General features: G+C 35.5%; 2 protein-coding genes and 1 pseudogene across 2 annotated transcripts; all 3 read right to left on the reverse strand.

Annotated features, from left to right (window-relative positions):
* Window positions 1–17694: 17694 nt before the first annotated feature.
* LOC118039472 (glucan endo-1,3-beta-glucosidase 7) lies at window positions 17695–102283 on the reverse strand. The gene is given in 8 exon segments (XM_073404609.1): window positions 17695–17897; window positions 25651–25659; window positions 67342–67356; window positions 79019–79031; window positions 83469–83501; window positions 100982–101305; window positions 101397–102064; window positions 102218–102283. Coding segments are annotated over 8 exon segments (1329 nt in total). The 5' UTR covers window positions 102282–102283.
* Window positions 102284–111459: 9176 nt separating this feature from the next.
* LOC140954558 (uncharacterized) lies at window positions 111460–114138 on the reverse strand (annotated as a pseudogene).
* A 21875-nt stretch (window positions 114139–136013) lies between these two features.
* LOC118039474 (glucan endo-1,3-beta-glucosidase 7) lies at window positions 136014–138128 on the reverse strand. The gene is made up of 4 exons (XM_035046180.2): window positions 138018–138128; window positions 137215–137879; window positions 136800–137123; window positions 136014–136275 (listed from the first exon to the last, which is right to left on the reverse strand). Exons 1-4 carry the CDS (start codon window positions 138082–138084, stop codon window positions 136039–136041), a joined length of 1293 nt encoding a protein of 430 aa, XP_034902071.1. The 5' UTR covers window positions 138085–138128; the 3' UTR covers window positions 136014–136038.
* Window positions 138129–144179: the final 6051 nt, after the last annotated feature.

A 144179-nucleotide genomic window follows, 5' to 3' on the forward strand; every position in this document is an offset into this window, starting at 1 on the left:
GGTGGCTCTTTTTTTTTTCTCTCTCTCTGTCCCCTATTTTCCGTTCTCTTCTCTGCTTCTTCTTCTTTTTTTCTTTTGGTATTCCCCCTCTATTCTGCTCCCTCTCTTCTCTTCTCCTCTGTCATGTTTTTTCTCTCCTTTTCTTTTTTTCAATTTTTTTCTTGCTCTCTCTCTCTTACTCTGTTTTTCTTCTTCTATTTTTTTTTATATCCTTTTGTTTCTCTCCCTCTCCTCTCTTTTTTATCGTCGTCATCATTGAGTCTCCTTTATCCCCTGTATTTAAGGAGGCCTACACCCCTGCCCAGTCAAAGGCGCAGGGGTGTAGGTTGGACGTGGGCGACCATTGTTCAGCCGCCCCTCTACCACCCTAGGGACACCTCGTGTCCCCTAACTCTAACACATGGAAAGCTTTTTAGTTAGAGGGGTTAGGTCAACGTCTTTTTGGAAGGAGTCGGTGGCGGTGAGAGAGGAAGAAAAACCCTTCTTCTTCTCCTGCTTTACGCGTCCAGGGGAAAAAGAAGACCCACAGTGCCGTTCAAAACGGCTCCGTTTCGGCGTCTTTTTTTTTTATGAATAGTATATGAAACAACGTTGTTTCTCCCAAAACGCACCATTTCATTTAAATGAGAATTGACGCCCAAACATGTCAGATTCAAAATTAGGCCTTCAATTTGCGATGTTTTGCATTTTGGTCCTTGGTCTTGGATTTCTTCAATTAAGTCCCTAATTGGCCATCAAACTTCAATATTTATGCAATTAAGCCCCTGATTTGACCAAATTAAATCGCAAAAATTATATTTTGACCTCAGAACTTTAATTTCTTCCAATTAAAGCCCAAATTAACTCCAAAATCAAATTTTCTTATAATTAAACTCTCTATAAATTTAATTAAACCTTCAATAAAATTTAATTGAGTCCATAAACATCTGATTTTGGATTTTTCTTTTCTCAAATTGAATTTTCTTTGTCAACAGGGCCCTCATCAGCCAACAAAATATTGTCAAAATTTATTTTTTTTATTTTTGAACCTCCTCAACCAATTTTTAACCATTTTTTTAGTGTTCTAGCATCCTCTTTTCACTGTTATATTTTTTTATAATATTTTTTTGATTTTTTATATTTTAATTTTTTTTAAGAGAGAAAAAAATGTGAATTGGGGAATAACCCAAAAATAGGTTATGATAATGTTATATTAGAGTACGGTGACATTGTGTTTGATCTCCAATCAAGTAAGCAGAAGTTTTTTGGCTTTGGTTTGACCCATAATTGCATAAAGCAAAGTATTTTTTGGGAGCTTCTTTAATGGAAAACCAATATCCTCCGCCATAACCTTGACGTCACGCACATTTTTTGGAGCTTCCTTATTGGAGAACTAATTATTTGGTTAATTAGTTTTTTTTACAACTAATAAATATTTTTAAAAAAAACTATTTTAAATAAATACTGACGACCTTACAGACGGAACCATTTCATCGGTATTTTACCAAGAGTTGCAAAAACATTACCACCCATATTACCAACAGATATATTCTGTTGGTCGTTATTGTCGCTATTACTGACGGATATTTGATAGAGAGTTCTGAATTATTTACCATCCATGCCACAATCATCGACGGCCATTCTGTCGGTCATTACCGTTGAAAATACAGACAAAATTATTTCATCATTAAAGTTCTCATGGGATTTTTTTTTTGGCGCGCTTCGTCGTCTATAATATCGTCGGTGTTTGGTTTTTTTTTATTTTTGACATAATTAGCGACAGAAAAGGGAATTACTGACGATCAATATTCCGATGGACGGATTCCGTCGGGAGGCCATCGGTAAATATTTTACCGATGTATTGCGTGCCTTACACCGACGGAATGAATCTGTCGGTAAAACTGTTTAATGGTGTAGTGTTTCTCCCTTCTCTCATGTCGGTTCTCTCCTTCAATTTTCATATCCCTATTTCTTTCTTTTTCTATTTATATTTATCAAGTTTGTTAAATTACCACAATACCCCTTATTCATTTATATCCAGTTTTAAGCCTTTAAGGGCTTTATTGCCTTTTCCTACTCTTTTATTTCAAAACATCACAAATTCCCTGGATTTTAATTCCTGCTCCGCGCCTTCAAGTTTAGCTAATTCAGAACAATAAGACAATAGTGGGAGAAGATCGGCCATGCACCACTTTGAATGGACTAGCTTTGAGAGAGGAGTAGCTTTAAGAGAGGAGTGGTAGCTTGTGTTGTAACAGTACTCCACCCAAGATAACCATTGAAACCAACGGTGAGGACGGTCACTTGTAAAGCAATGCAAACACATCACGATAGATATCTCGATAGTGCGATTGACAACCTTTGTTTGTATATTACTTTGTAGATGATAAGCAGAGCTGAAAGCCAATTTAGTGCCACTCAACCGAAACAATTTAGTCCAAAAAATACTTGTGAACGTTACATCAAAGAAGTTTAGGTAAGCCATGAAGTTTGAAAATATTATCAAATGGTTTGAAACAATTTAGTGATCACTCATAATGGTTTCAGGCAAGCCATAAAGTTTGAAAATATTATCAAAGAATAAGTAGGCTACACTCACAACAGTATATGGATGAGCAACAGGAAGGAGATGTGCATGCATCGAAAAATGGTCTACCATAACCAGCAAAACAGACTTTCCTTGGGAGGTAGGCAGTCATTCAATGAAATCCATAGAGATATTCGACCAGATCTGAAGTGGAATTGGCAAAGGTTGAAGAAGACCTGCTGGATGTAAGTTTTCAGCCTTGAGTTTTTGGCAGATAAGACAATATTGTCGCATAAAAGCTCGGATAAAAGTTTTCATTCCTTGCCAAAAGAAGTCTTGAGCTATGCGATGAAGTGTTTTATGATAAACCTCATGGTTACTATTATGGGCAGTCGAGATTATGGATGGAACAAGAGGGGAATTGTGTAGCAAATAAACTCGTTGTTTAGAGAAAAGCAAGCCATCTTTATACTTCCAGGGTCCAATAGCTTCACTGTGCTGTATATTTTCCTTCAACAATTGCAATTGGTCTGAATTTTGAATATCAGTGTGAATGGAATCAAAAAAAGGCAAGTTGGGTATGAAGAGGGACGCAAGGCTGGGTTGATCCTCCAAGCGGCGGGATAAAGCATCTGCCACTTTATTTTGTTTGCCCGGGCGATATGCAACTGCAAAATCAAAACCCATGAGTTTACTTAGCCAATGTTGTTGAGGCAAAGTGATGATACGTTTTTCTAACAAAAACTTGAGGCTGTAATGATCTGTCAGGATGACAAAGAGGCGTCCCCATAAATATGCTCGCCAATGTCTGACTACTTTGGCTAAGCCAATGAGCTCCTTTTCATAAGCTGCAAGACTCTTGTAACGGAATGTAAGAGGTCTGCTGAAATAGGCAATTGGCTAACCTTCTTTTTATTCCCGTACTCGAAGCATCGTATTCCAAAATAAACAGTTTGGTGAAGTCGAGTAGTGCCAAAACAGAGGTGCAGTTTTTAAGTGCTCAAAAGCTTAAGCTGCCTTATCTGTCCATTTGAAAGAATCCTTGCGTATCATAGCTGTAAGAGGAGATGCAATTGTACCATAATTCTGGACAAACTTCCGGTAATAGCTAGTAAGTCCTAAGAAACCGCATAAGCCTTTCACAGTGCTTGGTTTTGGCTAATAATCAATCATGTCTGCCATTTTGTTGTTGTCTACTGCAACCCCTTCTCCTGATATGATATGGCCTAGGTAGGAGACTTGATGTTGAGCAATGAAGCACTTAAATTTCTTAAGAAATAATTGATGAGTAGTAAGGAGATCAAATACAAACTGTAAATGTGCTAGATGATCTACCCAAGAGTGACTGTAAACAAGAATATCATAAAAAAAAACAAGAATGAATTTCTGCGAGTATGGCTGAAATATCTCATTCATCAAAACTTGGAAATTAAGTGTTAGGTGCTTTGGTGAGGCCGAAAGACATAATCAAGAACTCAAAGTGGCTGTGGTGGGTGTGGAATGTTGTCTTCTCCATGTCTGTAGGGTACATTCTGATTTGATGGTACACGCAAATCAAGCTTTGTGAAATATTTTGCGCCATGCAATTTCTCCAAAAGTTAATCAATCACTTGTATAGGAAATTTGTCCTTGATGGTCTTTGAATTCAGTGCTATGTAATCCACACAAAACCACCATGTGTTATCTGCTTTAATGACAAGGAGGACTAATGATGAACAAGAAGATTGACCAGGTCTGATGATGCCACGCTCCGACATATCTCTGCATTGACTTTCAATTTCGTCTTTCTAAGCATGGGGATATCGGTATGGTCGCACTACTACGGGATGCGTTCTTGGCTCCGAAGGAATGCGATGGTCATGAAATCTGACTAGAGGAAGACCCTGCGGTTCTTGAAATACAGAATCAAATTCTGCTAGGAGTCTGTTGAGCTCCATATCAGATTGTGACTCTATATTTGTGGTTTGAAGTTGTGCAATTGGAGTGGAATGTGAGCTCTAAATTCCATGCAATTCCATAACTCTTCCATTCTGTTTAAATATCTTAGTTTTTGCTTTCAAATTCCATGCAATAGGATGGGACTTAGCATTTGAAGCCAGTTGACTCCCAATACGACATCAACTCCATTTAAAGTTAAAATGTAGAAATCAATAATAATTAATTGATTACCCATCGCAATAGGAACATCCCGACTCTGACCTGGACTTTTAATTTTGTTGTCGTTTGCAACCACAACCTGCAACCTCTCTGTCCGTTCACAAGTAAGCCCCAATTTCATAACATATCTGGAATATAGAAAGCTATGAGTGCTACCCGAGTCAACCAGAATCATTAAGCTGTGTTCCCCAATTTTGCCTTGAATTCTCGTTGTTCGGCCTCCTGAATTCTCTCCCGTGATAGCATGTAATGAGATTTCTGGTTCAATTTATGCTTCAAATTCATGATCTTCAAGTTCATCAATCACTGAAAGACTAGCAAGAATTATAAAGATGAACAAGAAGCATAATAGAAGCAGAGAAATATACTATTGTAATGCAAAGGAAGAAGAAGAAAATGTCTATATGTTTTATTCACTTTATTACGTTCCCAGCACTGTTACATTCATTTATATATCAACAGTAGATGAGAAGCTTGGTTACGTTTTCTACTCAGCTGTAACATAATTCATTAACTGCCTAACCATATTAACAAACTTGCTAACCATTATATTCCCTATTCTCTTTGACAGGTGGCTGAAGCAGAGTGGCTGAAGCTGAGGTGGCTGAGGCAGAGCATTTGATATCTTGACATTCCCCTGCAATCATATGCTTGGAGGAACCAAGCATAAGATTGAAACAGTGATGCCGAAATAAAGGAGTGGAAAGGCCTTTAGTGAGAATATCAGCAAATTGATCAGCGGAAGAGACATGTTGAACCAACAAATCACCTTTGATAACACGTTCGCGAACAAAATGATAATCAATTTGGAGATGCTTTATTCTGGAATGGAAAACAGGATTGGAAGCAAGGGAAATAGCAGAGATATTATCACAATGAATGATCGGAGGGATATGTAAAGGAATGTGAACGTCACAGAGAAGCTGGTGAATCCAAGCAAGTTCAGCAGCAGCAATCGCAAGAGCGCGATACTCAGCTTCAGTAGAGGAGCGAGAAACAGTATGTTGTTTCTTAGAAGCCCAAGAAATAGGACTAGAGCCAAGGAAGACAATAGAGCCAAAGACAGAACGACGATCATTGGGATCACCGGCCCAGTCAGCATCACTATAAGCTTGGAGATGAAGAGGACCAGCCTGAAAATGAAGACCAACATCAAGGGTACCTTTAAGATACCGCAATATCCTTTTGACAGCAACAACATGAGAATGCATGGGATTATGCATAAATTGGCAAGCCTGGTTGACAGAGAAGGCAATATCAGGCCTGGTGAACGTGAGATATTGCAAGGCGCCAACAATGCTGCGATACTGTTGAGGATGAGAGTAGGGTTGTCCATCATCCTTGAGCAAATGATGATGAGGAAGACAAGGAGTATCACAAGATTTGGAATGCTGTAAATCAACTCTACTAAGTAAGTCAGTGATGTAACTCGTCTGGGACACAAACAAACCGAAAGGCAGATATGTGATCTGCAGTCCCAAAAAATAATGCAACCTGCCGAGATCCTTCATATCAAATTCTTGAGTCAAGGCAGCAATGACTGAAGAAAGAAGAGAAGCATGACTACCAGTAAGGATGATATCATCAACATAGAGTAGCAAAATCACAACACCAAGAGAAGAATGTTGAACAAACAAAGATGGATCGGCAGAAGATGCTTGAAATCCAAAACTTGGTAAAAAACTGGTGAAGCGTTCATTCCAGGCACGAGGAGCCTGTTTAAGGCCATATAACGATTTCTTGAGTCTGCAAACAAAGTCAGAAGGATGAAGCTTACTCAGAAAACCTGGGGGCTGAGCCATATAAACCTCCTCATGCAGAAGACCATGCAAAAAGGCATTGGTAACGTCAAGCTGCCGTAAAGACCAGTTAAACTGAGCAGCAAGAGCAAGGACCAAACGAATCGTGGTAGGTTTCACAACAGGACTAAAGGTTTCATTATAGTCAATACCTTCCTCTTGACTGAAACCCTTGGCCACCAACCAAGCTTTATGCCTAGCGATAGAACCATTCGCATTCTTTTTGATTCGGTAGACCCATTTACAGCCAACAAGATTTTTGCTAGGTGGAAGAGGCACCAAGTCCCAAGTACCTTGGGCATGAAGAGCATCAAGCTCCTCCCGCATAGCAGACTGCCATTCAGGAATGGTGGAAGCAGCCTTGAAGGAATGGGGTTCAACCTGAGAAGAAGCAACAAACTGGACAGAGGCAAAGTAAGCCTTTCTTTTGGAGATACCATTCTTAGACCTGGTGGTCATGGGATGAAGATTCGGTGGGGAAAGAGGTAAGACCACACATAGATCCTCAGGCTGAAAGTCAGGATCAACAGGGAGAGGAGACTGTGTAGGTGATAGAGTGGGCTGAGGCGGAGACAATGTAGGCTGTGAGGAGGAACTGGGAGATAGTGGAGGCTGAGATGCAGCCACTAGAGGAGGAGAAGAAATAAGAGGGAACATAGTGGGATGTAGACAAGGGAATGAGGAAGTGGAAGGGGATACAGGAAGCACATGAGAGTAAGGAAACATAGATTCATCAAATAAAACATGTCTAGTGACAAAGAAACGATTTGTGCGAATAGAAAAACAAATATACCCCTTATACTGACCTGCATACCCCAGAAAAATACAAGTGGAAGTCTTGGGCTGAAGCTTGTTAGAATTATAAGGCTTGAGTAAAGGAAAACAAGCACAACCAAAAATTCACAAATGATTAACAACTGGTAGAGAGCCATATAGCAGGAAATATGGTGAGTTGTGTTGAAGAATTTGACAGGGCATTCTATTAATCAAATAAATGGAAGTAGCACAAGCATGAAACCAAAATTTTAGAGGTAAATGGGCAGTTTGTAATAGAGTAATGGCTGTTTCTAAAATATGCCGATGTTTGCGCTCAGCAAGGCCATTTTGTTCCGGAGTATAGAGACAAGACATTTGATGGATAATACCCTTGGTAAGGAGGTAATGTTTGAATTTATTACTAAGATACTCACCACCCCCATCACTCTGAAAGACTCGAAGAGTAGCAGAGAATTGAGTAACTAAGAAGGTATGAAAGGAAACAAAAATGGAATAAGGCTCTCCTTTATTAATCATTGGAAAAATCCAAGTAAATCGAGTACATTCATCAATGAAGCTAACATAATATCTGAAACCTTCAACAGATACAGTGGGAGAAGGCCCCCAAACATCACTATGAATGACCTCTAAAGGTTTAACAGATTTAACTGTCGGATAAGGAAAAGGAAGTTTAGCAAGTTTACCTTCTAAACAAGTGGTACAAACAAATTTGGATATGTCTGAGGTGAAAGGAATCTGGGATTGTTTTAACAGAGTAGAGGTGACTGAGTTTGAAGGATGACCAAGAAGCTTGTGCCAAAGACTTGTGTTGACCTGTTTACCAAGATAACAAACCGGATTATTTGGAAAGAGAGACTGCGAAGGAAATGAAAAAGAAAATGGAATAGGATATAACCCAGCTCTACACAGTCCCTTGAGGAGGACATTCCCCGTGATTTTGTCCTGAATACAAAAACCAAAAGCATCACAAATAAAACGGCAGTTGTTATCTTTGCACAGCTTATGAACCGATAACAAGTGTTGAGAGAGTTTTGGCACATGCAAAACTTGCTTTAATTGTAAGGAGCAATGAGGGACATCCAGAATAGAAGAACCAATATTAGAGATGGTCAAACCTGAACCTCCAGCAGTGGTAACAATATCAGCTCCTGAGAAAGGTGCAGCCAGATTAAGTTGAGCCAAATCAGAGGTCATATGCGTGGTGGCGCCAGTATCAGCCACCCAAAATTGTTCTGGAGGAGAAGGAGGTGGAAACGCAGCATGCATAGCACTAAGATTACTGGAGGGAGGCCGGCCTTGATAGCTGAAATTACCTCGATGGTAACACTGAACAGTAGTGTGCCCAAGTTTCCAACAAATTTGACATTGAATGGAAGTGGCAGGATTAGGAGGCAGAGTGTGACGCTGATAACAATCAGCAGCTACATGACCTTTCTTAGTGCAAATTTGACATGTAGGAATGTCAATGCCAGGACCAAGAAGACCAGGGTGAGATGTAGGTGGAACCTGATAAGGACGTGGGCTGAACTGATACTGATGACGTCCTCTACCACGTCCCTTAAAGTGAGACCCTCGATTGCCAAAGTATCCACCATTGGAACCATGAAATCCACTGTTATGACCATTAAATCCTCCATGGAAGCCAGAAGGAGGAGCAGACTTGGAGTTAGAAGGATGAGAATGAAAGCTACCTTCATCAAGAGCAAGAGCTTTGCCAGGAGATCCCTGATGTTGAGCCATCATTGCAGGAACAAATGAAGCAGCAGAATAAGTTTGCTCAAGAGTAGCTTCTTCAGCCAGCAATTGAGACCGAAAATCTTTAAGAGATAACACATTGTCTCGGCCACGAAGCATACACCGAAAGGTGTTATAATCAGAAGGAAGACCATTGAGAGCCAAGATGACAATGTCATCATCTTCAAAATAAACCCCTGCTGCAGAAAGATGATCCCGAGCATCCTTGATTTTCTGCAAATATTGAGTCACAGTATCAGAGCCCTTCTTGATGGTTTGAAGCTCACTTTTCATCTGAAAAATCCGTGCCTTGGAAATTGTGGAAAATCTATCCTTCAATTGAATCCACATGTCATGAGAGCTAACACATCCAATAACGTAGGAGATTGCAGTTGAAGAGAGGGCAGCAATAATCAACTGCATCAATACCCGGTCATGCATTTTCCAAATTTTATGATCATCAGTTTCAGCACCTTCAACATTAGAAGTTGCATCAAACCGATGTGGACACTTTGTTGATCCATCAACAAATCATGAAATACCATGACTCTCCAGTAGAATTTTCATTTGAAAGTTCCAGATGAGGTAATTTGTGTCATCCAATTTAACGGTTACTGCTGTTGAAATTGTAGGAAGTAAAGAGGTAATGGGAGATTGGAGAATCTGTAGTTGAGAAGTTGTTATCATTTTTGAAGTTCAAATGACTGAGATTAGGTAATGAGGAGGAAGAGAATCACAGAAATCACAGGTTGAGAAGAGTGTTTGAAGAGAAGTCTTTTAGTTTGACAATATATCAAACAGATTATAGGCAGATCATTGTTATTGATTTTTTGATTGAATATGGCGATAATAACACCAGAAACAGAGATTAGAAGCAGAGAAATCACAAGCTCACAAGATACTAACAATCCTAAGCTCTGATACCATGAAAGACTAGCAAGAATTATAGAGATGAACAAGAAGCAGAGTAGAAGCAGAGAAATATATTGTTGTAATGCAAAGGAAGAAGAAGAAAATGTCAATATGTTTTATTCACTTTATTACGTTCCCAGCACTGTTACATTCATTTATATATCAATAGTAGATGAGAAGCTTGGTTACGTTTTCTACTCAGCTGTAACAGAATTCATTAATTGCCTAACCATATTAACTAACTTGCTAACCATTATATTCTCTATTCTCTTTGACAGGTGGCTGAAGCAGAGTGGCTGAAGCTGAGGTGGATGAGGCAGAGCATTTGATATCTTGACAATCACTAGCGCAATTTCATCCTCATCTAAGTGGTAAGAGGCAATTTCTACCTTTTCTTCCTCTGGAATGTGTCGGTGGTGGAAGTAATGATCACAACAGCTAAGCCAGGCAAACTGGTCATTTTTTCAGTAATAAAAAGGAAATTCTAGCCGGCTGTATCTAGGTGCTTGCATACGTCCCTCCAAACAGTTAACCATTTGAGGATGTCCTCTTAGTCCCCTGTTCACACTTTCATCATCTCCTTGATAAACCTCTAATCTGATTGCAGCCAAGTCACTAGAAAGTTCTTCAATTCGAGCATAAAGTTGCTCCCTCTCGGTTCTATCTTTCTGTCGATTCTCCTGATACATGTTCATGAAGATCTCAAATTGTCTGTAAGTTGTTATAGGAATCACACATAACTTCCAGCTCTGATAATAATTTGTTATGGTTTTGAAATTGTGATCGAGTTATAGGCGATTGAGTGTAAAATTCACTTGTAAAGAATGAAGTTTGCCTATGCTTGTATTCGTAAATCTCACTTTGTACCTTTTAATTTATGTTCAAGGATGGTTTGGCTTTGTTTCTAAAATTGAGTTTTGTTGTTGTAGCACTGAGATCGGGATTGGCATGGAAGCACTCAATTGATGTGGGTGTTGGTGTCATAGATGCTAATTACAGAGGCCCTGATACGGTTATTACTCTAATGTTGATTTTGAGATAAAGGTTAGCGATAGAATTGCGTAGTTGATTCTTGAGAAAATTGTAACTCCTGATGTCATGCAAATCGAGGATTTGGATGCAACTGAGAGAGGTGTTGGAGTGTTTGGATCTACTGGTGTTTGAGCTTTCTTTGATTTGTAATGTATTTTCATAAATGTTTCTGTTTCTTAGTGTTTAAATTCAGCAAACAGATGGTGGACTACGCCGTAAAAGTTTTGGGTTTGGTGAAGGACTTCCTTTGGTTAATGAAGATAGGGGTTTTTTATGGTTTCATTTCCTTTTTTATCTTTTATTAACCACCTGCAACAAGGTTGTATATATTTTATAGCATCATGCAAAAATATTTACAATCCACCGATGAAACTACCAAAATTGGGATTTTTTATACTAATAAAGATCAAATTTCTAGCAAATGAGTCAGTTGGTCCGTATATAAAATATATAAAGAAGTCACAATGTCGAATACAATAACACCTTTCATTGTTCCATTGGATTGGGAATTGAGCGCACCATATAAAAGTGTAAATGGAGCTTGCTGATAAACTTAACTTTTCCTTTCTTTTTTCTTTGGCTAAATTATTGTTTTTTAATTAATAATAACACTCAACCAGCAAATATTCCCTAAACTAATTTTCTAATTATTTTTTCAATTTACTCCAAAACAAGTCATAAAAGAAAAACCCTTACCCATCTTCATCAATTTTTAACATCTTCTTATTCTAAGTTTGCAAGTCATAAAAGAAAAGGCAAATAAATAAAAAAGTCCCATAAACCCATACAACAAACCTAAATTAAAAATCCTAATTAAATATATTTTGTTGTTGAAAGTCCCATAAACCCATACAACAAACCTAAATTGAAAATCCTAATCAAATATACTTTGTTGCTGCCTTTAGTTGATGGTGATGGTGTTCGTGCTTGAGCTCGTGCTCGTGCTTGTGCCAGTGCCTGTGCTCGTGCTCGTGCTCGTGCTGCTATCATTGTTGCTAGTGATGGTGCTGGTGGCGGTGGCTGCTGTTGCTGGTGGTGGTTGTGGTGTTGCTTCTAGTGACTCGGTCTGTTTCAATAAATTAAATAGCTTATTGGATGTGCATTTTTATTAGATCATCTATTGATACAAAATTTTCGCACTTGCAATTGGATTTACTCTCACCTGGGCATCGAACATGTTCATGTACTTGATCTTAGTGTTTCCATCCATTCGTCCTGCATTCGGCTGGAAAAGGCAAAAAGCAAGAGTCTCAGGCCTTGTATCGCTTCTGTAAGCAAAGTAAGGGTAGGGATTGATTGCGAAAGGCGAACCATTCGCACTATTAAACTCCAGCAAGCCCTTCATCAGATCCCCATAACTTGGATCAAAGCTTCCAGAAGAAGGTGGCTCAGACTGCTTAAGCACTCCCATCGAATGAACTGTGGAGACCTTAATTTTATCCCCGAGCGATGCATCATTTAGAGCATTCTGTACATTTTGCATTGCTGGTAAGAGCTTGTTCATGAGATTCTGGTCATTGGAAGTCATGACCTCGTTGCCAACAGTGATGAGGGTGATATTGCTAGCTGGATAGAAGGGAAGCACGTTTTTGTTGATCCAGCTCTTGGCAAAATTGGGATCAGAGGCTAGTCCTGGAATGTCACCATTTGCAGTGCCGATAGCAATTCCAATTCCGGTGTTGGCAAAGGCTTTGATTATGGCGGGGTCCGATCCATATAATCGGACCTTTTGGATTGAAGTGGATTGAAGAAGCTTTGCGGTGGATGGTGGTGGTGGAAGGTTGTCCGCAACTTGGCCATAGTTTATACCGATGAATGATTGCGAGTCTACACAAAAAGCAGCAAAATTTAAAGCAGATGATCAAACAGCAATTTTTAAACGACAAAACAGAACACCAACATTTTTTGTTTTCATAGACTGAAATGAAGACAGCTCAGTTAAGGTAAATTCTTTAGAAATGGAAGGAGGTAATTAAAATAGAAAGATACGCAAACTTACTTGCGATTTTTACAGTCTGTAAGGAGGAAAGGAGTAGGAAAGCTACAGTATAAGGAAGCACCACCATGGCTCAGGAGGAGCAGTTTCTATTCTGCATTTTTTGAAACTGGAGTGGGCATTAAATATAGAATATGCTACAAGTCAAGGGCAGAAGATTAAAGATGACTTCGGATATGTTCTTATTATAGAATATCATATGGGTGGTGAAACTTCAAATAGAAACCAATTAGGATATACTAGTTTGGTGTCCTGTGCTATACAACAGGTTTACCTTTTAAAATATCATTAAAATATAAGATGTAAAAACATTGGATTTGGTTGCAATGTCGGACTCAAGAGCATTGAGTCTGACTGCAACGCCAAACCCAACAATAATATTTATAATATTAATAATAATATTTTAATTGTCTGCCAAAATTTTTATTTTTTTGTAATCTTTCAAAAAAAATTATGATTTTTCTTCATTAAAATAATAGTTTTTTAAAATTTATTAATGATAATGATAATGATGATGATGATGATGATGATAATAATAATAATCATTATTTTTAATGATTAGCCTTGGGTCCTGACTCAGCCCAAGAGAGCTGGGTCCTAACGCATGACCCATTAGCCTTGGGTCGTAACGCCAAACTCAAGTGCGTTGGATCATGACACAACTCAAGAAAAGTAGGTCCTGACGCAAGACCCAAGAGATTGAGTCCTGACACAAGATCAATAATGTTGGTTAGGCAGGTCCTAATAGGGAAGGACCCAACGTTGATGGATCCAGCCATTTTAAAGCAAAAACCGATTCAAACTAATCAGTTTGGCTCAGTTTTTTCTGGTATTGGCTCGATTTGTTTTCGGTTTTTTCCGGTTTGTATTCAATTCGATTCTGTTATTTCAATAGTGCCTTTTTAGTGTCAATTTTTTTAGAATTCATGGCTTTTCTAAAAAAATAGCATGGCTTTTCTAGAATTCATGCGAAAATATACTTTTGCATATTAATTTAGTCAAACCAAACTGATTAATTATTCTGTTCATTAATTTTTTTTGTTGCCTTGGTTAATTTTTATAAAATGAACTAATTGATTGGAAAGTTATGGTACGATGACAAACACTTCAAAGCTAGCTTGTTAACGTATAGTTCCTCCAGCCCTAACAACTAACACTAAGCATTGTCAAAACCGTTGCATCTGCTTATAGATTCTTTGAAGACAAGTTCTCCTTCCAAGTTTCAAAGCTTCTCTGTAGAAATAAACATGCACAATTTCTCTTTATCAGAACCTACTAATACGTGGGCACAATGTCATCTATCTTTAGGGTTCTAGAACCCTGTTGCTTTAATAATACTTTATTAAAATAAGGATCCGAGGTCAGGGTTAGATAAAGGAACATGGTTCTAACCCTTAAAATAAGGCAGAATAAATTGTGCAACAGAGTATTGAACAATGAAGTACCAAAAAAATAATCCAAATTAGAGGTCATTTTCATCCACATGCTAATAAATTGGCACAGCCACATACTATAAAAGACAAGCCATTATAAAAATAATAATACAAAAATTAATGTTTAACTATCATTATTATTAAATTAAGTCTAACTTGGTATGTTAATTTCTCATCTTAGTTGAAACTATAATAACAGAGAATTAAAAAAAACAAACATTATTCTACATAAATATAATAGAGTTAAATTATTACCTTCGAAGACGGTTTTTCTTTATATATATATATATACTAATCAAAGCTCAAACCAATTTTCAGAAGTTTACATAGCAATTTGATCTATCGATTTCACACCAATAACCCTTTGTGATTCTCAAAAAAGAGGAACCTTCTCGTATTCGCCGTTACACTTGTAGGATTGAAGGGTGGAGAATGCTTTTCAGTTTTCAATACTTCTTTTCAACATGAATGATGCAACCATATTATTCGATAGTTTCACCCACATTTAACTAGTGTTTTGCCTATGTTTTATATATAAAATGCCTTAATATTCTTTGTTTTATGTTTTGAAGGCACTTTTGGATGAAAGATGCAAAAAGGAGTAAATTGTAGATAATTGACAGATTTGACCTTCAGTCGATGTTTTATGCAGAGCGTGAGCTCTAGAGGTCAAAATGAAGTGATTCTAGTGGCATCAAAAAGCTAACATCTATACCTTTCTGGAAATTTAAGGAAAGAAAATAAAATAAGGAAGAGCATGGAAATCGCAGCCTTCAAAGTCAAATCTCGCAATCTGCCAGTGTTAACCTTTGGTCATTACGACTTGAATATCTTGAGCTACAGAAGTCCAATTGATGCAAACTCAATTGTGTTGGATTCCTGACGCAAATTCCTATCAACGCTCCAAATTTCAGGTAAAAAAGATTTCATATGATGGATGTATGATTTTTCAAATATGACAACTGAATTCTGCCAACAAACATGTTTCATGAAGAAACGAGTCCAAATTACATTCTGAAGCATCTAAACCAATATCCAAGTTTTTATTTCAGCAATTTAGCTCCTCTATGTCAAAGCTTGAAGATTTGATGCAAGGTTATTTCTCCTTTTTTAGGAAAATGGTTATTGATTACTTAAATGTAAACAATCTACTTAAGGAAGGACTATTTTGTAAAATAGAGACTAGGGTTCCCTAGGATATAAAAAAAATGAGAGAAGAGAAGGGGGGCAGCCAGCCGAGAGGAGAAAAACGCCCCCCTCCTCTAAGACACTCGAAATTATGCATTCCTCCATCTTTTTGATTAGTTGTTCAATAAACATGCGAGGCTAAACTTGTTTTCTTGGTTGCAAGGACACAGAAACCTTTGGATTTCAAGAACTATGAGATTTATTTTACCTTTTCTTTTCACTTTATATGATGAATATGTTTGTTCTCCTATGCTTATTTTTCCTATGATTGTTTATTTTAATTGCTAAGTTATTATTGTAGACAATCTAATGCTAAGTTTGATATCAAAACCAGAGTTGTGGTATATGAACTTGTGAAGCTACTCAGTTTAATAATTGTGGTGGATCTACGTTATTAATCTTAGGGAGAACATTCAATCAAATCAAACATAGACTGTGGACAGTTATGTTTTCTTGATTAATCAACTTATCTAGTTCTTAAGGCTGTCATTGAATTAAATTACTAGTGCGGACACTGTGGTTGTTTGATGGTTAGGGTTAGTTATACGGTGGATCCGTTAACTAACCAATGTTAAGAAGAGATAAATATTCATAATATAAATTGATGTTTCATTTCCATGATCAGTTCTGATTTCTGTAGGTGGATGTGTGCTTGCAACCAAGGTTTGTTCTCTTGATAATTTTCTGATTTTATTAAATTTGGTTTGATAGTTTTCTGTTTTCTTTTGCTTTAGCCTAGATAACGTCCAAACCCCCCCAAATTGCATATCATCTAGCATAAAAGTCTGACTTGAACCTTCCTCGTGGGATCGACCCCTTGCTTGCTCTATACTATCTTGTGTGTTGTGTTTTAAGCTAGGGTAATTCCTTTGCGACCGCAACATTGCAACAAATTTTGGCGCCGTTGTCGGGGAAGTAATTTTAGTTGATTCTTGTGCTATTATTTTATTTGCTGTGATTGTTATTTATTTTTATGAAAAAAAAAAAAAGAAAAATAGAATTTTTGCTTGTTGCGGTACTATTCATTTACGACAACGGTACTATTCAAAACAATTTTTTTGGTAGCATTAGGTATTGGCTTTTTGTTTCCTGAAGGGAAACAACGTTCTAAACAGGACTAGTGGTAAACCACTAGCCTTATTCTATCGAGGCAAAATTCTAGTGTTTTCTAGGGTTTTTAGGTAGTTTTAGTTTTCTAGCGTAGGATTTTTGTACAATGGACAGTGAATGGGTGGCGCCTATCCTTTTGGTTCCCAAAAAGATTGGAATTACGTTGGAAGAAATACAAAATGATGCTTATGAGAATGCAAGAATTTACAAAGAAAAGATCAAAAGTCGTCATGACCGAATGATTACAAGAAAAGAGTTTAATGTTGGAGACAAAGGCCTTCTTTATAATTCACGTTTGAAACTTTTACCTGGAAAGTTGTGCTCTCGTTGGATTGGACCCTTTGTTTTTTCTAATGTTTTTCCTTGGCCCCTAACGAACAACATAAAGGATTTCAACGTCATCTACGTTGTGCCCACGTATTAGTAGGTTCAGATAAAGGAAAATTATGCATGTTTATTTGTATAGAGAAGCTTTGAAACTTGGAAGGAGAACTTGTCTTCAAAGAATCTATAAGCAGATGCAATGGTTGTGACAATTCTTAGTGTTAGTTGTTAAGGCTGGAGGAAATATACATTAACAAGCTAGCTTTCAAGTGTTTGTCGTCGCACCATAACTTTTGTTAATAAAGACACGGGTGTTTTATGGTTTCATTTCCTTTTTTATTTTTTTATTAACCACCTGCAACAAGGCTATGTATATTTTATTGCTGTTTGTATTGATCAAATCACACTATCTTCCTACTTAACCTCAAGCATTACTCAGTTGTAAGAAACTTGACCGACTAATTTCACAAACACGTGGAGGATAGGTAGTTCTAGAAAAAACAAATATTGTATGAACATTTCTTTGCAAGCCTACACACACACACACACACACACACACTGAATCTCCCTAACTTACTAGTAAAAAGATGATGGCTTCAACATTTTAAGTGAGAAAGAGAATGGTATAAAACATTATAGCCTACAGTTTATGCGCAAATGCAGTAACATGAAGAGGGATTAGTAAAACCAAAAAGGAAGTGTTTTGAGAAAACTTAATGGGGTTGTTTAAGAGAAAATGGCTGATTGTGAGAAATCACAGTTCCAAGCATTTTTATCAGAAGTTTGATTGAAGAGATTCATGGCACAAGCAGCATGAGATGCTATTTTGTTCGGTTCAAAGCAAGCCCCGCCTGGTTGGATCGGACCATGGTCAATTCCTCATCCTCAAATAAAATCTAGGTTACCCTGCAATTATGCATCTGATACGTCTGTTTAAAATTTTGGGTTTGAGGACACACTACCAAAAATTCGCTCAATACCAACGGATTTACCGACAGAATACTTCTGTCGATAATTTGAGGTCGCCATTACTGGAGGAATTTTTTCCGTCTGTAATGTCGTTGGTATATACCGATGGAACATTTGCTTGGTAGTTACCGACGGAATTACAGACGGAATGTTCAGAATTAAAAAAAAAAAAGGTTCGCTAATGTGAAGGTTTTTGCGAGTGATTTGTTCCGACAGAATCACCGAGGGATTCAAAACGGCAGCTCCATAATGTAACATGACCAATTCACCATTTAAAATGCTGATGGAATTATTGAGGGATTCAAAATGGCAGCTCCATATGGTGACGTGTCCTATTTGTCATCAGAATAGACGATAGATGATTAGTACTTAAAAGTGCATATTTATCAAGGTTTTATAGCATCATTTTGCACTTAAAGTATCACTAACTCCTTAACTAAAGCATGTTTTATAATAACAAGTCTAATATTATAAAATGCCTTAATATATGGTAAATATTCATCTTAAATGCAGACATATCACATAAATCAAAGGATTGATTGATGAATTCAACTACTGAAATTTGTGAAGATAAAGAGAGGGTGAAGCTTAGAAAAGAGATGTTGGTGCAGTCCAAATTGGAACACTGTTTGGTAATTGGATCATATCTCGAGTTTTAGATGTCCAAATGACCTAAAAGTTTTTCACAGATTTGGTAAGACATAGGCCTACAACTTTCATGTTTTCATCAAGATCTAAGAAGGCCGTTTGCAAGTCCAAATTATAGCAATAACGGAGAAGTCCGAATCTGTCTTGCAGCCCGCATACTGTTAAGTGTTTGGCCCATATCTGGAGTTCTAGAAGTCCAAATCACCTCCATTTTTTTTTCCTGGAAATCTGAGTCAATTTCCTACAACTTTCATGTTTTCAAGTGGACCCAGTTTTGATGCTAGCATTTTTGTTTTATTCAGACAAGAAGATAAGGATTTTCACAAAGTCAAAAGTTAGCCACTCACTCAACAATTAGTCATCAAATCAATAATTCTGAATTTTGGTCTATAAAAGGAGGCATTTGCCATGTATTTAGGGGCTTGGTTGTTCAGATCAAGACCTTGCTCTTCCTCTCTCTCTTTTTATTTTTTGTAATTCTTAAGTTTTGCTTTCATTAATATCTTGTTTATGCTTTTCATTTCCTTTCCTTTTCTTAGTTAACTTGTATCTTATTTATGTTCTTGTTTTGTTTATTTATGTTTCTCTTCTTCATTATGTTTAGCTAAGTTTATTATGTCAAGGTGAAAAGGTTACACTAATGGTGTAAGAATAAGTATAGTGTAAACTCAACATGGACCTTAATGTTTAATATTAACATGTCTTATCTTTTTATCTTACTAATTCTTAATACCTTGCTTGTTAAATGGTTAATCTAGATTTGTGTTGTATAACACTTGGTACAACAAATGCTTGGCACTCTCATAGCCCAACCGTATGGTATTACCTACACCTGTGCTATGAAAGGAACTTGATTTGTTGTTAACATAAGTTAGCATCATGAATTCCTGACAATATTTAAAAGTTTGGTGTCACGTAAATAAGATAATTAATATGATCATGTTAACAATTTATAATGAGCTATTAATGACAAATCATCCGATTGGAACCTCCTTCATGTGTGGTTTCCAGTTGAGTAATAAGAGTTTATACTATACTTGTTTGAAATACCATTAGTGGATCCTCTAACCTTGACATTTGTTTTTATCATTGCTTAATCCTTACATTAATCTTCCATCTCAAAGTTCTCATTAATTTCTTCCTCCTCTTCTTTTTATTATTATTATTATTATTACTACTACTACTACTACTATTAATACTACTAATACTATTACTATTACTATTATTAATATTATTAATATTACTATTATTATTATTACTATTATTATCATAAAATCAGTATATAGGCTGGAAACCTGTGACCCGATCTTTTAGATCATTCTCAGGTATAACAATGCCACGTACTGAGTATTATTGTTATTATTAATATTATTATTACTATTGTTGTTGTTATTGTTGTTGTTGTTGTATTGTTATTTATAATTTATACAATTAACCTCTTTATGGTCGACCCCGGTCTTGCCGGGTTATTTATTACTTCGACATTCCTACACTTGGGAGAAGACATCAATCTTTTGGTCATGTTAATAGACTCATAGATGGAATAATTCCATCGGTGAATCCATCGGCAAAAGTTAATGTATGCTCACTCTGCTGACCCTCTCCTCCTCTATTTCTCCTTCTTCTTCCCCATCCTAACTCTTCCCTACCAGAAATTCGCTTAATACCAATGGATTTAAGAAAGCTTGACCACTGATGCGTGCCTTTAGGAAGCTGTACAACATTGGTTATTAATAACAACACAAAGCAAACAAAAGTATAGAATCAAAATATAATGCATCGACATATTACTTCCAAAATTTTTGGGAAGACTAAAACCTTCACTCCACTTCCACCACCAACTACAACGATAAGAAGATTGCATGCACTCGATATTCCTAGACACAAAGTCCTTTGCTATAGGAAAAATAAAAGTCATAAAATGCTAGAACAGTTCCACTGCCAGTTAAAACAGTTGGATTTTGGATTAGGTTTCTCATCTATTTATATCACACCTCCTATTTTGAAACAAATTTTTATGACATGATTCAACTGTTGCTTTTTTCAGCTTTGGAGATGGTGGTGCTGGAGTTTTTTGTTTTGTCGGAGTCTTAAAGCATAATATATCAAGTTAATAAAAGTTTATAAACTACTGTTACGACGGAGATGAACTGAAAGAAACAATGGCAACAAGGAAGGCATGGATAGGAACTATAAAAATATTCACAATTCCACCAATGAAATCTACCAAAATTGAGGTTTCTGATACTCATAAGGATCAAATTTCTACCAAATGAGCCAGTTGATATAGATATAAAATATAAAAAGACTGTAGAGGGAGGGTGGGGTTGTCTTTTCATTGGGATGCATTTGTCATTAAAGAAATGGTTTGGGAGAAAACGATAGTGCAAATTTTAGTGGGGCATGGTTGGGTTACATGCATAGGCTGCAGACACTTAGTGCTAGGCAGTCATGCCCTGCCACAGAGAGTTCCAAAGGCTGTAGGGGGGTGAGGTTGTGCCCTAGGCTGTAAACACCTGGCACTGGCTGCCATGCCTTGGGTGCTAGGTCTAGACACGTGTGCCTAACTATAGACTTAGGCAAGCAGGTTGGCAGAACCACACACCTGGGGTCGAGAGGGTTGTTGGGTCATTGCAGCAGGACCTAATAGTGTTGGGTCCTGCTTACACTAGGACCCAATTGCGTTGGGTCTTGCTGGAACCATTAAAGTTGGGTCCTGCTTACACTAGGACCCAATTGCGTTGGGTCTTGCTGGAACCATTAAAGTTGGGTCCTACCCCCAGGAGGACCCATGACTTTAATTTTTTTTTTTTTCATATGGTAAAGAGCACATAAACAGATGAGAATTTTTTTATATTGAACAAAAATTGAGTGGTGATATATATTTTTCTTATTTGAGGTTGGGTTGAATTTTCTTATTAAAGCATGTTTGTTTTTTCCTTTCAAAAATGATTTTAAAAATAAAAAAAAAATATTTCTTTCTTTACTTCAAATTAAGATTTTTTTTTTCCTCTTGTTTTTTTTTTTCAAAATAAAAGCATTTAGAAAAATTATAATTCTAATATTGTCATATTAAAGTTGATGGAGCTCTAAATAATTTTTTTATTCACATAATATACTTTATATATTTGTATTATATAAAAGAATTTTTTTACAATAAATTTTTTTCTTTACTTGAATTTAAAAGAATTACAATGATAACGTTACTTCTCACAACGTGCTAATGGAGATGGAATGTATCCCTCTTGAACCGAATTCAGGAGTTTAGTTCATGGTTGCTGGAAAATTAATAAAAGCAGAGAAGAAATGAATGATTTCTGACCTTTTTTCAGGTATGTTCTACTCTCTTTATACATCTTTTTTTCTGCCGAAATCTTCAAGATTATTAGGCTAATTAGGATTCTTCATGATGTTAAATTTGTTCCTTCTTTATCTTGTCTTTAAGGCTGGATAAATCTTCTCATAATTTGTGTTGAGAATTGATTATGCTGCTATCACAATTATGTGGTAATTCCAACTCTGCTGCAACTTAGACTTTGTTTCTGACTTGGTTTCTTGCAATATTCGACTATCCCAACTGTATTCATTCATTCATGTATGTTAAAGGCTTAATCTGTATCTTTCTTGGGTCCTAAGACCCACTGTTTCTATGTCAGACTCTTAGCCATATTAGGATGCTCAACATTGTTGGTTTCCTAATCATATTAGGAAACCCATCTCGTCCTCTAGATTGCGTTCGGAGTTTGGCCTTCAAAATAATATTATATGAATTGGAGTCCTTCATTAAAATACTATTCCTGGATGTGCAGATGAATTTGGACTTTTGAATATCCTGATTTTGATATCTGAATGTGAAGATATTCCTGTTTGAATATCTAGTGTGAAAATAGAGAATCCTAATGAGATCATATTTTTGCCTATTTGAAGATATTCTGACCCGAGTTTGCAGGTCTGATTTGAGGTCCTAATGAGATCATATTTTTGCCCATATACCTTCCTAAAAAGCTTGAGATGTGTACTTCAACTTAGATTAAACCCACATTCTCATTCTGGAACTCTAACTTGGCAAAAAACCTGTCACGAGAAGCTAGATCCCAAAAAGTAAAATGTTGAATTTCTTATCTTTTAGCGATTAATTCACGAAGTCTCTTCTGCATGCCAAACTCATATAAATAACTTCCAATCAACTCGAATAAGTTCAAAATCCCTTAAAAGTTATAGTGTAAAAGGAATAAAAACACATGTATATTTTGCACTTATCAATGTTTTTGACAACAAAACCCTCCACTGTTGTGTATACTGTTAGCAGGACCCAACAATGGTGCTGGACCCAAGTTTATTGGGCCTAACTCTGCTGCCAGACCCAATGATGGTGGGTATGGGTACCTAGTTGAAGTAGGACCCACTAAAGTTAGGCCCTACTTCCACATAGACCAAGCAGAGGTGGGCCTAGTTGCCATCAGGACCCACTGCTGCTAGGTATTGCTATCACCAAGACCTAGTAGCATTGGCCAAGTCTGTTTCATTTGAAATTTGGGCCTGCAATTGGGCCGGAGGAAACCGGTCCTGCCGGGTCAACCCTTAACTTGGGCGACTCTGTAAAAACCCAATAGTGTCCCTCTTTTTTTTGAATTTTTTTTCTTCCAACCTAGAGACCCCTCTTGTTTCATATTTTTTAATTAATTACTAATTCATTTCAAAGTTCACTGTATAAATATTAGAAGAATGTTTTATTTTTTCAATGTGGGATTTGAAGCCCTTTAGTATATATATTCTATCTTCACAAGAAAAAATTATATTTTTTGAAGTGGGATAAAAACAATTTTTGGTTTAAATCCATCAAGTTAGAAGAATAAGATAGTATCTTTTCAATGTGGGATAAAAAATATTTTGAGGTAATCTTTTAAATTTAATTGTTTACAACATGTATAGCCTATATCCACATGGATTATAATTTTTCTAGATTTTTTCATATAAAATATGAATGTAAACCCCCGATTATAGTTTTTCTGGGTTATTAAAATATGAAAAATTTAACCAATAGTAAAATGGGTTAAATTAAATTAAAGAAACTTAAATCAAGATAAAAATAGTGAAATTAATGAAATGAAAAGTGAATATAGTACTAAATTGTTGAAAAGACAAATATTTGTGGGGATAAAATGAATACGCAAGACCAAGAGAGGTCAATATTCAAGTAACAGAAGGTTAGGAGTTTATGGTCAAATGATAAAAAGTTGCGGGGTGAAATTATAAGAAATGAAAAGAGGTATAACTTAATTATAAGAAGAAAAAAGAAAAGAGATACATGGGGGCCTAAATGAAAATAAAAAAAATCATAAAGCATAAATACTCTTATAAGGAAAAAAAAAGAGGGAGTTTTGAATTCCATTCTTACAAAAATCAAGAGAGAAACACTAAAATTTCAAGAACCCATCCAAGATTAATTCCCATCATGTTTTAGCTTTCCAACAAGACTAATATTGCTTGAATTAGAGTTCTATAACTCCAGATATAGTTAAAAATCCAAGGAGAGGTCGAACAGTAACAGTTGGATATCAAGACAGTAACATTTGGACAGTAAGAGTCCAATGTTTCTTGATGAGCAATTTTGACTATTTTAGAGGTATAAATGGGGTCTCTTATATCATAGAACTTGTAGCCTTATGTCTTATATTTCCAAAGAGACCAATCTCACCTCAATTGGAGTTCTATAACTTTAGATATTGTTAAAAATCTGAGTAGAGGTCGGACAGTAACAGTTTGATATCAAGACAGTAACAGTCCAACGTTTCTTGATGAGCAATTTTGACTGTCTTAGGGGCAGAACTGGGTTCTCCTTTATTCAAAGAACTTGTAGCCTTGTGTCTTAGCTTTCCAATGAGACAAATCTCGCCTAAAATGGAGTTTATAACTCTAGATATCGTTAAAAATATGAGGAGAGGTCGGACAATAACAGTTCATTGTCTAAACTGTAACAGTTGGATAGTAACAGTCCAATGTCTAGACAATAACAGTTCAAAAATAAAGAAATGAATGATAACTATGGTTGGATAAAGGATGAGAACATTAATGGATGTAATGAGAAAAAAAACATAATGTATAAAGAAATATATATTAGTTGTTGATATGATTATTATAAAACATATCCTTGAATGAAAAAAATTTATGAGATGAGCTTGTTACTACAGGAGGGACCACCGGTATGGTGCAACAGCAGCAACAAAGGAGCACGAGTGGAGCTTCTACTACAGGTAGGTGACTTCCACCTTCCTTTTTAATAACGTTAAATAATGAAATACCTTATCATGAATGTTACCATACTGTGTTAATTCATATATTAGATTGCCAAATGCTTAAATGTTGATAAATGATTGATTAGCTTCGACTAATGGCATCCAAATGGATGACCGAGACAAACAATTGATTTGCTTCGGCTAATAGTGTCCGAATGGACGACCGCAACAAATGAATGATTAGCTTTGGCTAATGGCATCCGAAGGGATGACTGGGACAAATGATTGATTAGCTTTGGCTAATAGTATTCGAATGGATGACCGGAACAAATGAATGATTAGCTTCGGCTAATGGCATCCGAAGGGATGACCAGGACAAATGATTGATTAGCTTAGGCTAATAGTATCTAAATGGATGACCGGAACAAACGAATGATTAGCTTCAGCTAATGGCATCCGAATGGATGACCGGGACAAACGATTGACTTGCTTTAGCTAATGGCATCCGAATGGACGACCGGGACAAATGAATGATTAGCTTCGGCTAATGGCATCCGAATGGACGACCAGGACAAATGAATGATTAGCTTCGGCTAATGCCATCCGAAGGGATGACCGGGACAAACGATTGATTAGCTTTTGCTAATAGTATCCGAATGGATGACCAGAACAAATGAATGATTAGCTTCAGCTAATGGCATCCGAAGGGATGACCGGGACAAACAATTGATTAGATTTGGCTAATAGTATCTGAATGGGTGACCGGAAAAAACGAATGAATAGCTTCAGCTAATGGCATCTGAATGGATGACCGAGACATACGATTTACTTGCTTTAGCTAATAGCATCCAAATGGATGACCGGCACAAATGAATGATTAGCTTCGGCTAATGGCATCCGAATGAATGATTAGCTTTGGCTAATGGCATCCGAAGGGATGACCGAGATAAACGGTTAATTAGTTTTGGCTGATGGCATTCGAAATGGATGGCCAGGGTGAGTGAACGGTTAACTTCGGCAATGATGCCTTAAGGGGATGGGCTGAAATTAAAATTACGACTGGTTACAAGAATTGGTGCATCTATATGTACTACAAGTTGTTTATACCAGAAACATGAAGGAACTACAAGTGTCATGCTTCAAACATGAGACAATGCTAATGCTTCATTAAACTGCCACACCATTTCTTATCATTATTATTATTAAGTAATTGCATTCATGTAAATGTTTTGTACTGCAGTAGGGACATCACACCAACAAGGTGCCTAGGAAACCCAATACACGGGAGCCTACTTTTGCAAGGAATCATGTAGTTGCATTCTAAATCATGATGTATTTTGTATGAATCAATGTATTGAATGTATAACTATTATTAGATCTTTTTTTGTTTAAATTCTTGATGGCTACTGGTAGGATAGAATACAAACTCATGTCTATGCATGTATATTTTGATTATGAACTTTTAATTATGCAAACATAATATTACATGTTTATGTAAGAATCACTTTTAAATGAAATGTTGATTGTTGTTGATGTATGGATTGTATCTTGATGATGTGAGGGAACGGGTTCGTCGATTTCCGACATGATGTGTGTCAAGTACAAAAAAAAAAAATTACTGTTATTTTGGGCTTGAAAAGCCGGGTTGTTACAATGAAAACCTGAAATAATTTTTTTTTCAATTTCCTGGTTTGACCCAAATCCTTATAACAAAGGACCCAATCCCTTCGCCAAATCAACCCCTATGTCGGGTTTCATAACTATAGTTGTCATAAAAATATATTTTTAAATTTGTTATATTTTTTGAACTATCAAAATGCGTTTAAAAAATATACATAAATATTTTTTATCAAAAGTAAAAATATTTGACCAGCGGCAAAGTGCGGGTCACATCATTGGTACACTTTAAAAATGGTTGAAAACATAGTTATCTATTATATTCGAATATATAGGATTAACAGAGGCAATAAAAAATTTAATGAATAGAATAATTAATTAGTTCAGTTTTTATAAAAGACTAAATTAATATGCAATAAAACTGAAAAGAGATAGAAATAATAATTAGAACTAGATGGATTTTGAAGAGACTTGGTTGCACAATCTTGTCGGTTTGATTGCTTTTGGTTAATTTTTTTAGTAATATTCGCTTTGTTTCTACAAATCTGATATTCATCTTCCCTTAAGTTTTTGCAATTTGGTATTTCATCTTCTTTTCAGTTTCTATAACTTGGCATTTGCATTCTATTTTTTCAATTTTTTGTTTTTGAGTAATCATATAGCATCGAGAAGATATTTGTTTAGCTTTTGCAATATTTGTTCAGTGTCTGTAATTTGATATATTTTTTTCGTTGCTTTTGCATTCTTGATCTCTGTAATTGTTGATTATAGCTACTAAAAGAGATGATTTGGTTCAATCTGTGAGTGTGAGGTTGGATGGGAAGAACTATTCGTATTGAAGTTATGTAATGTGAAATTTCTTTAAGGGCAAAAAGATGTGGGGATATGTCAGTGGAACCTATGTGGTATCTAAGAATACTGAGGTAGGGGATGTTGCTTTGATAGATGCATGGGAAGCATACAATGCAAAGATTATTACTTGGATTAATAATTTTATTGAGCATTCCATAGGTACGCAATTGGCGAAGTATGAGACAACAAATGAGGTTTGAGATCATCTGCAAAGGTTATTCACGCAATTAAATTTTACAAAGTAGTATCAATTAAAGAATGACAAATCTTTGGGATCAACTGGCTACTTGTAGAGATTCCAACATCATAAACCATGGTGAGACCAGTCTTGAAAAGTACAGATGATTGCTAAGAACCATGTCCAGGTTTCTAGTCTTACAAAAAGCAGCAAAATTTAAAGCAGATGATCAAACATCAATTTTTAAACGACAAAATAGAACACCAACATTTTTTTTGTTTTCATAGACTGAAATGAAGACAACAAAATTAAGGTAAATTTTTTAGAAATGGAAGGAGGTAATTAAAATACAAGAGATGCAAACTTACTTGTGATTTTTACGGTCTGCAAGAAGGAAAGGAGTAGGAAAGCAACAGTATAAGGAAGCACCACCGAGGCTTAGGTGGTATATATTGACCGAATTGCCAATGGAATAAATAGAATTTTGAAAAAAAAAAAAAAGTTTGATGATGTGAAATTTTTTCAGACAATTTTATTGATGGAATGACCGAGGGATTCAAACCGGGATCTTTGTATAGTGATATGGCCCATTCAACGTCAAAATTATCGACAGGTATACTGACATGAAGTGTCCGTCGGTGATTCCATCGGTAAAAGCCAATATATCCACAGTCTGCCGACTTTCTCCTCCTATATTTCTCATTCTTCTTCCCTATCCCAACTCTCCCCTCCCAAACTGCAAACAACCACCCACCCCCTAAAAATATCCCCCTCTTCTCAACACAAGCACTCATCTTTCTTATACTTTTGTACGTGGTCACAACATTCGTTCTCTAATTTATTTTGGATTTTATCATTTTTTATAAGTAAATCTATCCTTTTTAATTTTAACATTTAAATGTCAATTTTATTATTTTTATTGTTTTTTTATATGTATTTTGTTAACGTATGTACTTGTTTTATTGTTATTTGTCAAAGAAACTTGTAGTATGAATGTATAATTTTGTAGTTGTAATAGTTTATTTTAGATTTTGTCAAATTGTATTTGTTTGTAAATTGTTGAACCTTTGTTTGAATTACAAAATTAGGTGTTGTGATGAAATAAATAATAGCTTGTTTAACGAGTCCATTTTAATTTTTATCAATTCTATTGCGAAGTTGTGATTTGCGTAAATTTGTATATGTATAAATTTGTATGGACGTTGATAATTGATAATTGATAATGAATATTTAACATAAATGTTTTTTTAGTTTGTTGGATAATGTTCGGCAAACCAATATTTTTGTAAATTTAGTTACGTAACATAGTTAATTAATACATGTTGTCATCATAATTTTATAGAGGTTCGATTGAAGTCATGGATGATCGTTCATGGATATATCGAGACTCACCCCAAGGATTGCGGTGGATGAATTATTATAATGGGGTTCAGGATTTTATTAATTTCGCAACATCTATTCCTAGAAATTTTACTGATGATGGTATTAGTTGTTCATGCAGGAAGTGTAAAAATAAAAAGTTGCTACATCTAGATGGTGTAACGTTGTATCTTCTAACCAAAGGGTTCATGGAGATTACTGTATTGGTATGCACATGGAGAACTATTTGTTCCTATTGAGAGCATGGTAGAAAGGGTAGTTGGGTCAACTTCTAGTGATAGCAACGTGCATGAAGTTGTAAATGACAACAATAATCCTTATAGAAATATGGTTATGGATGCAGTGAGAATGAATCAAGATAATGTCAGTCAATGTCCAATCGTAGAAGACCCTAATGCAGATGCAGTAAGGTTTTTTGATCTATTGAAAGATTCTGACAAACCATTATAGGATGGGAGCACGAATTACAGTAAATTATCGATCGTAGCACAAGTGTTCATCATCAAGTCATATAACGAGTTGAGTGAGGCCAGTTATGATAAAATTATAGAATGGGCGAGAAGCATTTTATTCTATTATTGCTTGTTATGTTTTTTATTATTTCCATTAATTTTAATTGTCATTTATGTATTTCTATAGATGTTAAATTTCTATAGATGGTAGGTTGTATATAAGATTTTCCAATGGAGTCAATTGGTTTGTGGTTATTGTAAATATTTACAGGTTTGAAAATTATGGGTAGTCTCCAATATAGAGGAGGTGCTGCCAAATTTGAAAATTATGGGTAGTCTCTAGTATAGGGGAGATGCTGCCAAATTATTTTTTAAATAATCAAATTTAATTATGTAATTATTCGTATAAATTTGTGTAGATGTGTAGAATAAAATCAATACCATGTCGTCAGTAGACAGTTGCAGCTAGTTCTTCTAGCAGCAAGGATGACTTATCTTTAGATGCTAATCAAGAAGAGGTACCTTCACCAACTTGTGATGCTGCCTCTTCTAGCACGGTTTCACAAGGCAGAGGTGGTGTGCCTTCACAGCGGGGTCAATTCACCCGTAAGTAACAGACACATTGGAAGGATGACCTTTCAATGTCAGTTTGTTTAGGTTTTTTTTTTTTTTATACTTGTAACATAATTTATGAGCAACTAATTAATATTTTATTAATTTTATTTAATTTCAGGTTCACAAACATTGAGGCTGCCCGAACAATAACATCGGCGTTTAAATCGTCGATGGAGATTCCATTATTTCAATGGAGTCAAGTTTCCATACATCCTAAGTGGAGACCTAATATCGATGTATGGTTTTGACAATTTCAGATAGGTGTTAACTTCTAATTTCTAGATTATTTTTAATAAATTATTTTTTAAATTTTATATCTTGTACTATTTTTATTTTAAATGAATTATTTATACACAACACAAATATGAGTGAGATAGCACGAACAACAATGTTGTGAGGAGGGTATGGGAGAATCATGCGACAACTAGGTAACATAAAAAATAATATAATTTTTTGTTTCATATTTTATGTTCTAAATTCTAATTTGTTACTATGGAAGTAGGTTGCATGATTTTTGGTATGACACGCATAAAAAAGCAAAAAGATATGCAAGATATAACGGTCTAGAAGGCTAGAAAGAGGTGGCAGTTTGGAAGGAGTTCAAACCGCCATTCATCTCGAGGGATAAATGGACGCAATATATTAGGCATGTGATGTCTGAGTGGTTCGTATGACAGTCACAGTTCGGTGCCAACAACCGGAACCAACAAATTCATGGTAAGGTGACCACACACACAGGCGGCTCCGTTCCGTTCAATGCACATGCGAAGCGAATGGTAAGATTAATTGAAATGAAATATATTGTTAATTAATTTGTTGTTACTTATAAATATATTTAACTTGCAACATTTGTTTCTTACAGGCTATGTCTTTTGGACGTGAGCCGAGCCCAATGGAGTTGTTTGTCAAGACACGCGTGTAGAGTGAAAACCGCCAAAATGGAGTGCAACAATTCGTGGACAACTATGCTCAACACTTCATGGTATGTTCGTTCAATCATTTTATTTAGTAAGTTATTATTTTCTTGAACTGAATATAATGATTTTTGCTGTAATTTTTAGGACACTTATAATAGCCGATTAAGGGAGAGATATGGGGACGATCCTTCGACCCATTTGGATTTCGATCTGGATTTGTGGATGGAGGTAGGATCATTTGGTGGACCCAATAAAAATCGGGTCTACGGGCACTCCAACACTACGACCAAAAACTTGTGGGCGGCCCATAGTGTCTCAACCATTTGGAGCTCTCCATCAGTATCGAGCATCCAATCTAAGGAGTTCATGGCATTGAAACAACAATATGAACAACTCCGTCAAATGGTAATGGACATTAGATCAAGGATGGGTGATGATACATGTGCAACCCCTTTTTGGCCGTACGATCCCAGAACAACCAGCCTCTTCCTCCAGCTCTATCGTTATTCTAGTTTAATTTTGTTTTTCAAATACATTAAATTTGTAATGAATATTTGGATGAATATTATTTAACATTAAATTTATATTTTTAATGTTTAATACAATTTTATTTGGTTAATTAGTTTTGTTTACTATTAATCAATATAATATTTTTTTTAAAATTATTTATTGAAAATAATTTTTTTAAAATATTTTTAAATAACTATTGGCGGCCTTACAGACGGAACAGGTATGTTGGTAATAGATAGAGAGTTGAAAAAAATTTACTGCCCATGCCACAATCACTGACAACATTATTTCGTCGGTGATTTACCATTGACAATACTAATGGACTTTATCCGTCGGTATTATACAGAGAGTTCCCAAAATATTCACTACACATGCCACAATCATTGACGGACTGGCTGTCAGTGATGTATCAGTGGAAATATAGACAGAAAAACTGTCGGTAAAGTTCTAGCATGAAAAATTCAAAACTTTAGTTTTTTAAAAAATTTAAACTTCCTTTTATGATTATGGCGCACTTTGTCCATCTGTATAATGCCGGTGTTTTTTTCCTGACAAAAGTAGCGATAGAAATGGGAATTACTGACAATCAATATTCCGACGACGTATTTCATCAGTGATGTTGTCGGTGAAAATTTTTCCGACAAATTTTATGTCTTACACCAACGGCATTAATCAGTAGGTAAAATGTTTAATGGTGTCATGGTAATTAAATAAGTAATAAATTTCACAAAATAAAGTTATTATATCTAATTGAGCTCATGACCAAGGTGATAGGTTTGGTGGGTTGACCAGTGTCGATCCAAAATATTGTTGTCTGTATATTTAAGAAAAAAAATTAAAAACAACATTCTCTTGATTTGTTTTAAGTCAATCCAAGTCAACTAGATCAAACGGGTCACATCAAATCAACTTCAACCTGTTTTAATTTGAAACTTGGTCAGGTAATGGGTCTGCACAATGAGTCTTCGATGTCATTTAAAATTTATTAAAATTAATTAATTCAATATATATTTGGGATATTATTTTATCAAATACTATTAAATTCTTTGTTTGTTTTTTAATGATATTATGACATTTGTTTTATAATATAGCAGGCACTCTTTTTGTACAACCCTTCATGAATTGTATTTCTTTTTTTTTTTTGCTTAAATTTTTTTTGGTTGTTTTCATGTGCATATTTATTTTTATATTTCATAATTAATTAAAAAATAGATTAAAAAAAAGTTATTAAACCTAACTGGATCTATGACCCGAATCGTGAGTTTGACGAGTAAATTTATGTTAACGTTGGTTGATTCAAAACATCTTCTAAATGTTTTTTTCAAAACAATTAAATGAAGTTGTCTTGAATTTTTTTAAGTCAAATTGTGTTTGGACCTACCATGTGAACCGAGTCATATCATGTCAGCTTCAACCTGATTTAATTTGAAACTCGGGTCAAGCAAGGAACCGGGTATAAAGGTCTCTAGATTGCCTTGCTGAGCTAGATTGGATTTGATAAATTAGCCAAAATGTTCCCTGAATAAACACACAATTTTTGTATCTTCTTATATATATATTTTTTAATGCATTTGCATTCAAATTATCAAAACTTTAGTATTTTTTTAAATATAAACTTCCTTTTATGGTAATGGTGAGGTGTTGTAAAAAGATATTATTGTAATAAAATGCTAAAAAAAAGGGAGCATGTTAATAAGATAAAGATGTTTTAATTACAAAGATATTTTTTATCCTTCTTTCAAATCTTTCATCTTTTATATTCATTCAATTTTTTTTTATTTTATTAAATAAAGAATATAGAACAAATAAACGGAGCAAAATTTGTTGCGATGTCATGGTCGCACAAATTAGTTACCCTAGCAAGGGATCAATCCCACGAGGAAGTTTTAGTTCAGATTTTTATGTTATACGATATGCAATTGGGGTGCATTTTGAGACTATCTAGACTAAAGAAGAATTAAACAATCAAGCTAAATTAAATAAATCAGAAAATTATCAAGAGAACAAACCTTGGTTTCAAGTACACATCCACCTATAGAAATCACGGTGTCTGCACATCAATTTATATTCTGAATCCTTATCTTTTCTTTACATTGGTTAGTTAACAGATTTGTCGTATAACTAACCCTAACCATCAAACAATCATGGTGTCCGCACTAGTAATTAAAATTCGATGGCAGCCTTATAAACTAGATAAGTTGATTAATCTAAACAACATAATTATCTGCAGTTCATGTTTGGTTTGATCGAATGTTCTCCCTAAGATTAATAACATAGATCCGCCACAATTATTAAACTCAATTGCTTTACAGCTTTATATACCACAACTCTGGTTTTAATAACAAAACTAGCAATAGATTATTCACAAAAATAACTTAGAGTCCGCTGTAGCAATTAAAATAAATAATCATAGGAAATAAGCATAGGACAACAAACATATTCATTCATCATATAAACTAAAAAGAAAAGGTAAAATAAATCTCACAGTTCTTGAATTCCGAAGGTTTCTGTGTCCTTGTAACCAATAAAAAGAGTTTATCTTTACATGTCTATTGAACAACTAATAAAAAAGGAAGAAGAATGCATGATTTCGGGTTTTTTAGAGGAAGGTGCATTTTTTCTCTCTTGGTTGGTCGCCCCCTCTTCCTTTCACTCTTTCTTTTTATTTGATAGAAACCCTAATATCTTTTTTCTACAAAATAGTCCTTACCTAAGTAAATAATTTATATTTAAGTAGTTCAATAACTATTTTCCTAAACAAGGAGAAATAGTCTTGCATAAAATCCTCAAACTTTGATTTTGGACTTATAAGAGTCAAACTGCCAAAATTAAGACTTGGATGTCAGTTTGGATGCCTTGGGAAGTAATTTGGACTTGTTTCTTCACAAAGCATGTCTACTGTCAGAATTCATATGGAATCTTAGAAAGCTCATATGAGTTCGATTTCTACTGCAATTTGGTATGATGATAGATCTTTAAGTCAGGAATCCAACCAAATTGAATTTGCATCAAATACTCAAACATCAAGTTGGAATAGCCAAACATCAACATTGGCAGAATGCAAGATTTGTCTTTGAAGGCTATGATATCCATGTAATTTCTCTTTTTATTTTTCTTGCCATATATTTACAGAAAGGTATGGATATTAGCTTTCTAATGCCACTAGAATCACTTTGTTTCGACCTCTAGAGCTCAAGTTCTGCACAAAACATCGATCGGAGGCAAATCTACCAATTATCTTTAATTTACTTCTTTTTGAATCATACATGCAAAAGTGCATTCAAAACATAAAACAAAGAAAATTAAGGCATTTTATATATAAAACATAGGCAAAATACTAGTTGAATGTGAGTAAAACTATCAAATAATATGGTTGCATCAAATACTCCCACACTTAGCTCTTGTTCGTCCTCAAGAAAGGAGAGAGAGAAAGTTGTTGTTTGCACCGATCCCAACAGCAAAAATGATTGATCTTGGTGTCCATGGCTTTCATTTGATGAGAGAAGTTTGATTTTTGTTGTTTAGAACCTCAATATTTCCTAAAAAAACAGATCGAAGTCGAAGGAATTTTTTTTACCCGGTTTTATTGTGTTTTTCGGACCTTTTTTGGCTTTCCTAGGTTGATAAATTGATTTCTAGATGTTTTAAGGTTCTTTACAAGGTATTTTTAGGTTAAAATGGGTTGAAATATGAGTTTTTAGGTCAAAAAATACTTTACCCTAAATTCTCAACTACCACTATGGTGGCTGGAATTTGAGCGTCATTTAATTATTATTTTTTAAAAAATAAGGTTGAATGACTAGTCATTTTACCTAAATAAGATATATATAAAAATAAATTAGGTCTTTGTGACTTTAATAAACTGGTTATTAAAGCCAAAAAAGCATGTTAAGACTTTTTTTTATATACAAATATGCTAAAAAAATTTATAAGTTTTGAGGAACTTGATCATATGCATGTAAACAAGATTATTTTTGTTTTATAATTTTGTTTTGTAACATTTTGAAAAGAAGACGGATGTTTTAACACCAAAATTGTATTTTTATGGTATAAGGATACAAAGCAATGTTAATAAAAAAAAGGGTATAAAATAAGCAACAAAATCATCAATTTTTGGAAAGGACTTTTTTTTAAAAAAAATTTGCTATTTGCAATTTTTTGATTTTTTCTTTTTTTTTTGTTAAAATAATATTACATAATATAATATTCTATATATATAAAAATATATAGAATATTATATTATATACAAAGGAATCTGGACCGATAGAGGCCCATATAAGAACTAGGCTGAATCTTGACCCATGAGAAATGGGTCAAGATCAGTCCCAATAGGAGTTTGGGTTGCAACTAGGTCCCTCAAGAATTGGGTCAAGGCTAGCCCCCAAAGGCAAGTAGGTCACGACTGGACCAGACTGACCCCATTAAGAATCTGGGCCACAACTAAGCCCTAAAAAAGTTGGGTCAGACTGACCCAAAGAAAATTTGGGTTGTGATAAGGCCCAAAAGGAATTGGGTTAAGATTGACCCAAAGAAAACTAGGCCGCGACCAGACCCATGAGAAATTGGGTTTGGGCAAACCACAAAAAAGGCTTGGGAGAGATTGGAACCATAAAGAAATGGGTCAAGACCTGTCATAATAGAAGCATAGGTTGAGACTCGACCTATAAGGAATTGGGTCGAGATTGGCCCCGAAGGCAATTGGGCCATGACTGGTCTAGCCCAAAAGCGAGACCCATGAGAAACTGGGTTCGGGCAAACCTCAAAAAAGGCTTGGGAGAGAGACTGGAACCATAAAGAAATGGTTCAAGACCTGCCCTAACAGAAGCATAGGTTGAGACTCGACCTATAAGGAATTGGGTCGAGATTGGCCCCGAAGGCAGTTGGGCCATGACTGGTCTAGCCAAAAATAAATAAAGCATTACGAGAGTGACCACGACAGCTTGCTGCAACAAGAAGGCTTGCAAATAACACAAAAAAGAAAGAAAAATTATTGAAACTCAGGTCTGCCATATTTCACTTAGAATAAAAGGTGGTGGTTGTTTGACAATACTATTCTGCTTTCTTCTGAATTTATAGAAGTATGTGGTGCATTTCTTGTTACATTTTCCTTTGAATTCTCCTAATTTCCAGGAAAAAGAAGAGGAAAAGAGCTAATTACAAGTTGGGACACACTGGCAAAAGGATATTAGACCGATGGGATTGCTTTGGGTGGCAACAAGGAGCTGTTCATATTTTGGAAAACAAATCCAAGTGTTTTGGGTTGTAATCATTTATATAATTTTTGTGTTTACTACTGGGATAGGTGGATTTACAAGTGTTTTTTTAATTATATATTATATAAAAACCCTTTAAAAAGTTATTATGTTTTAAGTGGTTAGTTACAGTTATTCCTTCCTTTTCCCCTTGCGTATCATAGGCAAGATTAGAAAAAAGAAGAAAGAAAAAGAGTGATGCTAATTCCTTACCTTGCACATAAAGACTATATATATATATATATATTTCACTACCAAAATTTTACATTTTATCGATGAGATATTCCATTGGTAGTTAGACAATGATTTTGTTAGCATAATTTTTACCGCTAGGCTCACAAATGAGTACTATTGGTCAAAATAACTTTCCTTGATGATTTATGGACTTGACTATACGATTTGATCAACGCTAAAAGATCCCAACATATGCTTTTAATTTGAGGGTAAGTTTCTTTTTGTAAATAAATCTACCAAAAATTCAGCAGAGTTTCATTTGTATTTAGGACATACCAATTTATATACTACTATCAATTTACTCAATCAACCCATCATCACAAGGTCCTATAAGTCCAAACCTTATTTCAATCATCAATATTCAATACCTCATACAATCCACGATATATATATATATCCTCCAAATAAGTTCAATATGAACATAGCTCACAAATCATATTATAAAATTTAAAAGAAAATTGAATACTAATATGTAAAGAGAGAATTTAAAACATAATAAGTATTCTTAAAACATTTCAAAAGGGTTAATTATAGGATAACTAATGTACTACCTATTGAGCTAAGACTTTATATATACATCAAGGTTTACACAAAAGCATACTGCATAATCGCGTTAATTCCATTATGCTCAAGTTAAATATTTACATAAGCTTAACAAAGTAGAGTCCTAAACTAATGATCTCCCTGACATTTGATGGACCTGTTACACAAACAATCCAGTAAGCATACCATTATGTTGATAAAAGAAATATATATGATCATGTAATGTATATGAATGGAGTATAAATTTTCTATCGAATCCATAGGAATTCTAACAATCAACTTATAATTTGCTTGTAAATCATTTAAACCCAATTAAAACTCATTTGCATATCCTTAATTTGAATACTCTTATTTACTTGCATGAACCAAGTGACTTTGTATAGTCCAACCTGGACATTTTTTGGCAATTAAATTTATCAATTTCCCATAGGTAATTCAAACATGGATACCCTTTACAAATCGAGTCTTATCAATCATTCTCAAACATCCTAACACGGGCATCATTAGCCGAAGCTAATGTTGTAATTCATCTCCCAGTAATTTTATCATGGATGCCATTAGCCAAAGCTAATCCTGTAATTCATCTCATGGCAATCCTATCACGGATGCTATTAGCCTTTTATTTACATTGAACATGGCATTTATTGTAAATACGCTAGACTTTTATTTATATTGAACATGGCATTTATTGTAATTGCATTCACCAGAAGAACTTTTAATTACATAAGTGCGAAGAGGAGGGAAAATCATGCACCTGCTCTGCCTGTCTCGTGACCTCCCCCAACAGAAGATCCAATCCTAGTTGCTCCACTTGAATCACAAGGACACACACACAATATTCACGTGAAAGTCTAATTGTTACTGTCTTAGACCTGAACCATTACTATTTGATATGTTACTGTCTTAGACGTCAATCGTTATTGTTTGATCTATTATTGTCTTAAACCTGATATGTTACTGCTTGATTTGTTACTATCGTAGACCTCAACCGTTGCTATTTGATATGTTACTGTCTTAAACCTTAACCATTACTGTTTGATATGTTATTGTCTTAGACCTCAACCGTTATTGTTTGATTTGTTACTGTCTTAAACCTCAACTGTTACTGTTTTAGACCTGAACTATTACTGTCTGATCTGTTACTGTTTTAGACCTTAACTGTTACTGTCTTAAATCTCAACTATTAGTGTTTGATATGTTATTGTCTTAGACCTCAACTGTTATTGTCTTAGACCTCAACTACTACTATTTGATCTGTTACTATCTTAGACCTGAACTATTACTATTTGATTTGTTATTATCTTTAGACCTCAACTATTATTGTTTGATCTATTACTATCTTAGACCTCAACTGTTATTGTTTGTTCTGTTACTGTCTTAGATATCTCACCTTTTGTAACAGTCCCATTGAATTTCATGGATTTTAGCTACCAATTTAACATCTCTAATGAATTATTAACGTCTCATAACTCCATCACATACAAAATCCAATAAGGACCAGCAATCAACTATATTCTTCATCAGACATCTCCATGAAATTTAAGAAGTTTTAAAGAGATATTAAAAAAATAGTTATTCTACCTACATTATTCATCAATTCACATCATGGAGTATAAAACATTAACAAAGTAGCATAAAACAAGATTGGAAGACTCTCAACATTGTCTGACCAATAACTTTATTTAATTATCAATTTTTCTTACTTCAACTACAATAATTTAATCACTTTACTCTTTCACATTATTCCCTATGAAAATGTACAATAAATTTTTATTTCCCCCAAATTCATTCAAGAACCCTAACTTTCCAAATTTCAAATTATTTACCCTAATTCACATCATGGATTAAATTTCTTGTTCCCAAGATAAAATTCCTAGATCCTAGTATTTGTCTATATAAACTTTTTATCCAAGTGAATTCAAATTTCATTTAGTTACATATTGATAATTTTATTTCCAGGTAACTCACTCCTAGTAATATTTTATTCATTTTTCTGTATTTTTTTTCGTCCTTGGTTTGTTTTAATGCTTATTTGGTACTTCTGATAAATCTATTCTATAAGCATTTAGATTGCTTTTCTTCCTATTTTTCAACTGGGGTTTACATTCTCCCCTCCTTATCAGAAATTTCATCCTCCAAATTTGAGTGATGTACCTGCGTTTATAAACAAGTTGAGAGATTTTTGTCTCATTTTTTATTTTCTCTCCCATGTTGCTTCTTTGATTTGTGAGCTTCGCCGTAAGACTCTGATGATGGAAAATTTCTTATTATGAAGTTTTTTCTCGCCACAATCAAGTATCTTTATCGATATTACCTCAAGTGTTAAGTCTTCTTTCACCTCCACTGGCACTTGATGTAACACTCTCGAAAGGTCTACATCGACTTTTCACAGCAAAGAAACATGGAATACATTGTGAACCTTGGCCAATTGTGAGGGCAAGTTTATTTCATATGCTACGGGTCCGATACGTTTCAGGATTTCAAATGGTCCAATGAACCTCGAAGTTAACTTCCCCTTCATGCCGAATCTTGGCATATGCTTCCATAGAGTTACCTTCAGAAATACTTTATCTCGAGGATAAAATTCAAAGGGTCTTCTTTGAATATTTGCATACTTCTTCTGTCTATCCTGAGCCACCTTCATGCAATCTTTAATGATTCTCACTTTTTCAGTAGTGATTTCTACTAATTCTGCCCCATACAACTTTATGTCCACAACTTCTTCCTAACATAAGGGTGTCCTCCACTTGCTGCCATAAAGAGCTTCAAATGGGGTCATTCCAATTGTTGTCTGATAACTGTTGTTAAACGTGAATTCTACTAGCGACAGGTGCTCCTCCCAGTTTCCACTAAATTCAAAAGCACATGCCCTTAGTAAATCCTCTAAGATCTGAATAACTCTCTCGAATTGGCCATCAGTCTGCAAATAAAAGGAAATACTGATATTCAAATTTGCTCCCAAGGCACGTTGTATGCTTGGCCAAAGATGTGAAGTAAACCTTGGGTCTTGGTCTGAAACAATTGATACTTGGACTCCATGAAGCCTCACAACTTCGTTCACTTAAATCTTGGCCAACTTGTCAACTATATCCGTCATTTTTATTGGTAGGAAAAGAGCAGACTTAGTTAGTTGATCCATAATGAACTAGATTGTATCATTTTGCCATGTAGGTAGCCACTTCTTTTCTCATATTTGGCAATCAGTAGTACTATTTCAGATCCTGGTACATTTTAGTTCTACCTGGATGTACAGTGAACTTAGACTAGTGGGCCTCTCGTAGTAACTTTTGTTTAAGGAATTTGTTGTCAGGCACATACATACGTCTCCCCAACATCACTATTCCATCATCTCCCATTCAAAAAAGAGTTTCACCCCCCGATTCCAGTTTGATTATTACTTTTGACACTTCATCATCAAGCTATTGTGCCTCTAATACTTGCTCTCGATATCTTAACTTCACCTTTAGTTGAGCCATTAAGGATCCTTTCGGGCTCTCATTTAATACTGCCCCCAATCTATCTAGCTCAATCATAGCTTTCTCATCCCAAGTTGCTGGTCCACCTATAATTGCCTTATCTTTACGGCTGAGAGCATCCGCGACTACATTCACTTTTCCTGGATGATAATCTATAATACAATCATAGTCTTTAATTAATTCTACCCATCTCTGTTGTCGCATGTTCAACTCCTTCTGTGACATCAAATATTTAAGGCTTTTATGATCAAGTAGTGCCTTCATACTCGTAAGGAAAAACATATTACTGCCAATTCTAAGTCATGAATTGGCTAGTTGATTTCATGAGTCTTCAGTTGTCTCGGTGCATAGGCAACTACTCTTCCATGCTGTATTAGGACACAATCCAATCCTTTTCTTGAGGCATCACTATAGACTATAAAACCTTCTGTTTTGGATGGAAGGGTTAGTATGGGGGCAGTAGTAAGCCTTCTCTTCAATTCTTGAAAGCTCTCATCGCACTTCTTTGACCACTCCCATCATATATTCTTCCTGGTGAGTCCTGTTAATGGAGTTGCTATTGTTGAAAACCCTTTGATAAACCTTCTATATTACCTTGCCAATCTTAGAAAACTATGAATTTCAGTTATCGTAGTAGGCCTTTCCCATCTCAGAACTGCCTCCACCTTCTAAGGGTCCAAAAAAATGCCTTATAAAGACATTGTATGCCCTAAAAAGGTTACTTCTTTTAACCAGAAGTCATAATTATCCAACATGGCATACAACTGGCAGCTCCTCAGAGTTTGTGGTGTTTGTCTCAGGTGTTGTTCATACTCCTCATAGGATTTGGAGTAAACTAAGATGTCATCGGTGAATACGACAACAAACTTATCAAGGTACGATTGGAATACTCAGTTCATTAAATCCATAAAAAGTGCTGGAGGATTAGTTAATCCAAATGGTAGCACCAAGAACTCAAAGTGTCCATAGCAAGTTCTGAAGGCAGTTTTCGGAACATCTTGCCCTTTGATTCGCATTTGGTAGTATCCTAATCTTAAATCAATCTTTGAGAACACTTTAACACTCTTCAACTTATCGAATAGATCATTTATTTGTGAAAGCAGATATCTATTATTTACCGTCACTTTAATTAGCTAATGGTAATCTATGCAAAGCCTCAACGTTCCATCTTTTTTCTTCACAAATAATACAGGTGCCCTTTAAAGTGAGTTTCTTGGTTGTATGAACCCTTTGTCAAAGAGCTCCTGCAATTGAATTTTCAATTGAACTATCTCCCACCAATTCTTAACAGTGTTTGATAGTAATTATGTAGCACAATCTAATCGCAGATCATTTGGTATCTTAATTTGAATCATCATTTCTCTACCGTTCTAATCCACCTTCCTACCACTCCAGCATCATGTTCACTTGAGTAGGGTTCACAGCCCATTTCTCTCATTTTTTCACCAATCGAACTAGATTTACCACATTATTAGTAGTTGTAGCTGCTTCTGAAACGGTTTGTATGATGGGTGCAGGTGGGGGTGCTGGCATAAGAGTGGCAGCATTAGTCATACCTTCCATTATTACTTTGACTAGCTAGGCCAAGAGCATCGGATCAACATAAGAAACAGATAGCCCTAGAGGTATAGTCTAAGGGGGCTCCTCTGCTCGTTCTTGTGGGGCTGACATGGTCGGCCGAACATCTCTATTTTTCCTTGGTGCCTGTCTGACTTGAGGCCCTGTTGATTCTTCATGCCTTGCTTGAGTCGATATTGTTAGTGCATATGAAGCAATATCTTCCAAAGGGCTCTCTTCTTGCCCCTCATAAAAGTCTGTTTCTATCCCCCTCCCTGCAGAGGATAGATCTATTCTAATCTCTTGGCAGGTACATACCATCCTACAATAAATTAACAAACATCAACACCTTTTCAATTGTTCGTAGAATCCATACTAGGGCTCTAATACCAGTTGTAATAGACCCAACTATACGATTTGATCAACGCCAAAAGATCCTAACATATGCTCACAATTTGAGGGTAAATTTATTTTTTAAAAAAATAATTCTACTGAAATTTTGGCAAAGTTTCGTTTATATTTAGGACATCCCAAGTTATTGACTACTATCAATTTACTCAGTCTACCCATCATCACAAGATCCTATAATTTCAAACCTTATTTCAATTACTAACATTCAACACCTTATACAATCCATATAATATATATACATATATATATATATATATCATACAAATAAGTTCAATATGAACATAGACCACAAATAATATTATAAAATTTAAAATAAAAAGAGATGCTAACATGTAAAGAGAGAACTTAAAACATAGTAAGTAATCTTAAACATTTCAAAAGGGTTAATTACAGGATAACTAATGTACTACATGCTGAGCTAAGACTTTTATATATATATATATATATATATATATATATATATATCAAGGTTTACACAAAAGCATGCTGCATAATCGCGTTAATTTCATTATGCTTAAGTTAAATATTTACATAAACTTAACAAAGTATAATCCTAAACTAATGATCTCCTTGGACATTTGATGGACCTATTACACAAACAACCGAGTAAGCATACCATTATGTTGATAAAAGAAATATATATGATCATGTAATTTATACGAATGAAGTATAAATTTTCTATCAAATCCATAAGAATTCTAAAATTTAACTTATAATTTGCTTGTAAAATCATTTAAACCCAATTAAAACTCATTTGCATATCCTTAATTTGAATACTCTTATTTACTTGCATGAACTGGGTGACTTTGCATAGTCCAACCTGGACATTTTTAGGCAATTATATTTATCAATTTCCCCCAGATCATTCAAACACGGACACCCTTTACAAATCGAGTCTTATCAATCGTTCTCGGGCGTCCCAACGCGGACATCATTAGCCAAAGTTAATCTTGTAATTCATTTCCCGACAATCCTATCATGGATGCCATTATCCGAAGCTAATCTTGTAATTCATTTGCCAGCAATCCTATCCCGGATACCATTAGTCGAAGCTAATCTTGTAAATACACTTGACTTTATTTACATTGAACATGATATTCATTATAATGGCATTCACCAGAAGAACTTTAAATTGCATAAATGCAAAGAGGAGGGAAAATCACGCACCCGCTCTGCCTATCTCGTGACCTCCCCCAATAGAAGATCCAATCCTGGTCGCTCCTCCTGAATCACAATGAAGTTTTTGGTAATTATCTCTTCAAGTCGAATGTTATAGATAAAATTAACCCACTTTATCATGTTTAATAATACTATTAAAAAATTCTCCATACTTGTAATAATTTTTTTATATTTTAAAAAACAATTGATCAAACCCATGACAAAGCATAGGGAATAGTCTAGTAAACTTGTAAACGTGGATCATGATGTATGGAACATTTACACGTGGCGACATGAATTGAAAATCGCTTTAATGCAGGGGAAATGACATGAATGCTTCCCTGGAATGACCCTAATATTGTGCCCATTTTGGATTTTATTAGTCTACTCTCGGGGTAATCAAAGGAACAATATGATTTTAAGTGTTTGAACTTATTGACTTTTAACATTGGGTGTGTGAACTTTATTTTTATTCAAATAAGTATATTCTTTTATTTCACATAATAAAGTGGATGTATATTAGTTAAATGTTTAGTGTCAATAAAGAGTGAAAATAAAAAATTTATATACATGAACCAATGTGTTTGTTAAAAAATTTCTTGTCACAAGTTAACTAATAACATTGTCTAGAATTCTAGTTTGCGTGTCCAACATATAAAAAATTATTTTCATGCATTTCTTCCTTTTTTTCTAACATCCTTTCCTTTGTATACAACACAAGATATTTCTTAAGATTTTAAATATTCAAAGTTAACTTCATAAGAGCATGCACACATAAATTTGTTTACATGTTCATGTTTCAACACACCATAGCCTCTTGTATGATCCATACTTGTTTATTTTAACATGTGTTGTTACTCATTTTTGGACCCCACATGCTGAAGATGGTGTGTACCCATTTTGAACCAAGTGCAGGAGTGTAGCTCATGTTTGCTAAAAAATTGACAAAAGCGGAGGAGAATGAAATATTTTTTCGAACCCTATTTGAGTTGTTTTCTACTCTTTTTATCCTCCTCCTTTGCAGCCAAAAGCGTCAGGTTTCTTAGGTTGATAAGGAGTCTTTATATAAATCCCTCAGAATTTGCATTTTAAAAAAAATGATTTTGTTGTTGTCGCAATTTTTTGTTCCAACTTAGGTTTTGATTTTAACTTGGTTTCGTATGATATCTGATCATCCTAGCTATATTCTGTCAGTCATGACATGTTGAAAATGTGACCTACACTTTTATTGGGCTCTAGGGATCACTATTCTTAGGGCAGACTCTCAGTCAGATTTGGATGCTCGGCATCGTCAGACCAAGAAAACCTTTTCGATCGACCAATTTCCTGTCAGATTCTGTTATCTAAAACAATTGTATCTCACTTCGAATCCTTCATCAAAGTTGTAGTTTGGGACACGTAGATGAATTTGGGCTTCTGAATTGCTAGATTTTGATATCATAAGCTCAAGATATTCTGTTTGAAATCTAGCATGAAAGCATAGAATCTTGTTGCGAGAAGGTTTCCAATCGAGTGTGGTTGCAATTCTATTCTACAAAATGAATTAATCTCATTTTTTATCCTTCATAAAAGTTGTAGCTCTACAAGGGTAGATGAATTTGGGACTTTTGAATCGCTTGATTTTGATATCAAAACTCATAATATTCTTGTTTAAATATCTAACGTGAAAGTAGAGAATTCTGTCGCGAGAAGGATCCTGACCCGAGTTTTGCACTAAAGACTCTATTTCTATTACAAATTTTATTGATTTTTCTTAGGTCATACTCTCAGTCATATCAGGATGCTTGGCATTGTTAGTTTTTTAATTAGATCAGGAGACCCTTTTTGACCAATCAGATTACTACCAGATTATGTTCTTTAAAACAATTTTATCTCACTTTGAATCCTTCATCAAAGTTGTAATCTTGGACGTGTAAATGAATTTGGGCTTTTAAATCACTTGATTTAAATATCATAAGCTCAAGATATTCCTATTTGAATATCTAATGTGAAAGTAGAGAATCCTGCTGCGAGAAGGGTTTAGCCTAAGTTCGCAAGCCTGATTCGAAGGATTTGTTTTGGACCAAGGACTGAATGGAAAAGTGCTAAAATGAGGGATTTAATTGAAAAAGGATATTGGAAGGTGGAGAGAGGGGCTGGATCATCATAAATGATGGGATTTCTACCACACCGAATAAAGAGAATAAGACTTTGCAGCATGCAACCTTACCCATCTAACTTCTTTTCTTTTTCTTTGCAAATTTCCTACTGGTTTCCATGTTTCTCTTGCTGGATTGGAGAGCTGCAGACCACTTTTTTATTGCCTCATTTCAAAGGAAACAACTGGTGTCTCATTTTCCCAGCTGTGGAAGAAAAGAAAGGAGTCGCACCATCCTCTAAAATACCGGAAAGAAATCATATATGATCATAGAATCAGAATCAAAATATTTTGGTTTCCTATTTCTGTTCACCCGAGATTACACCCTAGAGTTAATGTAATATTTGTTTCCTAAATAGAGCTGCGTTTTAGGTTATAAGCCTCCTCTGCTGGGGGAGAAAAGAGGGAGAAAAAGACAAAAAAGAAAAAGAAAAAGAAAGGAAGCAAGACAAAAAAAGGAAGAAAGGAGCAGGAAAGGGAGAGAGCAGAAAAAAAAGAAAAAAGAAAAAGGAAGAGACAGTGAGAGGAGAGGATAGTGCATATAACAGGGGAACAAAAGGGTTTTATTCTTTGATCTCTTTGTCATTGTGAAAGAAAAAAAAAAAGAGGAGAAAAAGAGAGGCAGGCGACAGGGAAACCAATAAAAGGAAGAGAAATAGAAGGAAGAATGTTCAATTAACCAGCATATCAGCTTCTACGTCTTTGCATTGTCCATCATTTACCAGTAGCTAAGGAGGCACGCGTGAGCTGTCTTTCGATCTTTGGTTTTATTTGCTGCAAACAGGATGATCAGATATAAGCCCCAATCTCTCCTCCTGTGTTATTTTTTTATACTAGGCATTCGTTGGTCATTCAGTTGTAAGGCTTTTTCTTCCCTCTGAATAATTTATTTATGTTTAGACAAAACCAACACTTGTCCATTTCTTCCATAATGTTTGACTTTAGTTGTTGTCCATGTAAAAGGGGTTGCCTTCATGTTTAGGAACTTTTTCATTGAGGGACTTTCATTTTGTTTTTATTACACTCGTTGGAGGAGAGATTAGCCGGCCATGGTTTTGTCTTTCTTAGTGATTGCTCCCAGTTTTATTTTTTCCTTGTTGTCTGCATGGGATGAGTTGGCTTTGAATTTGTTTTTGTTGCTTTAAGTTTGTTATAAATCTTAGAATATATGTGACAGCTGATTAGCTTTTATTGCGATTTTTGTGTTTAATTGTAATGCTTGTGTTTCAATAAAAAAAATTAAAATTTTTCTTGTATGTTGCATACGGCCAATACCCTAACATGTTTTGAACATTCTTTTAAAAAAATATATTGGAAGTTTCAAAAATGTGTTTTCGCATGGATTTCTTAAACACAACAGAAATTATTTTCTTGCATTTCTGGATTTTACAACATGTTTGTAAAACTCCAAAGGGTATTAGCCAATATTCCAAAAAAATGCAAAAATCTCATTTTGAGGGGAATTCATCTATTATTCACCATTAATGTTTGGATAAAGAAATCCTAAGAGGATGAATATCAAAAATATTATTGGGAATAATTTATTATTATTCACTGTTAATATTTGGATAATATTTAAGGGGTAAATATCTAAAATAATTTTCTAGGAATAATAAGTCATCACACATCCTTAAAAGAAGCCTTGATTATAATTGAGGACATTTCAATTTTTTACTTCATGGTTTACGAGCCGTGAGAGTATGAAACACTAAGGTAAAAATAGGCTTTTAAAGCACCCTGAATTTCCTTAGATTTCTAAATTTTTGTCCCTCCTCCTTGCGATTTACGAGTCGCAAACTCTTGAAATATTAAGGGAAAAATGAGCTTTTAAAGCACATGGAATCTCCTTGGATTTCTATCTTAATAAATTTAGTTTGAATCAAACTTAGTAAAACTTATGGGATTAAAAAACACCAACACCATAGCAATTATAAGGCAAACCAAACACCAAGCAGCTTACCTTAGGTATGGTGTACTAGGGGGGTTAATACCTTTCCTTTACACAACCACTCCCTTGCCTTAGAATCTCTAAAAGACCAGTTAGGTTTTATAGTGACTATAATACTAGGTGGCAACTCCCTTTTACACAATAAACAAAAAAACCCAAAATCAATCAAGGGTCGTCGTGCTCCACCGCGAGGGTGCAACAACATGTAATACATAATTCAACATTAAAAGTGCCCCTATCATCTCCTTCATGTCTGGCCGAAGGATTTCTCTCCTATTTCACACTCTATTCTCACTTCTATCTACCCAAGAAAAATCCTCAAAACCTTAATCTAAGAGACAACTTTTGTACAACACTTAACCAATGTATTAGAAATTATTCTAGGAGGGTTTTGGGTTTATCATAGTTGCGTTTTCTACTCCCTAAAAAATCTTCTCCCTCATATTTTCTTGGTCTCTTTCCACTCCTCCTCTAATGTCGCTAGCCTCCTGTCTTCCTTTCCCTCAATCTGTTTTGCTTTTGATGCTTCAATCTTCACTCAAACCTCTTATTTTCTCTTATGGGTTTGCTTGCATGTGATTTTCTCCACCTGTTCTTTGGAATAAAGTGCTAAAGAGAAGAGTGTCTCTTCCTTTTCCCCTCCTTTTTATTCTGCCATTAGCCCTCTTATTCATCTTAGGGCTAACAAGTTTTTTTTTGGCTTTTGTCCCTCATTTGTTTATATATTTTCAGTTTAGTCCCCTCACTCTTGTCTTTCTCATATTAAATCCCAATTTCTCCTTATTCACTTATGTGTGTTTCATACTTCAAGTTAGAGCTCTTGTCTTTTACATATAGGTTCTTCTCTATTTACTAAATCTCATGCATTCATGTTTTATGAGTTTACAAAAACAAAATACCCATAAATGCATGCCTATTTTTTTTCCCTTTGTCTTTTCCCAGGGGTGAAGATATTTTTTTACTACATTCTATGAAACAAAAAGACAAACAAAACTATTGGTATACAATTCTTTTTTTTTTTTTGATAAATAATTCATTTTGCTGTGTAAGATAAGTATACCCTTTATTAATTTTCTAATAATTAATGAGCCATTAAAAATAGATAGAACTTGTAACACCCTCAATTTAATTTATCTAATACTTGTTCAAAAATTAGTATTTTTTTTTTCATATGAGTGTGTGTGTGTCTATATATATATATATATATATATCATGATCCTTGATCCCTGATCCCTGATCCCTAACTATCCTGACAACAATTTTAAGCTTATTATTATTATTATTATACCAGCTAACCGAAATTTCAATAAAGTCTCCTCTATAAATTGATCTTTTCAAGTGTCGACATCAACTTAAAACATAATTTATCCTACATAGTTATGATTCAACCATTCTAGAACTTCTTCAACAAAAACTGAATTCTCATCACTTCATCCCTTTCGACTTATACCTTCACCATTTTCCATTCTAATAGTAGTGTCATATATCTTTTCTCTTCATACATGATGTCATTAAAACAAAACATGTTATAAAGTTATCTACATGCATACTAAAATTCTTTAATGTCTACACAAAAGAGATTTAATTATTTAAAAAGTGGTATATTACTTAACATTAATTACAAGACCAAAGATAACTTCAAATCCTAGTGAACTAGAATATTACATAATACACATACCCAAAATATACCTAGTAAATAACTACCCATAAAAGAAGACAATCAAGGTTGTCCTGCGGTATGAGAAGGACTTACAACAATGCAACATAATTTATTTAGTAATACTAATTTAATTTATTTACACATATATATAGTTTACACACATTCTTTTTTATTTCACCATAATCTCTAATAAATTTTCTATAGACATATCTTCCAACTTTGGTTACTTGAGATGACTTTTCGATTACCTAGCTTCATAGTTTGCTTGTAAAGTTTACTTCTCTTAACTCCCTGGTCCCCATCTTAATGACAATCAAGTAATCACACAAATAATCGAGGTCTTCTTGAATTCCTAATCAAATTCATTACCACCTTAACCATTTCATACATAGATGAGTAAATTCTATATCCACTCCTAAGTTTCAGTTCTTAAGAATGACTAAGTCATCTGTCCGTACCACTTTAGCCATACCTCTTCAAATGGCTAAGTCTAATACAATTCACCTTAGCTTTCCACCACTTTGGAAACTAATTCAAAATCAAATGTTTATATCTCCTTAGTTTCTGACCATTTAGACAACTAAGTCATACTCATTATCTTTTATATTAATTCATTTCATTCATCGAATAATTCTTTTCATTCTTAACCATGTGTTCTCATTATTCTCTTACATCCATAACATGGTTTAGTTCTAATAATTATCAAATGTACATAAAAAAGATAACCCAAATCACATAAAAAAAAACAAAAGAATAACTAAAATAACTTTACATAGTTAAAGAGTTAAACACCTACTTGCAGCTCCAGGTGTTCGAGCTCACTCCTCTAAAGTGTCCGCCATGAATGCTTCTCCTATAAATAAAAGGAAGGTATGCTTGCTACAATATTCATATCCAGAATAGTAACAAGTACATAATTTCATTGTCACATAGATAACCTAAAAGAATAACTAAAATAACTTTACATAGTTAAAGAGTTAAACACCTACCCGCAGCTCCAAGTGTTCCAGCTCGCTCCTCTAAAGTTTTCGCCACGAATGCTTCTCCTATAAATAAAAGGAAGGTATGCTTTTTACAATATTCATATCCAGAATTGTAACAAGTACATAATTTCATTGTCACATTACATATTCCAATAATTTCTCATCTCAACATTAATTCCATTCATACTAATTAATTCTTTCGTTGGTATCTCTTATCAAAAATACATATTTTCCTAAATTAATTTCCCTTAAAATGCATCTTTTATTTTCGGTAGTAAATACCTTCAATCCTCATTGATTTACACTTTTATACTTCAATTATTATTTTTCATAACTCCTTAATTTATTTATTTTTTGTATATATTTGATTTTACTAAGCACGAAAAAATAAATGTCATATGATCATCAAAATAAATCCTCACACCATTCCTTATACCTTCATAATTAACTAACTTGTTCATGAACATATAATTTAATACTCTTTCCAATAATTTGCATTGTAATACATTAATTTCTCTACCTATACATATTAGCATGCATTGACATTAACCATTTATTTACTTAACTTTTCCACATATTATTATATCCCTATATACAATTTAATCATTTTTGCATCAACATACCACAATCACACACAATTATACAAGCTTTAATACATTCCATGCCCATCCTCATTTTTTTTTGCAAATGTGACCGATATTGTTGTTTTTCATAACACCCAATTTTTATCTTCCATCCTTCATTATTTTGCATCATTATCAACCTATCCTATCACAATGTATCAATTTCAACAATTTCACATTTTTTCCCAAATTCTCTTCTAAAAACCCTAATTCAAGAAATCTAAGAACAATGCATTAAATCTATTTCTTTCCATCCAAACATGTTTAAACAACTTTGAACTCATTTCCCAACACTAAAATGAACTTCGAAAGCTAACCTGGTGATGGTTTTTTTTCCTCCCCTTCAATTTTTCTTCTTTGTCGTGACTTACAACCCCTTTGTCTCCCTTCTCCCTCACTTAGTTTTCTTTTTAAATCCTTGCTTGATGGAGTGATTTGTTGCTTTACCCCTTTTAGATCCTTGATTCTACACAATTTCTACTCTTTTACTCAAGGTAAGTTTTTGTTTCAAGGTAAGAAGGAACAATAAATTGCTGGACTTTGCTAGCTCATCAGATTATTTACAAAATTGTCTTTGATGAATTTTATGTTATTTACTATTTGACTATTAGCATTTTTTTAAAATATATTCCCGAACTCGGAATTGCCCTAAAATTTTAATCGAATGTAGGACTATAAGTTATGAGATTTCTCATCAAAGTTTAATTCTATCTAACAGTCAGATTGAGCGTTTTGCTCAATAGTGTGAAACTAGTTAATATGATAAATATTTTTATTATTATTACTTTAACATTAACTATTTATTTTAATGTAAACCTCGGGAAAAAAATTAAATAAATAAAGGTTGCTTAAATTGAAAACTAACTACATGAGAAATAAAAGTAATGAAATTCATGCATATGGTTAAATAAAAACAGGAATTTAGAAATTTTTGAATATAGATTTCCGGGCGAAATAATTCGAGATATTATAATAAACCCGGTAATGTTGAGGGTTCGATTTAATTGAAGATAATAGTACACTTAAAGGAAATGGGGCCTAAGCGCAAATAAGAGAAATTATAAAGTATAAATACTCTCTCCTCATGAAAAATCTCCAGGAACCATAAGGAAATAAAATAGGGAGTTTTGTATTCATTCTTGCAAAATCAAGAGAGAAACGCTAAAATTTCAAGAACCCATCCAAGATTAAGGGTTTATAGATTGGATAAACACTTGAGAGAAAGGGATTAACAAGAAAAATTGAACAAGCAGAAAATAAAGGAGGGAGTTGAAAATCTTCAATTGGTTGAAGATCAAAATCTTAATTCGTACCGGGTAGGTGTTCTAAACATGATCTTAAAAATTCATTTCAAATTCGATAATGAATTGATGTCTTGATATTGAATTATAGGTTAGGGTTCTTATACATGAATTGGGGAAAAAGTATTTGTTGTTAAAATTAAGTTAATTCATGTGTGGTATGTAGTTTATGAAAGTATTGTGTGGAGGGAAGGGGGTGACGAATCTAGACAGATCTGTCTCCTGACTTTCGATGAGATTTCGAGTACAAGGATGAGGGAATTAGGGTCGGGTCCTCATAGAAATTGTATATTTGGATGTTAGCTAACCAATGAAATTGGTCTTACTTAATTTGGAGATTTAGAACTTCAGTTATGCGTTACCAACTGAAACTGAGTCGTGACTAATTCTGTAGAGCAGTAGGACTGATTAGTTAAGGAGAAATTTTGATTATCTTGGAGGCAGAACTGTGTTCTCCTTCCTTCAGAGAAGTTGTAGCCTTGTGTCCTAGCTTTTCAACAAGATCTACCTCACTTAAAATGGAGTTCTAGAACTCTAGATATAGTTACAAATCGGATGAGTTTTCAGACAGTAACAATTGGACAGTAATAGTTAGACAGTAACAGTTCAATGTCTAGACAATAACGATTGGACAGTAACAGTTCAATGTCTAAACAATAATAGTCAGATAGTAACAATTCAAAGTTAGACAGTAATAGTCAACTTTCACATGAATATTATATGTAAGAATATAAAAGAATTGAGTCATACGAACACTTGCACATTAAGATACTACCTCTGAAAATATACATGTCATATGTATGTATGTTATTATGAGGAAATGAACATGCATAGAAAGTAATATATGAGTAATGAAAGAATATGGATTCTCTATAATATCGGCTTGAAGGAATCATAACAAAAAACTTCCTTGTGATTCAAGAGGAGCAACCAGGAATGGATCTTCTGTTAGGGGAGGCCATGAGACAAGCGGAGCAGGGATTTTCCCTCTTATTTGCACTTATACAATTTAAAATTCTTCAGGTGAATGCAATTACAATAAATACATGTTCAATGTAAATAAAGTCTAGCGTATTTGATTAGCTTCAGCTAATGACATCCGTGATAGGATTGCCAAGAAATGAATTACAAGATTAGCTTTGGCTAATGACATCCGTGATAGGATTGCTCAGGCTAATGCTGTCTGTGTTGGGACGCCCAGGAACGATTGATAAGACTCGATTTGTAAAGAGCATCCGTGTTTGAATGACCCGGGGAAATTGATAATTGCCTAAAAATGTCCAGGTCGGACTTTGCAAGGTCACCCGGTTCATGCAAGTAAATAAGAGTATTCAAATTAAGAATACGCAAATGAGTGTTAATTGTGTTTAAAATATTTACAAGCAAAATATAAGTTGTCTGTTAGAATTCTTATGGATCCGATAGAAAATTAACACTTCATTCATATACATTACATGAGCATGTATATATTTCTTTTGTCAACATAATGATATGTTTATTTATGTAACAGGTTCATAAAATATCTAGGGAGATCAATAATTTAGGACTCTACTTTGTTAAGTTTATGTAAATATTTAACTTAAACAAAAGTTCAGCTTAGCATGTAGTTCTTTAGTTATCTTGTAATTAACTCTTTTGAAAGGTTTAAGAACACTTACTATGTTGTAAATGCTTTCTTTGCATGTTAGTATTCCTTTTTCTTGTAATTTTTATAATATGATATGTGAGCTATGTATATATATATATATATATTGCGTGGATTATTGAGGTATTGAATTATGATGATTGATATAAGGTCCGGAATTATGCGACCTTGTGATGATGGGTTGATTGAGTAAATTGATAGTAATCGATAACTTGGAATGTCCTAAATACATACGAAACTCTGTCGAATTTTAGGTAGATTTTAAAAAAAATTACCCTCAAATTAAGAGCATATGTTGGGATCTTTTAATATTGATCAAGTCGTACAATTGGGTATGTTACATTTAATCCCTTTTTTTAGGGTTTCATAGAACTACTCCTAGCACTAAAGCTACAGTAACAATCAACGATAATCTATAAAGTGTTACGATAAAAGAAACCCACACTCAATATATCTTTGGTACTGATATGGATTCGTAGTCCCATTTACAATACAAGAAGTTTTCAAGGTGCGGACATGTAATCCCTCTGCAGTTTGTAGCTTCGAGAGTACCTTATAAACCACGAAAACATGACGGGAACTTTTGGCACCATCAAGTGGAAATCCCTGCCATGGGCGAGTCTATCTCTAGTTATTCCCTAAGATCTCTCCCATTTCTCATCTTCTCAACTCAAATTTTGTTATCATCCGAACCCTCAAGTCCTCAAAATGCCCCAAGCAGAATTACGAAACAACAGCCCTGAAATCAACCCTCAAGTGAAAAAGCTCTCTGATAACGCTACTTTGCCCTCTAGATGCTCTCTGCTTGCCGCTGGCTATGACCTCTCCGGGTATTAAGCCAAACCCTCTTCTAGTGTTTTTGGTTTTTGAAGGATGCAGGATTACTAGCAAATTCATGGGTTTTTGTTTCTAATGTTCCGCAATGCCTCATAGACAGAGGTTCTAGCTGCAGGAAAAGCCCTTATCCCAATAGATTTGAGCATTGCTATCCCTGAAGGAACTTATGCTTGTTTTGGTAAATCTCACTTTATACCTTTTAATTTATGTTCACGGATGGTTTGGTTTTGTTTCTAAAATTGAGTTTTGTTGTTTTAGCATTGAGATTGGGATTGGCATGGAAGCACTTGATTGATGTGGGTGTTGGTCTCATAGATGCTAATTACAGAGGCCCTGTTGAGGTTATTACTCTAATGTTGATTTTGAGGTCAAGGTTGGCGATAGAGTTGCATAGTTAATTCTTAAGAAAATTGTAACTCCTGATGTCATGGAAGTTGAGGATGATTTGGATGCAACTGTGAGAGGTGTTGGAGGGTTTGGATCTACCGGTGTTTGAGCTTCCCATGATTTGTAATGTTTTTTCTTAAATGCTTATGTTTTGTTGTGTTTAAATTTAGCGAACATATGGTGGACTAAGCAGTAAAAGTTTTGGGTTAGGTGAAGGACTTAAATTCTAAAAAACTTAAATTCTAAAAATACCCACCAAAAAACACTCCATCTTTTGATGTTGATTTCGTTGGTGCTCGTGCTGCTGTTGGTGGTGTTTACTGGTGGTGCTACCTGATGGCTGGGTGTGTTTCAATAAATTAAAGGGGTTTTTACAAGTGCAATTTGCAAGAATATTTTGGATTTATTTGTCAAAAATTAGGATTTCCGATACTCATGCAGATCAAATTTCTATCGAATAAGCTAGTTAGTCCAGATATAAAATGTATCAAGAAGTCACAATGACAAATACAACAACACCTTTACTCGCCTTATTGGATTAGGAACTAAACGCACCATGTAAAAGTGTAAAAGGAGATAACTCATAAATGCTACTGACAAGTGGTTTAATCAATTGCAAGTGGATGCAATTTGTTCTACACTGAATTCTATGGGATTTAAGAATGTTGAGATTGTGGTGGCTAAGACAGGATGGCCATATAAAAGAGATGACAATGACGTAGGGCCAAGCATTGGGAATGCCAAGATTTACAATGGCAATTTGATTGCAGTGATCTTCTAAATCGATTGCTCCACTTTCCAAGGACTTGGATTGATTTGAGTCTCTGCCTTTCCCTCTTGTTTTCCACATAACCAAAAGGCAGGTCATTGGTCCTAAAAAAAAAAACTGCAAATTATTATACATAAAGCTAAAACATGTGAGAAAATCCTGCTCATAAATACTAATTGTACTGTGGATTGAAACAGTATTAGCAAAAGTCTTGTTCATCAAGATTCATGGCACTGTGGATTAGAACAATATAATGACAGAGTTGCCCTTGTCACAAAGAGGTGCAAAGACTGTAGGGGGAGAGTAGGGTTGTCTTTTCATTGGGATACATTTGACATTAAAGAAATGGTTTAGGAAAAATAGGTCAGTGTAAATTTTTGTGGGGCATGGTGGGAATGTGGACCCCAGGTTGCAGACACCTGGTGCTAGGCAGTCATGACCTGCCACATGTGGTCGAGTAAATAGTAAAAGTTTTGGGTTTGGTGAAGGACTTCCTTTTGTTAATGAAGACACGGTTGTTTCTATGATTTGTAATGCTTTTTTGTAAATGTTTATGTTTATTGGTGTTTAAATTTAGTGAAAAAAAGGAAGTCCTTCACCAAACCCAAAAATTTTATTACTTAGTCCACCATCTATTCGCTAAGAGACAATCTTTGTTGTTGTTTAGTTTATACAAATCATAACTCAAACCAATTTTCAAAAGTTTACATAGCAATTCGATCTATGGATTTCACACGAATAACCCTTTGTGAGTCTCAAAAAAGAGGAAACCTTCTCGACTAAATAAATTTTTTATTCAAATAATATACTTTATATATTTGTATTATATAAAAGAATGTTTTAACAATAATGTTTTTTCTTTACTTTAAATTAATATTTTTATTTTTTTCCTCTTGATTTTTTTTTTTCAAAATAAAAGCATTCAGAAAAATTATAATTCCAATATTGTCATATTAAAGTTAATGGAGCTCTAAATAAAATCCATTAAAAAATTTCATAAATGCTATAATATAGTTGTGAAGCCCTATAAATTTATAATTTAAATATGCGGATGTGTAAACTTTCATGTAAATGTAAGATTGAAAGTGATTTGATCTCAATAAGTGATGAAACCAAGATAAGAAATAATAGATAAATAATGATATATAATGGAGGGGGATGACCTCCATAAAATAAATTTTGATTTTGAATTCATAAGGATAGAGAAACTAGTAACATTTTTTGATGGATAAAATAGTAAGGAAAATGATCTAAGGAATAAGTGAGGTAATAAAGAATAAATTATAATAAGGGACAGTGCAATGAAAATGGCAGGACTAAAGGTGCAAGCAACAATTAAAAATCAGTGAAGTTACTTTAAAATGATAATAATATCGAATAATAAATAAAGGTGGAACTTTAAAATGAATATATTCCAAAATAATAAAATGACCTTAAAGGTTTAGAAGGATACTTGATATGATTTTATGTGAAAATTTAACAATAAAATTTGGATTGTTGACGAAAAGTCATAAACTAATTAATTTTACATTACAAAGTAGAGCTCTCAATCCAATTGTTGGATCGGGATGAAAATTTGCATGAAGTCTATTAATATGTTTTCCTACCTTTGTTAAAGATCTCATCCCAATCAGAGTTCGATAAAGACTAGCGATTTGAGTAGAAACAAACCAAATTGTTTACATGAAAAATAAAATAAAAGACATAAAGGCATAAATGAGGGACAAAATTGTAATTAGGGGTAAATATACCTTTAAAACAGTAAAGAGGCCACCAGTTCAAAAAAAAAAAGGTGAGAGACAATAGAGAAAATTCAGCTAAAGAGAGAAGCGCAGAATTTGGAGGCCAATAATTCTCTAGTGGCTATATCTCTTGAATCCACCGTTGAATTATGCTAATTTTTGGATATATTGTTCTTCTCACACTCCTTTATTAACGGATTGGAGGCATTTTAAGGCACATAATATGTTTTTTAAAAAGCATCATCAGACATTTCTTGGAAAACAAAAGGAAATAAACCTGCAGGGCAGTTCTGGTTGTCGGTCGATTGCTCGCTCTTCCACCGTTCGATCATGTCTATTTTTTGATATGTGGTGCACATAGATGATGCCTTCATTCTGGATGGTGGAGATTGAAACCCACTCTCTAGCAAGGGTTCATATATGGTGAACAATAGCTCGTCAATTTTCAGTTTAACTCGGTTTTATTCAGATCTAGGGAGCTCCAACCATTGAATTATTCTGATTTTGAAATATATAGTGCACAACTCTCAGCTCTATATTCTGACCATTGGGTTTGAAAATAAAATCTGAGGTGGATGATTTATTGCATTTTGAATTGATTGTTAGTTTTGGCAAAATTTAGGAAGCGTGATTAAATACGTATTTTGATGAAATTAGAATTGTGTGGGTGTTAGGGTTTATAAAAGATGTAATTGTAAAATATGTTTTTATTAGTATTATTATAGATTAATTGTGTATTATTTATATGAGGAGAAGAATTATTATTGTGTAAGAATAGGAAGAAACATTGCTATATGAACATGTTGATTGAATAAAAAGTTAACTTATTGGTTGTGTGGATATGAATGGGGTGGTTTAAAATGGCATTGTTTGAGTTTTTTTTTTTGAAAAAAAAAAGGAAATGAATTTAAGAATAATCCAAAAATGAATTATGACAATAACAATAAACTTACCCAAGTTTAAGTGTGTCTGGCTGAACACCAGGCTCAAGAGTTTTAGGCCCTTCTTAAATGGTGGACCCAAAAGCCTTAGGTCTGGCTGCATTCTGAACCCATTATGTAACAGCCCGACTGTACGACTTGATCAATGTCAAAAGATCCTAACATATTCTCTTAGTTTGAAGGTAAATTTTTTAAAAAAATCTACCAAAAATTCGGCAGAGTTTCGTTTGTATTCAGGACATCCTAAGTTATCGACTACTATCAATTTACTCAATCAACCCATCATCACAAGGTCCCATAATTCCGAATCTTATATCAATCATCATAATTCAACACCTCATACAATCCACACAATATATATATATATATATATATATGAGTAAGTTCAATATAAACATAGCCTACATATCATATCATAAAATTTAAAAGAAAAAAGAATACTAACATGAAAAGAAAGCATTACAGCATAATAAGTGTTCTTAAACATTTCAAAAGGGTTAATTACAAGATAACTAAAGTACTACATGCTAAGCTGAACTTTTATAAATACATAAGGTTTACACAAAAGCATACTACATAAACGGGTTAATTCCTTTTTGTTAGGTAAATATTTACATAAGCTTGACAAAGTAGAGTCCTAAATAAATGATCTCAATGGATATTTGATGGACCTGTTACATAAATAAACATACCATTATGTTGATAAAAGATATATATATATATATATATATATATAATATATATATATATATATATATATATGCTCCTGTAATGTATATTAATGAAATATTAATTTTCTATCAGATCCATAAGAATTCTAACAGACAACTTATATTTTTCTTGTAAGTCTTTTAAACCCAATTAACACTCATTTACATATTCTTAATTTGAATACTCTTATTTACTTGCATGAACTGGGTGACCTTGCAAAGTCTAATCTTGTGATGCCATTAGCCTAATCTTGTAATCCATCTCCCAATAATTCTATCATGGATGTCATTAATCGAAGCTAATCTTATAATTCATTTCTCGGCAGTCCTATCACGGATGCCATAAGCCGCAACTAATCTTGTAATCCATCTCCTGACAGTCCTATCATGGATGCCATTAGCCGTAGCTAATCTTGTAATCCATCTCCCAGCAGTCCTATCATGGATGCTATTAGCCGAAGCTAATTTTGTTATTCATGTCGCGGCACTCCTATCACAAATGCCATTATCTGAAGCTAATCTTGTAATTCATCTCCCGACAGTCTTATCACGGATGCCATTAGCCAAAGCTAATCTTGTAAATACGCTAGACTTTATTTACATTGAACACAATATTTATTGTAATTGCATTCATCATAAGAATTTTAAATTATATAAGTGCAAATAGGAGGGAAAATTACGCACCTGCTCCGCCTATCTCATGACCTCCCATAACATAAGATCCAATCCTGGTTGCTCCTCTTGAATCACAAGGAAGTTTCTGGTTATGATTTCTTCAAGCTGATATTATAGAGAATCCATATTCATTCATTACTCATATGTTACTTTCTTTTCATGATCATTTTCTCATAATAACAAACATACATATATCTGGTATATTTTCATAGTTAATATCTCAATGTGCAAGTGTTCGTATGACTCAATTCTTTTATATTCTTACATATAATATTCATGTGAAAGTCTACTGTTACTATCCAAATCTTACTGTCTAGACATTGAACTGTTATTATCCAACTGTTACTATCCAACCATTATTGTCTAAACATTGTGTAAACACCCAAACGAAAATATATATATGTCTATATATATATAAACCAGAATCGGCAGCAAAATCTGCGTCGCTGCCGATTTCTGCATCGGCAGCGAAATCTGCGTCGCTGCCGATTTCTGCATCGGCAGCGAAAACTGCGTCGCTGCCGATTTTCTGCATCGGCAGCGAAAACTGCGTTCATCACCATCTTTCTCTCTCTCTTTCTCTTTATATATATATATGTATATAAAGAGAAAGAGAGAGAGAAAGATGGTGATGAACGCAGTTTTCGCTGCCGATTCTGGATTGGGCAGCGACGCAGTTTTCGCTGCCGATGCAGAAATCGGCAGCGACGCAGATTTCGCTGCCGATGCAGAAATCGGCAGCGACGCAGTTTTCGCTGCCGATGCAGAAATCGGCAGCGACGCAGTTTTGGGCTGCCGAATTCTCAATCAACAGTGATGCACAGCTGGGAGGGAGGGTAAAAAAACTGGTTTTAGATAAACCAAACAAGGATAAGGACACACCTAAACCCACCCCCAAACAACCCAATTCATTTGATGGGTAGTATAAATACAAAGAGGGGAGAGAGAAGGACCCATCTTCTTCCCAAACCAGCAGCTGCATGTCATTCTTCCCTTCCCCTTTCACATCAAAAACGTGAATCAAACTAGTAGAGTGTCTTGTGAGCTTGTGAGGGAGAGATGAGAACTTGAGAGAGGAGTGGGCAGCTGCATAGAGGAGAGGAAAAAGAGAGCTGGAAAACGTGAGAGGAAGAAGAAGGAGGAGAACCAGCAGCTGAAGAGAAAAGAATAGTGTCAAACCTTCCTCAAACTTGGTTAAAATCAGAAGGTATGGGTCATGGAACTCCTTTCCTCTCCCCTTAAGATCAAAAACGAAAATGAAGAAGAAAAGCCCTAAGAAAAATTAATCTAAGACTTAAGCCAACTATGGGGGAAACTGAAATTAACTAGGAGATCTAGCAAACAGAAGTGAAATAAAGTCAATTTCAGAACATCTAACAATTATGGTAGAAGCTGGCCTTTAACTATGGGGTAAGCCAGCATGCATGTGTGTGTGTGTTCTGCTGGAATGAATGTTGTTTCTGCTGTGATGTTGGTGCTGAAATTAAATGTGTTTCTGTTGAGATGTTTGCTGCTGGAATTAATGTGTTCTGTTGTGATGATTGTTGCTGGAATTTAATGTGTTCTGCTGTGATGTTCTTGCTGGAATTTAATGTGTTCTGCTGTGATGTTTAGTGCTGGAATTTAATGTGTTCTGCTGTGAAGTTCTTGCTGGAATTTAATGTGTTCTGCTGTGATGTTAGTGCTGGAATTTAATGTGTTTTGCTGTGATGTTATTGCTGGAATTTTGTTGAAGAACTATGTGCTGAAATTGATGGTTCCGAGTTGCGAAATTCTGTTTCGCTGCCCGCAACGGAACCTCCTGCAGCGAATTGAGATTCGCTGCCGATTTGTGTGGTTGCGCAGCGAAATTCTGTTTTCGCTGCCGCAACTGAACCTGCTGCAGCGAATTGATATTCGCTGCCGATTTGTGTGTTGCGCAGCGAAATTCTGTTTTCGCTGCCGCAACTGAACCTGCTGCAGCGAATTGATATTCGCTGCCGATTTGTGTGTTGCGCAGCGAAAATTCTGTTTCGCTGCCGCAACTGAACCTCCTGCAGCGAATTGATATTCGCTGCCAGATTTGTGTGTTGCGCAGCGAAATTCTGTTTCGCTGCCGCAACTGAACCTGCTGCAGCGAATTGATATTCGCTGCCGATGATTTGTGTGTTGCGCAGCGAAAATTCTGTTTCGCTGCCGCAACTGAACCTGCTGCAGCGAATTGATATTCGCTGCCGATTTGTGTGTTGCGCAGCGAAATTCTGTTTCGCTGCCGCAACTGAACCTGCTGCAGCGAATTGATATTCGCTGCCGATTTGTGTGTTGCGCAGCGAAATTCTGTTTCGCTGCCGCAACTGAACCTCCTGCAGCGAATTGATATTCGCTGCCGATTTGTGTGTTGCGCAGCGAAATTCTGTTTCGCTGCCGCAACTGAACCTGCTGAACCTCCTGCAGCGAATTGATATTCGCTGCCGATTTGTGTGTTGCGCAGCGAAATTCTGTTTCGCTGCCGCAACTGAACCTGCTGCAGCGAATTGATATTCACTGCCGATTTGTGTGTGGCGCAGAGAAATTATGTTTCGCTGCCGCGACTGAACTTCCTGCAGCGAATTGATATTCCGCTGCCAAAGTTGTGCGTTGTGCAGCGAAACTGCCGGCACCAACAGCGATGCAGTTTTCGCTGCCGAACTGGCTGCCGCCAGCGAAACAGTGGTCGCTACCGAACTGGCAGCCCGCAGCGAACCAGTTCTCGCTGCCGAATTCCTACAATAAGCCTCCTAGGCAGGAATGACTTAAATGCTAGTAACAATCTCATGTTATGATAGTGTAAAATATGGAACACTTGAATGTGAACATATGAACTCTTGAAATAAGTGTGATGATGAGTATGATTCAAAAAATAAAATAAATGCAACTGTGCTGATTTGTGAGCTATTGATGTCTTAGGGTGGTGCGGTCGGGATTGGACCATCATCAAGACAGGATCGACCCACAGGTGGAGCAGGTAGGGTGACTTGCACCTTCCTTTTTCTTACGTTGAATCTTGAAATATTTTAACTTGAGTACTATCATATTGTTAGAAACCGATATTAGATTGATGAACGCTTAATGTTGATTTAAAGATTGATTAGCTTCGGCTAAATGGCATCCGAATGGATGGCCGGGACAAAAGAGTGATTAGCTTCGGCTAATGGCATCCAAACGGATGGCCGGGACAAAGAATGATTAGCTTCGGCTAATGGCGTCCGAACGGATGGCCGGGACAAAAAATGATTAGCTTCGGCTAATGGCTTCCGAAGGGATGGCCGGACAAAAGAATGATTAGCTTCGGCTAATGGCATCCGAAAGGATGGCCGGGACAAAGGAGTGATTAGCTTCGGCTAATGGCATCCAAACGGATGGCCGGGACAAAGAATGAATTAGCTTTTGGCTAATGGCGTCCGAATGGATGGCCGAGATGAAGGACTGATTAGCTTCGGCTAATGGCATCCAAACGGATGGATGGCCGGGATAAAAGAGTGATTCGGCTGCCGATACAGAAATCGGCAGCGACGCAGATGTCCGCTGTTCGATTCTGGATCGGCAGCAACGCAGATTCTGCTGCCGATACAGAAATCGGCAGCGACGCAGATTTCCGCTGCCGATTCTGATCGGCAGCGACGCAGATTCCGCTGCCGATTCTGGATCGGCAGCGACGCAGATTCCGCTGCCGGATACAGAAATCGCAGCGATCGCAGATTCCGCTGCCGATGTCTGGATCGCCAGCGGACGCAGCTTTCGCCATGGATGGCCGACACAAAATGAATGACTAGTTTTGGCGAATGGCACCCGAAAACTTGTGTATCTATATGTACTACTAGTTGTTGTAGCAAATACATGAAGAAATTATAATTGTTAATGTTTTATTTAATTGCCAAACCGTGAGTTACCGTTCTTATTATTATTAAATATTTGCATTCTCTTAAATGTTTGTACTGCTGCAGGGACTTCACACAACGAACGAGATGTCTAGGAAACCCGATACACGGGAACCTACTTTTGCAAGGAACTATGTAGATGTATCTTAAATACAATGTATTTTGTATGGATCAATGTACTAAATGTATAACTTTTATTAGATCCTTTTTGTTTAAAATTTGTGATGACTATTAGTAGGATAAGAATGCAAACTCATGTCCATGTGTATATTTTAATACGAACTTCAAATCATGCAACTTAATATTATGTGCTTGTGTAAGATTCGCTCTTAAATGAAATGGTGATTGTATGGATTGTATTTTTGATGATGTGAGAATTCAAGTTCTTTGATTTCCGGCACCATGTTGATTAAATATATATATATAAAAAAAAAAAAAAAAAATTTACTGTTTGTGTTGGGCTTGGAAAGCCGGGTTGTTACAGTTGGTATCAGAGCACTTGGTATGGATCCTGAGGATCATTAATAAATGTGTTGTTGTGATGAATTTCAGGATGGTACGCACCCGACAAGGGACACGAACTGAGCGCCGCCCTCCTTAGAAAGGAGGGGCGTGAAACCGAGGTGCCCAAGGTTGCAAGACGAAAGACCCCTTAGATGATACGGCATCTCATGCTCCGATTATACCACCCGAAACCCTGCAGGGGGAAGATACGGTGGCGGGGGAAGGCTCGAGGCCTAATCAAAACAGAGGGAACACCCCCCATGGCAACAGAGCAGCGAGAAAAGAACTGAAGCACAACCATCTGCTGTTCCAACTGGTGTGCCCCCACAATATGTAGATCGCGGGATTCCTTGTACAAAATAGTTAAAGCAGTGATGGAGGGCAATGGCTAGTTCAGCGGCACAAAACAACTCCCACCACGCAGATTCCACCAGCAGCCCCTACGACTAGCATGACCATGGATAATGTTGGTACCACTGGTGCGACTAGTTAAGAGTAATGAGGGAAATGGGTTTGTGAACCGTACATGGGGGAACAAGATGCAGAAAATAGCTGGAAGATGGATCAGGAAAGGTAGAAAAGACAATGATTCAAATAAGCATACCCGAGGGTTTGAGGGTAAATTGTGCATCCCAGTTACTGTCTGATAGGGCCATGACATGGTGGGAACAGTTCAAGTTGAGGCGTGCGACTGAGACACTAACTTGGAGTGATTTCAAGACAGAGTTTTGGAGAATGCAGTTTTATTCCAAGTATCATTCGCAAGGTGAAAGAACAAGAGTTCTTGGCATTGAGACAGGGTGATATGTCCTGTATTGGAGTACGAAAGGAGATTTCATGGACCTTTCATTGTTCGCCCCACATTATGTGCCGACAGAGGAACATATGATTGAAAAGTTGAGAGATGGGTTGCGACAGGATTTGAGACAAGGATTGATCGCCTTGCGATTTAAATCGGTGAGGGAGTTGATTGAGGGCTGCACAAGCTCTGGAGGCATGTATTGGAGAAAGCCAAGGGGGGTATCAGAGTATAAGCAAAAAGAGAGATGGGGACTATTTCAGCGGCAGACCACCGCACCCGAAGAAAGGAAAAAGTGGAGTGTTTGAGCAGCACGGAAAAAAGGGGAGTTTTGACATTACCACCTCACCAGCAATCAAGTGGGAGAGTAATGCATGGACAGTCGCACTCGAGGGCAAACTCTTCTACTGGGATCGGTGACCGCAAGGGTGTTGACTATCCTTTATGTGTAAAGTGTGGACAAAAACACCCTGGGGATTGCTCAGTTTCCCCCGCGATGTGGTTTGTGTGCAGAGGAGAGGGCCATAGGTGGAGGAATTGTCAAGTAATCTTTAATCAAGGGGTGATCATTAACTGTGGTGGAAGAGGTTCATTACAAGAGGGATTGCCCCAAGAGGAACACCGGACATGTACAGAGTAGCTAAACAGACAGCCGAGTCAGAGCCAACCAGCAGTCAGTCACCGTTAATAGGGCCAGTGAGATCTTCTCAATCAGGGGCAAAACTCCAGTCGAGGGAAGACGAGGGCACAAAATGATTCGGAACCTCGGGGAGGGTCTTCCAACCTGACACAGGAGGAGGCCAGGGCTGGCATCAGATGTGGTGGCAGGTACACTTCTATTGAATGGTTTTAATGTGCATGTGTTTGTTTGATCCGGGTGCCACCCACAGTCATTCATTGCTAAGAGAATTGTCACTAAATTGAGAAAGGAAGTAAAAATGGTAGAGAAGGGGTTTGTAATTGGAACTCCAATGGGAAACATGGTTGAAACAAATATTGTATATGTGGATGTGGGGGTTAGTTTATCCGGGTATGAAACAGAAGTAGATTTGATTCCCTTAGAGCTACATGATTTTGACATAATACTAGGCATGGATTGGTTGAGTAAATACAAAGCAACTAATAGATTGTTATGCGAAAACTGTCACTTTCCAAACACCTAAGGGCGAGAAAATAACTTTTGAAAGGAGAGAGACTTCCCAAACTGAATGCTTTAATATCGGTGGTGACAGCCCAAAAAACTTTTAAGAAAGGGGATGTATGGGTTACCTCGCATACATCTTAAACTCTAATGATGAAGGTCCACGATTGAAGGATATTCCTGTGGTGAAGGATTTCCAGATGTGTTTCCAGAAGAACTACCAGGACTACCCCCGGAGCGAGAGGTAGAGGTGTCTATAGACACTTTTCTGGAGTTTCACCTATAGCCCAACAACCGTATCGGAATGGCTCCAGCAGAACTGAAACGAGTTAAAGACTCAATTACAGGAATTATTAGACAAAAGGGTTCATACGGCCCAGTAATTCTCCTTGGGGAGCACCAGTCCTATTTGTAAGAAAAGAAAGATGGAACCCATAGGCTTTGTATTGACTATCGACAGTTGAACAAAGTAACAATGAAAAACAAGTAATCCGTTACAATCGGATAGAATGATTTGTTCGACCAATTAAAGGGAGCGAGGGCATTCTCGAAGATAGATCTGAGATCAGGGGTACTATCAGATGAAGATTAAGAAGCGGATGTAGCAAAGACCGCATTTAGAACTCGTTTACGGACACTATGAATTTTTGGTGTTACCGTTCGGGTTGACGAACGCCCCAGCCCTCTTCATGGATTTGATGAATCGGGTTTTCCAACCATACCTGGATAAGTTTGTGGTGGTATTCATTGATGATATACTTGTGTACTCGAATTCTTTCAAGGAGCATGAAGAACACTTGAGGCAAACCTTACAAACCTTGAGAGATCACCAGCTTTATGCAAAACTGAGTAAATGTGAATTTTGGCTGAAAAGAGTGATGTTTTTGGGACATGTCATATCAGCGAAGGTGTTTTTGTCGACCCTCAAAAAGTCGAAAGCAGTTGTGAAATGGGAAAGACCAGACTTCGGTCACTGAAAATACGTAGTTTCCTGGGACTTGCAGGATACTATCGGAGATTTATCGAAGGTTTTTTCCCTGATTGCAACCCCTTTGACCCAAGCTAACTAGGAAGGATAAGAAATGGGTGTGGTCAGAAGAATGTGAGGCCAAGCTTCCAAGAATTGAAGAGGAGGCTCACCACTGCTCCCAGTCTTAACTCTTCCCTCAGGGACCGAGGGTTTTGTGGTATAATAGTGATGCCTCGGGGAAGGGATTGGGGTGTGTGTTTTGATGCACATGGAAGGTGATCGCCTATGCATCAAGGCAATTAAAGAATCATGAGGTGAACTACCCGGTGCACGACCTGGAGTTGGCAGCTGTAGTATTTGCCTTGAGGATATGGAGACACTATTTGTATGGGTCTCGAACCCAAATTTTTACTGATCATAAGAGCCTGAAGTATCTGATGTCGCAAAAGGAGTTGAACATGCGGCAAAGAAGGTGGATAGAGCTCATTAAGGATTATGATTGCACCATAGAATACCACCCGGGGAAAGCAAACGTGGTGGCAGATGCCCTCAGTCCGCAAAGGTAAAACCTCCTTGGGAAGCTTAACAGTGGGAAAGGAGCGGCAATTGACAGAATTAAAAGAGTTGGGTGCAGAATTGGGAATTGATGCAAGAGGTGGGTTAGTAGCTCAATTAGTGGTGCGACCAACGTATCGAGAACAGATACTACATGCTCAATTCCATGACAAGGTGGGGTCCAAGATTAGGAAGAATGTGGAGGCCAGGATAGAAATGAAATTCCGAGTAGCGGATGATGGATCCTTGATGATGGGACAACGGTTGTACGTGCCTGATGACGAAACAGTCAAACGAATGGTTCTACAAGAAGCACATGAGTCCAAATTCTCCATACATCCTGGCAGCACTAAGATGTATCGAGACCTGAAACACCTCTATTGGTGGCCAAATATGAAAAGGGAAATAGCTGAGTATGTGTCAAAGTGTGGGTTATGTCAACAAGTCAAGGTCGAACACCCAAAGGCCTGCGGACCATTACAAACCATTACAAATTCCAGAATGGAAGTGGGAGATGATCACCATGGATTTCGTGTCAGGATTTCCCAAAGGGAGAAAAGGAAATGATGCGATATGGGTCATTGTAGATCGGTTGACGAAATCCGCACTATTCTTGCCCGTAAAGATGACCGACTCGGTGGACAAGCTTGCCAAGATCTACATAAATGAGGTGGTACGGACTTCATGGGATTCCGGTGTCCATTGTATCGGATCGAGATCCCAGGTTCACCTCTCGACTTTGGCCGAGCATACAACATGCCTTGGGGACAAGGTTGGACATGAGCACTGCGATTTCACCCTCAAACGGATGGCCAATCAGAAAGAGTCATCCAAGTCTTGGAAGACCTATTACGGGCCTGTGTGCTAGAATTTGGAGGAAACTGGGAGGAACACATGGCATTGGTGGAGTTCACGTAATAACAATAGTCATCAAGCCACAATAGGGATGGCCCCGTATGAAGCCTTGTATGGTAGGAGGTGCAGAACTCCTTTGTGTTGGGAGGAAATTGGGGACCGGAAGTTATATGGCGCAGAGTTGGTCCAAGTTACCACGGAGAAAGTGAGAACTATCAGGGATCGCATCAAAGCCGCGCAGGATAGACAGAAGAAGTATGCCGATGTGAGGAGAAGACCTCTCGAGTTTCAGTATGGGGGACCAGGTGTTCCTGAAGGTAGCCCCATGGAGAACATGTTACGGTTTGGGTTGAAAGGGAAGTTAACTCCCGTTTCATCGGACCTTTCAAAATCTTACAACGAGTTGGACCAGTAGCCTACAAGGTGGATTTGCCCCCACAGTTAGCCAGGGTCCATGATGTGTTCCATGTCTCCTTGTTAAGGAAGGCTGACGTAGACCCGCCCGAGTTCTACCCCAGGTGCCAGTAGAAGTCAAGGAAGACTTAACACTGGAATTGAGACCCATAAGGATACTAAGATCAAGAAGTGAAGGAGTTACGGAGCAAAAAGATCCCCATCGTCAGAATCTTATGGCGAAATGCTCATGTAGAAGAGGAAAACTTGGGAGAGGAGGCTGAGATGAGGAAAAAGTACCCCAATTTATTTGAACTACCAGGTATGGAGTGTGAAACTTTTTAAATTTCGAGGACGAAATTCATATTTAGGAGGGGAGAATGTAAACACCCAAACGAAAATATATATATGTCTATATATATATATATATATATGTTATAAAGAGAAAGAGAGAGAGAAAGATGGTGATGAACGCAGTTTTCGCTGCCGATGCAGAAATCGGCAGCGACGCAGTTTTCGCTGCCGATGCAGAAATCGGCAGCGACGCAGATTTCGCTGCCGATGCAGAAATCGGCAGCGACGCAGTTTTCGCTGCCGATTCTGGATTGGGCAGCGACGCAGTTTTCGCTGCCGATGCAGAAATCGGCAGCGACGCAGATTTCGCTGCCGATGCAGAAATCGGCAGCGACGCAGTTTTCGCTGCCGATGCAGAAATCGGCAGCGACGCAGTTTTGGGCTGCCGAATTCTCAATCAACAGTGATGCACAGCTGGGAGGGAGGGTAAAAAACTGGTTTTAGATAAACCAAACAAGGATAAGGACACACCTAAACCCACCCCCAAACAACCCAATTCATTTGATGGGTAGTATAAATACAAAGAGGGGAGAGAGAAGGACCCATCTTCTTCCCAAACCAGCAGCTGCATGTCATTCTTCCCTTCCCCTTTCACATCAAAAACGTGAATCAAACTAGTAGAGTGTCTTGTGAGCTTGTTGAGGGGAGAGATGAGAACTTGAGAGAGGAGTGGGCAGCTGCATAGAGGAGAGGAAAAAGAGAGCTGGAAAAACGTTGAGAGGAAGAAGAAGGAGGAGAACTAGCAGCTGAAGAGAAAAGAATAGTGTCAAACCTTCCTCAAACTTGGTTAAAATCAGAAGGTATGGGTCATGGAACTCCCTTTCCTCTCCCCTTAAGATCAAAAACGAAAAATGAAGAAGAAAAGCCCTAAGAAAAATTAATCTAAGACTTAAGCCAACTATGGGGGAAACTGAAATTAACTAGGAGATCTAGCAAACAGAAGTGAAATAAAGTCAATTTCAGAACATCTAACAATTATGGTAGAAGCTGGCTTTAACTATGGGGTAAGCCAGCATGCATGTGTGTGTGTTCTGCTGGAATGAATGTGTTTCTGCTGTGATGTTGGTGCTGAAATTAAATGTGTTCTGTTGAGATGTTGCTGCTGGAATTAATGTGTTCTGTTGTGATGATTGTTGCTGGAATTTAATGTGTTCTGCTGTGATGTTCTTGCTGGAATTTAATGTGTTCTGCTGTGATGTTAGTGCTGGAATTTAATGTGTTCTGCTGTGAAGTTCTTGCTGGAATTTAATGTGTTCTGCTGTGATGTTAGTGCTGGAATTTAATGTGTTTTGCTGTGATGTTATTGCCGGAATTTTGTTGAAGAACTATGTGCTGAAATTGATGGTTCCGAGTTGCGAAATTCTGTTTCGCTGCAGCGAATTGAGATTCGCGATTTGTGTGTTGCCGATTTGTGTGTTTGCGCAGCGAAATTCTGTTTCGCTGCCGCAACTGAACCTGCTGCAGCGAATTGATATTCGCTGCCGATTTGTGTGTTGCGCAGCGAAATTCTGTTTCGCTGCCGCAACTGAACCTGCTGCAGCGAATTGATATTCGCTGCCGATTTGTGTGTTGCGCAGCGAAATTCTGTTTCGCTGCCGCAACTGAACCTCCTGCAGCGAATTGATATTCGCTGCCGATTTGTGTGTTGCGCAGCGAAATTCTGTTTCGCTGCCGCAACTGAACCTGCTGCAGCGAATTGATATTCGCTGCCGATTTGTGTGTTGCGCAGCGAAATTCTGTTTCGCTGCCGCAACTGAACCTGCTGCAGCGAATTGATATTCGCTGCCGATTTGTGTGTTGCGCAGCGAAATTCTGTTTCGCTGCCGCAACTGAACCTGCTGCAGCGAATTGATATTCGCTGCCGATTTGTGTGTTGCGCAGCGAAATTCTGTTTCGCTGGCCGCAACTGAAACTGAACCTCTGCAGCGAATTGATATTCGCTGCGATTTGTGTGTTGCGCAGCGAAATTCTGTTTCGCTGCCGCAACTGAACCTGCTGCAGCGAATTGATATTCGCTGCCGATTTGTGTGTTGCGCAGCGAAATTCTGTTTCGCTGCCGCAACTGAACCTGCTGAACCTCCTGCAGCGAATTGATATTCGCTGCCGATTTGTGTGTTGCGCAGCGAAATTCTGTTTCGCTGCCGCAACTGAACCTGCTGCAGCGAATTGATATTCGCTGCCGATTTGTGTGTTGCGCAGCGAAATTCTGTTTCGCTGCCGCAACTGAACCTCCTGCAGCGAATTGATATTCGCTGCCGATTTGTGTGTTGCGCAGCGAAATTCTGTTTCGCTGCCGCAACTGAACCTGCTGCAGCGAATTGATATTCGCTGCCGATTTGTGTGTTGCGCAGCGAAATTCTGTTTCGCTGCCGCAACTGAACCTGCTGCAGCGAATTGATATTCGCTGCCGATTTGTGTGTTGCGCAGCGAAATTCTGTTTCGCTGCCGCAACTGAACCTGCTGCAGCGAATTGATATTCGCTGCCGATTTGTGTGTTGCGCAGCGAAATTCTGTTTCGCTGCCGCAACTGAACCTGCTGAACCTCCTGCAGCGAATTGATATTCGCTGCCGATTTGTGTGTTGCGCAGCGAAATTCTGTTTCGCTGCCGCAACTGAACCTCCTGCAGCGAATTGATATTCGCTGCCGATTTGTGTGTTGCGCAGCGAAATTCTGTTTCGCTGCCGCAACTGAACCTGCTGCAGCGAATTGATATTCGCTGCCGATTTGTGTGTTGAGCAGCGAAATTCTGTTTCGCTGCCGCAACTGAACCTGCTGCAGCGAATTGATATTCGCTGCCGATTTGTGTGTTGCGCAGCGAAATTCTGTTTCGCTGCCGCAACTGAACCTGCTGCAGCGAATTGATATTCGCTGCCGATTTGTGTGTTGCGCATTGAAATTTTGTTTCGCTGCCGCAACTGAACCTGCTGAACCTCCTGCAGCGAATTGATATTCGCTGCCGATTTGTGTGTTGCGCAGCGAAATTCTGTTTCGCTGCCGCAACTGAACCTGCTGCAGCGAATTGATATTCACTGCCGATTTGTGTGTGGCGCAGAGAAATTATGTTTCGCTGCCGCGACTGAACTTCCTGCAGCGAATTGATATTCGCTGCCAAGTTGTGCGTTGTGCAGCGAAACTGCGGCACCAACAGCGATGCAGTTTTCGCTGCCGAACTGGCTGCCGCCAGCGAAACAGTGGTCGCTGCCGAACTGGCAGCCCGCAGCGAACCAGTTCTCGCTGCCGAATTCCTACAATAAGCCTCCTAGGCAGGAATGACTTAAATGCTAGTAACAATCTCATGTTATGATAGTGTAAAATATGGAACACTTGAATGTGAACATATGAACTCTTGAAATAAGTGTGATGATGAGTATGATTCAAAAATAAAATAAATGCAACTGTGCTGATTTGTGACTATTGATGTCTTAGGTGGTGCGGTCGGGATTGGACCATCATCAAGACAGGATCGACCCACAGGTGGAGCAGGTAGGTGACTTGCACCTTCCTTTTTCTTACGTTGAATCTTGAAATATTTTAACTTGAGTACTATCATATTGTTAGAACCGATATTAGATTGATGAACGCTTAAATGTTGATTAAAGATTGATTAGCTTCGGCTAATGGCATCCAAACGGATGGCCGGGACAAAGAATGATTAGCTTCGGCTAATGGCGTCCGAACGGATGGCCGGGACAAAAAAATGATTAGCTTCGGCTAATGGCTTCCGAAGGGATGGCCGGGACAAAAGAATGATTAGCTTCGGCTAATGGCATCCGAAAGGATGGCCGGGACAAAGGAGTGATTAGCTTCGGCTAATGGCATCCAAACGGATGGCCGGGACAAAGAATGATTAGCTTTGGCTAATGGCGTCCGAATGGATGGCCGAGATGAAGGACTGATTAGCTTCGGCTAATGGCATCCAAACGGATGGATGGCCGGGATAAAAGAGTGATTCTGCTGCCGATACAGAAATCGGCAGCGACGCAGATTCCGCTGCCGATTCTGGATCGGCAGCGACGCAGATTCTGCTGCCGATACAGAAATCGGCAGCGACGCAGATTTCCGCTGCCGATTCTGGATCGGCAGCGACGCAGATTCCGCTGCCGATTCTGGATCGGCAGCGACGCAGATTCCGCTGCCGATACAGAAATCGGCAGCGATGCAGATTCCGCTGCCGATTCTGGATCGACAGCGACGCAGCTTTCGCCATGGATGGCCGACACAAATGAATGACTAGTTTTGGCGAATGGCACCCGAAAACTTGTGTATCTATATGTACTACTAGTTGTTGTAGCAAATACATGAAGAAATTATAATTGTTAATGTTTTATTTAATTGCCAAACCGTGAGTTACCGTTCTTATTATTATTAAATATTTGCATTCTCTTAAATGTTTGTACTGCTGCAGGGACTTCACACCAACGAGATGTCTAGGAAACCCGATACACGGGAACCTACTTTTGCAAGGAACTATGTAGATGTATCTTAAATCACAATGTATTTTGTATGGATCAATGTACTAAATGTATAACTTTTATTAGATCCTTTTTGTTTAAAATTGTGATGACTATTAGTAGGATAAGAATGCAAACTCATGTCCATGTGTATATTTTAATACGAACTTCAAATCATGCAACTTAATATTATGTGCTTGTGTAAGATTCGCTCTTAAATGAAATGGTGATTGTATGGATTGTATTTTTGATGATGTGAGAATTCAAGTTCTTTGATTTCCGGCACCATGTTGATTAAATATATATATATAAAAAAAAAAAAAAAAAAATTTACTGTTTGTGTTGGGCTTGGAAAGCCGGGTTGTTACACATTGAACTGTTGTTGTCCAACTGTTGTTGTCCAACCACTGCTGTCTAGACATTGAACTGTTACTATCCAACGGTTGTTGTCCAACCATTGCTGTCTAGACATTGAACTATTATTGTCCAACTATTGCTATACAACTGTTGTTGTCTAGATTGAACTGTTATTGTCCAACTATTGTTGTACAACGATTGTTGTCCAACCATTGCTGTCTAGATATTGAAATGTTGTTGTCCAACCGTTGTTGTCTAAACATTGAACTGTTATTGTCTGAACACTAATCAGATTTTTAAATATATCTAGAGTTCTGGAACTCCATTTTAAGTGAGATTGATCTTGTTGGAAAGCAAAGACACAAGGCTACAAGTTCTCTGAAGGAAGGGGAACCCAGTTCAACCTCCAAGATAATCAAAATTGCTCATCAACCAATCAGTCCTACTGCCCTACAGAATCAGTCACGAATCAGTCTCGATTGGTAACCCATAACTGGAGTTCTACATCTCCAAATTGAGCAAGACCAGCTTTCTTGGTTAGCTAACATACAAATCTATAATTTCTATGAGGAACCTAAACCTAATTCCCTTATCCTCCTACCTGAAATCTCACCTAAAGTCAGGAGACAAGTATGTCCAGATTTGTCACCCCCTTCCCTTCACACAATACTTTCATAAACTACATACCACACATGAATTAACTTAATTTTAACAATAAATACTTTTTCCCAAATTCATGTCTAAGAACCCTAACTTATAATTCAATATCAAGGCATCAATTCATTCTCGAATTTGAAATGAATTTTTTAAGATCATTTTTAGAACACCTTACCGGTACGAATTAAGATTTTGATCTTCAACCAGTTGAAGAATTTCAACTTCCTCCTTTCTTTTCTTCTTGTTTAATTTCTTGTTAATCACTTGCTCGTAAGTGTTTATGCCATCTATAAACCGTTAATCTTGGATGGGTTCTTAAAATTTTAGTGTTTCTCTTTTGATTTTTCAATAATGGGTATAAAACTCTCTATTTTCTGTCCTTTATGGTTCCTGCAAATTTTTGGTGAGGAGAGAGTATTTATACTCTATAATTTCCCTTATTTGTATTTAGGCCCCATTTCTTTTAAGTGTATTATTCACTTCAATTACATCCAACCCTCAACATTATAGGGCTTATTATAATGTCTCGAATTATTTTGCCCAATATTATATTAAAAAATTTATGAATTGCTATCTTTTATTTAACCATACACATGAATTTCTTCACTTTTATTTCTCATGTACTTAGTTTTCGATTTAAGCAACCTTTATTTTTTTTTTTCTGGGGTTTGCATTCTCCCCTCTTAATAGAAATTTCATCCTCGAAATTTGAGTAATGTACTTGAGTTTATAAACAAGTCAAGGAATTTTTGTCTCATTTCTAATTCTCTCTCCCATGGCTCTTCCTCGATTTATGAGCTTTTCCATAAGACTTTGATGATGGGAATATTCTTATTACAAAGTTCTTTCTCGCCCCAATAAAAAATCTTTATCGGTCTCACCTTAAGTGTTAAGTCTTCTTTTACCTCCACTAGCACTTGAGGTAACACTCTCGAAGGATTTACATCGGCTTTTCAAAGCAAAGAAACATGGAATACATTGTGAACTTTGGCCAATTATGAGGGTAAGTTTATTTCATATACTACAAGTCTGATATGTTTTCGGATTTCAAATGGTTTGATGAACCTCGGAGCTAACTTCCCCTTCATGCCAAATCCCAGCATGTGCTTCCTTGGAGCTACCTTCAACAATACTCTATCTCCAGGACAAAATTCAAGTGGTCTTTTTCTAATATCTACATACTTTTTCTCTCTATCCTGAGCCACCTTCATTCGATCCTTGATAATCCTCACTTTTTTCAGTATTGATTTGTACTAGTTCTACCCCATACAACTTTATATCCCCAACTTCTTCCCATCATAAGGGTGTCTTACACTTTCTGCCATAAAGAGCTTTAAATGGGGCCATTCCAATTATTGATTGATAACTATTGTTATACGTGAATTCTACTAGTGACAGGCGCTCCTCCCGGTTTCCACCAAATTACAAAGCGCATGCCCTTAGTAAATCCTCTAAGATCTGAATAACTCTCTCAAATTGGCCATCAGTCGGCGGATGAAAGGCAGTACTGATACTCAAATTTGTTCCCAAGGCACATTGTATGCTTGGCCAGAGACGTGAAGTAAATCTTGGGTCTCGGTCTGAAACAATTGATATTGGAACTCCATGAAGCCTCACAACTTCATTCACATACATCTTAGCCAACTTGTCAATTGGACCTATCATCTTTACTGGTAGGAAAGGGTAGACTTAGTTAGTCTATCCACAATGACCCATATTGCATCATTTGCCCTCTTTCCTCTAGGTAGTCCTGACACAAAGTCCATTATGATTATCTCCCACTTCCACTCAGGGATTGATAATGGTTGTAACTGTAACAGTCTGAAGAATCTAAACCGATATCCAAGTTTTTATTTAAGCAATTTAGCTCCTCTAAGTCAAATCTTGAAGATTTCATGCAAGGCTATTTCTCCTTTTTTAGGAAAATAGTTATTGAAGTACTTAAATGTAAACAGTCTACTTAAGGAAGGACTATTTTGTAAAATAGAGACTAGGGTTTCCTAGGATATTAAAAGAATGAGAGAAGAGAAGGGGGTAGCCAACCAAGATGATAAAAACACCCCCTTCCTCTAAGAAACCCTAAATCATGCATTCTTCCTTCTTTTTGATTAGTTGTTTAACAAACATGCAAGGCTAAACTTGTTTTCTTAGTTGCAAAGACACGGAAATCTTCGGATTTCAAGAACTGTGCGATTTATTTTACCCTTTGTTTTCAATTTATATGATGAATATGTTTGTTCTCCTATGCTTATTTTTCCTATGATTTTTTATTTTAATTGCTAGAGCGGACTCTAAGTTATTATTGTAGACAATCTATTGCTAAGTTTGATATCAAAACCGGAGTTGTGGTATATGAGCTTTTAAAGCAACTGAGTTTAATAATTGTGGCAGATCTACGTTATTAATCTTAGGGAGAACTTTCAATCAAATCAAACATAGATTGCAGATAGTTAGGTTTTCTTAATTAATCAACGTATCTAGTTCTTAAGGTTGCCATTGAATTAAATTACTAGTACGAACACTGTGGTTGTTTGATGGTTAGGGTTAGTTATACGGCGAATCCGTTAACTAACCAATGTTAAGAAGAGATAAATATTCAGAATATAAATTGATGTTTTGCTTCCATGATCAATTCTGATTTCTATAGGTGGATGTGTGCTTGCGACTAAGGTTTGTTCTCTTGATAATTTTCTGATTTTATTAAATTTTGTTTGATAGTTTTCAGTTTTCTTTTGCTTCAGCTTAGATAACGTCCAAACTCCCCCAAATTGCATATCATCTAGCATAAAAATCTAACTTGAACTTTCCTTGTGGGATCGACCCCTTGCTTGCTCTATACTATCTTGTGTGTTGTGTTTAAAGCTAGGGTAATTAATTTGTGCAACCGCGACATCGCAACAATCACGACTCAATTTCAGTTGGTAACCCATAACTGGAGTTCTACATCTCCAAATTAAGCAAGACGAGTTTCCTTGGCTAGCTAACATTCAAATCTACAATTTCTATAAGGAATCCAATCCTAATTCCCTCATCCTCCTATCCAAAATCTCACCAAAAGTCAGGAGACAAGTCTGTCTAGAGTTGTCTCCCCTCCCCTTCACACAATACTTTCATAAACTACATACCACACACATAAATTAACTTAATCTCAACAATAAGTACTTTTTTCCCCAATTTATGTCTAAGAACCCTAACCTATGATTCAATATCAAGGCATCAATTCTTTATCGAATTTAAAAATGATTTTTTTTAAGATCATGTTTAGAATACCTTACCCGGTACAAATTAAGATCTTGATCTTCAACCAGTTGAAGATTTTCCCTTATTTGCATTTAGGCCCCCATTTTCTCTTCAATTAAATCCAACCCTCAACAGTACCAGGTTCATTATAATATCTCAAATTATTTCACCTGGAAATTCATATTAAAAAATTTCTAAATTCCTGCTTTTTGTTTAATCATATGCATGAATTTCTTCACTTTTATTTATTTATTTTTCTCGGGGTTTACATTCTCCCCTCCTAATATAAATTTTGTCCTCAAAATTTGAGTGATGTACTTGAGTTTATAAACAAGTCGGGGAATTTTCATCTCATTTCTGATTCTCTCTCCCATGTTTCTTCCTTGATTTGTGAGCTTCGCCATAAGACTCTAATGATGGGAACTTTCTTATTACGAAGTTCTTTCTTGCCCCAATCGAGTATCTTTTTTGGTCTTACCTCAAGTGTTAAGTCTTCTTTTACCTCCATTGGCACTTGAGGTAACACTCTCGAAGGGTCTACATCGGCTTTTCGCAGCAAAGAAACATGGAATACATTGTGAACCTTGGCCAACTGTGAGGGCAAGTTTATTTCATATGCTACATGTCCGATACGTTTTCGGATTTCAAATGGTCCAATGAACCTCGGGGCTAACTTTCCCTTTATGCCGAATCTCAGCATGTGCTTCCATAGAGCTACCTTCAAAAATACTTTATCTCTAGGACTAAATTCAAGTGGTCTTCTTTGAATATCTGCATACTTCTTCTGTCTATCCTGAGCTGCCTTCATTCGATCCTTAATAATCCTCACTTTTTCAGTAGTGATTTGTACTACTTCTGCCCCATACAGCTTTCTATCCCCAACTTCTTCCCAATATAAGGGTGTCCTACACTTTCTGCCATAAAGAGCTTCAAATGGGGCCATTCCAATTGTTGTCTGATAATTGTTGTTATACGTGAATTCTACTGGTGACAAGCACTCCTCCCAGTTTCCACCAAATTCCAAAGCACATGCCCTTAGTAAATCTTCTAAGATCTGAATAACTCTCTCAGATTGGCCATCAGCCTGCGGATGAAAGGCAATACTGATACTCAAATTTCTTCCCAAGGCACGTTGTATGCTCAGCCAGAGAGGTGAAGTAAATCTTGGGTCTCGGTCTAAAACAATTGATGTTGGGACTCCATGTAGCCTTACAACTTCGTTCACATAAATCTTAGCCAACTTGTTGACTAGATCTGTCATATTTACTGGTAGTAAAAGGGCAGACTTAGTTAGTCGATCCACAATGACCCAGAATGCATCATTTCCCCTCTTTCCTCTGGGTAGTCCCGACACAAAGTCCATTATGATCATCTCCCACTTCCACTCAGGGACTGGTAATGGTTATAGCAGCCCTGCCGATTTTCGGTGTTCTACTTTTACTTGTTGGCAAATACTATATTTTTCCACGGAATCAGCCACTTCTTTTCTCATATTTGGCCACCAGTAGTACTATTTCAGATCCTGGTACATCTTAGTACTACCTGGATGTACAGTGAACTTAGACTCGTGAGCCTCTCGTAGTAACTTTTGTTTAAGGGTTCTGTTGTCAGGCACATACACACGTCGCCCCAACATCACTATTCCATCATCACCCATTCGAAAAAGAGTTTCACCCCCCGATTCTAGTTTGATTCTTACTTTTAACACCTCATCATCAAGTTGTTGTGCCTCTAATATTTGCTCTCGATATCCTGACTTCACCCTTAGTTGAGCCATTAAGGATCCTTTCGGACTAACACTTAATACTGCCCCCAATCTCTTTAGTCCAATCATAGTTTCCTCATTCCAAGTCGTTGGTCCACCCCTAATTGCCTTGTCTTTACGGCTAAGAGCATCCGTGACTACATTCGTTTTTTTTGGATGATAATCTATAATACAGTCGTAATCTTTAATTAATTCTGCCCATCTCCGTTGTCGCATATTCAACTCCTTCTGTGACATTAGATATTTAAGGCTCTTATGATCCGTGAAAAATTGAACCCGGGATCCGTATAAGTAGTTCCTCCATACTCGTAAAGCAAAAACTATTGCTGTCAATTCTAAGTCATGAACTAGGTAGTTGAGTTCATAAGTCTTCAGTTGTCTCGATGCATAGGCAACTACTTTTCCATGCTGCATTAGAACACAACCCAATCCTTTTCTTGAAGCATCAATATAGACTACAAAGCCTTCTATTCTGGATGGAAGGATTAGTATGGGGGCATTGGGAAGTCTTCTCTTTAATTCTTGAAAGCTCTCATCGCACTCCTTTGACCATTCACATCTCATGTTCTTCCTGGTGAGTCATGTCAATGGAGTTGATATCGTTGAAAACCCTTCGATAAATCTTCTATAATACCCTGCCAATCCAAGAAAACTACAAATTTCAGTTACCGTAGTAGGCCTTTCCCATCTCAAAATTGTTTCCACCTTCTGAGGGTCCACAAAAATGCCTTTTGAAGACACCACATGCCCTAAAAAGGTAACTTCTTTTAACCAGAAGTCACATTTATCCAACTTGGTATACAACTGGCAGCTTTTTAGAGTCTGTAGTGTATGTCTCAGGTGTTGTTCATGCTCCTCATAGAATTTATAGTAAACCAAGATGTCATCGATGAATACAACAACAAACTTATCAAGGTATGGTTGGAATACTCGGTTCATTAAATCCATAAAAAGTGCTGGAGCATTAGTTAATCCAAAGGGTAGCACTAAAAACTCAAAGTGTCCGTAGCGAGTTCTGAAGGCAGTTTTCGGCACACCTTACCCCTTGATTCGCATTTGCTAGTATCCTGATCTTAAATCAATCTTTGAGAATACTTTGGCACCCTTCAACTGATCGAACAAATTATCTATCCGCGAAAGTGGATATCTGTTCTTTACCGTCACTTTATTCAGCTGACAGTAATCTATGCAAAGCCTCAACGTTCCATCTTTCTTCTTCATAAATAATATGGGTGCCCCCTAAGGTGAGTTGCTTGGTCGTATGAACCCTTTGTCTAAGAGCTCCTGCAATTGAATTTTCAACTCATCCAATTCTTTTGGGGCCATTCTATATGGTGGTTGGGCTATAGGAGACACCCTAGGCAATATGTCGATGGTAACTTCAACTTCTCTTTCTGGGGGTAGTCCTAGCAATTCTTCCGGAAATACATCTAGAAATTCCCTCACAATTGGAATGTCAGACAGTCCTATTTTACCCTTTTCCGAATTTATCACATAGGCAAGGTATGCTGTACAACCTTTCTTTAGTAGTTTTCTCACGACCATACCCGAGATCATATTTGTAAAGCTAGAAATTCTCTCCACCTTAAAGACCATTGTTTCACCCTTAGCCCCTTGGAAGGTTACTGTTTTTGTAAAGCAGTCTAGACGAGCTTTATTTTTTCCCAACCAATTCATACCTAGAATTATATCAAAATCACTTAATTCTAGGGGTATTAAATCTGCTTCTAGTTCACACCCATTAATGTTAATTCCCACCCCTTCGAATACAACATTTGTTTCCACAGTTTCACCCAAAGGTGTCCCAATAATAAATCCTTTTTCTACCCTTTTTGTTTCTTTACTCAATTTGGTTACACTTTTATTTGCTATAAAGGAGTGATGGCACCAGAATCAAACAAAACATGCATTTGATAGTAATTCATTTGCAGCATACCTGCCACCACATTTGATGCTGCTTTGACATCCTCTTGGTTCATATGGAAAACCCTTTCTTGATCCCTTTCATTTTGCACTCTGGGTCGTCCCCTATTTGAGTTAGCTCCTGACTGAGTCGACCTTCCCGGTTTGTTTACTGTGATGGACTGCTGATGACTCTAGCTTTGCTGCCTATGTCTCTGAGGTTGTTCAGTGCTTAAATGGGGGCATTCCCTTTTAAAGTGACCCTTCTCACCACAGTGATGACATCCTCTTCCCAAGTACTGACAGGTTTTCCACTTATGACCTTCTCCTTGACATATATAGCATCGTCCAGGAGAAACCATACAACTCCTAGGGTGTCTTTGTTGAGCACATCGAGGGTAGACAATTTCCTTATGATCTTTAGGCCCCCTCGCAGTTATAGCCCTAGAGCGGGTTTGACCACTTCCCGACCTCCCACCGATATCTTGTCAGAAGCTAGTTGACGTCCCCCCTTTCTTTTTGAATTGAAGGAACCGTTCGCCTCTACCTATCTTTGGAAGCGGCGGCCTACCTAAAAATTCCATATCCTTTCGCTTTCCTGCACCTCCATGACTCTGTTGTCCTTCTTCCATACAAGCCTCCAAGGCCTGTGCTGCTTCAATCAGTTCCCTTACTGTCCTGAATTGCAAAGCAATCAACCCCTGCTTCAATTCTTGTCTGAAGCCATCCCTTAACTTTTCTATCATTGTTGTTCTGATGGGACATAATGTGGTGCAAATAGTGAGAGGTCATGAAATCTTCTCTCATACTCAAGTACTAACATTCCCTCCTGTCTCAAGGCTAGGAATTCCTGTTCTTTCATCTTCCGATGATATTTGGAGTAATATTGATTCTCAAACCCTATCCTCAAATCATCCTAGGATAGGGTTTCTGTAGCCCTCCTCAACTGAACTGTCTCCCACCAAGTCATAACACCTTCTGATAGTAATTAAGTAGCATAATCTACCCGCAGATCATGTGGTATCTTAATTTGAGCCATGGCTTTCTCCACCTTTCTAATCCACCTTCCCACCACTTCAGCATTCTGTTCACCTTAGTAGGGTTCACAACCCATTTCTCTCATACTTTTCACCAAACAAACTAGTTGTCCCACGTCATTAATAGTTGTAGCTGCTTCTGAAACGGTTGGTATGATGGGTGCAGGTGGGGGTGCTAGCATAGGAGTGGCAGCATTAGCCATACCTTCCATTACTGCTTTGACTAGCTGGGCCAAGAGCATCGGATCAACATAAGAAACAGATGGCCCTGCAGGTGTAGTCTGAGGGGGCTCCTCTACTCGTTCCCATGGGGCTGACATGGTTAGCCAAAGATCCCCAATTTGCCTTGGTGCCTGTCTAATTTGAGGCCCCGACGATTCTTCATGCCCTACTTGAGTCGATACTATCGGTGCATGTGAAGCAGTATCTTCCAAACGACTCTCTTCTTGCCCCTCAGAAAAATCTATATTTCTATTCCCCCTCCCTACAAAGGAGAGATTTGTTCTAATCTCTTGACGGGTACGTACCATCGTGCAATAAATTAATGAACATCAACAACCTCTTTTGATTTCTTCCCAGAACCTATACCAGGGCTCTGATACCAACTGTAACAGTCTGACTATACGACTCAATCAATGTTAAAATATCACAACATATCCTCTTTATTTGAGGGTGGATTTAAAAAAAAAAAAACATTCAGTAGAGTTTCTTTTGCATTTAGGACATCCCAAGTTATCAACTACTATCAATTTACTCAATCAACCCATCATCACAAGGTTCCATAATTCCGGACCTTATATCAAACCTCATAATTCCACACAATATATATATCCTACGAGTATGATCAATATGAACATAGTCAAAACATCATATCATAAAATTTAAGAGAAAAGGAATACTAACATACAAAGAAAGTATTTACAAAATAATAAGTGTTCCTAAATATTTCAAAAGGGTTAGTTACAAGATAACTAAAATACTAAATGCTAAGCTGAACTTTTATAAATACATTAAGGTTTACACAAAAGTATACTACATAAACACGTTAATTCCTTTTTGTTTAAGTTAAATATTTACATAAGCTTCACAAAGTAGAGTCCTAAACTAATGATCTTACTGGATGTTTGATGGACCTGTTACATAAATAAATATACCATTATGTTGATAAAGAATATATGTATGCTCATGTAATAAATACAAATGAAGTATTAACTTTCTATCGAACCATAAGAATTCTAAGAGAGAACTTATATTTTGCTTGCAAATTTTTTAAATCCAATTAACACTCATTTGTATATTCTTAATTGAATAATCTTATTTACTTGCATGAACTGGGTGACCTTGCAAGGTCTAATCTTGTAATCCATTCCCTGGTGATCCTATCACGGATGCCATTAGCCGAAGCAAATCTTGTAGTTCAGATCCCGGCAATCCTATCACGGATGCCATTAGCCGAAGCTAATCTTGTACATCATCTCCCTGCAATCCTATCGTGGATGCCACTAGCCGAAGCTAATCTTGTAAATCATCTCCCGGCAATCCTATCACAGATGCAATCCTATCATAGATGCCATTAGCCGAAGCTAATCTTGTAAATCATATCCTGGCAATCTTATCGCGGATGCCATTAGCCGAAGCTAATCTTGTATTTACGCTAGATTTTATTTACATTGAACACGACATTTATTGTAATTGCATTCACCAGATGAATTTTAAATTATATAAGTGCAAATAGGAGGAAAATCACGCACCTGCTTCGCATGTCTCGTGACCTCCCCTAACAGAAGATCCAATCCCGGTTGCTCCTCTTGAATCACAAGGAAGTTTTTTGGTTATGACTCCTTCAAGCCGATATTATAGAGAATTCATATTCATCCATTACTCATATGTTACTTTCTATGCATGTTCATTTCCTCATAATAACATACATACATATATCATGTATATTTTCAAAGTTAGTATGTCAATGTGTAAGCGTTCGTATAACTCAATTCTTTTATATTCTTATTTATAGCATTCACGTGAAAGTCTATTGTTACTGTCCAATTTCCAACTGTTACTGTCTAATTTTGAACTGTAACTATTCAATTCCCAACTGTTACTGTCTGACTTTGAACCATTAATGTCTAACTTTGAACTATTATTGTCCAATTTCCAACTGTTACTGTCTGACTTTGAACCGTTACTATCTAACTTTGAACTGTTACTGTCCAATTTCCAACTGTTATTGTCTGACTTTGAATTGTTACTGTCTGAACACTCATCAGATTTTTAACTATATCTAAAGTTCTAAAACTCCATTTTACGTGAGATTGATCTCGTTAGAAAGCTAAGACACGAGGCTACCAGTTCTCTGAAGAAAGGAGAACCCAGTTCTGCCTCCAAGATAGTCAAAATTGATCATCAACTAATCAGTCCTACTGCCCTACATAATCAATCACAACTTAGTGTCGGTTGGTAACCCATAACTGGAGTTCTACATCTCCAAATTGAGCAAGACGAGTTTCCTTGGTAATCAAACATTCAAATCTACAATTTCTATAAAGAATCTAATCCTAATTCCCTCATCCTCCTATCCAAAATCTCACCGAAAGTCAGCAATCAAGTTGTCCAGATTTGTCTCCCCCTCCCATTCACACAATACTTTCATAAACTACATACCACACACATAAATTAACTTAATCTCAACAATAAGTACTTTATCCCCAATTTATGTCTAAGAACCCTAACCTATGATTCAATATCAAGGCATCAATTCTTTATCGAATTTAAAAATGATTTTTTTTAATATCATGTTTAGAATACCTTGCCCGGTACAAATTAAGATATTGATCTTCAACCAGTTGAAGATTTTAAACTCCCTCCTTTCTTTTCTTCTTGTTCAAATTCTTGGTAATCCTTTACTCTCAAGTGTTTATCCCATTACAAGCTCTAAATCTTGGATGGGTTCTTGAAATGTTAGTGTTTCTCTCTTGATTTCTCAAGAATGGGTATAAAACTCCCTATCTTCTCTCCTTATGGTTCTTACAGATTTTGTTTTGGTGGGGAGAGAGTATTTATACTCTATATTTTTCCTTATTTGCATTTAGGCCCCCCTTTTCTTTTAAGTGTATTTTTTTTCTCTTCAATTAAATCCAACCCTCAACAGTACCGGGTTCATTATCATATCTCAAATTATTTCACCCGGAAATTCATATTAAAAAATTTATGAATTCCTGATTTTTATTTAACCATATGCACGAATTTCTTCACTTTTATTTATTTATTTTTCTTAGGGTTTACAGTAATAGCCCTGTCAGGTTTCGGTGTTCTACTTTTACTTGTTGGCAAATACTATATTTTGCCACGTAACCAGCCACTTCTTTTCTCATATTTGGCCATGAGTAGTACTATTTGAGATTCTGGTACATCTTAGTACTATCTGGATGTACAATGAACTTAGACTCACGGGCCTTTCGTAGTAACCTTTGTTTAAGGGCTTTGTTATCAGGTACATATATACGTTGCCCTAACATCATTATTCCATCATCACCCATTCAAAAAAGAGTTTCACCCCTCGATTCCAGTTTGATTCTTACTTCTGACACTTCATCATCAAGTTGTTGTGCCTCTAATATTTGCTCTCGAGATCCTTAATTGAGCCATTAAGGATCCTTCCGAACTCACATTTAATACTGCCCCCAATCTCTTTAGCTCACTCATGGTTTTGTAATTCCAAATTGCTAGTCCACCCCTAATCGCCTTGTCTTTACGGTTGAGAGCATTCGCGACTACATTCGTTTTTCTTAAATGATAATCTATAATATAGTTGTAATCTTTAATTAATTCTACCCATCTCCGTTGTCTCAGGTTCAACTCCTTCTACGACATTAGATATTTAAGGTTCTTATGATTCATGAAAATTTGAACCTGGGATCCGTATAAGCAGTGCCTCCATACTCGTAAGGCAAAAACTACTGCTTCCACTTCTAAGTCATGAACTGGGAAGTTGATTTCATGAGTCTTCAGTTGTCTGGATGCATGGGCAACTACTTTTCCATTCTGCATTAGGACATAACCCAGTCCTTTTCTTAAGGCATCACTGTAGACTACAAGGCCTTCTGTTCTAGATGGAAGGATTAGTACGGGGGCAGTAGTTAGCCTTCTCTTCAATTCTTGAAAGCTCTCTTTGCACTTCTTTGACCACTCCCATCTCATGTTCTTCCTGGTGAGTCGTGTCAATGGAGTTGCTATTGTTGAAAAACCTTCGATAAACCTTCTATAATACCCTGCCAATCCAAGCAAACTATGAATTTTAGTTACCGTAGTAGGCCTTTCCCATCTCAAAATTGCTTACACCTTCTGAGGATCCATAAAAATGCCTTCTGAAGACACTATATGCCCTAAAAAGTTAACTTCTTGTAACCAAAAGTTACATTTATCCAACTTGGCATAAAGCTGGCGGCTCTTCAGAGTCTGAGTGCCTATCTCAGGTTCTATTCATGCTCCTTATAGGATTTGGAGTAAACCAAGATGTCATCGATGAATACGACAACAAATTTATCAAGGTATGGTTGGAATACTCGATTCATTAAATCCATAAAAATTGTTGGAGCATTAGTTAATCCAAAGGGTAATGCCAAGAACTGAAAGTGTCCATAGCGAGTTCTGAAGGCAATTTGTGCCACATCTTGCCCTTTGATTTGCATCTGGTAGTATCTTAATCTTAAATCAATCTTTGAGAATACTTTAGCACCCATCGACTGATCGAACAAATCATCTATCCGCGAAAGCAAATATCTGTTCTTTACTGTCACTTTATTCAGTTGATGGTAATCTTGCAAAGCCTCAACGTTCCATCTTTCTTCTTCACAAATAATACGGGTGCCCCCTAAGGTTAGTTGCTTGGTCGTATGAACCCTTTGTCTAAGAGCTCCTGCAATTGAATTTTCAACTCATCCAATTCTTTTGGGGCCATTCTATACGGTGGTTGGGCTATGGTAGACACCTTAGGCAATATGTCGATGGTGACTTCAACTTCACTTTCTGGGGGTAGTCCTAGCAATTCTTCCGGAAATACATTCAAAAATTCCCTCACAATTGGAATGTCAGACAATCTTATTTTACCGTTTTTTGAATTTATCACATAGGCAAGGTATGTTGTACAACCTTTCTTTAACAGTTTTCTCCCATCTATAACCGAGATTATATTTGTAAAGTTGGAAATTATCTCCCCTTTAAATACCTTTCACCCTTAGCCCCTTGGAAGGTTACTGTTTTTTTAAAGCAGTCTAGACGAGCCTTATTTTTGCCTAAACAATTCATACCTAGAATTATATCAAAATGACTTAATTCCAGGGGTATTAAATACGCTTCTAGTTCACACCCATTAATGTTAATTTCCATCCCTTCGAATACAACATTGGTTTCCACAGTTTCACCCAAAGGTGTCCCAATACTAAATCCTTTTTTTACTCTTTTTATTTCCTTACTTAATTTGGTTACATTTTTATTTGATATAAAGGAGTGAGTAGCACCATAATCAATCAAAACATGCATTTGATAGTCATTCATTTACAACATACCTGCCATCACATCTGATGTTGCTCCGACATCCTCCTGGTCATATGGAAAACCCTCCCTTAATCCCTTTTATTTTGCACTATAGGTCGTCCCCTATTTGAGTTAGCTCCTGACTGAGTCGACCTTCCTAGTCTATGTACCGTGATGGACTACTGATCACTCTAACTTTGCTGCCTATGTCTCTAAGGCTGTTTAACGTTAGACACTACCAGAAATTCGCTAAATACCAACGGAATATTTCTGTCGGTATTTTGCGGTCGAAATCACCGACATAATATTTATGTCTGTAATTCGGTCGGTAATTACCGATGGTTATATTTCATTGGTAATTACTGACCGAATTACGGACGGAAAGTTCAGAATTAATGAAAAAAGGGTGGGTAGCTGGCGCGAAGGTTTTGGCGGGTGATTTTTCTAACAGAATCACCGACGGATTAAAAACTGGGGACCCGTATGCGTGATCGGACCGGTTCACCGTCAACAATACCAACGGAATCACCAACGGATTTGAAATGTCAGATCCGTACAGGTGACGTGACCGGTGCACCGTAAAAAATATCGACGGAATCATCGAGGGATTTGAAAAGCAGTTCCATACGGTGACGTGTCTATTTACCGTTAGAATTACCGACGGAGTCACCAACGTATTCACCGACAATGTTATTCCGTCAGTGATTCCGTTGGTAAAAGTGAATATATGGCCACTCTGCCGACACTCTCCTCCCCCATTTCTCCTTCTTATTCCTAATCCTAAGTCTCCCCATCTGCAAATAACCAGCTCCCCCTCGCCCCCAAACAAAAATCTTCCTCATTTCAGCACAACAAGTTGTATTTCTTGAAGTTTTGTGGTCACAGCATCCGTGTTCTGATTTACTGACGGATTTTATCAATTTTTGTAAGTAATTCTATCTTTTTAAATTTTAACATTTAAATGTCAATTTTTTTTTCTTAGTATATGTATTTTTGTTAGTAGATGTACATGTTTTATTGTTATTTCTCAAACAAACTTGTAACTAGTATATGAATGTATAATTTTATACCTGTTGTGGTTTGTTTTAGATTTTGTAAGATTGTATTTGTTTGTAAATTGTTAAAACTTTGTGGAATTACCGAATTACATGTTATGCTTTGAAATAATTAATAGCTTGCTTAATGGGTCCTTTTAAAGTTTTATCGATGGTATTGCAGAGTGGTAATTTCTGTTAATTTATATATATATATATATATATATATATATATATATATATATTAATTTGTATGGACGTTGATAAATGATAATGAATATTTAATATTTATGAGAAGTTGTGATTGGTTTGTTGGATAATCTCGAGGTAAAGTAATATTTTTACAAGTTTATTTACCTAACTTCGTTAATTAATTTATACATGATGTCATCATAATTTTATAGAGGTTCGATAGAAGTCATGGATGATCGTTCATGGATGTATCTAGATTCACCCCAAGGATTGCGGAGGATGGATTATTGTAACGGGGTTCAGAGTTTTATTAATTTCGCAACATCTATTCCTAGAAATTTTACTGGAGGCGGTATTAGGTGTCCATGCAAGAAGTGTCAAAATAAAAAGTATCTGCATCCAGATGTTGTAATGATGCATCTTTTACACAAAGGGTTTATGGAGGATTACGAGGAATCAGAGTTGATCCGCACCATGGTCTGGTCGAAATCAACTCAAAAGCTAGACTCCACAACATAAACGATGTCTTTGTTTTCGCAAAGCAATGTCAACAAGTTTATTACACATACACCCCTTCATTTAGAAAGGATCGATCAAGAGTTGATTGGTTGTCCATTTTAAAAACGAAACCACGGGGTCGTGTCGAGGTTGTTCAGGATGAGAACGAAGACACAAGTGTGCGAAATGAAGTCTTTCAAGTTCGTGAGTTGGTTGAATCATATCGAGTTCCTCCTTCGATTGAATTGGAAGAAAATTCAAATTTTCGAGTTTTTGATGATAGTCTTGTTGATATTGAGGGAGAGGAGTTGAATGTTGTTCTGAGCTCTAGCGGACAAGAAAATGTCGATGAAGAAGATGATATCCATATTGAAGATTGCGATGAAGATGATGACAATTCAATTGATGAGGAAGAAGAAGAAAATTCCGACTAACAATCAAAATGAAGTCTTATGTAAAACTATTTTTCTCATGTAATTTAGATTATGGATAATATATTTTGTAAAACAAAATATTTACTGTTTAAGCAATGTTGTTATTGTTTTATGCGATGGATAGTTTATCAGTTAAGTTTTTGCAGGAAGGTAAATAGGCAATACAAATACAACCTTTCCTGCAAAATGCAAACTCACCGACGTCCATACCGACGAATAAACATTCGTCGGCATCTCACAGAGAGTTCGAACTTAATTACGCGAAATGCCACAATCACCGACGCCATCACCGACGGATTCACCGACACCTACACCGACGGATTATATTCCGTCGGCATCTCACAGAGAGTTCAAAAATACTTACAACAAAATGCCACAATCACTGACAGCAACACCGACGGACCTCCATCCGTTGGTATCTCACAGAGAGTTCGAAAATAATTACAACAAAATACCATAATCACCGACAGCAACACCGACGAACCTCCATCCGTCGGTATCTCACAGAGAGTTCGAAAATAATTACAACAAAATACCAGAATCACCGACAGCAACACCGACGAACCTCCATCCGTCGGTATCTCACAGAGAGTTCGAAAGTAATTACAACAAAATACCACAATCACCGACGGAGACACCGACGGATTTTTCGACGCTAATACCGACGGAATATGTTAGATTACCGACGGAATCACCGATAGACCGCGAAAAATATAGAGGGTAATTTAAAATTTCGGTGCGAAATTCAAAACTTACCGACGGATTTTTGACCTGTTACCGACGGATTTAAAAAATTAATAATATTTTTTTAATATCCGTCGGTAAATCTGCCATATAACCTATAACTTCCAGCGCCCGCCGCTTCGCCTAATTTTTTGTTCTCCTCCGCTGCCCTATAATTTTCAGTTTTTTTCTCTCAATCCTTCAAGGCTTTCATCTTGAATCTCTTGCAAGATTTGAATAAAGGTATGTGGTTTTTTCTATTTTATTTTATTTTATTTTTAGTTGTTTTTATTTTTGTTATTTTGGTGTATTTTTTTGTAATGTAAATAAAGTTTTGAATTGGACACATTATTAAGGTACGTATATTTCGTTCCTTTTCTTGATGTAGGTTTTTTTTTTTTGAATTTTTTGAATATTTTTTATTGTTGTGTTGTCATAATTGTTATTAGTTAATTTGTTGAATATTTTTTGTTAAAGTTGAATTTAACTTAGAATTAGTAATTGACTATGTTAGAATAATTAGTAATTTTAATTACTCTATTATTGCATGATTTGTGTTTAATTATTTCCATTGATTTTAATTGTTAGTCTATATATATTTTTTAATTTATTGAATATAATTTATTGTTGTATTGCCATATATAATTATTGATTAATTTGTTGAATTAATATTGTTAATGTTGAATTTACCTTAGAATTAGTAATTGCATTTGTTAGAATAATTAGTAATTGCATATGTTTTTAATTGTTTTTAATTTATTGAATATATTTTATTGTTGTATTGCCATAATTATTTAATAATTTGTTGAATTAATATTGTTAATGTTGAATTTATCTTAGATTTAGTAATTGAATATGTTGGAAGAAATATTAATTTTACTCTAACTTGATGATTTATGGATGATTGTTTCTATTTATTTTGAATTTATAGTTTTGTTGTATTGACATAATTATTGAATAATTTGTTGAATTGTAATTGTTAATGTTGAATTTACCTTAGGATTATTAATTGAATATGTTGGAATAATTAGTATAGATTGGGTCAATTGGTTGTGGCTATTGTTAAAAGTTGCAGGTTTGTGGATTTGGGTAGTATCCAGTATAGGGGAGGTGCTGCCGAATTTTTTTTTAACTTTTGAATTTAATTATATAATTATTTATATAAAATTATTTAGATGCGCAGAATGAAAACCAAAGCTACACGACCAGTCGAATCAAGTTCGTCTAGCAGCGATGCTGATATTTCCTTAGGTGCCTCTTAAGAAGAGGCACCTACACCACCTAGGCCGTCAACCGATGCTGCCTCTTCCAGCGATGTTTCACATCGTAGAAGCGGCGTGCCTTCGCAGCGGAATCAATTTTCCCGCAAGTACGAGGCACAGTGGAAGGAAGATCTTTCAAAGTAAGTTTGTTAAGGTTTTAGTTTTTTTTTAAAAAAAAAAAAAAATTAAAACATAATTTACGAAGTAATCACTATTTTATTAATTTCATTTCTTTTCAGGTTCACAAACATTGAGGCCGCCCGAGTAATATCATCGGCATTTAAAGCGTCGATGGATATTCCATTGTTTCAATGGAGTCAGATATCCAGGCATCCTGAATGGATGCCTCAAATCAATGCATGGTTTCGCAGATTTGAGGTTCGTGTTAATATATAATTTTCAGCTTATTTCTAATAAATTCTACATATAATTGTAAATAAATTATTAACATTTTAAAAAATTAATTTTTTATACACAGCATCGATTCTGCTGGGACGATGAACATAACACTGTTGTGACGAGGGTGTGGGAAAATCACGCGACAATTAGGTAACATCGAAAACAATACAACTTTTTTTTACATAAAAATTTATGTTTCGAAATGTAATTTTTGCTTGTGTGAATTAGGTTGCGTGATTTTTGGTACGATACCCAAAAAAAGGCAAAAAAACTGCGAGGGATAAGGGGTTCCAAGGCTGGAACGATGTTGCGGTTTGGAGGGATTTCAAACCGATATACATCCCAGAAGATATATGGCCGCACTATCTTCAGCACGTGATGTCTGAGCGGTTCACACGATGCTCACAGTCCGATGCTGGCCAATTCATGGCTCGGTCACAACACACACCGGTGGCTCCGTTCCGTTTGCTGCACATGCGAAACGGATGGTAAGATTAATTTAAATGAAATATATCGTTCAATTAATTTGTTGTTAATAATTTTTTTTCATTATAGGCTGCGTCTCTTGGACGTGAGCCGAGCCCTATGGAGTTGTTTATGGAGACGCACGTGCGGAGTCAAGACCGCCAAAAGGGGACGCAACAGTACATTGACAACCGTGCTCAACAGTTTGTGGTATGTTTGTTCAACCATTTTATTTTGTAATTTATTATTATGTTTATTGAATTGAATATGATGATAATTTTTTTTTCAGGAGACCTATAATAATCGGTTGAGGGAGAGATATGGGGACGATCCTTCGACCCATCCGGAATTCGATCTGGATTTGTAGATGGAGGCTGGATCGTCAGGTGGACCCGATAAAAATCGGGTTTATGGGCTCTCCAACACTACGGCCGCCAACTTGCGGTCGGTCGATACTTCTTCAATCGTCAGGAGCTCCCAATCAGCATCGAGCTCCCAATCTAAGGAGTTCGTGGCCTTGCAGCAAAAGTGCGACCACCTATCAGAGGCATACACACAACTCAAAGAACAACAAAGAGTGGCGTATGAACAACACAGAGCAGAGTCTGAACAACAAAGAGCGGCCTATGAAGAGCTTCGTCAAATGGTCATGAACATGGCACAAGGTGGAACATGTGCACCTAATCCTTTTTTGCCATCTAACCCCCAGCCTCCTCCTCCTCCTCCTCCTCCTCCACCTTTATATTAATTTTTAATAAACATTATTTACATTTAAAATTTCGTTTAATGTGTTTTTGAAACACATTCATTTTGTAATGAATATTATTTAACTTTGATTTTTTATTTTTGATGCCTAATATGAATTTTATTTGCATAATTGGTTTGTATTACCATTAATTTATATCATTTTATATTATGTATTTTAAATAATTTTTTAAAAAAATTTTAAAAAAAACAATTACACAGGTCTTTACCGACGGAATAACTCCGTCGGCATTGGAAATCACCGACGAATATTCAGACGGATAAATTCGGTCAGTATTCCATACACTCACCGACAGAGTTACCGACTGATTTAGTCCGTCGGCATGTGACAGTAGCTGCCAAACGTACCGACGAATTTACTAACGGATATATTCGGTCGGTATCTCAAACACACACCGACCAATGTACCGACGGATTTTTTCCGTGGGTAATTAGAATTTCACCGACGGAGTATTTTCCGTCGGTATATTCCAAGCAGGAAATTTTTTTTTTTTGCGCGCACTTTCTGTCTGTAAAACTGTCGTTACATGTTTTTTTTTTTTTTCCAACCGATATAGCGACGGAATGTGGAATCACCGACAAAAGATAATCCGACAGGCATATTCCGTCGGTAATTTAGTCGGTAAATAAGTTACCGACGAACTCTCAATCACTCACCAACGGAATATAGCCGTTGGTAAAACTGTGAAATCTTGTAGTGAGACAATTTCCTTCTGATCTTTAGGCCCCCTTGCAATTATAACTCTGGAGCAGGTTTGACCACTTCCCGACTTCCCACCAATATCCTGTCAGAAGCTAGTTATTGTCCCCCCTTTCCTTTTGAATTGAAGGGAATTTTCGCCTCTACCTTTCTTTGGAAGCGGTGGCATGCCTAAAAATTCAATATCCTTTCACTTTCCTACACCCCCGTAACTCTGTTGGCCCTCTTCCATACAAGCCTCTAAGGCCCGTGCTACTTCAATCAGTTCTCTTACTGTCTTGAATTGTAAAGCAATCAACCCCTGCTTCAATTCTTGTCTAAAGCCATCCCTTAACTTTTCTATCATGTGTTGTTATGATGGGACATGATGTGGTGCAAATAGATGGGTCATGAAATCGTCTCATACTTGAGTACTAACATTCCCTCCTGTCTCAAGTCTAGGAATTCTTGTTCCTTCATCTTCCGATGATATTTCGAGTAATATTGATTATCAAACTCTGTCTTGAAATCATCCCAAGATAGGGTTTCTGTAGCCCTCCTCAACTCAACTATCTCCTACAAAGTCGTAGAACCGTCTGATAGTACTTGAGTAGCACAATCTACCCGCAGATCATGTGGTATCTTAATTTGAAGCATTGTTTTCTCCACCTTTCTAATTCACCTTCATGCCACTTCAGCATCATGTTCATCTGAGTAAGGTTCACCACCCATTTCTCTCATACTTATCACCAAACGAACTAGATGTACCACGTCATTAGTAGTTGTAGCTGCTTTTGAAATGGTTGGTATGATGGGTGTAGGTGGGGGTGCTGGCATAGGAGTGACAGCATTAGCCATACCTTTCATTACTGCTTTAACTAGCTGGGCCAGGAGCATTGGATCAACATAAGAAACAGATGGCCCTGCAGATGTAGTCTAAGGGGGCTATTAATGATATTAATAATATTAATTATAATAAGACAATAAAATTTATAATACAAATAATAATATTTTTAATATTAACAATATTAATTATAGTAAAAATAATTAATTATAATTATTTAATTATAAATTTTATTGAACGCAAGACCTAAGAGCATTGGATGTTGAGACAGACTCATTAGCCTAGGGTATGATTCTTGATCCAATTGTCTTGGGCCAGGTAGGGCTATAAAATCCAAGGGACTTGGGTCTTCCCCCTGTCATTCTCAAGCAACTTGGGTCTCGCATGCCCTTCCAAACCTAAGTTAATAGTAATAAAAATAATTGATTTTACCCTTCAAATTACATATATGTTTTTTTTATAGTAATAAAATTTATTTCAAATTTAATAATATTTATGATATTAATAATAATATTAAACTTATCTTACCTCAGTTCTTATAGTTTTTAATCCTCTCAAATAAAACTTAAAATCTATGTTTGTTTTTTCAAAATTAATGATTTTTTTTAAATTTCTTAATTATGATATTAATAATATAATTATAATAAAAACAAGAAAATTTATAACACAAATAATAATATTTTTAATATTAACAATATTAAAATTAAAAAATATATATTACAAATAAAAATAATTTTTATATTAATAATAACAATAAACTTACACAAATTTAATTCGGTCATGCTGTAACACAAGGCCCAAGAGCTTTGGGCACCTCTTGAATAAGGGACCCAAATGTCTCGAGTCTAGTTACAATCTGAACCCATTATATTTGGGTGAGGACACAAGACCTAAGAGCATTGGATGCTGAGGCGGACCTATTAGCTTAGGGTTGGACTCTTGACCTAAGGGACTTGGACCAGTTAGGGCTGCAAAACCCAAGAAACTTGGTCTTCCCCCAGTCTTTTCCAAGCAATTTGGGTCTGGCATGCCCTTCCAGACCTAAGTTAATAATAATAAAAGTAATTGATTTTACCCTTCAAATAACATATATGTTTTTTTTTATAGTAATAAAATTTATTTCACATTTATAATTTATGATATTAATAATAATAATAAACTTATCTTACCTAAGCTTTTATAGTTTTTAATCCCCTAAAGTAAAACTTATTGTTTTTTTCTTCGATAATAATAATATTTTTCTTCAAACTTATTAATTTAATATTATTAATAATAATTTTATCCTTAAAATAAAATCTATGGTTGTTTTTCAAAATTAATGATATATTTTAAAAATTTATTAATTATGATATTAAAAATATTAATTACAATAAAATTTATAATACAAATAATAATATTTTTAATATCAATAAGAACAATAAACCTATCAAAGTTTAAGTGTGTCTGACTGCAACATAAGGCTCAAGAGCTTTGGGACCTTCTAAAATGAGGGACGTAAAAGCCTTGGGTATAGCCACAATCCGAACCCATTAGAGTTGGGTGAGATGCAAGATCGAAGAGTATTGGGTCATAACGTGGAAGCATTAGCCTAGGGTCTGATGATTTACCCAATTGTCTTGGACCAAGGAAGGCTACAAGACTTAAAGGACATGGGTCTGCCACTCTTGCCTCTCGCAAGCAACTCGGTTTGGCAAGTCCTTCCATACCCAAGTTAAAAATAATAAAAATAATTTATTTTACCCTTCAAATCACATCTATGTTTTTTTTTCATAGTAATAAAATTTGATTTAAAATTTAATAATATTTATGATATGAATAATAATAATAAACTTATCTTACCTAAGTTTTTATAGTTTTTAATTCCCTCAAATAAAACTTGTTGTTTTTGTTCGATAATAATAATATTTTTCTTCAAATTTATTAATTTAATAATAACAATAATAGTAATAATAATATTTTTTCCCTTCAAATCAAATATATGGTTGTTTTTCAAAATTAATTATATATTTTTAAAATTTTCATAATTGTTAATAATATTAATTATAATAAAAACAATAAAATTTATAATACAAATAATAATATTGTTAATATTAGAAATATTAATTATAATACAAACAATAATATTTTTAATATTAATATTAATAAAATTAAAAATATTTCTAATACAAAGAATAATATTTTTAATATTAATAATAACAATAAATTTACTTAAGTTTAAGTGGGTTCGGCTGAAATACCAGGCCGGAGAGTTTTGGATCCCTTTTAAATGATGGGTCTAAAAGCCTTGGGTCTTGCTGCATTCCGGACCCATTAAACTTTTCTGACCTAAGTTTTTATAGTTTTTAATCCCCTCAAATAAAACTTGTTGTTTTCTTCGAAAATAATAATATTTTTCTTAAAATTTATTAATTTAATAATAATAATAATAATAATAATAATAATAATAATGTTACCCTTCAAATCAAATTTATGGTTATTTTTCAAAATGAATGATATATTTTCAAAATTTCTTAATTATGATATTAATAATATTAATTATAATTAAAATAATAATATTTATAATACAAATAATAATATTTATAATATTAATCATCAAAAAAAAAAAAAAAATTAAACCAAAATAATAATATTTTTAATATTAAAATTAAAAATACTTATAATACAAATAATAATATCTTTAATATTAAAACTCTTATCTCTACATATTTGAGCATTGCTATACCTAAAGGAACTTATGCTTGTATTGGTAAATCTCACTATCTGCTATCACTATCTACTTGCCATGATGTTAAAACTTCTAGAATGAGATTTTAGCTTGAAATCGGGGAATATGTGCTTAACATTATAGTAAAATAGCATTTACAACTATTTATGTTCATCGCCTTTTAAGCTATAACTAATTAAATATATATATATATATATATATATATATATATATATAAAGAAAAAAAAAATAGGTATTCATGTCCCACACGATTTATTGTAAACAAAAAATGGCATCATTTGATATTTTGATATTGGTTTACACTAGGTAACTATTTGGACATAGACTTGTGTTTAGAAATATAGTTGATTTTTAAAATATTTTTTATTTAAAAATAAATTAAAATAAAATTTTATTTTTAATATTAATATATTTAAAATATCTAAATTCCTTTTTAATTTATGTTCTTTTCAATTTATATTTACTGATGGTTTAGTTTTGTTTTTAAAATTGAGTTTTGTTGTTTAAACATCGATATCGTGATTAACAGATTATAGATGACCTAATTATAAAGGTGCTGGTGTCATAAATCCTAATTACAGATGCCCTGTCATAATTGATAGAATTGTGCAGTTGAGTCTTGAAAAAATTGTAACTCCTGATGTAATGGAAGTTGAGGATTTCGATGCAACTATGAGAGGTGTTGAAGGGTTTGGATTTACTGATATTTGAGCTTCTTGTGATTTGTAATGTTTTTTCTAAAATATTTATGTTTTTTGATGTTTAAATTTAGCGAGCAAATGGTCGACTAAGCAGTAAGAGTTTTGGGTTTTGTGAAGGAGCTCTTTTTATTAATGAAGACACATGAAACAAGGCTAAATATATATATTTTATAAAATGGTTTGTTTTCATGTATTCTATGGTTTCATTTCCTTTTTTATCTTTTTATTAACCACCTGCAACAAGGCTATATATATTTTATTGCTGTTTGAATTGATCAAATCACACTATCTTGCTGCTTAACCTCAAGCATTACTCAATTGTAAGAAACTTAACCAACTAATTTCAAAAATACATGGAGGATAGGCCGTTCTAGCAAAAGATACTCTATGAACATTTCTTTGCAAGCTTACACACACACATTGAATCTCCCTAATTTACTTGTAAAAAGATGATGGCTTCACCATTTTAAGTGAGAAACTTATAAAATAGAGAAAAAAAACGTTAATCAATCTTCATCGTCTCTTTACAACTTCATATTCTAAGTTTGCAAGTCATTAAAAAAAAGACAAAAACCAATGAAGTGTTGGTTTAGTGGTTAGGCACTGCTATATCCCCGTAAAAGTGAGAATACAAGTTCGATCCCTAGAAAGTGTACTTGTTGGGAGAGGCAGCCACAAACCTCGAACGAGACTAGTTTCACCCTTTAAAAAGGGTATGAGGATACCCGAGAAGCACAAAAAAAAAAGGCAAATCAAAGAAAGTCCCATAAACCCATACAACAAACCTAAATTGAAAATCCTATTTAAATGTACTTTGTTGCTACTGCTACCGCTGCTGCTGCTGTTTCTGATGCTGATGTTGTTCGTGCTCGAGCTCGTGCTCGTGCTCGTACCTGTGCCTGTGCTCGTGCTCGTGCTCGTGCTGCTGTTATTGTTGCTGGTGTCAGTGCTGGTGTGGTGGCTATTGCTTGTAGCAGTTGAGGTGTTGCTGCTAGTAGCTGTTGTGTTGCTGCTAGTGATTGGTTCTGCTTTAATAAATTAAATGGGTTTTTGCTGGTGAAATATGCAAGAATATTTTGAATTTATTTGTCTAAAAATGATGATTCCATGTATTTCAAATATTGTTGATAAAGATGTTAGATTAAAAAAATGAATATTTCTTTCTACCTTTTGTTTTTTTATCATTATTAATAGAGACATAGAGAGCGATTAAAATGATGTTATGGGCTGGGTTTTTCTTTTCTTGTTAATTTCCTAACAGAACAAGCCTATTCCAAAAATCATAATGTTTAGGATAGAAAATCAGGTTTTTTGTTCAGAAGTTAAGTTCAAGGGGCTTTTTTTTTAGTACAATTTGGCCTTTTTCTTTCTTGAAAAGTTACTGTCCATTCTCTTAACAAACAAAATGCGTAGTGATGTTTTAAAAACCAAACAAACAGAAATTTAAATGCCAATTCAAAGGAAAGCTCAGGAATAGAACCAGTGAAATGAAATGAAATGCACATAAATTTTGTTCTTACCTGGCTAGTTTTAGAGAGTCCAACATCATAAACCATGGTGAGATCAGTCTTGAAAAGTCCAAATGATCGCTCAGAACCAGGTCCAGGTTTCAAGTCTTCGTCATAAAGAGCTGAGAGGTATGTATCCACTGATTTTCCTGGCATGAGTGGAGTGCCCACCATCGATCGAAGGTGTGCAATCAAATTGCCATTGTAAGCCTTGGCATTCTCAATGCTTGGCCCTACGTCGGTGTCATCTCCTTTAAATGGCCATCCAGTCTCAGCCACCACAATCTCAACATTCTTAAATCCCATAGAATTCAGTGCAGAATAAACTGCATCCACCTGCAATTGATTAAACCACTTGTCAGGTGCATTTTTATTCGATCATCTATTGATACAAAACTTTCGCACTTGCAATTTGATTTACTCTCACCTGAGCATCGAACATGTTCGTGTACTTGATCTTAGTGTCTCCATCCATTCGTCCTGTATTCGGCTGGAAAAGGCAAAAAGCAAGAGTCTCAGGCCTTGTATCGTTTCTGTAGGCAAAGTAAGGGTGGCTTAGATTGATTGCAAAAGGCGAACCATTCGCACTATTAAACTCCAACAAGCCCTTCATCAGATCCCCATAACTTGGATCAAAGCTTCCAGAAGAAGGTGGCTCAGACTGCTTAAGCACTCCCATCGGATGAACTGTGGAGACCTTAATTTTACCCCCGAGCGATGCATCATTTAGAGCATTCTGTACATTTTGCATTGCTGCTAAGAGCTTGTTCATGAGATTCTGGTCATTGGAAGTCATGACCTCGTTGCCAACAGTGATGAGGATGATATTGCTAGCTGGATAGAAGGGAAGCACGTTTGTGTTGATCCAGCTCTTGGCAAAATTGGGATCAGAGGCTAGTCCTGGAATGTCACCATTTGCAGTGCCGATAACAATTCCAATTCCGGTGTTGGCTAAGGCTTTGATTATGGCGGGGTCCGATCCATATAATCGGACCTTTTGGATTGAAGTGGATTGAAGAAGCTTTGCGGTGGATGGTGGTGGTGGAAGGTTGTCCGCAACTTGGCCATAGTTTATACCGATGAATGATTGCGAGTCTGCACAAAAAGCAGCAAAATTTATAGCAGATGATCAAACATCAATTTTTAAACGACAAAACAGAACACCAACATTTTTTGTTTTCATAGACTGAAATGAAGACAGCTCAGTTAAGGTAAATTCTTTAGAAATGGAAGGAGACGCAAACTTACTTGCGATTTTTACAGTCTGTAAGAAGGAAAGGAATAGGAAAGCAACAGTATAAGGAAGCACCATCATGGCTCAGGAGGAGCGGTTTCTATTCTGCATTTTTTGAAACTGGTGAGGGCATTAAATATAGAAAATGCTACAAGTCGAGGGCAGAAGTGTAAAGATGGGTGGTGAAACTTCAAATAGAAACCAACTAGTTACATGCCCCGCACGGTGCCGCGGGTCAATTATTTTTTGCATTTTAAAAAAAGCTAAGATCTAAAAGTGTTAGGTTTTTTTGCAAAGTTATACCCAAAAGTCTTAGGTTTGGTTGCAACGCCTGACCCAAGAGTAATATTTATAATATTAATAATAACATTAAACATACATGACCCAAATTTAAGTGGGTTTGATTGCAATACCAGACCCAATAGCATTGGACGTGGATCTGGCTGCAAAGTTGTGTCATAAAAGTGTAATAATTAAATAGATTAGTTAAAAAGAAAAAAAGCAAAGAAAAAAAACCAATAGGAAGAAAAAAACTAATGAAAAAAAAGAAAAAAATATGAATTAATTGGGTTAACCCTTCAAACCAGGTTAACCCGTCATACCTTGAATTCGCATCATGAAAGTTTGATAATTAAAAAGGAAAAAATAAATTAATGGGTTAACCTAGAATTAACTGGGATAACTCGTCAAACTAGGTTAACCTGTCAAACCCGGAATCCGTGTCATGAAAGTTTGATAACTAAATAGAAAAACATTTAATTTTAACAATTTAAATTAAACAAAAAAATTAATTAAAAAGAAAAAAAAAACAAAAGGCATCAGCCTTTTCACTGTGGACTCCACTGTGCAGTCCACAGTCAAAGGCATAAAAACAAAAAGAAAAACTAAAGGCATTAACCGAGAACTACTTAGAAAAAACATTAATATTAATAAACAAAATTAATTAAAAAAAATAAAAGAAAAAAAACCTCTAAGAAGAAAAAAAAATAAATAGAAAGAAATTTAAGATTAACAAACTAAACTACACGAAAAAAATAATTAAAAACAAAAAAAAGCAAAAAACAAAATTCCAGGTTACCTCGTCAAACCAGGTTAACCCGTTAAACTCGGGATTCGTGTCATGAATGTCTGGTAACTAAATAAAAAAAAATGAACATTAACAAACTGAACTAAATAAAAAAAATTAATTAAAAAAAAAAAAATCCGGGTTAACTCGTCATACCATGTTAACCCGTTAAACCCAGGATCTGTGTCATGAAAGTTTGATAACTAAATAAAAAACATTTAACATTAACAAACTAAATTAAACAAAAAAAAATTGACGCGTCAACCCAGAATTAACTAGGTTCACCCGTGAAACCAGGTTAACCCGTGAAACTCGGGATATGTGTCATGAAAATCTGATAACTAAATAGAAAGAAATTTAACATTAACAAACTAAACTAAACGAAAAAAATTAATTAAAATGAAAAAAAAAAATTCTAAGTTAACTTGTTAAATCCGGAAAATGTGTATGAAAGTCTGATAACTAAATAAAAAAATTTAAAATTAATAAACTAAATTAAACAAAAAAATTTTGTTAGAAAAAAAAACAAAGAAAGAAGCAAAAAAAATCCCGAAAAGCATAAAAAAACAGCTAAAAAAGAGAACTTAAAAAAAAAAAACCGAAAGCATCAGTGTTTTACTGTGGACTGCACTATGCAGTCCACAGTAAAACACTGATGTCTTTTAGTATATGTTACAATTAGAATATACTGGTTTGGTGTCCTCATTATTTATCTTTTAAAAGATTATAAAATGTAAAAGTATTATTAAAACATTAATTGATGTAACACCAAACCCAGTAATAATATTTATAATATTAATAATAATATTTCACTTCTCTGCTAAATTTTTTTTTTTGTAACTTTTCAAAAAAAAAATTATGGTTTTTCTTTGATAATAATAATAGTTTTTTAAAAAATTTATTAACGATAATGATAATAATAATAATATTATTATTATTATTATTACACATCAAATCAATTTATTGTTGTTTTCAATGTTAATAATAATTTTTTCTTTAAATTTACGTGGATGACGTTGAAATCCTGTATGTAGATCGTTAAGGGCCAAGTTCATGTTGAAAAGAAGTATTGAAAACTGAAAAGCATTCTCCACGAGAATTACAAGTGAAACGGAGAATTACACGAGAAGGTTTCCTCTTTTTTGAGACTCACAAAGTGTGAAATCCATATATCAAATTGCTATGTAAACTTCAATGTCATCTACGTTGTGCCCACGTATTAGTAGGTTCAGATAATTGTGCATGTTTATTTCTACAGAGAAGCTTTGAAACTTGGAAGGAGAACTTGTCTTCAAAGAATTTATAAGCAGATGCAATGGTTGTGACAATTCTTAGTGTTAGTTGTTAGGGCTGGAGGAAATATACGTTAACAAGCCAAAAGGACTTGGATCCATTTGAGTTCTCTGCATTTCCCTCTTGTTTTCCACATAACCAAAAGGCAGGTCAGTGGTCCTAAGAAAGAAAAAAAAACAACTGCAAATTATTATATATAAAGCTAAATCATGTGGGGAAAGTTTTGTTTATAAAGATTTATTGTACTATGAATTGGAACAGTGTTAGCAAAAATCTTGTTCATCAAGATTCATGGCACTATGAATTTAAGCAGTGTAATAGCAGGGTTGCCTTTGCAACGCCAAACCAAACAATAATATTATAAGATGTAAAAACATTATTTATTAATTATTTTTACACTTAAAATCATTATTGATAATAATAATAATAATAATCATTATTTTTATACTTCAAATCAAATATATAATTGTTTTTCAATATTGATAATAATTTTTTTTTCAAATTTATTAATTATTTTATTGATAATATAATTATAATAAAAATAATTATATTTATAACACAAATAATACTATTTTTAATTTTAATATTTTTAATTATAATAAAAATAATATTATTTATAACAATAATAATAATTTTATATTAATACATTTAATTATAATAAAAATAATTATATTTAGAAACCTAAGATCCAAAAACCTTGGGTCCTAATGTAGGACCCAGGACCCATTAGCCGTGGGTCCTCATACCAAATCTTGGTGCTTTGGATCTTGACTTGGCCTAAGGCAACTAGGTCCCGATGCAGGACCCATTAGCCTTGGGTACTAACACCAAACCCAAGTGCTCTGGGCCCTGACGCTTAAGAGATTGAGTCCTGATGCAGGATCAATAATGTTGGGTTAGGCACGTCCTGATGGAGTAGGACCCAATGTTGATGGATCCAACGGCGGCTGGTCCCAAAGTTATTTTGGCTCGGTTCGGTTCGGTTATTTTAGAACAAAAACCGGTTTAAATTGACTGCTCCGGTTCGGTTCAGTTTGGCTCAATTTTTTCTGGTTTGACTTGGTTTTTTCCGGTTTTGGCTTGGTTTTATTTTTAGTAGTTTCGGTTTAGATTCAATTTGGTTTTTTCAGTCATTTAAATGGTGCTTTTTTAGTCGTTAAATTTTTTATTTATTTCATGTGATTTGTTTGAGTTGATGATCTCTTATATTTATATATTCTTGGCAATTAATTGTCCGAACTTGATCCAAGGCAAAGTTGATGAGATAAAGTTTAAGTTTATAGCATAAAAACATATTTAAAAGAAAAGAGACCAAACATAAAAAAAATAGCATGGCTTATCTAGAATTCATGTGAAATATACTTTTACATATTAATTTAGTCAAACCAAACTAATTAATTATTCTGATCATTAATTTTTTTTGCTGCCTTGGTTAATCCTATATATTTGAATCTAATAGATAACTTTTTTTTTTCTTAGGGTTATGTGGATAAAATGAACTCAAATCGATTGGAAAGTTAACACATCAAAGCTAGCTTGTTAACGTATAGTTCCTCCAGCCCTAACAACTAACACTAAGCGTTGTCAAAACCATTGCATCTGCTTATAGATTCTTTGAAAACAAGTTCTCCTTCTAAGTTTCAAAGCTTCTCTGTAGAAATAAACATGCACAATTTTCCTTTATCTGAACCTACTAATACGTGGGCACAACATAGATGACGATGAAATCCTGTATGTAGATCGTTAGGGGCCAAGTTCATGTTGAAAAGAAGTATTGAAAACTGAAAAGCATTCTCCACCCTTCAATCCTACAAGTGTAACGGAGAAGACGAGAAGGTTCCTCTTTTTTGAGACTCACAAAGGGTTATTGGTGTGAAATCCATAGATCAAATTGCTATGTAAACTTCTGAAAACTTCTGATAACATGGCTGATTGTGAGAAATCACAGTTCCAAGGATTTTTATCAGAAGTTTGATAGAAGAGATTCATGGCATAAGCAGCATGAGATGCTATTGTGTTCGGTTCAAAGCAAGCCCCGCCTGGTTGGATCGGACCACGGGTAATCCCTCATCCACAAACAAAATCCAGATTAGCCTGCTATTGTGCATCTGATACATCTGATTAAAAGTTTGGGTCTGAGGACAGTTTCTGAAGCATTTTGTTTCTTTGTGCTCACATTCAGTACTAATAACGAAGAGAGCAAGATGTAAATTATTTGTGACTAGACAGAAGCAAAGAATGAGTAAATAAAATACCTAAGAGCAAAACTTTTAATCAGCATGCCTGTCATTGTACGCAATTCTCATCATTGACCGTCTTTGGTACCAAAGGCTATGAAGTTCGCCTAAAACAAACGGAATTACATAGAGAATAATTATGTCAGTAAATTGCGGTGATAATTACCGATAGATACTATTCCATCGGTAATTCAATCGGTATATACCGATGAACTAATGATGTCGGTATATACCGACTGAATTACATACGAAATATATAGATTTATATATATAAAAAAAAAAAAAAGTTCGATGACGTGACTGTTTTTGCAGGCGATTTTACCAACAAAATGTCCGAGGGATTCAGACTGGAATCTCCATACAGTGATGTGATTAATTCACCATCACAATTACCGAGGAAATCACCGACATAAGTATTTCGTCGGTGATTCCCTTAGTAAGAGTTAATATATCACCACTCTATCGACCCTCTCCTCTTCTATTTCTCCATCTTCCCCATCCCAACTCTCCCCTCCCTAACTGCAAACAACCACCCCCTAAAAAAACTCCCTCTTCTCAACAAAAGTCATCTTTCTATAACTTTTGTGGTCACAACATCCGTGTTCTGATTTATTATGGATTTTATTATTTTTTGTAAGTAAATCTATCTTTTTTAATTTTAACATTTAAATGTCAATTTTATTATTTTTTGTTGTTTTTTTTAGTATAAGTATTTTGTTAGTGTATGTACATGTTTTATTATTATTTCTCAAACAAACTTGTAGTAGGAATGTATAATCTTGTATTGGTTATGGTTTGTTTTAGATTTTGTAAAATTGTATTTGTTTGTAAATTGTTGAAACTTTGTTGAATTACCCAATTAGATGTATTGTGAATAAATAATTAATAGTTTGTCTAACGGGTCCGTTGTAATTCACTACATCATTAAACAGTTTTACCGACGGATTAGGTCCGTCGGTGTGAGGCACAAGAACCGTGGTAAAACAATTACCAATGGTCTCACCGACGAATCTGTCCGTCGGAATTTTGATCGTCGATAATTTCCCATTTCGTTGTCAATTCTGTCGGTAATAAAAAAACCAAACACCGATAGTATTAAACACAGTGAAGCGCGCCAAAAAAATATTACCCGTAAGAATTTGACTGACATAATAAGTCTGTTTATGTTTCCAACGGTATTTACCGATGGACGATCCGTTGGTGATTGTGGCATGGGCAGTAAATATTTCAGAACTCCCTATCAAATACCGATGAAATATATCCGTCGGTAATAGTAATGGAAATTACTGACGAAATATATTGATCGGCGATTGTGGCATGGGCGGTAATTTTGTTGCAACTCTCGGTAAAATACCGACGACATGTTTCTGTCTGGAAATCCGTCGGTATTTATTTAAAATACAAACAAATATTGTTTATTAACAGGAAAAAAACTTAATAACCAAATAAATTTGTTTAGAACATTAAAAATGTAAAAATAATGTTAAATAATATTCATCCAAATATTCATTAAAATTTAATGTTTTTAAAAACATAAACTAAAATAGCGGCGGAGCTGGAAGAGGAGGAGGAGGCTGGTTGTTGTCGGGACCGTACAGCCAAAAGGGAGCACATGGATCATCACCCGTCAAGAGGCGTTGATATTGTTGTTTCAAGGCTATGAACTCCTTTAACTTTGTGCTTGATACTGATGGAGAGCTCCCAACGGTTGAGACATTACGAGCCAACTGCAAGTTTTCGGCCATAGTGTTGGAGAGGTTGTAGACCCGATTTTTATCGGGTGCACTAGACGATTCGACCTCCATCCATAAATCCAGATCAAAATCCGGATGGGTCAAATGCCGTCCCCATATCTCTCCCTCAACTGGCTATCATAGGTCTCCTGATTTTTTTTTTAAAGCATCATATTCATTTCAAGAAACAATAACATACGAAATAAAATGATTGAATGAACATACCACAAGGTGCTGGGCACGGTTGTCCACGTACTGCTGCACCCCCTTTTGGCGGTCTTGACTCCAGACGTGCGTCTCTACAAATAGCTCCATTGGACTCGGCTCACGTCTAAGAGACGTAGCTTATAAGAAAAAAAAAGTTGCAAGTTAAATATATTTATAACAACAAAAAATTAATTAACGATATATGTCATTTAAATTAATCTTACCATCCGCCAGTGTGCATGGTCACCGAACCATGAATTTGCTGGTTCTGGTTGTCGGCTCTGGACTGTGAGCGTCGTGAGAACCGCTTAGATGTCACGTGCTCAATCTATGCTGCCTATATATCTCTCAAGATGAATGGCAGTTTGAATTCCCGCCAAACCGCCATCTCATTCCATCCTTCAAGACCGTTGTCCCTCGCATATCTTTTCGCTTTTTTTTGGTGTCATACCAAAAATCACGCAACCTACGTCCATAGTAACTGATTAGAATTTAGAACATAAAATTAAAAATTAAAAATAAATATTATTTTCGATGTTACCTACTTGTCGCGTGATTCTCCTATACCCTCTTGACAACATTGTTGTCTGCGCTATCCTAATCAAATTTATTCTGTGTATATAAATAATTCCTTTAAAATAAAAATATTACAAGATATAAAACTATAAAAATTATTTATTAAAAATAAATTGGAAATTAAAAATTAACACCTACCTGAATCGCTGAAACCAGACATCGATATCAGGTCTCCACTCAGGATATCTAGAGACCTGACTCCATTGAAACAATGGAATCTCCATCGACAATTTAAATGCCGATGTTATTGTCCTGACAGCCTCAATGTTTGTGAACCTAAAATTAAATAAAATTAATAAAATATTAAAATTGTTCATAAATTATGTTATAAGTATATATAAAAAAACTAAAACCCAAACTTACATTGAGAGATTATCCTTCCATTGTGACAGGTACTTGCGGGTGAATTGACCATGTTATTAATGCACACCACTTTTATGCTATGAAACTGTGCTAGAAGAGTCAGCATCACAAGTTGGCGCGGATGCCTCGTTGTGATCAGCACCTAAGGAGATGCCCTCCTCACTGCTAGAAGAACTAGTAGCAGCTGTTTGCTGCCGATGTGCTGTAGATTTCATTGGATGCATCTACACAAATGTATACGAATTATTACATAATTTAACTTTCATTATTTTTTAAAAAATCGACAGCACCTCCCTTATACTGGAGACTACCCACAGTTTTCAAACCTGCAATTTTTATAATAACCACAATCCAATTGACTCCAGCAACATCATATACAACCTAACATCTATAGAAATTCAATCATTTAAAAAAATTTGACAGTACCTCCCATATATTAGAGACTACCCACAATTTTCATATCTACAAATAATAATTACACAAATATTGAAAAATCAACTCTATACAACCTAACATCTATAGAAATTCAACATTTATATTTTTTAAACTAACATCAATACAAATTCATATATAACAATTAAAATTAATCAAAATAATAAACAATATAACAAACAATAATATCCTAAAATTAAGATAAACTAATTAAATTTAATTCTATATTTCAATTAACATTTTAAACATAAATTCAACAATAACATTTATGGCAATACAAACAATAATATCATAAAATTAATAAATAAAAAGAAAAAACAAAACAACACTACACAAAACATCCTAAACACAAAACTTAAAAACACTAAATAAATTCAAAATAAATTTAGGAATAAAAAATGCTTACCTTAATAGTGTGTTGATTTGAAGATTTTATCTATAAACAATACACAAAACAAAGAACACCAAAAAAATAACCATAATTAAAATAAAAAGAAATAAAAAAAATTACAAAGATAAAGAAAGAAGAATACATACCTTTTAATATGCTACAACTAGCACCAAAACAACAAAATCTCTTGCAAAAATGTAATATAAATAGAGAGGAGAAGAGAAATAGAGATGAAGAGCCGGAGAAAAAATAAACTCGGGGGGGGGGGATTTATATTGCAATTTTTTCATCGGAATTACCAATGAACATTTATTATTGTCGGTGGCATTAAATTCCATCAATTATATCTGTCGGTAATTAATTGATATTCGCACCAAAAAATTCAAAAATCCTGCCAGTCTTTTCTATCCGTCGGTAACCGCGTGTTAGAGCACGGGCGTCTTAGGTTTTCCACGTCCGTCGGTAAATGTGCCGACCGACCTAGCGCTCTGATAGGTGTTCGCTTTGAGAATTGTTCCAACCGTCGGTGAGTATGGCAGGGGCTGTAATTGTTTTGCAACTATCGGTCAAATACCGACTGGTGCCATTCCGTCGGTATATCCGTCGGTGATAGTGGCAAAATTTTGTAATTTATTTTCAACTCTCTATAAAATACCGACGGGTACTATTTTGTCAGTATATCCGTCGGTGATAGTGGTAAAATTCCGTAATTTTTTTGCAAGTCTCTGTAAAATACCGAATGATAAGATTCTGTCGGTGTACCCGTTAGTGAAACTGTCAATTTTTTTGTAGCTCCTCCATGTATTTCTGTCTATTCTCCTGCACAAAATCTTGAATTGCGAACTTACAGCACACACAACACAATAACAAGAGTTGACAATTAAAGAAGAATAAATATTTCATATTCCAAAATATCATCCTTAATATTACATTATAAAAATAAGGCTTTACAACATGTTTAGTCGGAATTTTCATCTTCGTCCTCAATTGAATTGTTATCATCAGCTTCATCGAACTCTTCAATGTGGTTATAATCTTCTTCATCAACATTCTCTAATCCATTAGAGCTGAAAACAACATTCAACTCCTCTACATCAACATCAACAAGACTATCGTCGAAAACACGAAAGTTTGAATTTTCTTCTAAGTCAATCGAATGAGCAACTCGGTATGGTTCAACCAACTCACTAGCTTGAAAGACTTTACCTATCACACTTGTGTCTTCGTTCTCATCCTGAACAACCTGGACACGACCCCTGGGTTTGGTTTTTAAAATGGATAACCAATCAACTCTTGATCGGTCCTTTCTAAAGGAATGAGTGTATGTGTAATAAACTTGTTGGCATTGCTTTGCAAAAACAAAGACGTCATTTACGTTGCGGTGTCTAGCTTTTGAGTTGATTTCAACGAGACCATAGTGAGGATGTACTCTGATTCCTCTATCAGTTGTGTCATACCAATAGCATTTGAATAAAAACACTCTATTATGCTCGCTATGATATTGCAATTCGATGACCTCTTCCAATCTACCATAGTAGTCAACTTCAAACTCACTAGAAGTCGATCCCTTAATACAAACACCGTTGTCTGAACTCTTGTATATTAAATAAAACAATTACTTACATTGCAAGAGATAATGAGTTTGTGATAGGACTTACATGTGTTCTAAACCACGTGGCAAATTGTTTATCTTGTAATTGAAAAATATGGGATTCGGTTAGCTGTGAGTTATTGGACAGTAAGTATCGTCGATGTTGCCTGCAAGGTTGTTCCAAATTATATGATTTTATGGTATCACAAAACATAAATAGTACACTCTTGACAAATTTTAAGTTGAACATCTACTTACTTAATAAAAGGTCTCAGCTCATGACAGTTAAATAGGACATAATTATGTGCTTGTCTGAACTCTATTTCAGACTAATATCTTCCCCTCGCGACATTTTTAGGTGTTGGTCATCCAGAATTAAAGAATATTAACAAGTTCCCACTTGAAGGCACTTCACCACCATCATCATGTCGTGGAAAATGGTTGATTCTCGATCTCAAATGAGGTTCGAAATAGTATGAGATAAATGTTGAGATCTCCTCAACAATATAGGTCTCACATATTGACGCCTCAACATGCGCCTTGTTCTTAACCTTTTTTGTAAGATTGAACAAGTACCTGCATATATATAACTATATAGAATTAATAAAAAAATTATCAATTAAAAAAACAAAAAAAAATTAATTATGAATTACATAGCAACTGTGATATCTAACCTTTCGAATGGATACATCCATCTGTACTGGACCGGTCCTCCAACTTTTACCTCAAACGATAAATGTATAGGAAAATGCTCCATTAAATCAAAAAATGATGGAGGGAATATCATCTCAAGTTTGCATAATGTCTCGATGATATTCGTTTCAAGCCTTTCAATGTGATCAACATTCAACTTTCTGGAGCATATATCTCTGAAGAAATGATTGATCTCCATTAGTGCATCCCATATCCCCTTTGCCAACAAATCACAAAAAGCTAATGGAATCAGTGTTTGCATAAACACATGGCAGCCATGACTCTTCATTCCATATAATCTGCATTCCTCCGTATTAACCATCCTTGATATGTTTGAGGCATGTCCATCGGGGAAACGCAGACTCTTAAGCCATTTGTAGACTAGTAGTTGTGCGTTTTTATCTAAAATGAAGCTTGCTCTTGGTTTTGCGACCTGTGATCCATCACAAATCAACTCCATATTATTACGGTTACAAAACAAAACTACATCCAATCTAGCTTGATGTTGTCCTTTGTCTTCCCTTTCACATCTATGACGGTGTTGAAAATGTTCTCAAACACGTTCTTTTCAATGTGCTTGACGTCAAGGTTATGGCAGAGAAGATTGGTCTTCCAATAAGGAAGCTCCCAAAAGATACTTCGCTTCACCCAATTATGGGTCAAACCAAAACCAGGAAACTTCTGCTTACCTAATTGGAGACCAAACAAAATGTCATCGTACTCTAACACAACATCAAGCAATTCTTCACCGGAAAGACACGGGGGTGCAACATCCTTTTCAACTCTGCCAACAAAGAAATCCTTTATGTTCTTTCTGTACCTGTGATTCGGTGGTAAGAAATGACGGTGACAATAAAAAAAAGAAGCTTTACCCCCGTTTATTAGCGTGAATGCCTTGTTGTTCTCCATACAGTGTGGACATGCTAGGTTTCCATGCGTGCTCCAACCAGAAATCATTTCATAAGCTGGGAAATCAATGATAGTCCACATCAAAGCCGCTCTCATAACAAAATTATGTTTCCTTAAGATGTCATAAGTCAAAGCTCCAAAGGACCATAACTGCGTCAACTCATCAATCAATGGATGAAGACAAACATCTATATTTCGCCCTAGACTGCTCGGACCTGGTATAACCATAGATAAAAACATAAACTTCGAAGTCATACACATCCCTGGTGGCAAGTTATAAACCATTAGTATGACTGCCCAATAAGAATAAGGAGCAGCAAATGACCCGAATGGGTTGAATCCGTCTGTACACAACCCAAGATGCACGTTCCTTGATTCAGCTGAAAAGTGAGGATGCACACTGTTAAAGTGTGTCCAGGCTTCGCCGCTAGAAGGATGCACCATCACTCCATCAACCGCATGATGTGATTGGTGCCATGTCATGTGCTCAGCAGTCCTTGGTGATTTGGTATCCTAAACCAAGGGGTTTGATCATGGACTTGGCAGCATAGAAGTTCTCTTTCAACCTGTTTCCTTCAGGTAAAATGCTTCTCACCCATTCGATAATCTTGTCATAACCGGCCTCACTCAACCCGTGATCTGACTTGATGGTGAACACTTGTGGTACGACCGATAATTTACTGTGGGTCGTGCAACAGCCATCCCATAATGGTTCGTCAGAATCTTTCAACAGATCAAAAAACCTTGCTGCATCTGCATTAGGTTCTTCTTTTACTATTGGACATTCACTAACATTACCTCACTCATTCTCATTGCATTCATAACCATATTCCTATAAGGATTACTGTTGTCATTTCCAACTTCAAACATGTTATTAGCACTAGAAGTTGACCCAACCACCCTTTCTGCCATGCTCTCATTAGGAACAAATAGTTCCTCATGTGCATACCAACACAAGTAATCCTCTATGAACCCTTTGGTTAGAAGATGCATCGTTACAACATCTTGATGCAAAAACTTTTTATTTGTATACTTCTTGCATGAAAACCTAATACCGTCATCAGTAAAATTCCTCGGGATAGATCTTGCAAAGTTAATAAAACCCTGAACCCCGTTACAATAATCCATCCTCCGAAATCCTCAGGGTGAGTCCCGATACATCCATGAACGATCATCCATGACTTCAATCGAACCTCTATAAAATTATGATGACAACATGTATTAATTAACTATGTTACATAAATAAGCATAACAGAAATATTGGTTTGTTCTGACATTATCCAACAGACTAAAAAAACACTTATGTTAAATATTCATTAGCAATTATCAACTATCAACATCCATACAAATTTATACATATATAAATTTAAGAAAGTCATAACTTCGTAATAGAATTGATAAAAATTAAAACGGATCCGTTAATCAAATTATTATTTATTTCATCACAACACATCTAATTCACTGTAATTCAAACAAAGTTTCAACAATTTACAAGCAAATATAATTTGACAAAATCTAAAACAAACTATAACAACTACAAAATTATACATTCATACTACAAGTTTCTTTGACAAATGACAATCAAACAAGTACATATGTTAACAAAAAAACATATACTAAAAAAAGCAATAAAATTCACATTTAAATGTTAAAACTAAAAAGGATAGATTTACTTACAAAAAAATGATAAAATCCATAAGAATGGATATTGTTCTGATCAAGTACAAAAGTATAAGAAACTTGAGTGCTAGCTTGTGTTGAGAAGAGGGGGAGAGTTGGGATGGGTGGTTGGCTGCAGTTTGGGAGGGGAGAGGTGGAATGGGGAAGAAGAAGGAGAAATAGAGGAAGAGAGTGTTGGCAGAGTGGTATATATTGGCATTTACTGATGGAATCACCGACGGACACGTTCCTCGGTGAATGTGCCACATCACTGTACGGAGATCCCTGTTTGAATCCCTCGATCATTCATGGATGTATCATCGGTATTGTAATGGGGTTCAGGGTTTTATTAATTTCACAACATCTATTCCCTAAAATTTTACTGGAGGCGGTGTTAGTTGTCCATGCAGGAAGTGTCAAAATAAAAAGTATATGCATCCAGACCCAGGATGATTGGGTCGTGATTGAGTTATGAGATGTGAGATATTAGAAGTGTAAACAAGTTATATGGCGATAACTTGGGACCTCTTGGTATAGCATAGACTCTGTAAAACTTTTGGTAGACTTTTATATGAAAATCATATATACAAAAAACAAATTACCCTATTTTCCATTTTCCATTCGACATGAGATTATTGTTTTATCCCGGATATGGGGATGTTACATTTTGGTATCAGAGCATTTCGATGAAATTTCAGGAACTGAAGTAATGATGTGGTTTTGGAAAATATATTGCAGGATGGTTCGCACACGACAAGGAGCAGTGACATACTCATCTCCCATAAGGAGGAGAGAGTATGACTCATTGGATAGTAAATAAGCCAAAGGGGATCCACTGGTAGACAATGCCTCTCATCTACTTGTGCAACCATACCAAATCCATATTCAAACTTTGCATTTTTGGAGCAATTGGTCAAGGTAGTAGTAGCAGGGATGGCCACAGGCATGTCCAGTCTTACCTCTTGGGCAAAGAGAGTGGTTACCTTAGTTGAATGGGTGAAAGGTATGTAGGAGATGTGTTGTACAACCTATTCAGGGGAAGAAGATGCTGAAGTAACATGATATTGGTTAAGAAAGGTGGAAAGGGTCATAGATTAAATGCAGGTGCCAAAGGAAACTAGAGTGGACTGTGTGACCCAGTTGTTGACAGAGAGTGCTCACTCTTAGTGGGAAACTATCAGAGAAAAGAGAGCAAGAGAAGGGTTGAATTGGAGAGATTTTCAAGAGGAATTTGAAGAGATGTATTACTCTTGGCAACATAGAAAGGAAAAGAGCAGGAGTTCCTTGACTTGAAGCAGGGGGATATGATAGTTCTGGAGTATGAGAGGAGGTTCCAAGACTTAGTAGTTTTTACCTCTACTTACCTTCCTACTGAGTGCCACAAGGTATAGAGGTTTCATGATGGACTGAGGCAGGAGCTGAGGGTGATATTGATAGCCATGTAGTTTCAGTCTATTCAGGATTTGGTACGGGCTTCTCAAGGTATGGAGAGGGTGATAAGGGATGCTATGAATTCGTTGGTTGAGTAGAGTCAAGCGACTCATGCTAAGATGAGAGATTATGGGTTTTTAATTGGGAGACCTCCTTTTCCAAAGAAAGGGAAGAGTGGAAATCACTGGGACAGTTCCAGAAAAGAGGTGGGAATTTCACCCAGGGGGTAGCTCAAGAGGATCTAGACAAGTTGGTGGAGGAGGATTGTTGCGATGTCGCGATGGCACAAATTAATTACCCTAGCTTAAAACACAACACACGAGATAATATAGAGCAATCAAGGGGTCGATCCCACAAGGAAGGTCTAGTTTAGATTTTTATGCTATGTGATATGCAATTTGGAGGGGGGGTTTGGAGGTTATCTAGGCTAAAGCAAAAGTCAATAGAAAACTATCAAGCAAAATTAAATAAAATCAGAAAATTATCAAGAGAGCAAACCTTGGTTTCAAGTAAACATCCACCTATAAAAAATAGAATTGATCACTGAAATGATACATCAATTTTATATTCTGAATATTTATTCTTTCTTAACATTAGTTAATTAACGGATCCACTGTATAACTAACCCTAACCATCAAATAACCTCAGTGTCCGCACTAGTAATTTAATTGAATGGCAGCATTAAGAACTGGATAAATTGATTAATCTTGACAACATAATTGTCCGTAGTCTATGTTTGATTTGTTCAAATGTTCTTCCTAAGGTTAATAACATAGTTTCGCCACAATTATTAAACTCAGTTGCTTCACAAGTTCATATACCACAACTCCGGTTTTGATATCAAACTTAGCAATAGATTGCCTACAATATTAACTTAGAGTCCGCTCTAGCAATTAAAATAAACAATCATAAGAAAAATAAGCATAGGAGAACAAACATATTCATCATATAAACTAAAAAGAAAAGGTAAAATAAATCTCACAGTTCTTGAAATCTGAAGGTTTCTGTGTTCTTGCAACTAAGAAAAAAAGTTTAGCCTTGCATGTTTACTGAACAATTAATCAAAACGAAGGAAGAAAACATGATTTTGGGTGCTATTGGAGGAAAGGGGTGTTTTTTCTCTCTTGGTTGGTTACTCTCTCTTTTCCTTTCTCTCTTTCTTTTTATATCCTAGGAAACCCTGATCGTTTTTCTATGAAATAGTCCTTTTCTAGGTAGACAATTTACATTTAAGCCTTTCAACAACTATTTTCCTAAAAGAGGAGAAATAGCCTTGCATAAAATCTTCAAGCTTTGACTTTTGACTTAGAGAAGCTAAATTTCTGAAATAAAGATTTGGATGTCGGTTTGGATGCTTTGAGAAGTACTTTGGACTTGTTTCTTCACAAAACCTCTATGCTGGCAGAATTCATATGTCATCTTAGAAAAATTACTTCTCTTTCATATGAGCTTTTGTTTTGCTGAAATTAGGTATACTGATAGGTCTTCGGGTCAGAGAATGGATACAAAATTTCCCTCTTTTCTTTCCTTTTGGTTGCTGTACATTTTTTTATGAGGAGAGGAGTATTTATTCTCTATAATTTCTCTTATTTGTACTTAGGCCCCATTTCCTTTAATTGTATTATTTTTACCCCTATATTTTTTTTCTTCTTAAAATCAAGTTGTATTATTTTCCTTTCTTATAACTCCACCCCAGAAGTTTATTTTGCTCAATTAAATCCAACCCTCAACATTAACGGGTTAATTTATAATTTTTGAATTATTTCACTCGGAAATTTATATCAAAAAATTTTTAAATTCTTGTTTTTGTTTAACCCTATGCATGAATTTCTTCACTTTTATTTCTCATGTAGTTAGTTTGCAATTTAAGCAACCTTTATTATTATTAATAATTTTTTGGGGTTTACAGGGTCTGTCGGGAGCAATCTCTATGTTGTACTTGTACTTGTACTACTTGTCCACCAGATCTTTCCATCTTTGGATCTTTGTATTATCCAATCCCATGTACTAGCTCAATGTTTCCTCACTTAAGTTATCCTGAAAAAAGTGCATCAGTAGTTTTTCATCATGTACTCCTTCTACCATTTTATTGTAGTAGGACTTGAGATGGGTTATGGGGCATTGTGTTCCACTATATTTGATGAATTCATGAACACGAAACTTCTTGGGGACAACCACATTTGGGACTAAACACATCTCCACTACTCGTACCGGGTCATATAAATTGACCCCTTCAATGACTTTGATTCTAGCCTCCAGCACTGCCATATTATCTTGATCGATTTTATCCGATGACTTGGCCTTATGAGACTCATTAGCAAATGCATCCATGACTGTCTAGGCTGGTACATGTATCATTGACTGCACAAATACTGGATTACGTTGAGGCTCTTGACTATGTGCACTCATTCTTTCTTCAGGCTACGCTGTTGTTAGAGTCTAATTGACGGGTTTGTTAGGAGGACTTTCACTAGAGGTATTTCCTAGTATTTGCTCGAGTAAGCTAGTCAGGCGAGCCATGCTTGTCTTTAGAGACTCCAACTCTTCTTGAAAATTGGCATCATAGTGAGTACACTCTTCATCTTCCATGTTTCTTGCTTGAAGTCCGGTGTTGTAGATTCTTTGGGGACCTATTTTTCAACTTGGTGCATGTATGTATGTAATTTACAATGAATGGATGTAAATGTTTGTATATGCTCATTGGATATGGATGGCTATTTAGGGAGCTTATACTCTAAGAACAAGTTTTCGGGACATTACATGATGGGTAGGCTTTCTACCTAGTCTCAAAATGATCTCTTCTTGTCCTAGTGATCACCCTTGTGAAGGCAATGCGGGGGCTCATTAGGTAATGGGATGACATGCAAATCAATCATTATAAGTCTAAGCACTCAGCGAACAATTGGGGTTTACACAAACTTAACCTTGACTAAAAGTCGTAAGGTAAGTTTTTAATCCCCCACTTAACCTAAAGTTTTTCAGTAGTGTAAACTCTCGCATAAAAATGTGGATGATGTATGAATCTATTCTATATAATGTGTGAACGATACATGCAAAAATAAAAGTGTAAATAATAAAAGGAAAATACATATCTAAAGTTTTTAAGTGTAAACTCTCATATAAAAACGTGAATGATGTATGAATCTATTCTATACAATGTGTGAACGATACATGCAAAAATAAAAGCGTAAATAATAAAAGTAAAATGCATATTTTAAAAAACAAGCATAAAAACCCAACAATAACACAAAAATTAGACATAAAGAAAGCCTAGTCCACAGGGTCCCCAAAGGAGTTTCCATTTTGTCGCACGTGCCCATGCGGTGTTGATGGCGATCGTCCACTCTAGTATGTATCTGACAAATATGGGGAGACAAGGAATTCTTGTCTTTTATTAGTGGGAAGGGGAAATGGTTGTCGCCACCTAGTATTTTGGTCACTAAAAACTCTAACTAGTCTTAGAGATCGGACACGAAAACTACTTGTGTAAAGAGAAGGTATTAGCACCCCAAATACACCCTAACTAAGGTAGGCTACATTATTTAATTGTCTAATAAAAAACTATGGTATTGTTGTGTTTTCTAATTGTTGTTATGTCTAAGGTTTAAGAAAAATCCTCCTCAGTAAGGTGATACTTATCTTATGGCTCAAGCCTAATCGTTATAACATCAATGATTAGTACTTAAAAGTGCATTTTTATCAAGGTTTTATATCATCATTTTGCACTTGAAGTATCAATAACTCCTTAACTAAAGCATGTTTTATAATAACAAGTCTGATACTATAAGATACCTTAATATATGGTAAATTTTCATCTTAAATGCAGGGCTATCACATAAATCAAATGATTGATTGATGAACTCAACTACTGAAATTGTGAAGATAAAGAAAGGGTGAAGCTTAGAAAAGTGATGTTGGTTGAGTCCAAACTAGAACACTATTCGGTAATTGGGTCATATATGGAGCTGTAGATCTCGGATTTAGGTCTGCTCTATATGGATGGAAAGATAAGACATAAGCCTAAAACTTTCATGTGGAGTCCAAGATTTAAAAAAAGGCCTTTTTCAAGTCCAAATTATAGCAACAACGAATAAGTCTGAATCTGTCCTGCAGCCCAGACATTGTTCAGTGTTCAGCCCATATCTTGAGTTCTAGAAGTCCAAATGACCTCAATTATTTTTTTTCTGGAAATTTGAGACAATTTCCTAGAACTTTCATGAGTAAAGTTGGTTGAAATTCTGACGATAGCAATGGTGTTTTGTTCAGACAAGAAGTTAAGGATTGTCACCAAGTCAAGATGTGGCCACCCAATCAACAATTATTCAGCAAATCAATAGTTCCAAATTTTGGCCTATAAAAGGAGGCATTTTCCATGCATTTAGGCATCTTGGTGTTCAGATCAAGATCATGCTCTTGCTCTATTTCTTTGTATTTTGTAATGTTCAAGTTTTATTTTATGTTATATTAATCTTTTGTTTATGCTTTTCATTTCCTTTTCTTTACTTATATAATTATGTTCTTATCTTGTTTATTTATGTTTTTTTTTTTCATTATGTTTAGCTAAATTTATTATGTCAAGATGAAAAGATTACATTAATGGTGTAAGATAGTATAAACTCAACATGGACTTTAATGCTTGATGTTAACATGTTTTATATTTATTATCTTGCTCACTCTTAATACCTTGCTTGTTAAATGGTTAATCTAGATTTGTGTTGAACAACTATTGGTACAACAAATACTTGGCACTTTCATAGCCTAATTGTATGGTATAACCGACACTTGTGCTATGAAAGGAACTTGATTTGTTGTTAACATAAGTTATCATCATGAATACCTGATAATATTTACAAGTGTTGGCATTACTCGAATAAGATAATTAATATAATCATGTTAACAATTTATAATCTGATTGGAACCTCCTTTGTGTGTAGTTTCCAATTGAGTAATAAGAGTTTATAATACATTTGTTTAAAGTACCATTAGTGGATCCTCTAACCTTGACATTTGTTTTTATCATTATTTTAATCTTACATCTCAAAGTTCTCTTTATTATTATTGTTGTTGTTGTTGTTGTTGTTGTTGTTATTGTTGTTGTTGTTGTGTTATTGTTATTTATAATTTATATAGTTAACCTCCCTGTGGTTCGACCCCGGTCTTGCTGGGTTATTTATTACTTCAATATTCTTGCACTTGGGAAAAGACATCAATCTTTTGGTCGTGTCAATCAATAAAAAGAACTACCTTTTTAGTGTCAGGAATACGTTTTACGTATAAATTTCTAATCACATATACTAAAAGAAAACAAAATATTTTTGGGGTATTTTTGAAATACTGGCTTAGTTCTCATAACTTTAATAAACTGGTTATCAAAGCTAAAATGCATGCTATTTTTTTTTTTTAATTTTTGTTGTATGAAAATACGATATGATTTTTTTTTAATCTTTGAGAGACTTGGCCATATGAATGAAAACAAAATATCTTTTTTTTTTGTTATATAATTTTTTGTAATGTTTCGATGAAAACTGGGTATTTTAATACCAATTTTGTAAACCAATATTAAGCAAAGTTGATAAAACAATTGTGGAAAATCACACATTTTGAAAGAATTTTTTTAGCAATTTTTTTTCTGGACTGGGTCACACCCAACCCAACCATTTTGGTCTGGCTCGGTGCTATCTAGCCCAGTAAACAGTGCAGTCGATGAAGAAGACATAAAAGAGCGAGAAGCTGACTTGTAGGGGCTCATGGTGGTGCTCGCCGATGGTGGTGGCAATGGCATTACGGTTGTGAACTGGGGAGCTGAGGGTGGCCAGTCGATTGTTCTTCTTCTTCTTCTTCTTCTTCTCTGCCTCTCTATGTTATTCATTTTTTTTCTTCGTTCCCTCCTCTTCTCTAATTCTTCTTCTATTTTTTACGGTGTTCTTCCCTCTTACGGTGGTGCTACTATCATTGTCGGTGCTGCTAGTGGTGATCGGACGTTGGTTCTAGGCGGTGGTGAAAAACCCAATTGTTGTTGCTGTTTTTCCCTTCTGTGCAAAGGCACCAGTTTCTTCTTTCTTTTTCTTCATGATTGTTGCAGTGCAGCCCGCAGGGGGGAGAAGATGGCAAGAGGCTAACAATGATGCTTTTTCAAATGGTGAAGAGAGAGACCAGAAAGAGAGTGAGGTTATTCTCCCCCCCTCTCTGTTCCTTTTCTCTATTTTGTCTCTCTCTCAAAACTTTTGTCCACCTCCCCAAAATCTCCTCTCTTCCCCTTTTGTTTCACCCTCCTCTCTGTCTTTGTAACAACCCGGCTTTTTCAAGACCAAAACAACAGTAAATTTTTTTTTTAGTACTTGACACACATCGTGTCGGTAATCGGTGAACATGTTCCCTTCACATCATCAATATATAATCCATACATCAACAACAACAACATTTCATTTAAAAGTGAATCTTACATAAACTCATAATATTATGTTTGTATGATTAGAAGTTCGCATTTAAAATATACATGTATAGTCATGAGTTTGTATTCTATCCTACAAATAGTCATCACGAATTTAATCTAAAAGGATATAATAATAGTTATACATTCAGTACATTGATTCATATAAAATACATCATGATTTAGAATGCAACTACATGATTCCTTGCCAAAGTAGGTTCCCGTGTATCGGGTTTCCTAGGCATCTTGTTGGTATGACGTCCCTACTGCAATATAAAACATTTACAAGAATGCAATTACTTAATAATAATAATAATAATAACAACAACAACAACAATAAGAAAATGGTCTGGCAGTTTAACGAAGCATTAACATTATCTCATGTTTGAAGCGTGACATTTGTAGTTCCTTCATGTTCTTGGTATACACAACTTGCAGTACATATATATGCACCAATTATTGCAATCAACTATAATCTTAAATCCGGCCATTCTTTTAAGACATCATTTATCGAGGTTAACTATCCACTCACCCCGGCCATCCCCTTCAAATTCCATCAGCCTAAACTAATCAATCGTTTGTCCCGGTCATCCCTTTGGATGCCATTAGCCAAAGCTAATCGTTCATTTATTCCGGTCATCCATTCGGATGCTATTAGCCAAAGTTAATCTATTGTTTATCCTGGTCATCCCTTCGAATTTCATTAGCCGAAGCTAATCATTCCTTTGTCCCGGTCATCCATTCAGATGCCATTAGCCGAAGCTAATCAATCGTTTGTCCCGGTCATCCCTTCGGATGCCATTAGCCGAAGCTAATCAATCGCTTGTCTCGGTCATCCATTTGGATGCCATTAGCCGAAGCTAATCAATCGCTTGTCCCGGTCATCCCTTCGGATGCCATTAGCCGAAGCTAATAATTCATTTGTCCCGGTCATCCATTCGGATGCCATTAGCCGAAGCTAATCAATCATTTGTCTCGATCATCCGTTTGGATTCCATTAGCTTAAGCTATCAATCATTTGTCAACATTTAAGCATTTGACAGTCTGGTATCTGAATTAACACAATACAGTAACATTCATGATAAAGTACTTTCATTATTCAACATTATTTAAAAGGAAGGTGAAAGTCTCCTACATGCAGTAGAAGTTCTACTCGTGCTCCCTTGTTGCTGCTGTTGCACCACACCGGTGGTCCCTCCTGCAGTCATAGACTCATCTCATAAATTTTCCTCATTCAAGGACATGTTTTATAATAATCATATCAATAGCTAATAAATCTTTCTTTCAATCATTTCTTTCTTTATATCTTACGTTTTTCTCATTACACCCATTAATGTTGTCATCCTTTATCCAACCATAGTTATCATTCCTTCAGGTCGATATTATAGAGAATCCATATTCATCCATTACTCATATGTTACTTTCTTATGCATGTTCATTTCCTCATAATAACATACATACATATATCATGTATATTTTCAGAGTTAGTATCTCAATGTGCAAGTGTTCGTATGACTCAATTCTTTTATATAGTATTCATGTGAAAGTCTACTGTTATTGTCTAACTTTGAATTGTTACTGTCCAACTTCCAACTGTTACTGTCTGACTTCCAACTGTTACTGTTTGACTTTTCCAACTGTTACTGTTTGACTTTTCCAATTGTTACTGTCTGACTTTGAACCGTTATTGTTTGACTTTGAACCGTTACTATTTGACTTTTCCAACTGTTACTGTCTGACTTTGAACTGTTACTGTCTAGACATTTTCAACTGTTACTGTCTACACTTTGAACTGTTATTGTCTAGACATTTGAACTATTACTGTCTAGACATTTGAACTGTTATTGTTTACACATTGAACTGTTACTGTCCAACTGTTACTGTTTAGACATTGGACTGTTACAATCCAACTGTTATTGTCTAGACATTTGAACTGTTATTGTCTACACATTGAACTGTTAATGTTCAACTGTTACTATTCAACTGTTATTGTCTAGACATTTGAACTGTTACTGTCTGAACACTTATCAGATTTTTAACTATATCTAGACTTATAGAACTCTGTTTCAAGCGAGATTAGTCTCGTTGGAAAGCTAATACACGAGGCTACAAGTTCTTTGAAGGAAGGAGAACCCAGTTCTGCCTTTGAGATAGTCAAAATTGCTCATCAACAAACACTACCCTATAGGGTCTGTGAAGACCCAATCTCGGTTAATGACCCATAGCTGGGGTTCTATAGCTCTATATTGAGCAAGACCAATTTCTTAGTTAGCTAACATCCAAAACTACAATTACTATGAAGAAACTTGATCCTAATTCTCTCATCCTTCTACTCGAATTCTCTCTAAAAGTTAGGTGACGAATCTGTCCAGATTTATCAACCTTTCCATTTACACACAACATCCACAATTTAACTTTTTTCTCTATCATCTCAACCCCTGGCCATATCACATATCGCTTAAGACTGTAAAAAGAAGAATATCTTTATAAGAGCCAATTTATCTTATTTATTTCAATCTTCCCTCTTAACGTCAAAATAAAACATTCTTATCGATTTTACAAACTTTTCGAACAATAGTCTTCTAAACACAATCCTTGACACAGTTTCTATCAACCATAAATAAAAAACGAATAATATTCCAAACAATCTATACTGTCAAGTTATAATGCATTATTATGAGTATACCATATCCAAATATTAACTTCATCAAATGGTGAAATTTCCAGAAATATGGGTTTAACCGAACTGACCTCAAACTTGCAAACCTATTGTACGAGATACACAACTTCTATACCAAATGTTTGTTTCAGATCTCCACCATTCAGAATCTAGACAAAATCAGGAAGAACAACATATCCAAGTTATAGCCTAATCCAACGGTGGCCGAAGGAGAAAACAGACAGCAAAGAAGACTATCCAGAAGTGTATTGTCCCAGATATTTTCCTCCCTCGGTATCTCTCAAACGGGGAATGATATAGAAAATCCTTACAGTGAAAATGCACACGACATGGATGAGAACAACATACCCGAATATCGTGATGATCCAACGGTGGAAGGTGGAGTTATAGCTATTGGTTGATTTACCATCAATATATCTTCTCTCCAGCTTCTCTCTAAACTCTCTCTTTGTAAACCCCCGTAAATAAAAATAAATAATAATAATAATAATAATAATAAAAAAAACAACACATAGGATTGAAGTAATGACGTTTCGATGAGTAATGGATATTCGGTATGAAAGAAATGAATAAATAGTAGGAATGACAATAAATATGTCATGTGAGAGAGAGAATGATCTCCATAAACAAATTTAAAGGTATTGTTGAAGTCAAAAAAAGAGTCATGATTTTTAGTTTAAAACTTGTAACGTTGTCGAAACCAGTGACGAGTTTCAATGGATAAAAGAATAAGAAAAAAAAACCAAAAGATATGTAAACCCCAGTCAAAACATGTATTTTGACAAATTAATGATAAATGTGGTAATATTAAATTTATTGAGTATAAATTAAGGGGAAATGTCATGAGGATCTAAGTAAATAAATTAATGCATGAAATTTAGATTTTAGCGTAAAAGACACTAATTGTCTAGTTTTACGATATTGATGCTATATCTCAATCCGACCGTTGGATCGGGATGAAATTTTATAAGGAATCTCCAGACATATTGTTTTATATTAGGTTCAAATTTCATGTCAATCGGAGTTTGGAAAGGGTTTACGAGAGTACTGAAAATCGGGTAAATTGAAGAAGATGACACAAGGGGCATTAATAAGGGCATTTTTGTAATTTTATCAAAACAAACACTCTCCTCTCCTCTCTTTAAAAACAGAGCATGTCCTCTGGAAATGAAAAAAAAACAGGAGGGAGACCATTTGTTTTGTCCCATTTTCTTCATTTTCTCTTCATTTCTTCAAGCTAAATCAAAAGGGAGTGTTCTTAGGAGGATTATATCCATGAAAACAAATTAAATGACAACTTAGAGAGTTATAGAGCTTGAGAAAAACAAAGAGAAGAAGCTGGAAATTGGAAGAGAGGACATGATTTTTTAAAATTTTTGCAAGAATTCATTGAAATAAGTTAAAGTAGCATGAGGAGAAGAAAACCTCCAAGTTTAAAATTATAGGGTTCATGTAAATATTTTGGGGGAGTAATTGTTCATGTGAATTTCGAGATTAATTGCATGATAATGGCTTGATTTGCTGAAAAATAGAAGGAATAAATTGATTTGAAACTATGGATTTTGGGATTGCAACAGGGCAGGCACTTCGGCAGCCATAGTTTGACTTTACACCGTTGGGTTAGATTGATTTTTGGATATGTTATTATACTCAATGTCACCTACATTCTGACAGGAGGGATTGTATATATCAGACTTGGTTTGAGGGCTGTTACCGGAGGAACATTTCTGGAAAATCACCCTTCAAGACAGCCTTGTTCGTTAGCCGCTATATCATCGTTTAACCGTTGGATTGATCTGGATTTTGGATATGTTGTTCATCCAGATGTTATATAAATTCAGAACGGTTTAGATCGGAAAAGAACACTCCTACCAGAAATTGTACTTCCCGAACAGCAGGTCTCCAAATTTCAGGTCAGTCCGGTATTGTTCTGATATCAGGAGTTTTATCCGTTGGATGTATGTTAATTTTGGATATGTTATTCTAATGATGATGATTTAGAATTCCATCGTTTGGATTTATTGAATTCTAAATTTACAAAATGATGTTTTAAGTTTGGTTTGAGAAATATTGAATGAAAATATGAGGTTTAGCATAAAAAGTATGTTTTGGGACTAAGGATAATGGCAATGGGTTTAATGATGATGGTTGTGTTTGTGTTATGTTTGAGTCATGTTTGATGCGTTGATATGTGATGGTATAGTTAAATTCTATAAAGAATAGTGATTGACTAATACTTTGGTTGTGTTAGAATGGGAAATCATGTTGTAAGTTGAATTATGATATAAGGAATCATTTTAAGTGTGCTTTTGGAAAAAATTTGGCATGTGTAGTCATTGATGAAATTTAAGTTAAATTACATTGTTTGATGATAGATTAAATGTCTTGGGACAAAAGAAAATCGATGACGAAAAGTCATGCCCTTTGGACATTGAAGATCATTGATGAAGAATTGAATTAAATGGGTGTTTAATGTTAATGTAAATAAATTCTAATGTAAATGAATTTAAATGACAAGTAAGAAAATAAAATACATTCATGGAAATTGTTTCCGGAAGTATTTGATTTTGTGAATTTATGAATATTATGAATAAATCGGGAAGATTCAATAATGATTTAGGATGTTTTATTAAAAATGTAGGAGAAGCCTTCACTCGACTTCTCAGGAGCTCGTATAGTAGGAGCTTAAGGAGGGACTGCAGGAGGGGCACAACAACAAGAAGGAAGAACGAGTTGAGCTTCTGCAGCTGGTAGGTGTTCTATACCTACACTTTTTACATAGCGTTAATTTACTAACTTATTAAATTCTTGGTCTTTGCATCTATGGGTGAAACCACAAAGAGAGAGGATAAAGTGAAATAAATGAGAAATTAAAAATGGATTTGAGTACTTGACTAGGTTAAGAATATGAATTACACTAATAGACTTCGTTGATGATCATTCCTCGAACTTGATTAGCCGGTCCCGAATGCGGAGGCTAATGATGTTAGTAAGGTTTATTAATATCGGCATAATCATCCCTGAAAACAAGGGATACTGAACTTGATTAACTATTCGGGTGAGAATAGTTAATGATATTGACCGGTGCTGTCAATATCGGCAATCATACGAAACTTGATTAGCTGGTCCCAAATGCGGAGGCTAATGATGTTAGTAAGGTTTACTAACATCGGCATAATCATCCTTGAAAATGAGGGATACTGAATTTGATTAACTATTCGGGTGAGAATAGTTAATGATATCGACCGGTGTTGTCGATATCGGCAATGACATGAAACTTGACTAGCTATTCCTGAAGTGAAAGCTAATGATGTCAAGAATCTTGATATCAACATTTCCGGAAATATTCCAAGATATTATGGAAAGAAAAATCTGATTGGCTATTTCGTGTTAGAAATAGTCGATAACATCAATCAGTGGTATTAATTTTGACGTTGACAATGAACTTGATTAGCCGATCCTGATAGGGGAGACTAATAACACTAATGAAAATTTATTAGTGTCAGCATTCCCTTCCAAGTTTTAGGGGAGAGGTATTATAATGATATTTCCTATAGGGAATAATTAAAAATATTAATGAAATGGGGATTGACATCTTGATAGAATTATTCATTCGGCCTTGAAGAGGCGGATATTGATTGGAAATTATGTAATAAGATGGGCGGAGGAACTAGTTACCCGGTGATGGGCTAGTGACATTAGTTTTGTTTTCTAATGACCAGAATATACAACTTGAGTTAAACTTACTTGTGTGGTGTTAATATTGTCAGGATGACTGACTTGTCAGATTATAAATGGAATATTGGATGATACCTAATTGTTAAACAAAAATGGTAATTTGTGTTTATGTTATGGATTATTGAAGAAAAAAAAAAAGAGAAACTGATGAAGATCTAATTCTTGTGAAGGATGGAGGCAAATATCGTATCGCTTGGGACGTGAGAATAGAAGTTCATTAACCATGGTAGGTGTTATACACTTAAGGAATGCAATGCTATATTTTGAATTAATTAATGAATTGTAATTGATATAATTTGAGAATCATGTCCTGGACACATGATGGATGTCAAAGAAATTATGACTAATAATGTAAATATGTTGTATTAAGGTTTCGTGTTGTTGCTGGCATGATAAGAATTTGGTGATAATTATAATAGTGTAATAAAATGCCAATAATAGTGATAGATAATGAAATTTGGCCTTAACTATAGTGGTCAAATGAGATTAGGTTGATGAATTAAATAGAATGATGTATGTATGGTATTCACATTATTTGAAGATGAATCGGATGTGAATATTGTGAAAATGATGGCAGGTTCCATGATAATGAGAGAATTTTACTGAAAATCTAAAGAAACATTGGAATGTGTCGAAATGGGCACAAGAAATATGTAAGTTGAATATATTTATAAACTAAAATTGGACCGAAATCATGACGAGTTTGACAACTTATATGGAAAAGCCATAATGGGTATAATAGATGTTGGGATTGAAATTGATATAAAGAGATAGAGTAAGAGGGAGAGAAATCACATGGTAGATATTATAATGAATTAAATGTGCTCATGAGGTGAAACAAGACACAAAAATGAAAATGTTGAATGATTCTAGGAAGGATGGATAGAGACGTAATAATGGAAGGATAAATGAGAATTTCAAGGAACTATGATTGCATATCGTTGAATATAAGTTTAATTACATGTGCATGTATTGTGTGATTTTCCTTTTATGCTATATTTATTATATACATTATAAAATTGCAGGTCCTTCAGATTCACACCAGGAGTAGCGTTTTAGGTCCTCTAGTCTTCTTTTGTATGATTGAATAAGAAGATGAACATTAATGTATTTTGTCTTTAAGGAACTAAATGACTTAATATGTAATAGTACTCCTTTTACATTAAGTGTCGGGACATAAAAATGTATTATTCTGTATTTGTAATCTTAATTTGTTTACTTGCAATTATTATGAATTATGTGTGTTAATGGGAAAGAAATGAGCATGCGAAATGTGAGGCATGTACCATGAATGATGTGTTGTTGATGTTCTACATGATTATGATATGATTGAGAAATGAGTATAACTATACAGGATGATTGTCGATAACTTGGGACCTCCAGGTATAAAGGAAACTCTGCCGAAATTTCAGTGGAAATTTCGGCAAGTCTCAGATAAGTTCGGTAGATGAAAAAAAAATACCCATTTTTTTAAAAAGTTAAGGCTCAAAGTTGTTTTATGAATGTACTGAATTAGAATGATAGAATGATATTTATAGTTCTAACATCTTGTTAATTGCACATTTATCCCCACCCCTTTTTATCATTTATACATAAACTCCCAACCTTCTGTTATTTGAATATTGACCTCTCTTGATCTTACGTATTCATTTTGTCCTCACAAATGTTTTTCTTTTTAATGATTTAGTACTATATTCACTTTTCATTTCATTAATTTCACTATTTTTATCTTGATTTAGGTTTCTTTAATTTAATTTAACCCATTTTACTATTGGTTAAATTTCTCATCTTTTAAATACCTAGAAAAATTATAACCGAGGGTTTACAGTCTTTCTTTGAAATCTAGCCCCCCCTTTATTTATATGAAGCAAAGGGAAGGGCCACCCAACCCTGTCCAAGTGCAGGGTAAGGTGGCGTGGGGCGGCTTCTGCATAGCCGCCCTAGGGCATGGTTCCCTCTCTTTTCTTTATCATGTTAGCAGGGTATGGCAGGTATAGGTGGTGTCAAGTCTGGGAGAGAGTTAGCAGGGAAAGAAGATTTTAAAATCTCCTTCTTCCCTGTCTCTCCGCATGCTGGTGAAGAAGGAGAACAATGTGGTTTAAAACAACATTGAAAAAAAAAATGAATTTGATAATAATCCAAAAATGAGTTATGATAATAATAATAAACTTACCCAAGTTTAAGTGGGTCTGGTTGAACACTAGGCTCAAGAGCTTTGGGCCCCTTTTAAATTGCGGACCCAAAAGCCTTTGGTCTGACTGCATTCTAAACCCATTAGCCTTGGGTTTGACTCTTGACCCAATTGTCTTGAGCCAGGTACTCTTGCAAGACCTAGGGAACTTGGATCTACCCCTTGCCACTCCTAAGCAACTTGGGTCTGGCATGCCCTTCCAAACCCAAGTTAATAATAATAAAAATTATTGATTTTACCTTTCAAATCACATATATGTTTTTTTTATAGTAATAAAAGTTATTTCAAATTTAATAATATGAATGAATTAAAGAATATTTATGATATTAATAATAATATTACACTTATCTTACCAAAGTTTTTATAGTTTTCAATCCCCTCAAATAAAACTTATTTAATATGTGTTTTTCAAAATTAATGATATAACTTAAAAAAATTTAATTATGATATTAGCAATACTCAAAGGGACTTGGGTCTGCCCACTGCTACTCCCAAGCAACTTTGGTCTGGCATGCCCTTCCAGCCCCAAGTTAATAATATTAAAAATAATTGATTTTATCCTTCAAATCACATCTATATTTATATATAAAAAATAATATTTCTAATACAAATAATAATATTTGTAATATTAATAATAACAATAAACTTACCCAAGTTTAAATGGGTCCGACTGTAACATTAGCCCAAGAGCTTTAGGTCCCTCTTAAATGACGGACTCAAAAGCCTTAAGTTTGACTGCAATATTAACCCATTAGAGTTTGGTGAATACGCAAAACCCAAGAACATTGGGTCCTGACGCAGACGCATTAGCCTAGGGTTTGACTCTTGACGCAATAGTTTTGGGCCAAGTAGGACTACAAGACCAAGGGGACGCAGGTCTTCTCCCCACCCCTCCCAAGCAATGTGGGTTTAGCATGCCCTTCCAAACCAAAGTTAATTGAAATAAAATTTTTTAATTTTACCCTTCAAATCACATATATGTTTTTTTATATAGTAATAAAATTTATTTCAAATTTATTAATATGAATGAATTTAAAAATATTTATGATATTAATAATAATAGTAAACTTATCTAACCTAAACTTTTATAGTTTTTAATCCCCTCATATAAAACTTATTGTTTTTCTTCGATAATAATAATATTTTTCTTCAAATTTATTAATTTAATAATAATGATGATGATTTTACCCTTGAAATTAAATCTATTTTTTTTTTCAAAATTAATGATATAGTTTTAAAATATCTTAATTATGATATTAATAATATTAATTATAATAAAAACAAGAAAATTTATAACACAAATAATAATATTTTTAATATTATTAATATTAAAATTAATAATATTTATAATATAAGTAATAATATTTTTTTATTAATAATAACAATAAACTTACATAAGTTTAAGTGGGTCAGATTGCAATATAAGGCACAAAAGCTTTTGGCAGCTCTTAAATGAGGGACCCAAAAACCTTGGATTTGGTTACAATATGAACCCATTATATTTGGGTGAGGACACAAGACCTAAGAGTATTGAATGCTGAGGCGGACACATTAGCCTAGGGTCAGACTCTTGACCCTATTGTCTTGGACCAGGTAGGGCTGCAAAACCCATGGGACTTGGGTCTTCCCCCTGTCTCTCCCAAGCAACTTGGGTTTGACATGCCCTTTTAGACCTAAGTTAATAATAATAAAAATAATTGATTTTACCCTTCAAATCACATATATTTGTTTTTCAATAAAAATAAAATTTATTGAAAATTTAATAATATTTATGATATTAATAATAATATTAAACTTATCTTACCTAAGTTTTATAGTTTTTATTCCCCTCAAATAAAACTTATTGTTTTGCTTCGATAATAATAATAGTTTTCTTCAAACTTATTAATCTAAGAATAATAATAATAATTTTACTCTTCAAATCAAATCTATTTTGTTTTTCAAAAATTAATGATATATTTTTGAAATTTTTAATTATGGTATTCGTAATATCAATTATAATAAAAACAATAAAATTCATAATACAAATAATAAGATTTTTAATATTAGCAATATTAATTAAAATAAAAATAAAAATATTTTTAATATTAATAATATTAATCATCATAAAAATAACAATATTTATAAACCAAAATAGTAATATTTTGATATTAATAATAACAATAAACTTATCAAAGTTTAAATGGGTCTGGTTGCAACAGTAGGCTCAAGAGCTTTGGACCCTTCTAAAATAAGGGACCCAAAAGCCTTGAGTCTAGCCACAATTCAAACCCATTAGAGTTGGGTGACGATGCAAGATCCATTAAACCATTAACCCAGGGTTTGACTCTTGACCCGATTGTCTTGGGCTAGTGAGGACTGCAAGACCCAGGAAACTTTGGTCTGCCCTTGCAACTCTCAAGCAACTTAGGTCTCGCATGCCCTTTCAGACCAAAATTAATAATAATAAAAATAGTTTATTTTACCCTTCAAATAACATCTATGTTTTGTTCGATACTAGTAAAATTTATTGTAAATTTAATAATATTATTAAACTTATCTGACCTAAGTTTTTATAGTTTTTAATCCCCTAAAATAAAACTTATTGTTTTTCATTGATAATAATAATAATTTTCTTCAAATTTATTAATTTATTAATAACAATAACAATAACAATAACAATAACAATAATAATAATTTTACCCTTAAAATCAAATTTATGGTTGTTTTTCAAAATGAATGATATATTTTCAAAATTTCTTAATTATGATATTAATAATATTAATTATAATAAAAACAATAAAATTTATATAGAAATAATATTAATTATAATAATAATAATAAAAAATATCTATAATACAAATAATAATATTTTTAATATTAATCATCATAAAAATAAAAATATTTATAAACCAAAATAATAATATTTTTAATATTAATAATATTAAAATTAAAAATACTTATAATACAAATAATAATATTTTTAATATTAAAAGCTCTTATCCCTGCATACTTGAACATTGCTATACCTTATTGGTAAATCTCACTTCGTACCTTTTAATTTATGTTCACGGATGGTTTGGTTTTGTTTCTAAAATTGAGTTTTGTTGTTTTAGCACTAAGATCGGGATTGGAATGGAAGCATTCGATTGATGTGGGTGTTGGAGTCATAGATGCTGATTACAGAGGCCTTGTTTGGGTTATTACTCTAATGTTGATTTTGAGGAAAAGGTTGGCGATAGAATTGTGCAATTGATTCTTGAGAAAATTGTAACTCCTAATGTCATGCAAATCGAGGATTTGGATGCAACTGAGAGAGGTGTTGGAGAGTTTCGATCTATTGGTGTTTAAGCTTCCTGTGATTTGTAATGTTTTTTCTTAAATGTTTTTGTTTCATGGTGTTTAAATTTAGCGAATAGATGATGACTAAATAGTAAAAGTTTTGGGTTTTGTGAAGGATTTCCCGCAACAAGGCTATATATATATATATATATATATATATATATATATATATATATATAAAATAGTTTGTTTTTCATGTGTTTTATGGTTTCATTTCCTTTTTTATCTTTTTATTAACCACCTGCAACATCGGATCATGGTCAATCCCTCGTCCACAAGCAAAATCCAGATTAGCTTGCAACTGTGCATCTGATACACCAGACTTGGGCACACACCATGTTGCTTTGTTTGTTCGGCTTTGGAGATGGTGTTGTTGGAGTTTTTGGTTTAGTCGGAGTCTTAAAGCATAATAGATCAAGTTAATAAAACTCTATAAACGACTGTAACGACGGAGATGCACCGAAAGAAACAGTGGCAACAGGGAAGGCATGGATAGGAACTATAAAAGAAGCATCATGTAAAAATATTCACAATTCCACCAATGAAATCTACTAAAATTGAGGTTTCTGATACTCGTAAGGATCACATTTCTACCAAATGAGCCAGTTGGTCCATATATAAAATATATAAAGAAATCACAATGCCTAATGCGGATTGGGAACTAAGCACACCATAAAAGTGTAAATCGAGCTAGCTCATAAACTTAATTTTACTTATTTTTTTCTCTTTGGTTAAATTGTTTTTTAATAACAAATATAATACTAATACTCAACTAGCAAATATCTCTTGAACTGATTTTTCAATTTACTCCTAAACAATAGATTCGACATAAAAACTTATAAAATAGAGAGAAAACCTTAACTCATCTTCATCATCTCTTTACAACTTCTTATTCTAAGTTTGGAAGTCATAAAAGAAAAGGCAAATCAAAGAAAGTCCCATAAACCCATACAACAAATCTAAATTGAAAATCCCAATTAAATATACTTTGTTGCTGCCGCTGCTAATGTTGATAATGCTCGTGCAATTACACGTGCAATTGCACGTGCTCATGCTCATGCTGCTGTTATTGTTGCTGGTGTTGATGGCTGCTGCTATTAGCGGTTGTGATGCTGCTGCTAGTGACCGGGTCTGTTTCAATAAATTAAATGAGTTTTTGCATGTGAAATATACAAGAATATTTTGGATTTATTTGTCTAAAAATGATGATTCCATGTATTTCAAATATTGTTGATAAAGATGTTAGATTAAAAAATTGAATATTTCTTTCTTCTTCTTTTTTTATCATTATTAATAGAGACACAGAGAGCGTTTAAAAAGATATGGGCTGGGTTTTTCTTTATGATTCCATGAGTTTTTTTTGTTCCTAACAGAACAAACCTATTCTAAAAATCATAATGTTTAGGATAGAAAATCAGGTTTTTTTTGTTCAGAAGTTAAGTTCAAGGGGCTTTTTTTTAGTACAATTTGGCCTTTTTCTTTCTTGAAAAGGAACCATCCATTCTCTTAACAAACAAAATGCGTAGTGATGTTTTAAAACCCATCCAATCAAACACAGAAATTTAAATGCCAAATCAAAGGAAAGCTCAGGAATAGAACACTTGGCTGTTGAAAACTCGAAATACCAATGAAATGCACATAAATTTTGTTCTTACCTGGCTACTTGTAGAGAGTCCAACATCATAAACCATGGTGAGATCAGTCTTGAAAAGTCCAAATGATCGCTCAGAACCAGGTCCAGGTTTCAAGTCTTCGTCATAAAGAGCAAAGAGGTATGTATCCACTGATTTTCCTGGCATGAGTGGAGTGCCCACCATCGATCGAAGGTGTGCAATCAAATTGCCATTGTAAGCCTTGGCATTCTCAATGCTTGGCCCTACGTCGGTGTCATCTCCTTTAAATGGCCATCCAGTCTCAGCCACCACAATCTCAACATTCTTAAATCCCATAGAATTCAGTGCAGAATAAACTGCATCCACCTGCAATTGATTAAACCACTTGTCAGGTGCATTTTTATTCGATCATCTATTGATACAAAACTTTCGCACTTGCAATTTGATTTACTCTCACCTGAGCATCGAACATGTTCATGTACTTGATCTTAGTGTTTCCATCCATTCGTCCTGCATTCGGCTGGAAAAGGCAAAAAGCAAGAGTCTCAGGCCTTGTATCGCTTCTGTAGGCAAAGTAAGGGTAGGGATTGATTGCGAAAGGCGAACCATTCGCACTATTAAACTCCAACAAGCCCTTCATCAGATCCCCATAACTTGGATAAAAGCTTCCAGAAGAAGGTGGCTCAGACTGCTTAAGCACTCCAATCGAATGAACTGTGGAGACCTTAATTTTACCCCCAAGCGATGCATCATTTAGAGCATTCTGTACATTTTGCATTGCTGGTAAGAGCTTGTTCATGAGATTCTGGTCATTGGAAGTCATGACCTCGTTGCCAACAGTGATGAGGATGATATTGCTAGCTGGATAGAAGGGAAGCACGTTTGTGTTGATCCAGCTCTTGGCAAAATTGGGATCAGAGGCTAGTCCTGGAATGTCACCATTTGCAGTGCCGATAACAATTCCAATTCCGGTGTTGGCTAAGGCTTTGATTATGGCGGGGTCCGATCCATATAATCGGACCTTTTGGATTGAAGTGGATTGAAGAAGCTTTGCGGTGGATGTTGGTGGTGGAAGGTTGTCCGCAACTTGGCCATAGTTTATACCGATGAATGATTGCGAGTCTGCACAAAAAGCAGCAAAAATGAAAGCAGATGATCCAACATCAATTTTTAAACGACAAAACAGAACAACAACATTTCTTGTTTTCATAGACTGAAATGAAGACAGCTCAATTAAAATAGAAAGAGACGCAAACTTACTTGCGATTTTTACAGTCTGTAAGGAGGAAAGGAGTAGGAAAGCAACAGTATAAGGAAGCACCACCATGGCTCAGGAGGAGCGGTTTCTATTCTGCATTTTTTTGAAACTGGAGTCGGCATTAAATATAGAATATGCTACAAGTCGAGGGCAGAAGCGTAAAGATGACTTCGGATATATTCTTGTTATAGAATATGGGTGATGAAACTTCAAATAGAAACCAATTTGGATATGCTAGTTTGGTGGCCTGTCATTCGTCGTGGATTCACTTTTTAAAATATCATAAAAATATAAAATATAAAAACATTATAAAAGCATTAATTCTGACTACAGTACCAAATCCAATAATAATATTTATAATATTAATAATAATAATTTATTTATGTGTCAAATTTTTTTTTAATCTTTTTAAAAAAATTATGATTTTTCTTTGATAGTGATAATAGTTTTTAAAAATTTATTAATGATAATAATAATAATAATAATAATAATAATAATAATAATAAAATTATCATTAATTTTACACTTCAAATCAAATCTATGGTTGTTTTTCAATATTGATAATAATTTTTTTTCAAAATTATTAATTATTTTATTAATAATATTAATTATAATAAAAATTATTATATTTATAATACAAGTAATACTATTTTTAATATACTTTTAATTATAATAAAAATAATAATATTTATAACAACAACAACAATAATTTTTATATTAATACATTTAATTATAATAAAAATAATTATATTTATAAACCTAAGACTCGAGAACATTGGGTCTTGATACAACACCCCTTAGCCCTGGATACCGACGCCAGACCTAAGTGCTTTGGGTCCTAACTTAGCCCAAGGAAACTGGGTCCCGATACAAGACCCATTAGCCTTGGGTACTGACGCCAAACTCTAGTGCGTTGAGTCCTGACATAGCCCAAGAAAATTAGATCCTGACGCAGCATCAATATATAATGTTGGGTTAGGCAAGTCCTGATGGGGCAGGACCCAATGTTGGATCCAGTGGCAGCTAGACCCAAAGTTATTTTTGCTCGGTTCGGTTCGGTTATTTTAAAACAAAAACCGGTTCAAATTGACTGGTTTCGGTTCGGTTCGATTTAGCTCGGTTTTTTCCGGTTTTGGCTCGGTTTTTTTCGGTTTGAGTTCAGTTTTGTTTTTTCGGTTATTTCAGTAGTGCCTTGTTAGTCGTTAAATTTTTTTATTTATTTCATGTGATTGTTTTGAGTTGATGATATCTTATATTTATATATTCTTGGCAGTTAATTGTCCGAACTTAATCCAAGGTAAAGTTGATGAGATAAAGTTTAAATTTATAGCATAAAAACATATTTAAAAGAAAAGAGACCAAACATAAAACAATTAGCATGGCTTTTCTAGAATTCATGCGAAAATATACTTTTGCATATTAATTTAGTCAAACCAAACTGATTAATAATTCTGTTCATTAATTTTTTTTGTTGCCTTGGTTAATTTTTATAAAATGAACTCAAATCGATTGAAAAGTTATGGTACGATGACAAACACTTCAAAGCTAGCTTGTTAACGTATAGTTCCTCCAGCCCTAACAACTAACACAAGGCATTGTCAAAACCATTGCATCTGAACCTACTAATAACCATGCACAATTTTCCTTTATCTGAACCTGCTAATACGTGGGCACAACGTAGATCGATGACGTTGAAATAAACCGCGACCTCTTAGATTTAGAAACGTGTGCTAACTAAGTACGCAACAACACAAAATTATTATCATATTAATCAAATAAATATATTGAACAATGAAGTACCAAAAAAATAATCCAAATTAGAGGTCATTTTCATCCACATGCTAATAAATTGCTAATACTTCTTTTCAACATGAACTTGGCTCCTAACGATCTACATACAGGATTTCAACGTCATCTACGTTGTGCCCACGTATTAGTAGGTTCAGATAAAGGGAAATTGTGCATGTTTATTTCTACAGAGAAGCTTTGAAACTTGGAAGGAGAACTTGTATTCAAAGAATCTATAAGCAGATGCAATGGTTGTGACAATTCGTAGTGTTAGTTGTTAGGGCTGGAGGAAATATACGTTAACAAGCTAGCTTTCAAGTGTTTGTCGTCGCACCATAACTTTTGTTAATGAAGACACGGGTGATTTATGGTTTCATTTCCTTTTTTATCTTTTTATTAACCTCAACAAGGCTATGTATATTTTATTGCTGTTTGTATTGATCAAATCACACTATCTTCCTACTTAACCTCAAGCATTACTTAGTTGTAAGAAACTTGACCGACTAATTTCACAAATACGTGGAGGATAGGTCGTTCTAGAAAAAAAATACTGTATGAACATTTCTTTGCAAGCCTACACACACACACACACAGAATCTCCCTAACTTACTAGTAAAAAGATGATGGCTTCAACATTTTAAGTGAGAAAGAGAATGGTAGCCCGAGGTGCACTGATATTCGCCCTCATTTTATGAGATGGGGTTGGTCAAACTTTCCCTTCCTTGCTTCATCCTTCCCGTAATATTGCTTTATAGCCTGCAGTTTATGCGCAAATGCAGTAACATGAAGAGGGATTAGTAAAACCAAAAAGGAAGTGTTTTGAGAAAACTTAACGGGGTTGTTGGAAGAGAAAATGGCTGATTGTGAGAAATCACAGTTCCAAGGATTTTTAACAGAAGTTTGATTGAAGAGATTCAAGGCACAAGCAGCATGAGATGCTATTGTGTACGGTTCAAAGCAAGCCCCGCCTGGTTGGATTGGACCATGGTCAATCCCTCATCCTCAAACAAAATCCAGATTACCCTACAATTGTGCATCTAATACATCTGTTTAAAATTTTGGGTTTGAGGACAGACTTCCAGAAATTCGCTTAATATCAACAGATTTACCAACGGAATACTTCTGTCGGTAATTTGAGGTCGTCATTACTGGTGTAATTTTTTCTGTCTGTAATGCCGTTGGTATATACCGACGGAAACATTCGGTCGGTAGTTACCGACAGAATGTTCAGAATTAAAAAAAAGGCGGTTCGCTGACGTAAAGGTTTTTGCAAGTGATTTTTTTCTAACGGAATCACCGAGGGATTCAAAATGGTAGCTCTGTAAGGTAATGTAACCGGTTCACCGTTTAAAATGCTAACGGAATTATCGAGGGATTCAAAACGGTAGCTCCATACGGTGATGTGTCCTGTTTGCCGTCAAAATAGACGATAGACTCATAGACGGAATAATTACGTCGGTGAATCTGTGGCAAAAGTTAATATATGCCCATTCTGCTAACCCTCTCCTCCCTTATTTCTCCTTCTTCTTCCCCATCCCAACTCTCCTCTACCAGAAATTCACTTAATACCAACGGATTTAAGAAAGGTTGACCACTGATGCATGCCTTTAGGAAGTTGTACAACATTGGTTATTAATAACAACACAAAGCAAACAAAAGGATAGAATCAAACTATAATACATCGACATATTACTTCTAGAAATTTTGGGAAGACTAAAACCTTAACACCACCTCCACCACCAACTACAGCGATAAAAAAATTGCATGCACTGGATATTCCTAGACACAAAGTCCTTTGCTATAGGAAAAATAAAAGTCATAAAATGCTAGAACAATTCCACTACCAGTTAAAATAGTTGGATTTTGGATTAGGTTTCTCATCTGTTTATATCACACCTCCTATTCTGAAACAAATTTTTATGGCATGATTCAACTGTTGCTTTTTTCAGCTTTGGAGGTGGTGGTGTTGGAGTTTTTGGTTTTGTCGGAGTCTTAAAGCATAATAGATCAAGTTAATAAAAGTTTATAAATTAGTGTTACGACGAAGATGAACCGAAAGAAACAATGGCAACAGGGAAGGCATGGATAGGAACTATAAAAATATTCACATTTCCACCAATGAAATCTACCAAAATTGAGGTTTCTGATACTCATAAGGATCAAATTTCTACCAAATGAGCCAGTTGATATAGATATAAAATATAAAAAGACTGTAGGGGGGGTGGGGTTCTCTTTTTATTGGGATGCATTTGGCATTAAAGAAATGGTTTGAGAGAAAATGGTCAGTGCAAATTTTGGTGGGGTATGGTGGGGCTACAGGCCATAGGCTGCGGACACCTAGTGCTAGGAAATCATGCCCTGTCACAGAGAGTTCCACAGGGGGGTGGAGTTGTGCCCTAGGCTGTAAACACCTGGCGTTGGGCTGCCATGCCTTGGGTGCTAGGTCCAAACACGCGCGCCTGACTATAGACTCAGGCAAGCAGGTCAGCAGAACCACGCACCTGGGGTCGAAAGGGTTGTTGGGTCGTTGCAGCAAGACCTAATAGTGTTGGGTCCTGCTTATACCAGGACCCAATTGCGTTGGGTCTTGTTGGAATGTTTAAAGTTTTGTCCTACCCCCAAAAGGATCTATGACTTTAATTTTTTTTTTTTCATACGGTAAAGAGCACATAAATAGATGAGACTTTTTTTATATTGTACAAAAATTGACTGGTGATATTTTTTTTTTTCATTTGAGGTTGGGTTGAATTTCCTTATTAAAGCATGTTTGTTTTTGCCTTTCAAAAATGCTTTTAAAAATTAAAAAAAAAATATTTTTTTCTTTACTTCAAATTAAGATTTTTATTTTTTTTCCTCTTCATTTTTTTTTCAAAATAAAAGCATTAAGAAAAATTATAATTCTAATATTTTCATATTAAAGTTGATGGAGCTCTAAATAATTTTTTTATTTAAATAATATACTTTATATATTTTTATTATATAAAAGAATTTTTTTACAATAAATTTTTTTCTTTACTTGAATTTAAAAGAATTACAATGATAACGTTACTTCTCACAACGTGCTAATGGTGATGGAATGTATCCCTCTTGAACCGAATTCAGGAGTTTAGTTCATAGTTGCTGGAAAATTGACAAAAGCAGAGAAGAAATGAATGATTTCTGACCTTGTTTCAGGTATGTTATGCTCTTTTAATACATAATTTTTGCTGTTGAAATCTTCAAGATTATTAGGCTAATTAGGATTCTTCATGATGTTAAATTCGTTCCTTTTTTATCTTGTCTTTAAGGTTGGATAAATCTTCTCAGAATTTGTGTTGAGAACTGATTTTGCTGCTATCACAATTATGTGGTAATTCCAACTCTGATGCAATTCAAACTCCGATGCAACTTAGACTTTGTTTCTGACTTGGTTTCTTGCAATATTTGACTATCCCAACTATATTCATTCATTCATGGTATGTTAGAGGCTTAATCTGCATCTTTCTTGGGTCATAAGGCCTAAAATTTCTATGTCAGACTCTCAGCCATATTAGGATGCTCAACACTGTTGGTTTCCTAATCATAGTAGGAAACCCATCTCGTCCTCCAGATTGCATCCGGACTTTGGCCTTCAAAATAATATTATATGAATTGGATTCCTTCATTAAAATAGTATTCCTTGATGTGTAGATGAATTTGGGCTTTTGAATATCATAATTTTGATATTTGAATGTGAAGATATTCCCATTTGAATATCTAGTGTGAAAGTAGAGAATCCTGTTGCGAGTAGCATTCTAACCCGAGTTTGTAGGTCTGATTTGAGGTCCCAATGAGATCGCATTTTTTCCCATATACCTTCCTGGAAAGCTTGACACATGTACTTCAACTTAGATTAAGACCACATTCTCATTTTGGAACTGTAACTTGGCAAAAAACCTGTCATAAAAAGCTAGATCCAAAAAGTAAAATGCAAAATTTCTTATCTTTTAGCGATTAATTCACGAAGTCTCTTATGCATGCCAAACTCATAAAAATAACTTCCAATCAACTCGAATAAGTTCAAAATCCCTTAAAAAGCATAGTGTAAAAGGAATAAAAACACATGTATATTTTGTACTTATCAATATTGCTGACAACAAAACCCTCCACTATTGTTTATACTATCAGTAGGACCCAACAGCGGTGCTAGACCCAAGTTTATTGGGCCTAACTCTGTTGTCAGACCCAATGATGGTGGGTATTGGTGCTTAGTTGAAGCAGGACCCACTAAAGTTAGGCCCTGCTTCCACCAAAACCAAGCAGAGGTGGGCCTAGTTTCCATCAAGACCCACTGCTGCTAGGTATTGTTGTCACCAGGATAGAGTAGCGTAGGCCAAGTCTATTTCATTCAAAATTTG

This window comes from Populus alba, chromosome 14 (assembly GCF_005239225.2).
Source record: "Populus alba chromosome 14, ASM523922v2, whole genome shotgun sequence".
NCBI lineage: Eukaryota > Viridiplantae > Streptophyta > Magnoliopsida > Malpighiales > Salicaceae > Populus > Populus alba.

Excerpts from the sequence above, each read along its gene's own strand:
- LOC118039474 (XM_035046180.2), bottom strand. The coding sequence starts at position 138,084 with ATGGTGGTGCTTCCTTATACTGTTGCTTTCCTACTCCTTTCCTCCTTA. Across the intron at positions 137,880-138,017 it reads ACAGACTGTAAAAATCGCAA|ACTCGCAATCATTCATCGGT; the intron begins GTAAGTTTGCGT and ends CTTTTTGTGCAG. Across the intron at positions 136,276-136,799 it reads GACTCTCTACAAGTAGCCAG|ACCCGGTCACTAGCAGCAGC; the intron begins GTAAGAACAAAA and ends TTATTGAAACAG.